Source organism: Oncorhynchus nerka, linkage group LG9a, assembly GCF_034236695.1.
Source record: "Oncorhynchus nerka isolate Pitt River linkage group LG9a, Oner_Uvic_2.0, whole genome shotgun sequence".
In the NCBI taxonomy this organism is placed as follows: domain Eukaryota; kingdom Metazoa; phylum Chordata; class Actinopteri; order Salmoniformes; family Salmonidae; genus Oncorhynchus; species Oncorhynchus nerka.
The window spans coordinates 25,310,278-25,411,802 of NC_088404.1; the positions used below are offsets into that span (position 1 = coordinate 25,310,278).

Here is a 101,525-nt window from a genome sequence, read left to right on the forward strand (position 1 = left end):
TTCCATGGTTTCTCCTGTCAGGTACGATTGGCTATAACCAGAGGAACCGTATAGACACTCTGATGTACCTGCTGGGCTACCCTCAGAAGCCCATGGTCAAGACTAGAACCATAGAGCTGATAGACTTTGAGAAACTGCCTGCGGGCCAGAACGCCACAGTGGCTGTGATGAGCTACAGCGGCTACGACATAGAGGACGCTCTGATCCTCAACAAGGCCTCTCTAGACAGAGGTGAGTTACTGATCTATGTCTACAGGCTAAGAAGGAAAATTTGATGAAAAACTAGCAATGTACTCTCAATACAATGTAATGTGTTTAAATTACAAGTGTCAATAACTTCTTGGCTGCTGCCCCCCTTGCTGGCCTCCTGGCTGCTGCCCTGCCGCCCTCCTGGCTGCTGCCCTCCTGGCTGCTGCCCTCTTTTGAACATAGTCATTGATGTATTTTAGATGTAGTGCTCTTGTTACTGTCCTGAAATACAAAAAGTACTGGTATAAATAATTATTTGCGATACTGAACTCTCTGTCCCTCATCTTCCATTTATTCTGCCTCAGGATTTGGAAGATGCCTGGTCTACAAGAACGCTAAGTGCACGTTGAGGCGCTACACCAACCAGACCTTTGACAAGGTGATGGGTCCCATGCTGGATGCGGCCACACGCAAGCCCATCTGGAGGCACAGTATCCTGGATGCTGACGGCATCTGCTGCCCTGGTGAGTAGCTCCCTTCAGCAGGACTCCTGGAGAAGGACTCAACCTGCTCTGTTACTCTAGAATCTCACTGTCACCCATTTGATTATTGCAACCATTTGGTTACATCCTTATCTCCACATGGAAACGTGTTGAAGGGTGTATTAGTGTTTTATGTATAAAGCAACCTAAAACATTTGTCTTTGATTTGATATTCATGCATACAGAATGAGTAAATATGGAATTCATCAATATTGTGTGTCTCCCAGGTGAGAAGGTGGAGAATAAGCAGGTGCTGGTGAACAAATCCATGCCCACTGTCACCCAGACACCACTGGAGGGCAGTGCCCAGCCAGGACAGCCCCAGTACAGAGATGTGCCCGTTAGGTGGGTGTGCCTTCTCCCCTCATCACCCCCCCCCCCCCCAATACCACTGGTTAACAATACCACAAACTCCCTGAACTATTAATATAACGTTCGTTCCTCATCTACCTAGGGCTATGACTATACCACTATCACAATATTTTTTTACCATGGCAAAAAAATTAACATCAAACAGACTTCACTTTTTGGTCCTGTTTTAAAAACCTGCTGTTTCCAACATTTTAGGTCTGTCTTCCTAAAAAAGTTAAATCTCCTTGATGTTTTTGTTTCCTTTGCACGATACGAATTAGTATCCCGATACTGTTTTTGTCCCGGCCCTACTACCATCTCTTCTGACCGTTGCGCAAAATACTTAGTTTCCCCCATATGATGGTAAACAACCAAGTCCTTTCAGGTCCGCTCTTCACGTATTCAGTCAGATCAGGTCAGCTGTTACCTCTGTTCTCTTGTCTACAGTTACAAGGGCTCCACAGACTCCTACATCGAGAAGGTGATGATCTCCTCCAACGCAGACGATGCTTTCCTCATCAAGATCCTGCTGAGACAGACCAGGAGACCAGAGATAGGAGACAAGTTCAGCAGTCGGCACGGACAGAAAGGTACAACGGACCCTCCCTGATCTACCCTCCGAGCCATTTACATGTTAGTCATTTAGCAGACGCTCTTATCCAGAGCTACTTAGTTGGTGCATTCATCTTAACGTCGCTAGGTGGGATAAGCCATATTCATATAGTACTCATGGGGGGGGGGGCAAGGCCTGAGACATCTGCATGAACTCTGACACTAGAGGGCATGCATATTACACATTGTTTACAAACTGAAATAGGACATTCCTTTGCAACAATCTGTGTGTCTGCGTGCACGTGTGTTGAGTCAGCGCCCCCTTCTCATCTTTTAGAGGGGTTCTTCTTTTCAATTAATTGGCTCTTTGTCCTGCGCCAGACTATGCAAATGTATTAGACCCTAGCAGTACACTGCCGCTCCTGGGAAAAATGTTTACAACCACCATTTTGCTGCTGCACCTCCCTCTAGATGAGGCCTGTATGATGCTTTTAATCAGAAAGCCAACTGGCGCCGTGCATAATTGACTCACTTCATTAAAGGGATCGCTGCTGGGGCAGACCGGTCAGTATAGTCCCGTGACTATGTCCACTGTCTCTTACGGGAGGAGTGAAGGGTCTCCAAGGGCTTAGGCCTAGCATTTGGGAAAGGCTGGAGTGAAGAAATGGTAGTATTGTACTGTGGCAGTGGTGGGATGTTTTGGGTTGTTTGGTGTTACTGCACTGAAGAGTTATTTGGGGCTGAAGAGATGTTTTTGCAGCCATCTTTAGGAGGGTTATGTTCTGGCTGACTATACTGTTGGGATGGAATTAGCTTTGTAGGGGCAAATGTCTCAAAGTAGTAATTTACATGGGCCAGCCCCCTAGAGGTTTGCCAATGAGCTTCAGCCTCTTACAATTTGAGTGACAGCTAGCAAGATGCACACACAGCAGAGTGAGGGAGAGCACATGCAGCACGTGCTGCATATACAGTTGAAGTTGGAAGTTTACATACTTAGGTTGGAGTCATTAACTCGTTTTTCAACCACTCCTCAAAATTCTTGTTAAAAAACTATAGTTTTGGCAAGTCGGATAGAACATCTACTTTGTGCATGACACAAGTCATTTTTCCAACAATTGTTTACAGACAGATTATTTCACTGTATCACAATTCCACTGGGTCAGAAGTTTACATACACTTAGTTGACTGTGCCTTTAAACAGCTTGGAAAATTCCAGAAAATGTCATAGCTTTAGAAGCGTCTGATAGGCTCATTGACATCATGTGAGTCAATTGGAGGTATGCCTACCTTCAAACTCAATGCCTCTTTGCTTGACATCATGGGAAAATCGAAAGAAATCACTCAAGTCAGGTTCATCCTTGGGAGCAATTTCCAGACGCCTGAAGGTAACACATTCATCTGTACAAACAATAGTACACAAGTATAAACACCATGGAACCACACAGCCATAATACCGCTCAGGAAGGAGACTCATTGTCTCCTAGAGATGAATGTACTTTGTTGTGAAAACTGCAAATCAATCCCAGAACAACAGCAAAGGACCTTGTGAAGATGCTGGAGGAAACGGGTCCTATATCGCCCTAACCTGAAAGGCCACTCCGCAAGCAAGAAGCCACTGCTCATGACTAGTCTCATATTCTCTGGTCAGCAGAATAAGTTAATTATTTACCACACAAAGATGTTGGCTGTGCAGGCCAGGGGTGGTGGGTGGGGGTTGTTGAGTGCTGTGTGCCCATTGTCCTTGCTGCCAGTGTGGACCCGTATAGGGTGTGATGGAGGCCTCTATACCATCACTGTTGTCTTGCATTGTCTGATTTATATGCCTCTTTTATCATTCACTTTCACACACAACCAACAACACCAAGGATGTCTGCTATGAGAACTAGTCTCTCCCTCTCTCCTTGGTCCTCTTGCCTGCTCCCCTCTCTCCTTGGTCCTCTTGCCTGCTCCTCTCTCTCCTTGGTCCTCTTGCCTGCTCCTCTCTCTCCTTGGTCCTCTTGCCTGCTCCTCTCTCTCCTTGGTCCTCTTGCCTGCTCCTCTCTCTCCTTGGTCCTCTTGCCTGCTCCGCTCTCTCCTTGGTCCTCTTGCCTGCTCCTCTCTCTCCTTGGTCCTCTTGCCTGCTCCTCTCTCTCCTTGGTCTTCTTGCCTGCTCCTCTCTCTCCTTGGTCCTCTTGCCTGCTCCTCTCTCTCCTTGGTCCTCTTGCCTGCTCCTCTCTCTCCTTGGTCCTCTTGCCTGTTTCTCTGCCCTTTTCCAGTCTTCATTTTTCTTTACAACTGTTCTCCCCCCTCTACCCAGGGTTTTTCTTTATTTTTACTGTTTTCTACATTGTAGTTTGTCTTCACTGTTATTATGTCTGTGGAGGGGATTTTAAACTCAATTGGACAGCACAAATCAAAATAGGAAAATGAGTCTCTAGTTGCTAAAAAGATAAATAGGATTTAGGAATGCTTGATGTATGGTGTGACATCCACACCCGCCACACTAAATACTCCAGGTTAGACTACTTTTTCATGTACAATGCAGATAGACACAGGCTAAAGTGACTCTGCCCGATCCTACAATCCTTATCAGATCATAATGGAGTTTACCTTACTCTACACCTTGATGGCAAACCAAGAAATACTATATGGCGACTTAATACAAGCATGCTGAATGATCCAGATTTCAAGGACTCAATAAAGACAGAATTGAACATCTATCTGGAGAATAATGATAACGGGGAAGTATCTCCTGCTACATTGAGAGAGAGAGACTCTTAATGAACTATATGCATCAAAATAGGCAGACACAGGACAACATAAGGAGAACACTACATGTCATGGACCACATTACTCAGAATAAGACACGTGCAATATTAATCAGAATAGATGCAGGAACAGCATTTGATTCAGTGGGAAGGGATTACCTATTCCAAGTATTGGAATGATTTGGTTTCATAAAGAAGTGATTAGTGCATCAAATCACTATATCCATGTCAACCATTAGCACAGGCAATAAGACAGGACCCAACCTTAGAGGGAATAACAATAAGAGGCAGTGAACATAAGATATGCATGTATGCTGATGACGTTATGTTATTCCTTAAAGACCCAGGCTCAAGTGTACCTAGATTGATGGATATTTTACAAACATTTGGAACATATTCAGTGTATGTGCTTAACGTACAGTCGTGGCCAAAAGTTTAGAGAGTGACACAAATATTAATTTTCAAAGTCTGCTGCCTCTGTGTACTCCAGAATGTTATGAAGAGTGATCAGATGAATTGCAATTAATTGCAAAGTCCGCCTTTGCCATGCAAATGAACTGAATCCCCCAAAAACATTTCCACTGCATTTCAGCCCTGCCACAAAAGGACCAGCTGACATGTCAGTGATTATTTTGTTAACACAGGTGTGAGTGTTGACAAGGACAAGGCTGGAGATCACTCTGTCATGCTGGTAGAGTTCGAATAACAGACTGGAAGCTTCAAAAGTAGGATGGTGCTTGGAATCATTGTTATTCCTCTGTCAACCATGGTTACCTGCAAGGAAACATGTGCCGTCATCATTGCTTTGCACAAAAAGGGCTTCACAGGCAAGGATATTGCTGCCAGTAAGATTGCACCTAAATCAACCATTTATCGGATCATCAAGAACTTCAAGGTTCAATTGTTGTGAAGGCTTCAGGGCACCCAAGAAAGTCCAGCAAGCGCCAGGACGTTCTCCTAAAGTTGATTCAGCTGCGGGATACAGTACAGATCTTGCTCAGGATTGGCAGCAGGCAGGTGTGAGTGCATCTGCACGCACAGTGAGGCAAAGACTTTTGGAGAATGGCCTGGTTTCAAGAAGGGCATCAAAGAAGCCACTTCTCTCCAGGGAAAACATCAGGGACAGACTGATATTCTGCAAAAGGTACAGGGATTGGACTGCTGAGAACTAGGGTAAAGTAATTTTCTCTGAATCCCCTTTCCGATTGTTTGGGCCAAGGGAGTGGGCTCACTCACAATTTTGCCCAAGAACACAGCCATGAATAAAGAATGGTACCAACACATCCTCCGAGAGCAATTTCTCCCAACCATCCAGGAACAGTTTGGTGACGAACAATGCCTTTTCCAGCATGATGGAGCACCTTGCCATAAGGCAAAAGTGATAACTAAGTGGCTCGGGGAACGAAACATTGATATTTTGTGTCCATGGCCAGGAAACTCCCCAGACCTTAATCCCATTGTGAACTTGTGGTTGTTACGAATCCCTTTTGGCCCGACAGTCTAGGGGGGATGGTAATGAGACCCGTAACATAACTCATGCAAATTATTATTGTGACAAAGTAAAAGTGTGCACGAAATAACCACGACAACAGAAATCTACCGTCAAACTCTAGGTTTATTTATAAACACACGGTAATGGGGGGAGCAGGAAAAGGGGCTGAGCTGGACCCAAGAAAAGAAACAATAAGTATTCAAAAACACCCCTAAGCTAGACTAGCCTACTTTAACAACAGCTAACTAACTAACCAAAAATACAGTGGGTGGTCCGCCCAGTTCTAACTAGTGTATTTAACAAAGTTCACCTACGGGTAGTGTATGCCCATGGGCGACTTGTCTTGGTTTCCCCCTTTTCCCACCAGCAACAAACAAACACCATAACCAAAAACAATACTCACAGGTGATGACAAAGTGCTATGGAGGTGCTTTAAACAAAAGAGAGGTTAAGACACAAAGCGAGAGTGAAACACAGAGACCTACAGACATGGCATTTACAGAGAGATTGAGCTAGAGATTGAGCTAGAGATTGCTCTAGAACAAACAAATGATGGGGTTTTTAAACCATGGGGAAGGAACTGTGATAGGGTAGGAAATAGGAGGAGGTGTGTCTTCTGATTGATGATTGATTGTTGACTGATTGGGGAGTGATGGTTTTCACCTGTGAGGGGAGAAGGAGAGAAAAGAAACACACACAGGATACACACACAGGATAACTATATCCGTAACAACGAAACATTGATATTTTGTGTCCATGGCCAGGAAACTCCCCAGACCTTAATCCCATTGTGAACTTGTGGTCAATCCTCAAGAGGCGGGTAGACAAACAAAAACCCACAAATTCTGACAAACTCCAAGCATTGATTATGCAAGAATGGGCTGCATTGCAAATATTGACTCTTTGCATCAACTTCGTGTAATTGTCAATAAAAGCATTTGACACTTGTTATTATACTTCAGTATTCCATAGTAACATCTGACAAAAATATCTAGAGATACTGAAGCTGCAAACTTTTTGGAAATTAATATTTGTGTCATTCTCAAACCTTTTGGCCACGACTGTACACAAGACCCAAGCCCTTGTATATAATTATACCCCACAGGAAGAGCTGAAGAGTGGGTGTAACTTCCACTGGACCTCTTCATCCATTAAATATCTTGGAGTATATCTACCAAGAGATACAGCCAAACTTTATTACATGAATTATCACATCAACAAGAAAATATATGATAACCTGGACAGGTGGAATTCACTTCTCTTGGATCTTAGTAGTAGAATTGAAACTATCAAAATGAACATCCTGCCAAGGTTACTGCATTTGTTCCAATCACTGCCCATAGAAATCCCGCCTAAACACTTTAGTGAATGGGATAAATGGATATCAAGGTTTATCTGGAACAGTAAGAGACCAACAATTAGATATACAACATTACAATTACCAAACAACTGTGGGGGTGTGGCCTTACCAAACCTAAAATATTATTTTGGGTCAGCCCAATGAGATCTCTGGTGTGTTGGTGCAATTCAGAATACGAATCTTCATCCCTGCAACTCAGGACAGCAGATTTCAACAATGGATGCAGAAAGGCATCACATCATCATTCAGTACAATTATAAGGAATGGGAACCTAGGTAACTTCCAGGACCTAAGTAAAGAACATGGCTTAGATAAGCAAGATTTTTACAGATGCCTACAAGTTCGACACTATTTCTTAAGGGAGATAAAAGTGATTGACCCTCAAGCACCTCAAATTAATCCAAGTATTCACTAACACATACAACTTGGAGTAACAAACTATTTCAAATCTCTACTCTGGTATTCCATCCTCAAAGAAGCATACTATGTTAAAAAGAAATGGGAGGAGGACCTTAACATTGATGAAACATGGTTGAACATATGTGACTCAACAAAGCTCCACCAATTCAAGATCATGGAGAATTCTGTTGGAAGAATGTTATACGTTTCTTCATAATACCTAAACTGAAATCAAGACTGACTCCCTACACCCTTGTTGGAGAGAATGCTGTCTTGAGGGTGGATCACTCTCATATCTTTTGGGCCTGCCCCGCAATCAAAACTAACTGGGGAGAAATTAGTTCTAACATTGGAAAAATAATAGGATTTGACAGAACAAACATTAATTTCTTTGTACTTGGGTGAAATACCTGAGAACTTACTTTATTTGTACTTTTTTTTGTGTAAAAAATATATATATATGAATCATGTAACCAAAAACGTGTTTAACAAATCAAAATATATTTTATATTTGAGATTCTTCAAATTTGCCACCCTTTGCCTTGATGACAGCTTCGCACACTTTTGGCATTCTCTCAACCAGCTTCATGAGGTAGTCACCTGGAATGCATTTCAATTGACAGGTGTGCCTTTTTAAAAGTTACTTTGGAATTTCTTCATTAATGCGTTTGAGTCAGTTGTGTTGTGACATGGTAGAGGTGGTATACAGAAGATACCCCTTTTTTTTTTTTTTTTAAAGATCAATACCATGTTATGGGCAAGAACATCTCAAATAATCAAAGAGAAATGACCGTCCATTACTTTAACCTCTGGGATATGTGGGACGCTAACGTCCTACCTGGCCTAAAGCCAGGGAAAATGCAGAGCGCCAAATTCAAATAAATTACTGTAAAAATCTAACTTTCATTAATTAAATCACACATGCAAGATGGCAAATTAAGCTACACTTGTTGTAAATCCAGCCAACATGTCAGATTTCAAAAAGGCTTTTCTGCGAAAGCAAACGATGCTATTATCTGAGGATAGCACCTCCGTAAACAAAGAGAAAGCATATTTCAACCCTGCAGGCGCGACACAAAACGCAGAAATAAAAATATAATTCATGCCTTACCTTTGACGAACATCTTTTGTTGGAACTCCAATATGTCCCATAAACATCACAAATGGTCCTTTTGTTAGATTAATTCCGTCGATATATATCCAAAATGTCCATTTATTTGGCGCGTTTGATCCAGAAAAACACCGGTTCCAACTTGAGCAACGTGACTACAAAATATCTCAGTTACCTGTAAACTTTGCCAAAACATTTCAAACTACTTTTGTAATACAACTTTAGGTATATTTTAATATAAATAATCGATAAAATTGAAGACTGGATGATCTGTGTTCAATACAGGAGTAAAACTAACTGTAGCATGCTTTTTGGTCACGCGCCTCTATCTAACAGTACACTTCAAGTGACCCTCGTTCAAGATGACCGTACTTCTTCATTACACAAAGGAATAACCTCAACCAATATCTAAAGACGGTTGACATCCAGTGGAAGCGATAGGAACTGCAAGAAGGTCCCTTAGAAATCTGGATTCCCATTGAAACCTCATTGAAAAGAGTGAATGGTTTGTCCTCGGGGTTTCGCCTGCTAAATAGGTTCTGTTATACTCACAGACACGATTCAAACAGTTTTAGAAACTTCAGTGTTTTCTATCCCAATCTACTAATAATATGCATATCTTATCTTCTGGGGATGATTAGCAGGCAGTTGAATTTGGGCATGCATTTCATCCGGACGTGAAAATATTGCTGCCTGTCACCAAGAAGTTAAGACATGGTCAGTCAACTTTTAAAGTTCTTGACATTTTCCTTTTATCTGAAGTGCAGTCGCTAAAACCAAGCGCTATGATGAAACTGGCTCTCATAAGGACCGCCACAGGAAAGGAAGACCCAGAGTTATTTTTGCTGCAGAGGATAAGTTCATTAGTTGCAGCCCAAATAAATGCTTCAGAGTTCAAGTAACAGACACATCTCATCATAAACTGTTCAGAGGAGATTGCGTGAAGGAGACCTTCATGGTTGAATTGCTGCAAAGAAACCACTACTAAAGGACACCAATAAGAAAAAGAGACTTGCTTGGGCCAAGACACACGAGCAATGGACATTAGACTGGTGAAATATGTCCTTTGGCCTGATGGTCCCAACCGCTGTTTCTTTGTGAGACGTAGACTAGGTGAATGGATGATCTCGGCATGTGTGGTTCCCACTGTGAAGCATGGAGGAGGTGGTGTGGGGGTGTTTTGCCAGTGACACTGTCAGTGAATTATTTAGAATTCAAGGTACACTTAACCAGCATGGTTACCACAGCATTCTGCAGCTTTACGCCATCCCATCTGGTTTGCGCTTAGTAGGACTATAATTTGTTTTTCAACAGAACAATGACCCAAAACACACCTCCCAGGCTGTGTAAGGGCTATTTGACCAAGAAGGAGAGGCATGGAGTGCTGCATCAGATGACCTGACCTCCACAATCCCCCAACCCAACTTTATATAATACATCAATAAAATCAGTTTAGCCTCAAATAAATCATGAAACATGTTCAATTTGGTTTAAATAATGCAAAAACAAAGTGTTGGAGAAGAAAGTAAAAGTACAATATGTGCCATGTAAGAAAGCTAACGTTTAAGTTCCTTGCTCAGAACATGAGAACATATGAAAGCTGGTGGTTCCTTTTAACACGAGTATTCAATATTCCCAGGTAAGAAGTTTTAGGTTGTAGTTATTATAGGAATTACAGGGATATTTCTTTCTATACCATTTGTATTTCATTAACCTTTGACTATTGGATGTTCTTATAGGCACTTTAGTATTGCCAGTGTAACAGTATAGCTTCCGTACCTCTCCTCGCTCCTACCTGGGCTCGAACCAGGAACACAACGACAACAGCCACCCTCGAAGCAGCGTTACCCATGCAGAGCAAGGGGAACAACTATTCCAAGTCTCATTGTGTTTATGATGGGAGTTTGATTGTCTTTTATTATAATTTTTTTCCAGATGAGTGATGACTAGAGAGTCATCCAGCCCATTGTATCTCACTACACCCCTATATGACTTGAAATATGCAGACAGATGGATTAAAAGTATGTTTATATTGTAATACTTCTGACAGCCAACTTTCTACCTCTGCCCACAACTTCTGGACTTTATAGCATTCTCATAAATCATGGACTGTTTAATTATTATTTGTTTTACACTTAAGACATGACTCTGCCATTGTGCTGTAGAATTTGTGAATTGTGTCTCTTGTATAATAAATTAAATACGGTTAAGGTAACTAATTTCGTTAGTTATGCTCCAACTTTCCCTCCATCTTGTGCCAACATCAATTATTTTTTTAGTCTAAGTTCCAGTAGTTCATATTTTTTTCCTAAAAGATTGTCAGTAGGATATGCTCTCTGCAAGCTCTCATGCACTAGTGGATGACTGCTCCACATCTTAATGATATATGTCACTCCAGGGAAATGGGTTGAAGGCATTTCTGTTTTATGTAATATTCTAACTTTGTTTTGTTATCCTCATGTATAATACACACAACTACAGGAACATTTGTTTAAGTGACGTTTTGAACCAGGCCGTGTCATTCCCCATCTAGAGAACAACCGGTCCTAGAGTGTGTTGCCAGACTGGATTTTCCCCTGTGCACTGAATTCTTTTTTTGATGTCCTGTTGAGTTGATCCCTCTCCACTTCCTCTCTGGGCTGGACTGACAAAGCTGTGTGTGTAATCCTGGTCTCACCGTCAGGTTAAGCACTTCTCCACTTGCTGCTCATGCTCTTCTCACACTTTTTTATTTTTCATTTGCAAATGGACCTACAATCTGTAGCAAACTTACCTGGCCAGGTAAGGAAGAGTGCCTCGGTCCCTGGGCAAACATTTACACTCACACTTAAGGCCTCCAGTCCCAGGCAGCTACTGGTGGTCTGGAGCCCTTCTCACATGTGACTTTAAAGAAGGCTCCACCAGACCACAGCAGCATGGAAGTGTTGCACTGGGGATAACGGTTAGCGTGGAACTACCCTGCAAGTGTCATGTTTTTCTTTGGTTATTGGTGTTTTTAGCATTCTTCGCTAGAAGCAGTAATCGGAGGCAGAAATTAAAAGCGCAAGCCACTGGCAATTAAACGCTTCAGACGTGGCTCGAAACTCTTGAAATGGACTTAAAGCGTGTAAATACACTTCAGCATTGCAAGCTCACTTCACTCACTCACTATAGCATATCTTATTGATTACAGTGGGTACTTTTTCATCCACGCATTAAAAATGCTGATATGCTTATGCTAAATATCCAGTATAATCTGTACCTACATTTGGGCCTCTAACTCTATCTCCCTCTCTCTGGTTTGTGACAGGTGTATGTGGCCTTATCGTTCCTCAGGAGGACATGCCCTTCTGTGACTCGGGCATCTGCCCTGATATCATCATGAACCCGCACGGCTACCCCTCCAGAATGACGGTACGGTACCACCACACAATTCAACATCACCTATTCTTTGCATTGGGGGATACAAGGACCCACTCATGGAAACTGAATGTGAGAGATCAGACTCTGTTTGGTTATCAAAATATCCCAAGGTTCACCTGGCTTTTAACTTGTGCGAAAAATTTATTGTTTTGTTAAGAGTTTATAGTTTAAAACCTAGCACCCAAAGCCTTCGACAGCTCTCACTCACTTTCTCCACTTAATTTCTTTGATACACAAGCAGAAGCCCAACTCTCATTCTTCAAGTTTCAATTGGCCCTTTTTTGAGACGAAGTGCTCATTATTCCCCCTACTCTATTGGCTGGAGTATCATTGGCCTCCATGTCCATTGGCTGGGTTTGGACTCCCGAGTGGTGCAGCGATATGAGGCACTGCATCTCAGTGCAGGAGGCGTCGCTACAGTCCCTGGTTTGAATCCAGGCTATATCACTTCCGGCCGTGATTTGGGTGGTCCCATAGGGTGGCTCACAATTGGCCCAGTGTCGCCGGGATAGGCCGCCATTGTAAATAAGAACTTGTTCTTAACTGACTTGCCTAGTTAAATTTAAAAAATAACGTCCATTGACAACAGTAAGCAGGCAATCTTACTGTTCACTATAGGGCTGGGCGATATGGCCCAAATCTCATATCCCGATAACAATGCATATCACGATATAGCACATTTTCTGTCATTTCAATGAATAAATAGTATGTTTTTAATGACCACACGTAAAGGCCTTTTTCTTATTACATGTTGAATTATACTCAACAAATAAAAAGTACTTACTCATATTTGATTATTTCTCCTTTTATTCAATTATCAATTTTATTTCAATTAAGCATGTAACGATATTAATGTATAAAATCTAAAAAGGTAAATAAACACTTCAACTATAGATTCAAACAAAATGGAGGCCTAAAAAATATTTATTTCTGGGAGCTTGCATGTTAATTTGGCATTAATACGTGTCCCATATCAATTTGGTACCTTGGGTCGAGTGTTGCCACCAACTCACAAAACCCCTATTTCTCGACCATGTAAATTGGGGCCATGTCTTTGCAGATGTAAATTGTAACGGCAGCTGTTATCGCCTTCCATCTTCCTGATTCTTTTCCATATAGTGTGCCATGTGGGAAAGCCTCTTGCAATGTCTGAGTCGGGGGTTTGTTTTGAGCACTCGACTACATTTCACATGATTATTGCGTAGGTGGTAAGAGGTTGGTAGTGTTTGAGCCTGTTGTCGAGACCGGCCTGCAGCATGTTTTGCAGAGGACGGTTGTCTGGAGAAACGCATTTCATGCAATTCTACATCATTTTAGAAGACTGGAGACTTGAGCAGAATATTTTTTTTATACCTCAAGTGATTGAAATTACAGGCTACATTAACACTGACAATCTGAGATCAACAAAAACAACCTTGTCTTGAATCCATCAATAGTCTAGGCCTAGGTGTATATATATATATTGTACAATATGAAGAGGACATTACAGTTCCAGTTTCACTGACTCACCCAATGATGCGCAGCTCACTCACCAGTGATGGCCAATTCGCTTGTGCCAAAAGCTTCTCTTGTTTTACTTTGTAAAATAATGCTGTTCGCTCAATAGACCTATTTGGAAGTTGGAAGAAGCTTCTGTCTTGGTAGCCTAAAGACCAATTTGAGTTTTTTTTTTCCAGTAGGATCCATTTGCTTCCCAACCTGTATTAGAAATATTGCAAAAGGCCTGTTTTTGTCTGCATGCTGTTCAATTCAGATCAAAATTTATTTGTCACATGCGCCGAATACAACAAGTGTAGACTTCACCATGAAATGCTTACTTACAAGCCCTTAACTCTTCTTGAACTGAACTGTTGGAAAACATTTTTTTGCCAAGTAGACTAAAATAAAAGTAACACAATTAATTCATCTTAAGAATAACAATAATGAGGCTATATACAGGGGGCACCGGTACCAAGTCAGTGTGCGGGGGTACAGGCTAGTTGAGATTACATGTAGGTGGGGGTGAAGTGACTATGCATAGATAACAAGCAAACTGCGAGGAGCAGCAGTGCACAAAGGGGGGGTTGGGTTGGGCCGATGTAAATTGTCCGGTGGTGATTTTTATTAATTGTTCAGCAGTCTTATGGCTTGGGGATAGAAGCTTTTGAGGAGCCTTTTCGTCTTAGACTTGGCACTCCGGAACCTGCGGTAGCAGAGAGAACAGTCTAACTTGGGTGACTGACAATTTTATGGGCTTTCCTCTGACACCGCCTATTATTTAGGTCCTGGATGGCAGGAACATTGGCCCCAGTGATGTACTGGGCCGTTCGCACTACCCTCTGTGGTACCTTAAGGTCAGATGCCGAGCAGTTGCCGTACCAGGCGGTGACGCAAACGGTCAGGATGCTCTCGATGGTGCAGCTGTAGAACCTTTTTACATGGGTCCCCAGATCCTCAAATCTTTTCAGTTTCCTGAGGGGAAAAGGTTTCGCCGTGCCCTCTAAACGACTGTCTTGGTGTGTTTGGACCATGATAGTTCGTTGGTGATTTGGACACCAAGTTACTTAACTCTTGACCTGCTCCACTACATCCCGTCGATGTCAATGGGGGCCTGTTCAGCCCGTCTTTTCCTGTAGTCCACGATCGGCTCCTTTGTCTTGCTCACATTGAGGGAGAGGTTGTTGTCCTGGCACCACACTGCCAGTTCTCTGACCTCCCTATAGGCCATCTCATCATTGTCAGTGATCAGGCCTACCACTTGTGTCGCAAACTTAATGATGGTGTTGGAGTCGTGTTTGGCCACGCAGTCGTGGGTGAACAGGGAATACAGGAGGGGACTGAGTACACACCCCTGAGGGGCCCCAGTGTTAAGGGTCAGCGTGGCAGACGTGTTGTTGCCTACTCTTACCACCTAGGGGCGGCCCGTCAGAAAGTCCAGGATCCAGTTGCAGAGGGAGGTGTTTAGTCCCAGAGTCCTTAGCTTAGTGATGAGCTTCATGGGCACTATGGTGTTGAAAAGGGCAGTGTGGAGTGCGATTGAGATTGCGTCATCTGTGGATCTGTTGGGGCAGTATGCGAATTGGAGTGGGTCTAAGGTGTCCGGAGATTGCTGTTGATGTGAGCCATGACCAGCCTTTCAAAGCACTTAATGGCTACTGATGTGAGTGCCATGGGGTGGTAATCATTTAGGCAGGTTACCTTCGCTTCCTTGGGCACAGGGACTATGGTGGTCTGCTTGAAACATGTAGGTATTACAGACTCGGTAAGGGAGAGGTTGAAAATGTAAATGAAAACTCTTGACAGTTGGTCCGTGCATGCTTTTTGAGTACATGTCCTGGTTATCCATCTGGCCCAGCAGCTTTGAAAGTTGACCTGTTGAGCGTTTACACACAGTTATCCAGAACATCTGGTGCTCTCGTGCATGCTTCAGTGTAGCTTGCCTCTAAGCAAGCATAAAAGGCATTTTGGTTGTCTTGTAGGCTGGCGTCAGTGGGCAGCTCATCTCTGGGTTTCCCTTTGTAGTCCGTAATCGTTTTCAAGCCTCGTCAGAGCCGGTGTAGTCGGATTCAAGCTTTATCCTGTATTGATGCTTTGCTTGTTTGATGGTTCATCTGAGGGCATAGCGGGATTTCTTATAAGCGTCTCGATTAGTCTCCCACTCCTTGAAAGCATTAGGTCTAGCCTTTAACTCGGTGCGGATGTTGCCTGTAATCCATGGCTTCTGGTTGGGATATGTACGTACAGTCACTGTGGGGATGATGTCGTCAATGCACTTATTGATGAAGCCGATGACTGAGGTGGTGTACTCCTCAATGCCATTGGATGAATCCAGGAACATATTCCAGTCTGTGCTAGCAAAACAGTCCTGTAATGTAGCATCTGTCATCTGACCACTTCCGAATTGAGCGAGTCACTGGTTCTTCCTGCTTTAGTTTTTGCTTAAAAGCTGGAATCGGGAGGATAGAATTATGGTCAGATTTGCCAAATGGAGGGTGGGGGAGAGGTGGTCTAGGATTTTATTTTTCTATGGTTGCACATGTGACATGCTGGTAAAAATTTGGTAAAACTGATTTGTTTGCCTGCATTAAAGTCCCTGGCCACTAGGACCGCCACTTCTGGGTGAGACTTTTCTTGTTTACTTTTGGCCTTGTAGAGTTGGTTGAGAGCGATCTTAGTGCCAGCTTCATTCTGTGGCGGTAAGTAGACTGCTACGAATAATATAGACAGTGTGGTCTACAGCTTATCATAAGGTACTCTTCCTCAGGCGAGCAATACCTTAAACTTCTTTAATATTAGACATTGCACACCAGCTGTTATTGACAAATGCACACACACCCACCCCTCGTCTTACCAGAGGTAGAGTCTCTGTTCTGCCGGTGCATGGAAAATCCTGCTAGCTCTATTGTCTGCATCTTCATTCAGCCACGTCTCAGGGGAACATAAGATGTTCGTTTTTAATATCCCGTTGGTAGGATAATCTTAATCGTAGGTCATACATTTTATTTTCCAATGATTGCACGTTAGCAAGAAGAACGGGTGGCAGTGGGAGTTTACTCGCTCGCCTCCAGATTCTCAGGAGGCTGCCCGATCTGCTTCCCTTTTCCTCAATCTTTTCTTCATGCAAAAGGCGGGTATCTGGGCCTGTTCCCGTGAAAGCAGGATATCCTTCTCGTCGGACTCGTTAAAGGAAAACGTTTTCTTCCAGTCCGCGGTGAGTAATCGCTGTTCTGATGTCCATAAGTTATTTTTGGTCATAAGAGACGGTAGCAGCAACATTATGTACATAATAAGTTAAAAAACTAACAAAATAGCACAATTGGTTGGGAGAATGTAAAACGTCAGCCATGTTTTTCGGCCCCATCATTTGACACTGACAGATTTGCTGCCCGTTCCCAACTAGGCTAATCCTTGTTATTGTGCTAAACACAATTCACAGCTGAGCAATTATTTTAAGAAGCATTATTGAATTTCTTTCTGAACAGACAGCAGTAATTCTAACTTTGGCAAATGTATTTCAATTTATCAAGCATGCTGGGGCACCTCCAGCACCCTTCCCACGGCTATGATTCTATAAGGAAATAAATGATGTGCAACATTGGAGGGATGAAAGTTGCAGGCTCATGTCTATCAGAGCAGAGGGGGAGAGAGAACGATCAAAGAAAGTGTTTCTTATTCTAGTTCTGTGAGCGATACAGGTGCGCTTCTCACTCATCACCGCGATTGCCATGGTCTATATTGGCTACAATGTTAATCACACCATAAATTAAACCCAGGCTGGCCCAACACTAATCAATTCTTGGAATATCGGGCACGTTTTCATAGTTTTTTTGGGTGTCAAGCGAATTCGAGAACTTGAATTAAGCACTTACACTGTCTCTGTTTACATTTGTTTTATATACAGTTTAATTTGATCTGCCTTGTTGACAGTAGTCCCTTATCATTGGCTAGCGTTGTCATGGACAGGACACATCAATGGTTGTCCGGCGAGGATGATTATATGTGCTAAAGTTAGAGGTCAGAGGGTCCGTCTGCCTGTGACCTTAGTGGTAGCTACTGCTCTGCACAGCCCACAACAGCCACACTCCTGCTGGGGTTTTGTTTCTCTCTGGCCCTTAATTGATCAATCAAAGTTATTGATTAGCTAGAGAATGCACACACTGGTTAGCCAGTTCTAAATTGGTCTCATTTAAAATAAGGACATAAACCACTGAACCTGTAGGCCTGTAACAGTAAATGCTCTACAACACAACTGTTATTGCTCTTTTATCTGATCTTAAACAGTTGTGTTCATTATCATCATGAAACATCCTCTCACTTTATTTTCAGCAAACTTAACGTAAACATATTTGTATGAACATAAGATTCAACAACTGAGGCATAAACTGAACAAGTTCCACAGACATGTGACTAACAGAAATGGAATGTATCCCTGAACAAGTGGCGGGATCAAAATCAAAAGTACCAGTCGGTATCTGGTGTGGCCACCAGCTGCATTAAGTACTGCAGCGCATCTCCTCCTCATGGACTGCACCAGATTTGCCGGTTCTTGCTGTGAGATGTTATCCCACTCTTCCACCAAGGCACCTGCAAGTTCCAGGACATTTCTGGGGCGAATGGCCCTAGCCCTCACCCTCTGATCCAACAGGTCCCAGATGTGCTCAATGGGATTGAGATCCGTGCTCTTCGCTGGCCATGGCAGAACACTGACGTTCCTGTCTTGCTTGAAATCACGCACAGAATGAGTATGGCTGGTGGCATTGTCATACTGGCGGGTCATGTCAGAATGAGCTTGCAGGAAGGGTACCACATGAGATTGCCTGCAATGACAACAAGCTCAGTCCGATGATGCTGTGACACACCGCTCCAGACCATGACGGACCCTCCACCTCCAAATCGATCCCGCTCCAGAGTACAGGCCTCGGTGTAATGCTCGTTCCTTCGACGATAAACGTGAATCCGACCATCAGCCCTGGTGAGACAAAACCGTGACTCGTCAGCACTTTTTGCCAGTCCTGTCTGGTCCAGCGACTGTGGGTTTGTGCCCATAGGCAACAGTTTTGCCAGTGATGTCTGGTGAGGACCTGCCTTACAACAGGCCTACAAGCCCTCAGTCCAGCCTATTGCAGACAGTCTGAGCACTGCTGGAGGGATAATGCATTCCTGGTGTAACTCGGGCAGTTGTTGTTGCCATCCTGTACCTGTCTCGCAGGTGTGATGTTTGGATGTACCAATCCTGTGCATGTGTTGTTACACGTGGTCTGCCACTGCGAGGACGATCAGCTGTCCTTCCTGTCTCCCTGTAGCGCTGTCTTAGGCGCTACAGGGCGCTAAAAGTGCTCACAGTATGGACATTGCAATTTATTGTCCTGGCCACATCTGCATGCCTCCTTGCAGCATGTCTAAGGCACGCAGATGAGCAGGGACCCTGGGCATCTTTCTTTTTGGTGTTTTTCAGAGTCAGTCGAAATGCCTCTTTAGTGTCCTCTAAGTTTTCAGAACTGTGACCTTAATTGCCTACCGTCTTAACGACCGTTCCACAGGTGCATGTTCATTAATTGTTTATGGTTCGTTGAACAAGCATGGGAAACAGTGTTTAAACATTTTACAATGAAGATCTGAAGTTATTTGGATTTTTACGAATTATATTTGAAAGACCGTGTCCTGAAAAAGGGATGTTTCTTTTTTTGCTGAGTTTATGTACTGTCTTGAAATGATTGTGATGAGACGAGTTGTATTCATTAGGGTACACCGTAGCAAAATGTTTAGAAAATTAGCATTCCTTATCGGACAAGTTCAGGTAGTCCCTCCCATTTTCAGTCAGTTTTTTTGCCCTGTTAGGGTCCTATTCATTAGGCACCAATCTCTTCCACCAGGTGGGGAAGCTGATTGAGCTGCTGGCTGGTAAAGCGGGGGTGATGGACGGGAGGTTCCACTACGGCACGGCCTTCGGGGGCAGCAAGGTAAAGGACGTGTGCGAGGACCTGATCCGCTATGGGTACAACTACCAGGGCAAGGATTACGTCACCTCGGGCATCACTGGGTAAACACACAGACATGTTTTGAGTAGGAGACATGGAATGGATGAGTGTATGTTAGCCTGGTTAAATTGTACTGTTTGATACAAGAAGTGAAACAATGGTTAGTCCATTGTTCAGTCTGGTTTAACCAGGCTAGTTGTATTTATCAATGTATACATCATGTATGAGCATTACAGCATGGCTGCGAACATGACTTCTGTATCCACTGATTTAACAGTATTATTCACTTTATTAGGCAGACCACCCCTTTCATGAAAAATGGTTCGCTCCTACAGACAGTGAGTCAGGTGGCTGTGGCTTGCTATATAAAGCAGGCAGACAGGCATCGAGGCATTCCGTTACTGTTCGATTGAGCGTTAGAATGGTCAAAACGAGTGACCTTAGCGACTTTGAGCTTGGTATGATCGTCGGTGCCAGGCGCGCTGGTTCCAGTATCTCAGAAACGGCCAGCCTCCTGTGCTTTTCACTCACGACAGCAGCAGTCCTGTGGGTGAAAACAGCTTGTTGATAAGAGGTCGAAGGTGAATGGCAAGAATCGTGCAAGCTGACAGGCAGGCCACAAACGGGCAAATAATGGCGCAGTACAAAAGTGGTGTGCCGACCCGGTATTAGATAGGTGTACCTATTATAGCTATTCTCTAGCTCTGTTTTTTCAATCCTGGTCCTGGGGACCCAAACGGGGGTATACATTGTATTTTTTTCACTAGCACTAACACAGTTGATTCAAGTCATCAGGTCTTTGATTTGAATCCGGTGTCTTGGCAAAAACAAAAATGTGCACCTGTTTGGGTCCCCAGGGGTTAGGATTGAGAAACACTGCGCTATCTGTGAAGTCCCAGAATTTGATGGGTTGTTCTCTCCCTCAGAGAGCCAATTGAGGCCTATATCTACTTTGGACCTGTGTATTATCAGAAACTAAAGCACATGGTGCTGGACAAGATGCACGCCAGAGCCCGCGGCCCCCGAGCTGTTCTCACCAGGTAAGATAAATCCAAAAAAGTTATATACAGAGTTTGGCTAACTTTTACTCAGGATGCCATTTTAGTACCTTTTTTCAAATGGTTGGTGATGGAGTAATACCATAGACCCCAAAATGTCTACTTGGTTGTGTTTGTATGATACCTCCCTTATCTAATATTACAGTTTTGTACTCTGTCATATTGAAACTTTTAAATAATTTGTCCACTAAGTACAGAAAGTAATCCATGAGCCATACCTGACCCAATATCCCCCCCCCCCCCTCTCCTCCTATCTTACCTGCCGTGTCAAATGCTGCTGTTCCCCTCAGACAGCCCACGGAGGGGCGCTCTAGAGACGGAGGCCTACGTCTGGGGGAGATGGAACGTGACTGTCTGATTGGCTACGGGGCCAGCATGTTGCTGCTGGAGCGCCTCATGATCTCCAGTGACGCCTTCGAGGTGGACGTGTGCGGTCAGTGTGGCCTGCTGGGATACTCCGGGTGGTGAGTGTCCTTTTTGGTCCGTCTGTGATTCTGTATAATAGTAGTCAGACTTGACGTTGATGCCAAGGATCTGTTTCCTTGTATTGTAGCTGCAGATTTAACTGCTTACAACCAATGAAGTATTTGATGTGTGTGTCTCCAGGTGCCACTACTGTAAGTCCTCCTGTCACGTGTCCTCGTTACGGATACCCTACGCCTGCAAACTGCTCTTCCAGGAGCTGCAGTCCATGAACATCATTCCCCGCCTCAAACTGGCACGCTACAACGAGTAACCTTGTCCCCAGGCATATTGCTACCACATACCGAGTTTGACACAGAGAGGGAGGGAGCTGGCTGTTGGAGGGTGGAGCTAGAAAAGAGACAGACAACAACAAGTGGCATTGATTATCCAAATTGGCAACTGTCAATATAATGAAGCAGGAAATACTATAGCACTATTACAATAATGGAATGGCTACAGTATGTCAGAAAATTAGTTCATGTAAAAGCATACAAAAAGCACTTGTTTTTGTTTGCAGAACAGAAAAATATTGGCTACTGGAATACATTTTTTGGTTTGCTTTTGTTTGACATTTTTTATTGTTTTAATATTTCTAAAACATTTCAAGAGTTTTGAATGCATGTTTAGCTACATTTGTACTTTTTTGACTCTTGTTTTGTTGTGTAATTAATAAACATATTATTTCAGGATTTGTTTCACTTTGTATTTTTATTGTGGACCTCAGATCATCCTTTCAAGTAGTTGGAGACATTGTTAAAATATACAGGAACCAAACTCTTCTTGAATGGGATGTTGGACATTACATTTTGATGTTTCTCTCTTTGATTACAGGTAGTTTTGAATGGTAAAATATGGGCAATAATCTTATTAAGATAAAGTACATAAGAAATTGGTTGTCATTTAGCAGTATTCTATGACTAATGATAGCAAATGTGAGGATATTTACATTTGACACGGGATGACCCAATGTGTATGGGTAGAGGAGTTTGACACAGGATGACCCAATGTGTATGGGTAGAGGAGTTTGACACAGGATGACCCAATGTGTATGGGTGGAGGAGTTTGACACAGGATGACCCAATGTGTATGGGTAGAGGAGTTTGACACAGAATGACCCAATGTGTATGGGTGGAGGAGTTTGACACAGGATGACCCAATGTGTATGGGTAGAGGAGTTTGACACAGGATGACCCAATGTGTATGGGTGGAGGAGTTTGACACAGGATGACCCAATGTGTATGGGTGGAGGAGTTTGACACAGGATGACCCAATGTGTATGGGTGGAGGAGTTTGACACAGGATGACCCAATGTGTATGGGTGGAGGAGTTTGACACTGAATACCAGACACCACTGAGGATGTGTTCAGTGTGAACACTAAAGAAGCCTATTGTCCTTCTCTTATTAACAACACAGCAATACATTGACTATTTTTGTGTCATCCCGTTTCAATGCAAAGCTCTAACACCACTAACATATACACAGTTTAAAGTTTACCCCCACCCACAAAGTTGAATTGAAGCTTTTTGATTGGACAAAAGCAGCGCACATCAATAGGACGGCGAGGAGGGTAGAGAGGGTGGCTGCACCTGTCCTAGCTAATGAGGCTCTAAAGAGCCAGTAAAGGGCTGGATGGGAAAAGGATGTCCGCCGAGGGGGAGACAAGACTCCGCCTTCTTGTTCCTTTTTTACTAAATTAATTAGATCCTCATTTAGGGCTGTAGTTTACCGTGACCAACTCAATGGGAGTCTCTGGGCTCGTTTGATGTTGAAGACTCTTGAAGACACCTTAATTAGGCGGTTATAACGTTAACTAATTCGTTATTTACATATTTATTGGTCCAGTTCCTATTCTATCAGCAGGCAAACTGTTGACCGAGCAGATCATCTCTCAAACAGGTTTCCAGCCAACCTTTTTACACGAGTAAAGTAGTCTACTTGTCGGATAAAATGTCATGACCGGTCTGATGGAAACCGAAAAATGTATGGTAAACTTTCCAAATGTCTAGCTTATTTTGTATTGTCGACAAGGTGGGATATTTTTGTGTCGGTAAAATGAATTATGGGGAAAATATTGATATAATTGCTATTTTATTGAAGTAATTCAGGAAAGCATGCAGTTTATTAGGCTGTAGATTAAATACATAATGAACTTCACTGGGTGGTGAAAGTGCCATGTGATGAGTTTGATACTCATTTCCAATAAATATCGAGAGTCTTGTTCTAGTGACATGATCATAATGCTTGGTTTGCCGTTTGATAAATACAAATAATCTCGCTCTTTAGTACATCATAATCTCATTATGTAGGCAAAATGTGCGCTGTTGGCTAGACCACACGTGCCAATACCGAAGTGTGCAAATAACTCAACGTGTTTTTTTTTTTTTAAACCATCAGAGTTGAAAAATGCGATGGAAACCCATTTAACTTTATTTTTTGTGACCGCAAATGGTATTTTTATGTGCACTACGTCATCACACACAGTTTTATCTGCAACAAGTCAATTTGATTGAAACATCTCTGGTGGGAAAATGCGGATTTTTTTGTTTGTTTGTTTTTTGTTGTTATGAACACAACAAATACAGAAAAAACTGAAATATACAAACAAGAGTACATAAACCTAACAGACAGGGGTATTACATATCAGGATATTGTTTTTATGTTGATTTTAGAATATTCGCATGAAAATCTGTCTCCAGTTGGATGGAAACCTAGCTAACATTAAAGGCTGTGATTTGAATGCCGACTATAAATACACACATACATTGATTAGATAACGGGTTTCTTTAGTAGCCCAACCTGTAATACTGTTATACCAATGTTATGTTTAGCAGTTTTGCTTCATGTACTATTTTGCCTTACCAAGCAAAAAGGCAGTTACTGCTCATTTGGTCAAAAATGAGTTCATGTATTTTTTGCTACATTAAATTGTATGCTTAATCATGTGGACAAGTATCCTGCCTCTGTTGTGTTTTGGAGAAAATGGGGGTATCGTCCGATGGGGCCACAGTGTCTCCCGACACCTCCTGTCTCAGCCTCCAGTATTTATGCTGCAATAGTTTATGTGTCGGGGGGCTAGGGTCAATCTGTTATATCTGGAATATTTCTCCCGTCTATCTGGTGTCCTATGTGAATTTAAGTATGCTCTCTCTAATTCTCTCTTTTTCTCTCTTTCTTTCTCTATCTCTGAGGACCTGAGCCCTAGGACCATGCCTCATGACTACCTGGCCTGATGACTCCTTGCTGTCCCCAGTCCACCTGGTTGTGCTTCTGCTCCAGTTTCAACTGTTCTGCCTGCAGCTATGGAACCCTGACCTGTTCACCGGACATGCTACCAGTCCCAGACCTGTTGTTTTCAACTGTCTAGAGACAGCAGGAGCGGTAGAGATACTGTGAATGATCTGCTATGAAAAGCCAACTGACATTTACTCCTGAGGTGCTGACCTGTTGCACCCTCTACAACACTGTGATTATTATTATTCGACCATGCTGGTCATCTATGAGCATTTGAACGTCTTGGCCATGTTCTGTTATAATCTCCACCTGGCACAGCCAGAAGAGGACTGGCCACCTCTCATAGCCTGGCTCCTCTCTAGGTTTCTTCCTAGGTTCTGGCCTTTCTAGGGAGTTTTTCCTAGCCACCGTGCTTCTACATCTGCATTGCTTGCTGTTTGGGGTTTTAGACTGGGTTTCTGTACAGCACTTTGTGACATCCGCTGATGTAAGAAGGGCTTTATAAATACATTTGACTGATTGATTGATTGATGTTAGCAGTAACTGCATAAAGTTACTGTGAAACCAAGGTAAATAAAATAAAATCTTCTCAGTTCCACGCTATGAGCAGTTACTGCCTTTTGCTTGGTAGGCCTGTATTGTGCTGTAACTCACTTGTAGAGTGTCTCGGATCTATACACATCCTGATCATTCTGGATACAGTGCCTTCTCAAAGTATTACACCCCTTGACGTTTTCCACAGTTGTGTTACAGCCTGAATTCAAAATGGATTAAATTGAGATGTTTGTGTTACTGGCTTACACACAATACCCCATAATGTCAAAGTGAAATTGTGTTTTTTGAAATTTGTACAAATTAATTAAGGACGAATTAGGCAATAACGATTCCAACCCTTTGTTTTGCCAAGCCTAAATAAGTTCAGGAGTTAACATGTGCTTAACAAGTACCCCACACATACAACTATCTGTAAGGACCCTCAGTCGAGCAGTGAATTTCAAACACAGATTTAACCACAAAGACCTGGGGGATTTTCCAATGCCTTGCAAAGAAGTTTAAAGTTTTTATGTCATGTGCACAAGTACAGTGAAATGCCTTGCAAGCTCTAAACCTAACTATGCAGTCAACAATAACAATGTAATACTAAAAATACATAATAAATAAGAAGAACACGAGAAAGTTAGTAAGCACAAGGTCAGTCAGATCCAGCACCATATTTACAATATGCAGGGATACTGGAGTGATAGAGGTAGATATGTATAGGGGTAAGGTGACAGGGATACTGGAGTGATAGAGGTAGATATGTATAGGGGTAAGGTGACAGGGATACTGGAGTGATAGAGGTAGATATGTATAGGGGTAAGGTGACAGGGATACTGGAGTGATAGAGGTAGATATGTATAGGGGTAAGGTGACAGGGATACTGGAGTGATAGAGGTAGATATGTATAGGGGTAAGGTGACAGGGATACTGGAGTGATAGAGGTAGATATGTATAGGGGTAAGGTGACAGGGATACTGGAGTGATAGAGGTAGATATGTATAGGGGTAAGGTGACAGGGATACTGGAGTGATAGAGGTAGATATGTATAGGGGTAAGGTGACAGGGATACTGGAGTGATAGAGGTAGATATGTATAGGGGTAAGGTGACAGGGATACTGGAGTGATAGAGGTAGATATGTATAGGGTAAGGTGACAGGGATACTGGAGTGATAGAGGTAGATATGTATAGGGGTAAGGTGACAGGGATACTGGAGTGATAGAGGTAGATATGTATAGGGGTAAGGTGACAGGGATACTGGAGTGATAGAGGTAGATATGTATAGGGGTAAGGTGACAGGGATACTGGAGTGATAGAGGTAGATATGTATAGGGGTAAGGTGACAGGGATACTGGAGTGATAGAGGTAGATATGTATAGGGGTAAGGTGACAGGGATACTGGAGTGATAGAGGTAGATATGTATAGGGGTAAGGTGACAGGGATACTGGAGTGATAGAGGTAGATATGTATAGGGGTAAGGTGACAGGGATACTGGAGTGATAGAGGTAGATATGTATAGGGGTAAGGTGACAGGGATACTGGAGTGATAGAGGTAGATATGTATAGGGGTAAGGTGACAGGGATACTGGAGTGATAGAGGTAGATATGTATAGGGGTAAGGTGACAGGGATACTGGAGTGATAGAGGTAGATATGTATAGGGGTAAGGTGACAGGGATACTGGAGTGATAGAGGTAGATATGTATAGGGGTAAGGTGACAGAGATACTGGAGTGATAGAGGTAGATATGTATAGGGTAAGGTGACAGGGATACTGGAGTGATAGAGGTAGATATGTATAGGGGTAAGGTGACAGAGATACTGGAGTGATAGAGGTAGATATGTATAGGGGTAAGGTGACAGGGATACTGGAGTGATAGAGGTAGATATGTATAGGGGTAAGGTGACAGGGATACTGGAGTGATAGAGGTAGATATGTATAGGGGTAAGGTGACAGGGATACTGGAGTGATAGAGGTAGATATGTATAGGGGTAAGGTGACAGGGATACTGGAGTGATAGAGGTAGATATGTATAGGGGTAAGGTGACAGGGATACTGGAGTGATAGAGGTAGATATGTATAGGGGTAAGGTGACAGGGATACTGGAGTGATAGAGGTAGATATGTATAGGGGTAAGGTGACAGGGATACTGGAGTGATAGAGGTAGATATGTATAGGGGTAAGGTGACAGGGATACTGGAGTGATAGAGGTAGATATGTATAGGGGTAAGGTGACTAGGCATCAGGATATATGATAAGAGCACCTTTGGCGGATGGGTAAAAAAGTTCAAAAGCAGACATTGAATATCCCTTTGAGATTGGTGAAGTTATTGATTACACTTTGGATGGTGTATCAATAGAAAGATACAGGCTTCCTTCCGAACTCAGTTGCTGGAGAGGAAGGAAGCCGTGTAGGGATTTCACCAAATTGTGAATTTAAAACAGTTACGGAGTTTAACTCTTGAGGATCGGGCCTTTAAAAAAAATTGTTTTGTCTAAAATGACATACCCAAATCTAACTGCCTGTAGCTCAGGACCTGAAGCAAGGATATGCATGTTCTTGATATCATTTGAAAGGAAACACTTTGTGTTTCCACACGTTTGTGGAAATGTGAAATTAATGTAGGAGAATATAACACATTAGATCTGGTAAAAGATAATACAAAGAAAAAATGTGTTTTTTTTTCATCATCTTTGAAATGCAAGAGAAAGACCATAATGTATCAGTCCAGGTTAGGCACAATTTATATTTTGGCCACTAGATGGCAGCAGTGTATGTGCAAAGTTTTAGACTGATCCAATGAACCATTGTATTTCTGTTCAAAATGTTATATCAAGACTGCTCAAATGTGCCTAATTGGTTTATTAATACATTTTCACGTCCCAAATTGTGCACTCTCCTCAAAACAACAATATTATTTCACTGTTATAAGTTCTGTAAATTGGACAGTGCAGTTAGATTAACAAGAATTTAACCTTTCTGCCCATATCAGATATGTCTATGTCCTGGGAAATGTTCTTGTTACTTACAACCTCATGCTAATCACATTAGCCCACGTTAGCTCAACCGTCCCGCGAGGGGGGACACCGATCCCGTCAAGGTTTTAATGGCTGTAAAATGACGAAACTGCAACAACATTGCAATTTCTCCACAATATTAACCTAATTGACAGAGGAAAAATGATGGAAGCCTGTACAGAATTTTTTTTTTTACAAAACATACATCCTATTTGCAACAAGGCACTAAAGTAATACTGCAGAAAATGTGGTAAAGCAATTCACTTTTTTGTCCTGAATACGAAGTGTTATGTTTGACGAAAATCCAATTAAACACCTTACTGAGCACCACTCTCCATATTATCAAGCTTAATGGTGGCTGTGTCAGGTTGGGGGTATGCTTGTAATCATTAAGTACTGGGGAGTTTTTCAGGATAGAAAAGAAACAGGAGCTAAGTACAGGCAAGATTCTAGAGGAAAACCTGGTTCAGTCTGCTTTTCAACAGACACTGTAAGATGAATTCACCTTTCAGCAGGACAATAACCTAAAGCACAAGCCAAATCTACACTGGATTTGACTCAAAGCTGTAATCGCTACCAAAGGTGCTTCTACAAAGTATTGACTCAAGGGTGTGAAATCTTATGTAAATTAGATATTTCTGTATTTAATTTTCAATAATTCGCAAACATTTCTAATATGTTTTTATTATTGGATATTGTGTGAATGGGTGAGGAAAAAATTATATTTTGTCAATTTAGAATTCAGGCTGTAACACAACAAAATGTGGAATAAGTCAAGGGGTATGAATACTTTCTGAAGGCACTGTATATCCTGCATAGCTAGCTATAAGTATTGTGTGTTGTACTGCATGTTGGTGAGTCTCCACATGACCTGTGCTCTCATGGACACCACACATATTCTCCCACATGCTCTATCCCAACTGTTCTGGATGCATGGTAGGAGCACTGACACCGGCAGTGTCCCCACGCCTACGGACTGGCAACCCTGAAGAGGAGGAGAAAGTCTTCCACTGCCATCCACGGTGTGGTGAGTAATTCAGCCGTAATCCCCTTTTCTCCTCCTTTCTCCTTCCCCCTCTCCCCCCTCTCTCCTGTGGTTCCATTCATATTCTAATCACAGCTTTCCCTTCTCCAGCTCACAGGCACTCCATCAGAGCCCCCAGCCTCAGGCTTTGCACTTTTACTTCCCCCCTTTGTGGCCAGCGCTCTCCTCCGAGGCTCACTAAAATAAGGTTGCCTCAAGGAGAGAGGGAGTATGGGGAAAACTGAAAAAAATTCGCACTCGTGCCATTTTGGACTAATTTCTAGTGTGTAGCTGATCAAATGTCGATGGTTTTCGGTACGCGACTTTTTTGAGAAAAAAATAAAAAGGCATTTTAGCAAAGATGGGGGATTGAAATGAGAAAGTGATCGTAATGTGTGGAAAAATAGAATCTAAGGTAGCACTCTCTGTAAGTAGTTTCCTAAAAAGCTAATCATGTGGGCATGTTGGAGTTCCCAGGGCCAGTGGAGGAAGACACAGATCAGAAAAGTTCTGAAACTGGCCAACAAGTGTTCATAGGAGCTGGTACTTTAAATAAGAGGGGTAGGAGGAGTGTGTGTGGGGCGGGGGGGGGGGGGGTATGAAAACGTATTAAATGCTATAATGGAAGACGGGGAGGCCACAGTGCTAGGATTGCGTAGATCTAAGCCTCTTTTTTTCTTGGGGAGGGAGCCTTTCTTATTCAAAACAGCCCCACAAAAGGCTTCCAGTGAGCCTTGCCACATCCCCATCTGACTCGAGGCCATTCATCAGCCTTCCGAGCCTATCAATGACATGTCCCCATCAGGGCTGCTATAAAATCAGACCCTTTCCCATGAAACATCAGCAAACATTTTGACGGGTCTGGCTTTCCCCCCCGCTGGATTTCTGGAGTCTCTACCCTCCTCTCCCCTCACCACCTCCCCTCACCATCACCACCGACACCCACCCCTCTTTTGGCGGAGCCCAGAGCCTCACCATCTCCTGCCACGGATAGCCAGTGGTCACGGGGAAGCGAAGCCAGACAAGGGAAGACCTACTGAGGAGGGGGAGCCGTACACAGAGACATTTTCTTGGAGGAGCCAGTTTGCCATTGATGGGAAGAGGATGCATTGTGGGCTGCTGGAGGAGCCTGATATGGATTCCACAGGTTGGTCCTGCTGTCCTGCAACCCTGCAGCTTTGCCTTGACTTATCAGGATGCATGGGGAACCACTCTATGTTGTGGATCACTATAACTGGGCCCCTGGGAATTTGTGACTTTCTCTACAACCATTTTAGAGAATTTTTTTGAGTGAATTGTTGATGAATGCATTTGTTGTTAATGTGAGGGATTACTCACCATGACATTGCATTTGTTTGATTTTGGTTTCTTCAGATGTCAACAAAAGTGGCCTTGTGGATTTGTGCCATTAATTCATGATACATCTATACCAACAATAATACGGTTTTGAAGGATGGTTTGATTATGGAAGGACATTAGGGCCTTTCATTTGTTCCACAACCTTGATTAAGGAGCAGTAATTTCAACTCTTAGACAGCCCTACATTCAGCAATTTAATGCAATCTCTTTGGGGGGGGGGGAATCTTCCAAGCCTTCGAGGCACATGTAGCCTGTGATGCACCTGCTTCTTGTAAACATCTTCTTGGGGGAAATAAGCTGCCAGTCCACTGAGGTATGGTGCCCGGAGCAGGATAATGTCGCATGGCTTGACGCAAGAATTAGCCTAAAGTAAATTCAATTTAATATTAAAAACAACATGTTTACGGTAAAGTAATGAATGTTGCTGCTTTAGCTAAGAGTTTTTCTACTTGGGCTCTCAATCTAACTTCCTACCCGAATAACTTTATTATAGGCTCATTTATTTTACTTTATTGAATATTCATCAAGGGAGTTTTTTCCCCTGATGTTTATATGAATTCACTGTCTGGTGTTGAGTTGGCTAACATGAAAGAGTGTATTCCTTAAATACATTATCAGAGATCCATTTCGTCCATTGATTGAATTTAATCCAGTTAATTAGAGCTCTATTTTATCTGTGCTCATGGGAAATGATTCCATTACAGCCTAAGGATAAGTGCTACAATAGAGAATTATTATTATTATCAGCTAGGCTAATGCACAAGACATTGAAATAAGATACAAGTCTTCCTAATAATGTATTTCAATTAATTGTAATAATTGGTCTAATAATAATAATAATTAATTATGTTGATTACAAATAGCCCAATGATGATGATAATAATTATAATTTTAGTTTGTTAATTTGATCATACTGTTAAACGTATGCCTTTATGGAACTGATGACAGCGTGTTCTTTGGTCAACGATGTTAGGTAGCCTTACCATCTTTTTCTGTTCTTACAATTAAAACCTAATGCCTGGCCTTAGGCTATTGAGTATAAGAGCATTGCAAAGATCAAAGCTGATAAATTAGGCATAGGCTACACGTTTTATTTTATTCATGAGATAAAGCATTCTAGCCTACTTTTAGGCAATTTATTCTAACTGAGCATGTCACTCATCAGCCAAAAGGTGTCTGATATGCATTTATCCTAAAAATTTGCAGTCTCTAAACTTTTCTATTTCCATGACCTATTCTCTATCCCCTTCTGATGGGATGGAACCTGTTTATCGTTAGATGGAACAGGTTGCCTTGCCAACAGTCAATCCTGGCAACTGCTACTATGGTGATTGTAGTCATGGCGGGAAACAGGATCCACAGGACTACGATAAATATAAGTTTTTCTGTCCCAAGAAAGGACACCAGTTGAGCTATTTCTAAGTAGAAATTAGAATGGGACAAAGGCTTCTGTGTCGCTCGCGAGGCTGCTCTAGCAATGAGCGCGGGCTCAATTGGGGCAAGTGTGCGTGCTTGTAGTCTCCCCAAGAACAATGAAGGATTCCTGCCGTTTTGGTGAAAACATTTCAAATAGAAACACAGCTGCGCTAACACCCCCAAAATCGATTATAGTCGAATTGCCCTGTCACATATTTTTTTTTTGCATTTGGTAACATTTGTCTCAAAATGTATTTATAAAAAAGCCACCTGTTGCAGATGCAGCTTGAGTAAAGTACACTTTTGACAAACCTATCCGAATATGATTGTTAGATATTGATTTATTTAGTCAACTTTTGTATAATATAGGGCCCTATATTGATTAGGGCCAATAGAGTAACCAATATTGGACAAATCGTTCCACCACCCAATAGTCGCCATATAGACCTTTAGCCAAATGAATACATAGGCTATGCGAATGAACCTTTATGTGGGCCATAGAAATGAAACCTACAATTGTAAATTCCTGTAGGATTTTCTCTGATGTGTGGGCCATCTTGCCTTTTTCTAGAGAGCTGGATTGAAAGATGCCTCAACGAGAGCGAGAGCAAGCGGTATTCCAGCCACACATCCCTGGGGAATACGTCCAATGACGAAAGTAAGCAGTGACGGTGTAACGCTTTAATGTTGTATTACTGCAAGTCATAAAGTAATGGATAAATATATGTTGAAATAATCTTTTGTCTATTGTCATAGGTCTAAAATAAATTGATATTTGCTATAATAAGATGCGCTATAATAGGCTTGGTGCGCAAATTATAGCAAAGGTTAGTGTTTTTCTCTTGTAGACTATGTTTGGAATTTGATCAAATAGAGCACACCTTTATTTACAAAACATGTGTCAATAAGATGTCCCTGATAATCCACTGATTTATATTAATCATAATATTGTGGCACAATAGAATTGCTGGATAAAGAGAGAAATTATAATTGTTTTTGTGTGCTGCATCAAACTTCAACCTTTTCGAACCCTGCTCAGTTTTGATCAAAGATATGTTTTTTGATATTTACAGCCATTTTTTATTTCATTTTTATTTATTTTATTGCCCATTACTTAATTGAAAATATTCATTTGAAATACATTGACACGTTTCTTTTTTTGTCTATAAAAGATGAGGAGAAAGAAAACAACAGGGCTTCTAAACCCCATTCAACACCAGCTACCCTACAATGGTAAGTGCTGGAGTTAATTCACCTCTTTCCTAACCTGTTTATATAATGTTGCATAATCCTAAAGCTCTTATTCTAGAGCTGTAATGCTGTAATTTAACGTTCTCAATGCATAAACTATACAACACATTTATTTTCTATTATTTGGGGCATTTACAATTGAGCTTTTTGTTTGTTGATAAAGTTTACAAGTGCATTTCCCTATTTTGGTCTTCTATTGTTTGCTGCTTAAGGATTGTATGCAGTCTTCTCATGTAGTGTCACATAATTTGATCATGTAAAGATGAAGGACAGAATTGTACCTTTGAGCAGCACCTTTTGAGAAGAGAACTGTCAACTTTAGCGAGTATCGTGAGGGTGCTTACAGTTTACATTTACAATATGACATGGCAGGCCGCTGTTGGGCTGGAAGGATGGTTTAGTGTAAAGGCTTTTTCACCAAAATAGCAGTATCTGTTTACCTTCATAGAACCAGAGACCTGTGCATTTGCACCTGTTATGTTCAGAAGATAATATGTATTAGACTCCGTTTAAACAGGAAGCTGGCTATATCAATACATTTTTCTTATTTTAAATCATTTGTTGTCTATATTTGATATTGCATTCCCTCTAGTGGAAATTCCACACTGGTGAAATACCTGATCAGTCTCTTCCTTGGAGACTTCATTTTTTGAAGGGTGAGGATTGAATTAGTGTTCTTCAGTCATTTTCATGTGACTTTCGTGGAGGCACGTTGTTTTGTGTAATGTTGTTGTCAGACACATATATTTCTATTTAAATACACATACCTGGTCTACATAGACAGTCCATGGGAATATTATGTAGAGGAGTTTTGTAGGTCTCCAGGGATTACAGTCCTTCATACTTCAACAGCAGTAATGGAACTTCCCATGTTCAACTCACTTCTGAAATGGCCTGCTTTATTTTGGTGTATTGCTTGAGGCAGGTGTTCATGAGAAATAATGTTGAGGATCCTTGTAAAATATTCATATTTTACGTTGCTCTGAAATTTGACAGATGAACAAACAGTCTTTGTTTTATTTTGCAGTAATACAGACATCACGTTTCTTTTTATGTTCACGAGATGTTAGAAATAGCTTTTCTTATCATACTACATTTGATAACATACTGTATGTATACTATTAAGGGTGCTTGATCACAACTTTATATTCCCAAATGTATCGATTTTTCTATTTATTATAGGAGCAACTGATGTTTTCTAGCACTTTGAAGCTCCTCTCTCACATTGTAATGCTTCGTTTTGTGAGGTATTTAGGCTATACAGTAGAGACATATTCACTGAACTGATGGTTGTAGTTCCACCTTTCCCAGATGGTATAAAATAAATCCACATATGTACTTCCACATAGTAGCTCCTAATTCAGGTTAGATTATTTCTCTAATCTTGTCCACTAGTAAATAACCTGCCTTTGACTGAATAAGAACACGAGTAGGCTGGGTAATAGTTTATTTTGATACCGGTAGATACTGTAGATGCCAGTCTAGAGATGTCTTTGTGGTCTGTAAAGAGTCCATGTTATTCTATGGGTATTCATTGACAGGTCTGCTTTTCACCTACAGGCTGGAGGAGAACTATGAGATTGCAGAAGGGGTTTGTATCCCCCGCAGTGCTCTCTATATGCACTACCTGGACTTTTGTGAGAAGCACGACACACAGCCTGTCAACGCCGCCAGCTTTGGGAAGGTAGGACACAGTTACTGACCACTTTAACAGGAAATTTAGGAGGGACTGTTTGATTGAGCCCAAACTAATTTTGTGAACATAATACTTCACAGAAAGAGTACATGAAATGGTCACTTTGGTGGAGTAGGTTATACCTGCGTAGGAAGGTTACCATCTATCAGTATAGTAAAACATGAAAGGGAGAAATAAGTATACCATTGAAAAAGTATGCCTACTGATGCATGTAGATCAGTCTCATGGCTTGTTACGGTGTGTTTGAAAAGTAAAATCCACATGTAGTTGTTGGGAAGCAATGGAACGGCCCACTGATGATTCCCCTGAAAACCGCAAGACGGGTTACGCAGCTAAAAGAAACATGCTTGTCTCTGTTCCCACAACCCAGAAAAGCCCCTACCCACATACTCCCAGCCACCCCCAACACCCGGACCTAGCCCCCCCATCCGTCCTCCACACCACCCTCCCAAGCTCCTGTCGGAGGATATTGAAAAAGAGAAGGGGCCTGGATTAATGTGTAATTAAAGAAAATTTGGAAGGGTGAGATGTTGCGGAATGTTAGATCAGTGGCTAGAGCAGTGTGGGGTGTCCTTTAGGAAGGCTTCATTGATTCGGGACAAAAAAACGAGTGAGGGCCCCGCCTGCCTCCCTGTCTGCTCATTTATCAAGCGGGGCCTGACAGAAACTTCACAGCTTGGCCTCTTTTTTCATCCCGCACAATGGAAAGCTCCACTGTTTGCTAAAGTTTCTGTACCAGGAGCTGGACCAAGGAGCCAATCTCATGGACAAAAAGAAAGAGAGAGAGAGACAGAGGGGAGGAAGGGGGAGAGGGAAGAAGGGGGAGAGGGAGAGATTTTGGAGAGGTTTTTAATGTAAAAAAATTATATCCCTGAGCATGTCAAAAATGGATGGCTCCCAAAGCCTTTTTCTCCCACAGCCAGTGGAGACCTCCCTGGGTTTAAGGCTCTGGGAACATCACATCTCTTCACGTCTAGAATAGACCATACTTTCACTTGATTCATTGATATGTTCAATGTGGACTTTCATGTCATTCTGTATGAGCTGTACATGGTTAGAAATCATTCTGGATAGGGCAGTTACTTCAGCCCGCTAGCTGAGATAATTGTGGACTTTTAAGTGTAGAGTATCTCTTCCCTTATATCTACAGTATGATAGCACTGTCAAGAGTGAAAACACATTTTCATCAGGTGCTTTACATAGGGGATATACACATACAAATGCATGAAGAATCTCACAGAGAAAAAATCCCTGATAGACTTATTCTAATTCTCTGATTCTAACAGATTATTAGACAACAGTTTCCACAACTGACCACAAGAAGACTGGGCACCAGGGGCCAGTCAAAGTAAGTCAATGTTGTCTCCTACTTTTCTTTCTTTCTACACACTGGTTTTGATTTTTGCGTTTCACTATTGAAAGAGGAGTATCACTGTGTTAGTGGAGGGCCTGTTTTTAATGATTCTTCAAGCCGGTAATCTTCACCATGTCTATGATTTGAGGATGTTACATCTCAAAATCACATGATGACAAGCCACTGTCTCACACCCTGATGAATAGTCCTTAGCTGAAATGTTGGTTATGTAAATCCACAGCAAGGAGAGATGAGTGTGCAACCTTCTTTTCCATTTCTACACCTCTAACTGTCAACTATCCCCTATAGGTACCACTACTATGGCATCGCTGTGAAGGACAGCTCCCAGTACTACGATGTGATGTACTCCAAGAAGGGTGCGGCGTGGGTGAACGAGACAGGCAAGAAGGAGGTCATCAAGCAGACAGTGGCGTATTCACCACGTTCCAAACTGGGGACGCTCCTGCCAGAGTTTCCAAATGTCAAAGACTTAAATCTGCCCGCCAGTCTGCCAGAGGAGAAGGTAAACAGGACTCTAAAACGTCCCAGACCCACAACCCCCTCCTCCCTTATCCAACCAACCCCTCGCCTCTCTCGCCCCCTCTGGCTATCCCCTTTTATCTGCCCTGGACCTCTCACCCCCTCTGGCTATTCCCTTTTATCTGCCCTGGACCTCTCACCCCCTCTGGCTATCCCCTTTTTTCTGCCCTGGACCTCTCACCCCCTCTGGCTATCCCATTTTATCTGCCCTGGACCTCTCACCCCCTCTGGCTATCCCCCTTTATCTGCCCTGGACCTCTCGCCCCCTCTGGCTATCCCCTTTTATCTGCCCCGACCCTCTCGCCCTCTGGCTATCCCCTTTATCTGCCCTGGACCTCTCACCCCCTCTGGCTATCCCCTTTATCTGCCCTGGACCTCTCACCCCTCTGGCTATCCCCTTTTATCTGCCCTGGACCTCTCACCCCCTCTGGCTATCCCCTTTTATCTGCCCTGGACCTCTCACCCCCTCTGGCTATCCCCTTTTATCTGCCCTGGACCTCTCACCCCCTCTGGCTATCCCCTTTTATCTGCCCTGGACCTCTCACCCCCTCTGGCTATCCCCTTTTATCTGCCCTGGACCTCTCGCCACCTCTGGCTATCCCCTTTTATCTGCCCTGGACCTTCACTGACTCTGAGTTTAGAGAAGAAGGACCTTGAGGATTTATATGCTGCTGGCTCCTCACTAACTCTTAATCTTGTGAGGAGATAATAAGATCCAGCGCCAGACAAAAGACAGACACTAACTGTCGAGCTTTAAATGAGGGGGCCATGATTTTCAATGGTTTGTCAGTTGCTGAACTCTAAAGACGGTTTTATGTAGTTTTGGTGTGTGACCTGTTGCAGGTATTTATTGGTGCTGATGTTTTTGGATAGGATTTATTGTCTTGTTTTTCATATCAATCCATAGATGTATGATATCACTTGAAAACACTAGCTATACTGTGCGGTAGACAGTAGAACCCCGTTCTCAGATTAGAATGTATCTTAACTGAAGCAGCATCCTGGTCATTCACTAAGAATATCACTAGGAAACAGTATGTGCCTTTGATCGAGAGCTTGGTACTATGGGTTCTATCGGCAGGAATATGATTCTGAGATAATTGGCTTTAACATTCGGAACACTCCTTGGTTTGAATGGTGGCAGGGATTTTTTAATCTTGTATTCTTATGAATTTAACAACATGAATTGGGATATTTAGAGTACTATATAGGTAGAGAACATTGAACAGAACAAGGCTATGTCAATAGCTCAATTTGGACTAAAATGCAGATAGAACCTTCTAGTCCCAAGCTCTGGAAGTAGCAGTGTGATACAGACTTGGACTACGTTACTGCCGTTCATTTATACTCAGTCTTCTTTATGTTTTCCCACAGGTGTCAACGTTCATCATGATGTACAGAACTCACTGCCAGAGGATACTGGACACAGTAATACGCGCCAACTTTGACGAGGCAAGACACTTTTCATATATGTCCATCTTTTGCACGCTTATTTACCAGTCCCATTAAATGTGACAGGACTTTGTTTTATGATTTTTTTTTTACTCTTGTTGAATGTGGTCACAAAAATGATTACGAGCTAAATGTTCTTGGACTTCTAAATGAAGATATCCCATTTTCATGAGAATCGGTTTAGTTCTTACCTAATCTCGGGACACTGAACCAAATGTGTTGTGCTACCAGTCTGTCACAATAAACTACTTCTAACCTAAATGTATCTCATTAGAAAAGTTGGCTTAGTGTCTTTAGCCTCTTAAGTTGTATTGTATGTGAGGTTGAGAGAATGACCCTCCTCTCTTGGGTGTCTCCAGGTCCAGAGCTTCCTGCTGCACTTTTGGCAGGGCATGCCCCCCCACATGCTCCCTGTCCTGGGCTCCTCCACTGTGGTCAACATCGTGGGCGTCTGTGACTCCATTCTTTACAAGGCAATCTCTGGGGTTCTTATGCCCACCGTCCTGCAAGCACTGCCTGATAGGTGAGTGCTTGTTTAGTGTAGTGTAGCTCTTCTCCCTTCCCCAGCAATCACTGAAGCTACAATCCTGAGTTTTTGTTTCATTCCATTTCAAATTCATAGACATAGATATAAATGCAAAGACTGACAGTCCATGAGATCCACATAATTGTTCTAAACATATTTGACATGCATATTGTTTGTTTAAAAAGACTGAAACGACATGCACTGAGTTACAGCCTCTATAGAGAAAAAGAGCTATGAGGAAAACTTGACATTTACCTTTGTGTTAAAAAACCTTGGTTATTTGTGATGTAATGTAGATTTGTTCCAGTTTGACTCAGGTGATCCGGAAGTTTGCCAAACAGCTGGATGAGTGGCTTAAAGTAGCACTTCACGACCTGCCTGAAAACCTGAGGAATATCAAATTTGAATGTAGGAGTCTGCATTGAAAAATACAGTCGTTACTCTCCTGGTTTTATGACAACGATGATATACTGAGTCTTGGAAAAAGGAGAATGCACAAATTTTAGAAACAGCTTTTAATCAGAAAATGTTATACTGTAGAAAACATAACAGTTCATATTTCCTCTCCCTTTTATCCACAGTATCTAGAAGATTTTCTCAAGTTCTCAAGAGGCAGACATCTTTGAACCATCTATGTCAGGTAGCTATTTCACTGTATAAATGTAATGAAATCCATATGAAAATAAGACTGATAAAGGTATATGCAGTCTGTATCGCTATCTAATAATGTGTGTGTTTGTTGATCTGTCTCTGGGCAGGCGTCACGGACGGTGATCCACAGTGCAGACATCACCTTTCAGATGATGGAGGACTGGCGGAACGTGGACCTGAACAGCATCACCAAGCAGACACTTTACACCATGGAGGACACATGGGAGGAGCACCGGCGGCTCATCATCGACTGTAAGGCCACAGCCACGCACACACATGTACAGATTCAGACACACACATGTACACACACAAACACACACACAATCCCTGTAGTAGCATTCACAGTAAGTTACGTTTAGTCCAAAAGCCTAGAATCCACATTCCCACACACCCACACACACAGCTGTCAATAACACACAGTAGATGTCAGCCATTGGACAATCATTCCCACGGCCAGGAAAGTCAAGCCTTAATGATGAAGGCTAAAAGGTTAAACAAGTTGACTCTACTCTGAAACACCCCGTGGATCATTTCAAATTCGTTTCACCGTCAACCCCCTCAAATGGCCATGCTAGGGTCACAGTTCACAGATTGGCATAAAGAGGCCATTTCCACGTCCCACTCTCATTCTGTTCTATTAGACAGAGAGAAATTATGCACAATTTTCCCCCAATTTTATTTCACCTTTATTTAACCAGGTAGACCAGTTGAGAACAAGTTCTCATTTACAACTGCGACCTGGCCAAGATAAAGCATAGCAGTGCGACAAAAACAGCAACACAGAGTTACACATGGGATAAACAAACGTACAGTCAATAACACAATAGAAAAATCTGTATACAATGTGAGCAAATGAAGTAAGGAGGTAAGGCAATAAATAGGCCAATAGTGGGGAAGTAATTACAATTTAGCAATTAACACTGGAGTGATAGATGTGCAGATGAGGATGTGAAAGTAGAAATACTGGTGTGCAAAATAACAGAAAAACAAAAAACAAATATGGGAATGAGGTAGTTAGATGGGCTATTTACAGAGGGGCTGTGTACAGCTGCTGCGATCGGTGACTATAACAACAAATAAGACACAGCCTCATATATAAGACATACTGTATACAGTATGCTGCTGGTTTTGGTAGTTTGATTGATTTAAGTAAGGGTAGTTTAGGTCCATAGTCACACACGGCAATTATTCAAACTCTTTATTTGATCCAAATTGTTATCTGCCAAGACTCCGATCTGTGTAGACAAGTATGGAGCTTTCTCCACCAGTTAGAAATATATGTCCCCTGAAGGATGTGTTGACAAACTGTGGCTAGATGCAGTTCTCATCTCCTTCCTCTCTCAGTGTACCAGGAGTTTGACCGTCTGCTGGAGGAGCAGTCTTCTATAGAGGCCTACATCGAGTGGCTGGACTCCATGGTGGACCGCTGTGTTGTCAAGGTCAGTTGAGGATGTAAATACTTCATATAACTCAGCAAAAAAAGAAAAGTCCCTTTTTCAGGACCCTGTCTTTCAAAGATAATTCGTAAAAATCCAAATAACTTCACAGATCTTCATTGTAAAGTGTTTAAACACTATTTCCCATGCTTGTTCAATAAACCACAAACAATTAATGAACATGCATCTGTGGAACGGTCATTAAGACACTAACAGCTTACAGATGGTAGGCAATTAAGGTCACAGTTATGAAAACTTGGGACACTAAAGAGGCTTTTCTACTGACTCTGAAAAACTCCAAAGGAAAGATGCCCAGGGTCCCTGCTCATCTGCAAGAACGTGCCTTAGATGCAAGGAGTTATGAGGACTGCAGATGTGGCCAGGGCAATAAATTGCAATGTCCGTACTGTGAGACGCCTAAGACAGCGTTGCAGGAAAACAGGACGGACAGCTGGTCATCCTCGCAGTGGCAGACCACGTGTAACAACACCTGCACAGGATCGGTACATCCGAACATCTCACCAGCGGGACAGGTACAGGATGGCAACAACAACTGCCCGAGTTACACCAGGAATGCACAATCCCTCCATCAGTGCTCAGACTGTCCACAATAGGCTGAGAGAGCCTGGACTGAGGGCCTGTAGGTCTGTTGTAAGGCAGGTCCTCACCAGACATCACCGGCAACAACGTCACCTATGGGCACAAACCCACCATCACTGGACCAGACAGGACTGGCAAAAAGTGCTCTTCACTGACGAGTCATGGTTTTGTCTCACCAGGGGTGATGGTCGGATTCGCATTTATCGTCGAAAGAGTAAGCGTTACTCTATTTCCGCTCTGGAGCGGGATCGATTTGGAGGTGGAGGGTCCGTCATGGGGCGTTGTGTCACAGCATCATCGGACTGAGCTTGTTGCCATTGCAGGCAATCTCAATGCTGTGCGTTACAGGGAAGACATCCTCCTCCCTTATGTGGTACCCTTCCTGCAGGCTCATTCTGACATGACCCTCCAGCATGACAATGCCACCAGCCATACTGCTCATTCTATGTGTGATTTCCTGCAAGACAGGAATGTCAGTGTTCTGCCATGGCCAGCGACGAGCCCGGATCTCAATCCCATTGAGCACGACTGGGACCTATTGGATCAGAGGGTGAGGGCTAGGGCCATTCCCCCCAGAAATGTCCGGGAACTTGAAAGTGCCTTGGTGGAAGAGTGGGGTAACATCTCACAGCAAGAACTGGCAAATCTGGTGCAGTCCATGGGGAGGAGATGCACTGCAGTACTTAATGCAGCTGGTGGCCACACCAGATACTGACTGTTACTTTTAGTTTTGATCCCGCCCCTTTGTTCAGGTATACACCATTCCATTTCTGTTAGTCACATACAGTATCTGTGGAGCTTGTTCAGTTTATGTCTCAGTTGTTGACTCTTGTAATGTTCATACAAATATTTACACATGTTTAGTTTGCTGAACATAAATGCATTTTACAGTGAGAGGACATTTCAGCGAGAGGAGTTTATATAAAAATCAAGTCAAATTTTTATTAATCACATGCGCCGAATACAACAGGTGTAGACCTTACAGTGAAATGCTTACTTACGAGCCCCTAACCAACAGTGCAAACCCCTTTTAACATCTAGGATGTATCATTAGAAAACTTCCAGCCATCATCTTTAGGCTTGTGCTTTCTACTATGTCTACAGAATGCTGTAGGCCATAATCCTTACTGATTTGCTGTACAAATATACTTCAACAATAAAATAACACATGAACTGTCCAGAATGGCCTTGGTAAATGCAACACAAACATCACTGTGGAACATTTTAGGGGGCAATTGAAGAAATTATTTTCTATAGTTTAAGTGGAAACTAAGTGGAAACTATAGAAACTTAAGTGGAAACTATAGAAAATAATTTCCATGCATTTTAATGGCATCCGTCTCTCCGTGACTTGCTGACGCAGAGCCACTCGAGCTGCCATCCTAGTTAATGCTGTCTTCATGGCTCCCATTTGCGGCCATTATGCTCCAGATATGGGCTTGTAAAATGTGGTTGCCCTGGCAACGTCACAGACTCCCCAGACAATGGTTCAATGAGAAGGTGTGTGCCCCGGGGCAAATTAAATAGTTGACTTGTTGACATGTTTTTCGTTCCTGAGGGTTAAGCCCCAATATGGACCCAGTGGTTAATTCTCTCCCCCCTCCCTCTCCAACTCTTCCCTTCACTTCCCCCTGTTTTCTGATGAAAATATCTCCTTAAGGTGGCAGGAAAGAGGCCCGGGTGCCTGAAGAAGGTGGCCCAACAGTTCCTGCTCATGTGGTCGTGCTTCGGGACCAGAGTCATCCGGGATATGACCCTCCACAGTGCGCCTAGCTTCGGTGAGTGTTGAATCTAGCATTGGGCTGGGGCATGTATCAGCCATCGCCAGGAAAATTGTTTTTAGGGGGTTATGTAATGTTATTGAACCATATTTCTGGTGTCACGAGTGTCAGACAGAAGTTGCCTAGTTCTAGTTTTGGTCCAAGTAACTAAAATAGTTTGTGAAGAACATTGCCCCAAAACTGCACCAAAACTTACTGAACTGAGTTATTTGAATATACTACTATGCATGTAGGACCAAAAGTAGTTTAAGCCCCTCCCCCCATTTTGGGGAAATAGGAATGTTTTGCGCAGACTCAGCCTTCCGATGTTCTCCCAATCAAAAACGGGGAAAGTGTGGTGGTAAGATGGCTGCCTTGCTGGTATGGCCCCCCTAGCCTTTACTTTACTAGCTAGCGGTGCATGACCAAGGCACTGAAAGAGATAGGGGCTGTAAAAAAGAAAGAAAATGGCTTCCCTTCCCCCTCTTCTCCTCTCCCCTTCAGGCTTGTCTGTGAATATCAAAGCCACAGCTGGTTGCAATGTTTTGATAAAGCAGCTCTCTGTGCGAAAACAGCTAATTAACAATGCCTACCCCAGCCCTCTCTTCCCCAATGTTTTTTGTTGTTGTCTTTTCCAATTTATGACCAGGCAGTATTGCACTCCTCTGTTACCTGAAAAGGCGCTGGTGTTTATTATGCACACGGTGGCTGGAGTGACCAGCACAATGTCATGATTGTGTCACGCTCCTTTCCTTCTCCAGCCGCAATCTCAGTAATCACCAATACCCGACCCAGGGGTCGGCCGTCATATTTGGGGCAAGGACTTTGTACCAGGAAACAAGAAACAGCCCCCCTGTCTCTTTTAATGACAATGACTGCCCAGTTGTTCTGCTCCCTCACACTTCCTGTTGAGTTGAGTGTGCTGCTATGAGGCAGTCTGTCAGATGTTTGGAAGGACTAGTAACCCTCTACAACCACTGTGATTATTATTATTTGACTCTGCTGGTCATCTATGAACGTTTGAACATCTTGGCCATGTTCTGTTATAATCTCCACCTGGCACAACCAGAAGAGGACTGGCCACCCCTCAGAGCCTGGTTCCCCTCTAGGTTTCTTCTTAGGTTCCTGCTTTTCTAGTGAGTTTTTCCTAGCCACCCTGCTTCAACATCTGCATTGCTTGCTGTTTGGGGTTTTAGGCTGGGTTTCTGTACAGCACTTTGTGACATCAGCTGATGTAACAAGGGCTTTATAAATACATTTGATTGATTGATCAATGAAACACACAGTCTGATCTTTCAGGTTGTTTTGTAAACTGTGTTTTCATGTATAAATGTATGCTCGTAGCTTTGAATGGATGATTTCTAGGCCCTCAACCACAGACAACACTCAAATACACTTGCACATCTTAGAATCTTCATTTGAACTTTATATAGGTCATTACTTCCCTTTAAAATGATTAGACTTGTTGGTTGGATGATAGGGACACTGATCCATCCTGGCAAGGACTGTTTCCTTAGTTTCTCTCTCTCTCTCTCTCTCTCTCTCTCTCTCTCTCTCTCTCTCTCTCTCTCTCTCTCTCTCTCTCTCTCTCTCTCTCTCTCTCTCTCTCTCTCTCTCTCTCTCTCTCTCTCTCTCTCTCTCTCTCTCTCTCTCTCTCAATTTCAATTTCAATTTCAATTCAATTTAAGGGGCTTTACTGGCATGGGAAACATATGTTTACATTGCCAAAGCAAGTGAAATGGATAAACAAAAGTGAAATAAACAATAAAATACATTTGACACTCACACAAGTTCCAAAAGAATAAAGACATTTCAAATATCATATTATGTCTACATACAGTCTTGTAACGATGTGCAAATAGTTAAAGTAAAAAAGGGAAAATAAATAAACATCAATATGGGTTGTTTTTACAATGGTGTTTGTTCTTCACTGGTTGCCCTTGTGGCAACAGGTCACAAATCTTGCTGTTGTGATTGCACACGGGTATTTCACCCAATAGATATGGGAGTTTATCAAAATTGGATTTGTTTTCGAATTATTTGTGGGTCTGCATATTCTGAGAGAAATATGTTTTTCTAATATGGTCATACATTTGACAGGAGGTTAGGAAGTGCAGCTCAGTTTCCACCTCATTTTGTGGGCAGTGTGCAGATAGCCTGTCTTCTCTTGAGAGCCAGGTCTGCCTACGGCAACCTTTCTCAATAGCAAGGCTATGCTCACTGAGTCTGTACATACTCAAAGCTTTCCTTAATTTTGGGTCAGTCACAGTGGCACTATGTACTTTATATTTGGTGCCAAATAGGATTCTGGTTTGCTCTGTTAAAAAATATACATATTTCCAATATGTCAAGTAATTATCTTTTTGTTTTCTCATGATTTGGTTGGGACTAATTGTGTTGCTATTTTAGGGCTCTGTGGGGTCTGTTTGTGTTTGTGAACAGAGCCCCATGACCAGCTTGCTTAGGGAACTCTTCTTCAGGTTCATCTCTCTGTAGGTGATTGCTTTGTTATGGAAAGTTTGGGAATCGCTTCCTTTTAGGTGGTTGTAGAATTTAACGTCTCTTTTCTGGATTTTGATAATTAGTCTCTCAGCTCGTTCACATCTTTGTGGAAGTTACCTGTGGCGCTGATGTTTAGGCTGAGGTATGTACATTTCTTTGTGTGCTCTAGGGCAACGGTGTCTAGATAGAATTTGTATTTGTTGTCCTGGCAACTGGACCTTTTTTGGAACACCTTTATTTTTGTCTTACTGAGATTTACTGTCAGGCCCAGGTCTGACAGAATATGTGCAGAAGATCTAGGTGCTGCTGTAGGCCCTCCTTGGTTGGGGACAAAAGCACCAGATCATCAGCAAACATTAGACATTTGACTTCAGGTTCTAGTAAGGTGAGGCCGGGTGCTATAGACTGTTCTGGTGCCTTCGCCAATTAGTTGATATATGTGTTGAAGAGGGTGGGGCTTAAACTGCATCCCTGTCTCACCCCACGGCCCTGTGGAAAGAAATGTGTGAATCTTGTTATTTGTGTACATGGATTTTATCATGTTTTCCCCCAACACCAGTTCCAATTTGTATAGCAGACCCTCATGACAAATTGAGTCAAAAGCTTTTTTGATGTCAACAAAGCATGAGAAGACTACGCTTTTGTTTTGTTTTGTTTGTTTGACAATTAGGGTGTGCAGGGTGAATACGTGGTCTGTCGTGCAGTAATTTGGTAAAAAGCCAATTTGACATTTGCTCCCTACATTGTTTTCACTGAGGAAATGTACGAGTCTGCTGCATATCCCACAGTAGTTATTGGGGTCAAATTTGTCTCCACTTTTGTGTATTGGGGTTATCAGTCCTTGGTTCCAAATATTATAAGATGCCAGAGCTGAGGATGATGTTAAAGAGTTTAAGTATAGCCAATTGGAATTTGTGGTCTGTATATTTTATAATTTGATGTATCATCAACACCGCAGGACGTTTTGGGTTGGAGGGTTTGTATTTTGTACTGTAGTCATACAATGGAATTGGAGAATCCAGCGCATTCTGGTAGTCTTTAATAGCTGATTCTAAGATTTGTCATTTATCATGCATATGTTTTTGCTGTTCATTCTTTGTATAGAGCCAAAAAGATTGGAGAATTGGTTTATCCACACATCTCTGTTTTGGATAGAAAACTCTTCGTGTTGTTGTTTGTTTAGTGTGTTCCAATTTTCCCAGAAGTGATTTGATTCTATGGATTCTTCAATTACATTGAAATGATTTCTGACGTGCCGTTCCTTATTCTTCCTTAATGTATTTCTACATTGTTTTAGTGATTCACCATAATGAAGGTGTAGACTCAGGTTTTCTGGGTGTCTATGTTTTTGGTTGGATAGGTATCTAAATTTCTATCTTAGGTTTTTGCATTCTTCATCAAACCTTTTGTCATTGTTGCTAATTTTATTTTGTTGTCTGCTTGAATTTTTTTATTTGATAAGGAAGCTCAAGGGTCAAATATACTGTTTAAGCTTTCTACTGCCACGTTTACACCTTCACTATTACGGTGAACTGTTTTGTCCAGGAAGTTGTCCAAATTGGATTGAATTTGTTGTTGCCTGATTATTTTTTGGCAGGTTTCTACACTACTTTCCTTCCATCTATAGCACTTCTTAATATTGTGCAGTTCCTTTGGCTTTGATGGCTCATGATTGAGTATTGCTCTGTTCAGGTAGACTTTGCTGGGCTGACTGTGAATGCTCTGAGAGACTCTCTCTCTCTCACTCACTCTCTCTTTATCTCTCTCTCTCTCTCTTTCTTCCTTTTTCTTGTTTGTAGGCTCGTTCCACCTGATCCACCTGATGTTTGATGACTATGTGCTATACCTGTTGGAGTCCCTGCACTGCCAGGAGAGGGCAAACGAGCTCATGAGGGCCATGAAGGCAGAGGGTAGCACAGGTTAGTCCTCCACCCTGTCAACAACTACTACTGGAGCTGCTTTTAACACTGCTGCTACAGCACTGCATTACTTCTGCAAATATTAGTATTACTACAATCACAACAACAACAATTCCTACTACTACTCCTACTACTACGACTACTGCTACAACTACTAGGGTTGCAAAGGGTCGGAAAATTTCTGGTAAATTTCCGTAATTTTTCCATGGGAAGTTAAGCCCTGGAATTTGGGGAATTTTTCTTAAATCTTATAACAGTGAACCTTTTTTTGTGGGATACACATAAGGCAATTCTAGGTCTTGTGGCATATTTTGGTTAAACTATCCCCAAGTCAATGAAATTGCAAACCTCTGAATGCACAGTGCACTCTTCCATCACATGTACAACTGATTCTCAAGATCTTGCACACTAATGAGCTGCTATTGAGCACACACTACTACACTGTCTGAGCCAAAGACTACATGCTTTCTGGTAAGTTTTGATTACAATACTGGGTGGGTTGAATATATTTTATACGACATACATGATTTTTTGTTAACTAGTCAATAGTAGCCTACAGCAAAGTGTGTTTAAATAATTTCTAACTTGTTAACAATTTCTGCTAGTTAGTTTTTGCTACCATGTGGGTTTTAGCTTGCTTGAGCCTGCTAACTGAGGAGTGTTAATTCACCCGTTTCCATACATGTTTCATTTTAAAACATTTATCTTACAAATTAGTTGTTTAATCTAATTGCTTAGCTATTTATCTGTACATGGAATTGTATTTGGTTATCTTTTACTCATTTTTGTCTAATCTTTACAGGAAAATGCCACGGGTACTATTTGATGTGTGGAGACATTTCACTGCAGCTAATGTAGAAGGAAAAGCTGTGTACATTTGCAAATACTGTGCCAAATCATATGTGAAGAATGCAACAAAGATGCAGAATCATCTGGCCAAGTGCATAAAGTACTCTCAGCACGCACAACAAGCAACCTCTGCAAAGTCCTTCTACTTCTATTCGAGGTGAAAATGATGAGTCATTTATATCGATAGCAACAGCTCATGGTCCTCCTGGAATCAGATTTTTTTGACTCAATGGAGGAACCTAGTCAGAGAAATACTGATGAATGTCTTGCTCGAGCTGGTTCACCTCTGATGCTCACACCTCTGATGCTTCTTCGCCCAGCATTCACCCCTCAAACCAGACATGCGTTATCTACTCATTTGCTGGATGCCGAGTTCAACAGAGTTCAAGTGAAGGTCAAGCAAATCATAGAGAACGCAGACTGTATTGCAATCATCTCTTATGGGTGGTTGAATGTTCGTGGGCAAGGAATAATTAACTACATCATCTCCACCCCTCAACCAGTATTCTACAAGAGCACAGACACAAGGGACAACAGACACACCGGTCTCTACATTGAAGCTGCCCAGCAACACCCGTTGGGGTGGTGTTGTCATCATGTTTGACAGTCTCCTGGAGGGGAAGGAGTCTCTCTGCCGATATAGACAGCCGCATCAAGAGGATCCTCCTGGATGATGTATTTTGGGAGAGAGTGTTAAGCAGCCTGAAACTCCTGAAACCTATACCAGTAGCCATTGCACGGATTGTGGTTGACAATGCCATTCTGTCTGATGTTCAGACTTGCCTGCAGATGTAAGAGAAGAAATCCGTACTGCTCTACCCACTTCACTTCTGGTCCAAGCAGAGGAAACTGCGGTTCTGAAATGCATCAAAAAGCTTGAATACTTCTGCCTGAAGCCCATATACGCCGCAGCGTACATGTTGGACCCCAAGTATGCTGGCAAGAGCATCCTGTGCTGGTGCAGAGATCAACAAGGCCTATGGTGTTATGGCCTGGATGAGGGCAAGGTTATTGGCAGTCTGGCAAAGTACACTTCCAAGCAAGTTCTTTGGGATAGAGATGCAATATGGCAGTCGTGCCAACATATCACATCAGCCACCTGGTGGAAGGGACTTAGTGGATCTGAGGCGCTTTCCCCTGTTGCCTCCGTCATCATCCAAATCCCACCAACATCAGCCGCATCAGAGCACAACTGGTCCTTGTTTGGGAACACACACACCAAAGCACGCAACAGGCTGACCAATACAAGGGTTGAAAAATTGATGGCCATCCGGGCAAATTTTTGGCTTTTTGAGCCTGACAATGAGCCATCCTCAACAAGGTTGGAAAGTGACAGTGAAAATGAGACCTCAGAATCTGATGTTCAAGAGGTGGACATTGAGGAGGTCCAGGGACAAGACAACGAAGCCTGAGAGGAAGACAACCAAAGCTTTAGTTTCTAGACTATCATTTTACAGATGTATGTTGAAAATGTTTTTGGGAGATGCGATGGATCAATGGGGATCATTCAATATTCCCTTTCTTTTGTTGTTCAGTGAAATCATCCTATGTGAAGAGTCAACTCATTTAATTAAAGTTCAATTCGTAACTACATTTTTTTTCTATTGGAAGGATTTAATAATTTGCAATTATGTCTACTTATGATAAGGTAAAAGGTTTGTGTTCCTGTCTCCATATGGTATGGTAAATATATCCAATGCCAAAAACATCTACATTTAAATGGTATTAATATTAATTTGCATATATTCCCGTTAATTCCCATATATTAATAATTCCCACAGAAGTTTTCCACCTCTGAATATTCCCCAAAATGTGCAACCCTAACTACTGCTACTACCTCTATTACTACTACTTTATAGGACTTTGGAATAACCTTTCCTGCTACCATCAGTATTGTTGCTGCAGCAACCGCAAATGCATTTTATCAACAAGAAAATGTACAGTACCAGTGAAAGAGTTTTTCTTTATTTTTATATTTTCTACATTGTAGAATAATAGCGAAGACATCAAAACTATGAAATAACACATATGGAATCATGTAGTAACCAAAAAAGTGTTAAACAAATCAAAATATATTTTCTATTTGGGATTCTTCAAAGTAGCCATCCTTTGCCTTGATGACAGCGTTGCACCCTCTCTATTGACAATACTAGTACACTCTCGAGGACATAAGAACCTGCTGTCTCTTTAATAGCTTATGGACTTCTGACTCCTTTAATAGCTGAACAAGAGGAAGAAATGATGCTGACGGAGACCACGCCCACCTCCACATCCCCAGGGCCATTTTCCCCACCGAAGTCTGTCACCTCAGTTGGGGTCCCAGCCGCCAGCTCCCCCACCGCTGCCCAGTCCCCAGAGTACACAGGGGCCACAGCCACCACAGGTGAGAGAGACAGACAGCAACACTGGGGGACTGGGGAGGGTTGCTTGGATACAGAGCTATTACTATACTGGGGCTACAATAGAAGCAATGTCACTCGTCAGTGGTCATGTTCTGTAGGTAATGTTATGATCATGTCCAACGTAATATACATTAATTAATACATGACAGTTGAATTAAATGGTTAATTAGAATGGGCCTATCCTGCCTGTGCTCATGCATTGGGTTGGTTTCTAAGGGTCACGGCATGGTAAATTCCTCTGTGCCAATCCATTTGTCTCTGTCTGTGTATGTGTTACGTGTGTGTGCCAGGCGCTGTTCAGTCATATACCTGGTCCCTTACGTACACAGTGACAACGTCAGGCGGCACTCCTCCCGAGGGCGGACAGCAGCAGCCCTGCATGCGCAGCGGTGCACCCGTGCCCCCTCCCTCCTCCACCCATCGACTACCAGTCTACGCCCACAGGGACGAGCACGGGTGAGCTCTCATAGAGACGTTATGAGCTTAGATAGAGGGGTTATGAGCTGTCATGGGGCTATGAGCTCTCATAGAGGATTTATGAGCTCTCATAGAGGACTTATCAGCTCTCATAGATGACTTATGAGCTGTCATAGGGTGGTTATGAGCTCTCATAGTGGGATTATGAGCTTTCACAGGGGAATTATGAGCTCTCACAAGGGAATGCTGAGCTCTCATAGAGGGGTTATAAACTCTCATTGAGATTTTCCGATCCTTCAGAAAGTATTCAAACCCCTTGACTTTTTCCAAATTTTGTTGTGTTACAACCTGAATTTAAAATGGAACAAAGTGAGATGTTGTTTCACTGGCCTACACACAATATGTTTGTAGAAATGTTTGCAAATTAATAAAAAAATGAAAAGCTGAAATGTCTTGAGGCAATAAGTTTTCAATCCCTTTTTTTATGGCAAGCCTAAAGTTCAGGATTCACTCAGTGAGTTTAACATGATTTTTGAATGACTGCACAAACAATTATCTGTTAGATCCCTCAGTCGAGCAGTGAATTTCAAACACAGATCCAACGAATGTTGACCACGAATGTTTTCCAATGCCTCGCAAAGAAGGACACCTATAGGTATATGGGAAAATATTTTTGAAAAAGCAGACATTGAATATCCCTTTGAGCATGGTGAAGTTATTAATTCCAAATCAAATCAAACTTTATTTGTCACATGCGACGAATACAACAGGTGTAGACCTTACCGTGAAATGCTTACTTACAAGCACTTAACCAACAATGCAGTTCAAGAATTCGATTTACCAAATAAACTAAAGTAAAAAAGAATAAAAAGTAACATAATAAAATAACAATAACGAGGTTATATACAGGGGTTACCGGTACCGAGTCAATGTGCGGGGGTACAGGTTAGTCGAGGTAATTTGTACAGTACTTGTAGGTAGGGGTAAAGTGACTATGCGTAGATAATAAACAGCTAGTAGCAGCAGTGTAAAAACAAATTGGGGAGCGGTGTCAATGTAAATAGTCTGGGTGGACATTTAATTAATTGTTCAGCAGTCCTATGGCTTGGGGATATAAGCTGTTAAGGAGCCTTTTGGTCTTAGACTTGGTGCTCTGGTACCGCTTGCCGTGCGGTAGCAGAGAGAACAGTCTATGACTCGGGGACTGGAGTCTTTTACCATTTTTGGGCTTTCCTCTGACACTAGTATATACAGTTGAAGTCGGAAGTTTACATACACCTTAGCCAAATACATTTAAACTCAGTTTTTCACCATTCCTGATATTTAATCCTAGTAAAAATGCCCTGTTTTAGGTAAGTTAGGATCACCACTTTATTTTAAGAATGTGAAATGTCAGAATAATAGTAGAGAACAATTTATTTCAGCATTTATTTCTTTCACCACATTCCCAGTGGGTCAAAAGTTTACATACTCAATTAGTATTTGGTAGCATTGCCTTTAAATTGTTTAACTTGTGTCAAATGTTTTGGGTAGCCTTCCACAAGCTTCCCATAATAAGTTGGGTGAATTGTGTCCTATTCCTCCTGACAGAGCTGGTGTAACTGAATCAGGTTTGTAGGCCTCCTTGCTCGCACACGCTTTTTCAGTTCTGCCCACAAATGTTCTATAGGATTGAGGTCAGGGCTTTGTGATGGCCACTCCATTACCTTGACTTTGTTGTCCTTAAGCCATTTTGCCACAACTTTGGAAGTGTGCTTGGGGTCATTGTCCATTTGGAAGACCCATTTGCCACCAAGCTTTAACTTCCTGACTGATGTCTTGAGATGTTGCTTCAATATATCCACATCATTTTCCATCCTCATGATGCCATCTATTTTGTGAAGTGCACCAGTCCCTCCTGCAGCAAAGCACCCCCACAACATGATGCTCCCACCCCTGTGCTTCACAGTTGGGATGGTGTTCTTCAGCTTGCAAGCCTCCCCCTTTTTCCTCCAAACATAACAATGGTCATTATGGCCAAACAGTTCTATTTTTGTTTCATCAGACCAGAGGACATTTCTCAAAAAACTACAATCTTTGTCCCCATGTGCAGTTACAAACCGTAGTCTGGCTTTTTAATGGCGGTTTTGGAGCAGTGTCTTCTTGCTTGCTGAGCGGCCTTTCAGGTTATGTCGATATAGGACTTGTTTTACTGTGGATATAGATACGTTTGTACCTGTTTCCTCCAGCATCTTCACAAGGTCCTTTGCCGTTGTTCTGGGATTGATTTGCACTTTTCGCACCAAAGTACGTTCATCTCTAGGAGACAGAATGTGTCTCCTTCCTGAGCGGTATGACGGCTGCGTGGTCCCATGGTGTTTATACTTGCGTACTTGTCTCGACCGTCGAATGAAGTAGACCAAAGCGCAGCATCGTGAGCGTACATATTCCTTTTTATTAGGATGATCCCGACAAAAACAATAAACAATACAAAAACAACCGTGAAGTTTAAGGGCTATGTACCACAAACAAAGTTAACTTCCCACACTGAAAGGAGGGAAAAGGGCTACCTAAGTATGGTTCCCAATCAGAGACAACGATAGAAAGCTGTCCTTGATTGAGAACCATACCCGGCCAAAACATAGAAATACAAAAACATAGAATGCCCACCCCAAATCACACCCTGACCAAACCAAATCGAGACATAAAAAGGCTTCCCCACCCCAAAGGGGCGGACTCCGGCCACAAAACCTGAACCTATAGGGGAGGGTCTGAGTGGGCATCTAACCGCGGTGGCGGCTCAGGTGCGGGACGCAGACCCCGCTCCACCACTGGCTCACCTCTGGTGCGGGGACCCTCATTGCGTGCCCCGGACTGGGGACCCTCGTTGCGGGCCCCGGACTGGGCACCCTCGTTGTGGGCCCCGGACTGGGGACCATCCCTGGGGGCTCCGGACTTGGGACCGTCGCTGGAGGCTCCGGACTGGAGACCGTCGCTGGAGGCTCCGGACTGGAGACTGTCGCTGGAGGCTACGGACTGGGGACCGTCGCTAGAGGCTCCGGACTGGAGGTCGTCGCCGGAGGGCTCTTGAATGGAGGCCGTCGTGGGAGGCTTCGTGCCATTACTCCTCACTGGAGGCTTCATGCCATGGATCATCACCGGAGGCTTCGTACCATGGATCATCACTGGAGACTTCGTGCCATGGATCACAACTGGAGTGGAAAGACACACAGGAGGCCTGGCTCTGGGAGCAGGCACATGACTCTACAGGCTGTAGAGACATACAGGAGGCTTTATCCTTGGCAGAGGCACCAGATACACTGGGCTGTGGAGGCTCACTGGAGGTCTCGAGCTTAGAGCCTGCACAACCCATCCTTGCTGGGTGGTTATCTCTGCCCTGCAAATGCGGGGCGCTGGCACAGGACGCACTGGGCTGTGCAGACGTACCGGAGACACAGTGCGCAGAGCCGGCGCAGGATATCCTGGGCCGAAGAGACGCACTGGAGACCAGGCGTGCTGAGCCGGCACCATCCGTCCTGGCTGGATGCTCACCCTAGCCCGACAGATGCGGGGAGCTGGGATGTAGCGCACCGGGCTGTGAACGTGCACTGGAGACACCGTGCGCTCCACCTCATAACACGGTGCCTGACCAGTATGGCGCTCGCCACGGTAAGCACGGGGAGTTGGCTCAGGTCTGAATCCTGACTCTGCCACATTCCCTGTGTCCCTCCGCCATTTTTTTACATTTACATTTAAGTCATTTAGCAGACGCTCTTATCCAGAGCGACTTACAAATTGGTGCTTTCACCTTATGACATCCAGTGGAACAGCCACTTTACAATAGTGCATCTAGGTCTTTTAAGGGGGGGGGGAGGTGAGAAGGATTACTTTATCCTATCCTAGGTATTCCTTAAAGAGGTGGGGTTTCAGGTGTCTCCGGAAGGTGGTGATTTTTGGAGTGGCCTCCCGGTCTTAAGTGCCAGCCGTGACCCTGTGTAATCCTGGGCCCTCTTTCTGGCTGCCTCCGCCTTCCTCGCTGCTTCTACCTGCTCCCATGGAAAGTGCTCCCAAGGATGAACCAGACTTGTGGAGGTTTACAATTTGTTTTCTGAGGTCTTGGCTGATTTCTTTTGATTTTCCCATGATGTCAAGCAAAGAGGCACTGAGTTTGAAGGTAGGCCTTGAAAAACATCCACAGGTACGTCTCCAATTGACTCAAATGATGTCAATTGGCCTATCAGAAGCTTCTCAATCCATGACATCATTTTCTGGAATTTTCCAAGCTATTTAAAGGCACAGACAACTTAGTGTATGTAAACTACTAACCTACTGGAATTATGATACAGTGAATTATAAGTGAAATAATCTGTCTGTAAACAATTGTTGGAAAAATTACTTATGTCATGCACAAGGTAGATGTCCTAACCGACTTGCCAAAACTATAGTTTGTTAACAAGAAATTTGTGAAGTGGTTGAAAAATGAGTTTTAATGACTCCAACATAAGTGTATGTAAACTTCCAACTTCAACTGTAGGTCCTGGATGGCAGGAAGCTTGGCCCCAATTATGTACTGTGCCGTACGCACCACACTGCCAGGTCTCTGACCTCCTCCCTATTGGCTATCTCATCGTTGTCAGTAATCAGGCCTACCGCTGTTGTGTCGTCAGCAAACTTAATGATGGCGCTGGAGTCGTGGGAGAACAGGGAGAATAGGAGGGGACTAAGCACGCACCCTTGTGGGGCCCCAGTGTTGAGGAATAGCGTGGCAGACGTTTTGTTGCCTACTCTTACCACCTGGGGGCTGCCCGCCAGGATCCAGTTGCAGAGGGAGGTGTTTAATCCCAGGGTCCTTAGCTTAGTGATGAGCTTTGCTGGCTCTATGGTTTTGAGCGCTGAGCTGTAGTCAATGAACAGCATTCTCACATAGGTGTTCCTTTTGTCCATGTGGGAAACGGCAGTGTGGAGTGCGATTGAGATTGCGCCATTTGTGGATCTGTTGGGGCGGATTACTTATTGGAGTGGGTATAGTGTATCCGGGATGATGCTGTTGATGTGAGTCATGACCAGCCTTTCAAAGCACTTCATGGCTACTGACGTGGGTTCTATGAGGTAGTAATCATTTAGGCAGGTTACCTTCCTTGGTCATAGGGACTATGGTGGTCTGCTTGAAACATGTAGGTATTAGTGAAGACACTTGCCAGTTGGTCCACGAATGCTTTTAGTACACGTCTTGGTAATCCTTCTGGCCCCGTGGCTTTGTGAATGTTGACCTGTGTAAAGGTTTTGCACACATCTACTACCGAGAGCATTATCACACAGTCGTCTGGATCAGCTGGTGCTCTCCTGCATGCTCCAGTGTTGCTTGCCTCTAAGCGAGCATAGAAAGTGTTTAGCTCGTCAGGTAGGCTCGCGTCACTTGGCAGCTCGCGGCTGGATTTCCCTTTGTAGTCCGTAATCGTTTTCAAGCCCTGCCACATCCGACGAGTGTCAGAGCTGATGTAGTAGGATTCAAGTTAATCCTGTATTGACACTTTGCCTGTTTTATGGTTGTTTGAGGGCGTAGCGGGATTTCTTATAAACGTCCCGATTAGTGTCCCGCCCCTTGAAAGCGGTAGCTCTAGCCTTTAGCTCGATGCTGAATTTTCCTGTAATACATTGCTTCTGGTTGGGATATGTACGTACGGTCACTGTGGGGACGACGTCGTCGATGCACTTATTGATGAAGCCGATGACTGATGTGGTATATTCCTCAATGCCATTGGATGAATCCCGGAACATATTCCAGTCTGTGCTAGCAAAGCAGTCCTGTAGCGTAGCATCCACGTCATCTGACCACTTCCGTTTTGAGCAAGTCACTGGTACTTACTGCTTTAGTTTTTGCTTGTAAACAGGAATCAGTAGGATGGAATTATGGCCAGATTTGCCAAATGGAGGGCGAGGGGGAGCTTTGAATGCGTCTCTGTGTGTGTAGTAGAGCTTTTTTCCCTCTGGTTGCACATGTGACATGCTGGTAGAAATGAGGTAAAACAGATTTAAGTTTGCCTGCATTAAAGTCCCTGTCCACTAGGAGCGCCGCTTCTGGATGAGCATTTTCTTGTTTGCTGAACTGACAAGGTAAACATCTGTAAACATCTCAGTATTACTTCCGGGTTGGAGCGAGCGGTCGCATCTGCACTCGGTCCGCAGGTAGTATTACATTTCATTACATTTCATTATAGTACAACGGTTTGATTTGTCTAATCTTAGCAATTTCTTCTTAGCTAGCTACATAGCCGTCTTTGTATCATAGATAATTGCGTAATTATCGTATTTCGTCGTCCTAACGCAGTCTACACTGCCCTGCAGCTAGCCAGCTAGCTAACGTCCACCGTTAGCTAGTCCACCGTCTACCGATTAGCAACGGTTTGATTTGTCTAATCTTAGCAATTTCTTCTTAGCTAGCTACATAGCCGTCTTTGTATCATAGATAATTGCGTAATTATCGTATTTCGTCGTCCTAACGCAGTCTACACTGCCCTGCAGCTAGCCAGCTAGCTAACGTCCACCGTTAGCTAGTCCACCGTCTACCGATTAGCAGCACAACTATTACACTCAACTGAACGACTTGATTAGTGTAGTGTTAGCTAGCTACATAGTTGTCTTTGCTGTCTTCGTATCCAAGATAATTGTGTAGTTTAGAGTGTGTAGTTTTAGAGTGATTATCTTAATTTACCGAGGTTAGCTAGCCAGCTATTTGTCGTCCTTAACGTAGGAGACACTGCTAGCTAGCCAACAGCTAGCCAACGTCTACCGAACAGAACTTCCGCACTCAACAATCCGGTCGCATTTCGCTTCGCTCCACAGGTAGTATCACATTTTTCATTTCATTTCATTACAGTAGAACGGCTTGATTTGTTTGATCGTAGCTAGCTACATAGCTAGCTACATAGCCGTCTTTGTATCAAAGATAATTGTGTAGTCTTGAGCGATTTCCTAGGTTAGCTAGCCAGCTATTGTCGTTCTTTTAACGCAACGTAAAGTAATCAACACTGCTAGCTAGCCAGCTAGCCCCGAATAGCAGCACAGTAGCACAGTAGAAACTATTACACTCAACGGAACGACTTGATTAGTGTAGTGTCAACAACGCAGACACTGCCAGCTAGCCTACATAGTCAACAACGCAGCCTCTGCCAGCTAGCCTACTTCAGCAGTACTGTATCATTTTTAATCATTTTAGTCAATAAGATTCTTGCTACGTAAGCTTAACTTTCTGAACACTCGAGACGTGTAGTCCACTTGTCATTCCAATCTCCTTTGCATTAGCGTAGCCTCTTGTGTAGCCTGTCAACTATGTGTCTGTCTATCCCTGTTTTCTCCTCTCTGCACAGACCATACAAACGCTCCACACCGCGTGGCCGCGGCCACCCTAATCTGGTGGTCCCAGCGCGCACGACCCACGTGGAGTTCCAACCCTCCTCTCCTCCCTTTCTGCATCCTTTGACTCTCTATGTCCCCTATCCTCCAGGCCGGCTCGGTCCTCCCCTCCCGCTCCGTGGCTCGACGACTCATTGCGAGCTCACAGAACAGGGCTCCGGGCAGCCGAGCGGAAATGGAGGAAAACTCGCCTCCCTGCGGACCTGACATCCTTTCACTCCCTCCTCTCTACATTTTCCTCTTCTCTCTCTGCTGCTAAAGCCACTTTCTACCACTCTAAATTCCAAGCATCTGCCTCTAACCCTAGGAAGCTCTTTGCAACCTTCTCCTCCCTCCTGAATCCTCCTCCCCCTCCCTCTCTGCAGATGACTTCGTCAACCATTTTGAAAAGAAGGTCGACGACATCCGATCCTCGTTTGCTAAGTCAAACGACACCGCTGGTTCTGCTCACACTGCCCTACCCTGTGCTCTGACCTCTTTCTCCCCTCTCTCTCCAGATGAAATCTCGCGTCTTGTGACGGCCGGCCGGCCGCCCAACAACCTGCCCGCTTGACCCTATCCCCTCCTCTCTTCTCCAGACCATTTCCGGAGACCTTCTCCCTTACCTCACCTCGCTCATCAACTCATCCCTGACCGCTGGCTACGTCCCTTCCGTCTTCAAGAGAGCGAGAGTTGCACCCCTTCTGAAAAAACCTACACTCGATCCCTCCGATGTCAACAACTACAGACCAGTATCCCTTCTTTCTTTTCTCTCCAAAACTCTTGAACGTGCCGTCCTTGGCCAGCTCTCCCGCTATCTCTCTCAGAATGACCTTCTTGATCCAAATCAGTCAGGTTTCAAGACTAGTCATTCAACTGAGACTGCTCTTCTCTGTATCACGGAGGCGCTCCGCACTGCTAAAGCTAACTCTCTCCCTCTGCTCTCATCCTTCTAGACCTATCGGCTGCCTTCGATACTGTGAACCATCAGATCCTCCTCTCCACCCTCTCCGAGTTGGGCATCTCCGGCGCGGCCCACGCTTGGATTGCGTCCTACCTGACAGGTCGCTCCTACCAGGTGGCGTGGCGAGAATCCGTCTCCACACCACGTGCTCTCACCACTGGTGTCCCCAGGGCTCTGTTCTAGGCCCTCTCCTATTCTCGCTATACACCAAGTCACTTGGCTCTGTCATAACCTCACATGGTCTCTCCTATCATTGCTATGCAGACGACACACAATTAATCTTCTCCTTTACCCCTTCTGATGACCAGGTGGCGAATCGCATCTCTGCATGTCTGGCAGACATATCAGTGTGGATGACGGATCACCACCTCAAGCTGAACCTCGGCAAGACGGAGCTGCTCTTCCTCCCGGGGAAGGACTGCCCGTTCCATGATCTCGCCATCACGGTTGACAACTCCATTGTGTCCTCCTCCCAGAGCGCTAAGAACCTTGGCGTGATCCTGGACAACACCCTGTCGTTCTCAACTAACATCAAGGCGGTGGCCCGTTCCTGTAGGTTCATGCTCTACAACATCCGCAGAGTACGACCCTGCCTCACACAGGAAGCGGCGCAGGTCCTAATCCAGGCACTTGTCATCTCCCGTCTGGATTACTGCAACTCGCTGTTGGCTGGGCTCCCTGCCTGTGCCATTAAACCCCTACAACTCATCCAGAACGCCGCAGCCCGTCTGGTGTTCAACCTTCCCAAGTTCTCTCACGTCACCCCGCTCCTCCGCTCTCTCCACTGGCTTCCAGTTGAAGCTCGCATCCGCTACAAGACCATGGTGCTTGCCTACGGAGCTGTGAGGGGAACGGCACCTCAGTACCTCCAGGCTCTGATCAGGCCCTACACCCAAACAAGGGCACTGCGTTCATCCACCTCTGGCCTGCTCGCCTCCCTACCACTGAGGAAGTACAGTTCCCGCTCAGCCCAGTCAAAACTGTTCGCTGCTCTGGCCCCCCAATGGTGGAACAAACTCCCTCACGACGCCAGGACAGCGGAGTCAATCACCACTTTCCGGAGACACCTGAAACCCCACCTCTTTAAGGAATACCTAGGATAGGATAAAGTAATCCCTCTCACCCCCCCCTTAAAAGATTTAGATGCACTACTGTTCCACTGGATGTCATAAGGTGAATGCACCAATTTGTAAGTCGCTCTGGATAAGAGCGTCTGCTAAATGACTTAAATGTAATCTGTTGTTCTTCTCCTGAACAAGGCAATTAACCCACTGTTCCTAGGCTGTCATTATAAATAAGAATGTGTTCTTAACTGACTTGCCTAGTTAAATAAAGGTTAAATTAAAAAAATAACAAAAATAATGGCCTTATACAGCTCGTTGAGTACGGTCTTAGTGCCAGCATCGGTTTGTGGTGGTAAATAGATGGCTATGAATAATATACGTACACTGAAGTTGCTTACCAAGACGACATTGAATGTTCCTGAGTAGTCTAGTTACAGTTTTGACTTAAATTGGTTTGAAAATCTATGGCAACAACCATATTGACAGAGTCTGAAGATTAAAACAATTATAATAATATGTTTTTATGTTACAATCTAGGTGTGTAAAGCTATAAGAGATTTACCCATACAGGTTCACAGTTGTATTTGCTGCCAAAGGTGATTCTAACATATATTGACTCGGTGTGAATATTTATGTTAATTAAAAAATGTTGTACTTTTTTGTAACATTCCTACAAACATGTTTTTTAAAATACTTTGTCATTATGGGGTATTTTGTGTAGATTGTAGAGGAAAAAATATGTTTAATCAATTTTGAATTCAGGCTGTAACACTGTGGAATAAGTCAAGGGGTATGAATACTTTCTGAAGGCACTCTATCTGATTTCTTACTCAAAAAAAGACAGAAGACATTTAAAGTACTACATTAAAATTGTTGTCATTTGGTAGACGCTCTTATCCAGAGTGATTTACAGTAGTGAGTGCATGCATTTTTAAACTGGTCCCCCGTAGGATTGGAACTCACAACTCTGGCATTGCAAGCATCATGCTCTACCAACTGAGCCACACTGAACCAATGATGTTGACCTGTTTTTGTGTACTCTCTCCAGGTTTACTGGGAGCTATAACTACGGGAGCTACTCTAACCAGCACCCCCACTCCATCCAGAGCCAGTACCCCAGTCTGGCCCACGAACCAGGCATCCCTGCCCCCCTCCACTATCCCGCCTACCACCGCACCTCTGCACAGGTCAGTCCCAACTTGGACTCATTTACATTTACATTTAAGTCATTTAGCAGACGCTCTTATCCAGAGCGACTTACAAATTGGTGCATTCACCTTATGACATCCAGTGGAGCAGCCACTTTACAATAGTGCATCTAAATCTTTTAAGGGGGGTGAGAAGGATTACTTTATCCTATCCTAGGTATTCCTTAAAGAGGTGGGGTTTCAGGTGTCTCCGGAAGGTGGTGATTGACTCCGCTGTCCTGGCGTCGTGAGGGAGTTTGTTCCACCATTGGGGGGCCAGAGCAGCGAACAGTTTTGACTGGGCTGAGCGGGAACTGTACTTCCTCAGTGGTAGGGAGGCGAGCAGGCCAGAGGTGGATGAACGCAGTGCCCTTGTTTGGGTGTAGGGCCTGATCAGAGCCTGGAGGTACTGAGGTGCCGTTCCCCTCACAGCTCCGTAGGCAAGCACCATGGTCTTGTAGCGGATGCGAGCTTCAACTGGAAGCCAGTGGAGAGAGCGGAGGAGCGGGGTGACGTGAGGGAACTTGGGAAGGTTGAACACCAGACGGGCTGCGGCGTTCTGGATGAGTTGTAGGGGTTTAATGGCACAGGCAGGGAGCCCAGCCAACAGCGAGTTGCAGTAATCCAGACGGGAGATGACAAGTGCCTGGATTAGGACCTGCGCCGCTTCCTGTGTGAGGCAGGGTCGTACTCTGCGGATGTTGTAGAGCATGAACCTACAGGAACGGGCCACCGCCTTGATGTTAGTTGAGAACGACAGGGTGTTGTCCAGGATCACGCCAAGGTTCTTAGCGCTCTGGGAGGAGGACACAGTGGAGTTGTCAACCGTGATGGCGAGATCATGGAACGGGCAGTCCTTCCCGGGAGGAAGAGCAGCTCCGTCTTGCCGAGGTTCAGCTTGAGGTGGTGATCCGTCATCCACACTGATATGTCTGCCAGACATGCAGAGATGCGATTCGCCACCTGGTCATCAGAAGGGGGAAAGGAGAAGATTAATTGTGTGTCGTCTGCATAGCAATGATAGGAGAGACCATGTGAGGTTATGACAGAGCCAAGTGACTTGGTGTATAGCGAGAATAGGAGAGGGCCTAGAACAGAGCCCTGGGGACACCAGTGGTGAGAGCACGTGGTGAGGAGATGGATTCTCGCCACGCCACCTGGTAGGAGCGACCTGTCAGGTAGGACGCAATCAGCGTGGGCCGCGCCGAGATGCCCAACTCGGAGAGGGTGGAGAGGAGGATCTGATGGTTCACAGTATCGAAGGCAGCCAATAGGTCTAGAAGGATGAGAGCAGAGGAGAGAGAGTTAGCTTTAGCAGTGCGAAGCGCCTCCGTGATACAGAGAAGAGCAGTCTCAGTTGAATGACTAGTCTTGAAACCTGACTGATTTGGATCAAGGTCATTCTGAGAGAGATAGCGGGAGAGCTGGCCAAGGACGGCACGTTCAAGAGTTTTGGAGAGAAAAGAAAGAAGGGATACTGGTCTGTAGTTGTTGACATCGGAGGGATCGAGTGTAGGTTTTTTCAGAAGGGGTGCAACTCTCGCTCTCTTGAAGACGGAAGGGACGTAGCCAGCGGTCAGGGATGAGTTGATGAGCGAGGTGAGGTAAGGGAGAAGGTCTCCGGAAATGGTCTGGAGAAGAGAGGAGGGGATAGGGTCAAGCGGGCAGGTTGTTGGGCGGCCGGCCGTCACAAGACGCGAGATTTCGTCTGGAGAGAGAGGGGAGAAAGAGGTCAGAGCACAGGGTAGGGCAGTGTGAGCAGAACCAGCGGTGTCGTTTGACTTAGCAAACGAGGATCGGATGTCGTCGACCTTCTTTTCAAAATGGTTGACGAAGTCATCTGCAGAGAGGGAGGAGGGGGGAGGATTCAGGAGGGAGGAGAAGGTGGCAAAGAGCTTCCTAGGGTTAGAGGCAGATGCTTGGAATTTAGAGTGGTAGAAAGTGGCTTTAGCAGCAGCGACAGAAGAGGAAAATGTAGAGAGGAGGGAGTGAAAGGATGCCAGGTCCGCAGGGAGGCGAGTTTTCCTCCATTTCCGCTCGGCTGCCCGAGCCCTGTTCTGTGAGCTCGCAATGAGTCGTCGAGCCACGGAGCGGGAGGGAGGACCGAGCCGGCCTGGAGGATAGGGGACATAGAGAGTCAAAGGATGCAGAAAGGGAGGAGAGGAGGGTTGAGGAGGCAGAATCAGGAGATAGGTTGGAGAAGGTTTGAGCAGAGGGAAGAGATGATAGGATGGAAGAGGAGAGAGTAGCGGGGAGAGAGGCGAAGGTTGGGACGGCGCGATACCATCCGAGTAGGGGCAGTGTGGGAAGTGTTGGATGAGAGCGAGAGGGAAAAGGATACAAGGTAGTGGTCGGAGACTTGGAGGAGTTGCAATGAGGTTAGTGGAAGAACAGCATCTAGTAAAGATGAGGTCGAGCGTATTGCCTGCCTTGTGAGTAGGGGGAAGGTGAGAGGGAGAGGTCAAAAGAGGAGAGGAGTGGAAAGAAGGAGGCAGAGAGGAATGAGTCAAAGGTAGACGTGGGGAGGTTAAAGTCGCCCAGAACTGTGAGAGGTGAGCCGTCCTCAGGAAAGGAGCTTATCAAGGCATCAAGCTCATTGATGAACTCTCCGAGGAACCTGGAGGGCGATAAATGATAAGGATGTTAAGCTTGAAAGGGCTGGTAACTGTGACAGCATGGAATTCAAAGGAGGCGATAGACAGATGGGTAAGGGAGAGAAAGAGAATGACCACTTGGGAGAGATGAGGATCCCGGTGCCACCACCCCGCTGACCAGAAGCTCTCGGGGTGTGCGAGAACACGTGGGCGGACGAAGAGAGAGCAGTAGGAGTAGCAGTGTTATCTGTGGTGATCCATGTTTCCGTCAGTGCCAAGAAGTCGAGGGACTGGAGGGAGGCATAGGCTGAGATGAACTCTGCCTTGTTGGCCACAGATCGGCAGTTCCAGAGGCTACCGGAGACCTGGAACTCCACATGGGTCGTGCGCGCTGGGACCACCAGATTAGGGTGGCCGCGGCCACGCGGTGTGGAGCGTTTGTATGGTCTGTGCAGAGAGGAGAGAACAGGGATAGACAGACACATAGTTGACAGGCTACAGAAGAGGCTACGCTAATGCAAAGGAGATTGGAATGACAAGTGGACTACACGTCTCGAATGTTCAGAAAGTTGAGCTTACGTAGCAAGAATCTTATTGACTAAAATGATTAAAAATGATACAGTACTGCTGAAGTAGGCTAGCTGGCAGTGGCTGCGTTGTTGACTTTGTAGGCTAGCTGGCAGTGGCTGCGTTGTTGATTCGGGGGCTAGCTGGCTAGCTAGCAGTGCTGATTACGTTACGTTGCGTTAAAAGAACGACAATAGCTGGCTAGGTAACCTAGAAAATCACTCTAGACTACACAATTATCTTTGATACAGAGACGGCTATGTAGCTAGCTAAGTAGCTAGCTACGATCAAACAAATCAAACCGTTGTACTGTAATGAAATGAAATGAAAATGTGATACTACCTGTGGAGCGAGGCGGAATGCGACCGGGTTGTTAAGTTCTATTCGGTAGACGTTGGCTAGCTGTTGGCTAGCTAGCAGTGTCTCCTACGTTAAGGACAACAAATAGCTGGCTAGCTAACCTCGGTAAATTAAGATAATCACTCTAAAACTACACACTCTAAACTACACAATTATCTTGGATACGAAGACAGCAAAGACAACTATGTAGCTAGCTAACACTACACTAATCAAGTCGTTCAGTTGAGGGTAATAGTTACTACAGTGCTGCTATACGGTAGACGGTGGACGTTAGCTAGCTGGCTAGCTGCTGGGCAGATAGCAGTGTAGGCTACGTTAGGACGACGAAATACGATAATTACGCAATTATCTTTGATACAAAGACGGCTATGTAGCTAGCTAAGAAGAAATTGCTAAGATTAGACAAATCAAACCGTTGTACTATAATGAAATGTAATGAAATGTAATGAAAAGTTATACTACCTGCAGACCGAAGTGCGTATGCGACTGCTCGCTCCAACCCGGAAGACTCCCAATCACAAATCAGGCCATAGCACCTACTCTACATTCACCTGAGGATTTACTAACGGTGTACTGGATGGAATTACAGTGGAGATAATTCAGTGACATTATACTACACACGTCCATTATACTACTCACGTCCATTACACTACGCACGCCCTTTATACTACACACGTCCATTATACTACACACGTCCATTATACTACACACGCCCTTTATACTACACACGTCCATTATACTACACACGTCCATTATACTACACACGTCCATTATACTACGCCCATCAATTATACTACACATGTCCATTATACTACACACGTGCATGATACTACTCACACCCATTATACTACACACGTCCATTATACTACGCACATCCATTATACTACGCCCATCAATTATACTACACATGTCCATTATACTACACACGTCCATGATACTACTCACACCCATTATACTACACATGTCCATTATACTACGCACGTCCATTATACTACGCCCATCAATTATACTACACATGTCCATTATACTACACACGTCCATGATACTACTCACACCCATTATACTACACACGTCCATTATACTACGCACGTCCATTATACTACACACGTCCATGATACTACTCACACCCATTATACTACACATGTCCATTATACTACGCACGTCCATTATACTACGCACGTCCATTATACTACGCATGTCCATTATACTACACACGTCCATGATACTACTCACACCCATTATACTACACATGTCCATTATACTACGCACGTCCATTATACTACGCACGCCCATTATACTACGCACGCCCATTATACTACGCACGTCCATTATACTACACACGTCCATTATACTACGCACGCCCATTATACTACGCCCATCAATTATACTACACATGTCCATTATACTACACACGTCCATTATACTACGCACGTCCATTATACTACGCACGCCCATTATACTACGCACGTCCATTATACTACACACGTCCATTATACTACACACGTCCATTATACTACGCACGCCCATTATACTACGCACGTCCATTATACTACACACGTCCATTATACCACACATGTCCATTATACTACGCGCGTCCATTATACTACGCGCGTCCATTATACTACGCACGTCCATTATACTACGCACGTCCATTATACTACGCACGTCCATTATACTACGCACGTCCATTATACTACACACGTCCATTATACTACACACGCCCATTATACTACACACGCCCATTATACTACACACGTCCATTATACTACACACGTCCATTATACTACGCACGTCCATTATACTACGCACGTCCATTATACTACGCACGTCCATTATACTACACACGTCCATTATACCACACATGTCCATTATACTACGCGCGTCCATTATACTACGCACGTCCATTATACTACGCACGTCCATTATACTACGCACGTCCATTATACTACGCACGTCCATTATACTACACACGTCCATTATACTACACACGCCCATTATACTACACGTCCATTATACTACACACGTCCATTATACTACGCACGCCCATTATACTACGCCCATCAATTATACTACACATGTCCATTATACTACACCGTCCATTATACTACGCACGTCCATTATACTACGCCGTCCATTATACTACACACGTCCATTATACTACACACGTCCATTATACTACGCACGCCCATTATACTACGCACGTCCATTATACTACATTATACCACGTCCATTATACTACATGCACGCGTCCATTATACTACGCACGTCCATTATACTACGCACGTCCATTATACTACGCACGTCCATTATACTACACACGTCCATTATACTACACACGTCCATTATACTACACACGTCCATTATACTACACACGTCCATGATACTACTCACACCCATTATACTACACACGTCCATTATACTACGCACGTCCATTATACTACACACGTCCATGATACTACTCACACCCATTATACTACACATGTCCATTATACTACGCACGTCCATTATACTACGCACGTCCATTATACTACGCATGTCCATTATACTACACACGTCCATGATACTACTCACACCCATTATACTACACATGTCCATTATACTACGCACGTCCATTATACTACGCACGCCCATTATACTACGCACGCCCATTATACTACGCACGTCCATTATACTACACACGTCCATTATACTACGCACGCCCATTATACTACGCCCATCAATTATACTACACATGTCCATTATACTACACACGTCCATTATACTACGCACGTCCATTATACTACGCACGCCCATTATACTACGCACGTCCATTATACTACACACGTCCATTATACTACACACGTCCATTATACTACGCACGCCCATTATACTACGCACGTCCATTATACTACACACGTCCATTATACCACACACGTCCATTATACTACGCACGTCCATTATACTACGCACGTCCATTATACTACGCACGTCCATTATACTACACACGTCCATTATACTACACACGCCCATTATACTACGCACGTCCATTATACTACACACGTCCATTATACTACGCACGCCCATTATACTACGCCCATCAATTATACTACACATGTCCATTATACTACACACGTCCATTATACTACGCACGTCCATTATACTACGCACGTCCATTATACTACACACGTCCATTATACTACGCACGTCCATTATACTACGCACGCCCATTATACTACGCACGTCCATTATACTACACACGTCCATTATACCACACATGTCCATTATACTACGCGCGTCCATTATACTACGCACGTCCATTATACTACGCACGTCCATTATACTACGCACGTCCATTATACTACGCACGTCCATTATACTACACACGTCCATTATACTACACACGTCCATTATACTACACACGTCCATTATACTACGCACGTCCATTATACTACGCACGTCCATTATACTACGCACGTCCATTATACTACGCACGTCCATTATACTACCATTATACTACGCACGTCCATTATACTACGCACGTCCATTATACTACGCACGTCCATTATACTACGCACGTCCATTATACTACGTCCATTATACTACGCACGTCCATTATACTACGCACGTCCATTATACTACGCACGCCCATTATACTACGCACGTCCATTATACTACGCACGTCCATTATACTACGCACGTCCATTATACTACGCACGTCCATTATACTACCATTATACTACGCACGTCCATTATACTACGCACGTCCATTATACTACGCACGTCCATTATACTACGTCCATTATACTACGCACGTCCATTATACTACGCACGTCCATTATACTACGCACGCCCATTATACTACGCGCATAGCCTTATATAAATCTTTCAGAGCACACACGAGATTTGGTTTTGGGTGCCGAGATTGACTTTATATTTACTCAACACATTAAGACCCTTTGTCAAACTTCCATCATACTGTACATCTTTATGGCCTGTTTGATGATGGTGACATTTAGCCAGAGTCTACAATTCCCGCTTTTTTACACTGTTCACCACACCTGCTAGACTTTGTTGGTGGCAATAGTTGTTCTTGGCTTGGGTCCTGGAGTGGACTACATGGTATTTAATTGACGTCAGAGCAGAGTAGGAAGAAAGGCAGTGCAACACTGTATCAAATCCATTACAAAGAGACTGTTCAAAATGAGGCTGTCTGCTGGGTTATTTGTATTATAGAAAAGCCTGGAAATCACCTAATCACCATAGTACATCATGACAGAGGCGCAAGAACCACTGAAATATTAGGCATTGAATCAAGCAGAATGAATCAGAAGTCATGCTAAGCTATGAACATTTTTAACGTTGATTCTTGTTTCTTTTTCTTCAACATGCCATTATAATGACCTCCCTCTCATATCTATCCACTTATATCTATCCACCTCCCTATATAATCCCGAAGAGTGATAGTTTGTTCCCGGTTGGGCTGTAGGCGGGACATAAATTCCATCCTAGCTTTTGTAAGGTTGAATTTTTCACAGGCAGTAAATCAGAGAGGAATGTTAATATGAACAGGAAGTGAAAAGGAGAACGGGGCTTGTTAGTATGCAAAACGCATTTTATAGCATTGGTGCCAACAGTGTGGCATGCTCTGGGGATAGACAGAGGGAGAGAGGGAAAGAGAGAGTTAGAACTGGTGTGGCACCAAGAGTGGTTAGTTAGAGCCAGGAGAACATTTACCCTGGTGCGGGTGAGAGAAAGAGAATGAGAGAAAGAGAGAGAGAGAGAGAGAAAGACTGAGCAAGAAGGTCAACAGAAGAAAAAAGAAGAGTAAGAGCAGGCTAGAGGTTGGGAGGGGCAGCAGCAGGGTGGTGGTGATGGTGGTGGAGCTCATACACTGTTAGCCACAGCAGTGAATGGTGTGAGTTGACCCTTCTGATGGTAATTTCCTTTAAAGGGCCCTCCAGCCTCCCTGTCTTTGTAGTGGGAGGAGATTCGCTGGGCCTCAGCAGTCTGAATCCTCCTCTCCTCTCCTCTCCACACCAGCGGAAGCAGCAGACAGTGGGAGGTGATCTGGCCGGGGGCCCAGGACCCAGCCCAGAGGGGCCCAGCTCTGTGCTCCACTGTGCATCCCCTTCCCACCACTCAATAGTCTCTTCATCTATCTGAGCCAGTGGCCATAGAACTCATGGACCAGGGCAGGGGGGGCGTTTATTAAAATATTGTTTTTCAATGGTCTCTTTTCTGTGCGTGAACAAGAGGTCGCTGAACCACCCATCCTTCTCCCTGACCTGTGATGACTGCCTCTTTCCATGCCACCATCCCTCATAATAGAACTGACTGTTGCCTGTGTGTTTATATTTAGTGGAATAAAGAGGAAATACTTTTACTTCCACTTTTTTCCACCCTGCTCTGAACTTAAATCGGGCACAATGTGTGTGCTTTGTGTAAGAGGGTCTAAGAGGGTCTCTTGAGGAAGGGAAGGAGATGACACTTTGTTGGATTTCCCGACCAGTACCAAATATTTTGTAAGCGGAGCTGATTCTGTCCTCGCTGTTAGTCGTTGGTCACCCTGGGCAATGAAAATACTACCAGCTGACCGCTTATCCTAGTCCAACAGTTCCAGGAAGTGTCTTATTTATGTCTACCATTTACAACAGACATTGTGGACTACAGGAAAAGGAGGACCAAGCACGCCCCCATTCTCATCGACGGGGCTGCAGTGGAGCAGGTTGAGATCTTCAAGTTCCTTGGTGTCTACATCACCAACAAACTAACATGGTCCAAGCACACCAAGGAAGTCGTGAAGAGGGCACAATAAAAACCTATTCCCCTTCAGGAGACTGAAAAGATTTGGCATGGGTCCTCAGATCCTCAAAAGGTTTTACAGCTGCACTATCGAGATAATCCTGACAGGTTGCATCACTGCCTGATATGGCAACTGCTCGGCAAGGCACTACAGAGGGTAGGATGTACGGCCCAGCACATCACCGGGGCCAAGCTTCCTGCCATCCAGGAACTTTATACCAGCCGGTGTCAGAGGAAGGCCCTAAAAATTGTCAAAGACTCCAGCCACCCTAGTCATAGACTGTTCTCTCTGCTACCGCACGGCAAGTGGTACCGGAGCACCAAGTCTAGGTCCAAGATGCTTCTAAACAGCTTCTACCCCCAAGCCATAAGACTCCTGGACATCTAATCAAATGGCTACCCAGACTATTTGCATTGCCCCCCCCTTCTACGCTGCTGCTACTCTCTGTTATTTTCTATGCATTATCACTTTAATAACTCTACCTTCACGTACATATTACCTCAATTACACTGGTGCCCCTGCACATTGACTCTGGTACCCCCTGTATATAGCCCCGCTATTGTTATTTTACTGCTGCTCTTTAATTATTTGTTATTTTTATCTCTTACTTTTTTAGGTATTTTCTTAAAACTGTATTGTTGGCTAAGGGCTTGTAAGCAAGCCTGTTGTATTCGGCGCATGTGACAAATAAATGTGTATTTTATTTGATTCATTGTGAATTATAAACATCATAGTGTTACAGAGAAAGTAAGGATGTGTTATTATGTTTCACATTAATTATTACATCAGGGCCAGGAGTTTTGCCTGGTAATTTTACGTGACCAGGGAAATCTCTGGAGTTCAGCTATAGCCTAACTAGATATGATACATACATGTTACATATAATACCATCACCCTAAAACCCAATATTCTCTTCTGTTCGGCAGTACCCGCTCAATAGCCAGATGTCTCGGATGGAGCCATGCTTGATGGGAGGTGCTCCTCGGCTGCACCCTACACCCGTGGCCCCCCGGTGGGCGGATGTCTCCCCAGCCAACAGCTGTTACACCAGTCCCCCTATGCACTCCTCCCGCTATGCCGCCTCTGGAGACATGTACTCCCCCCTGGCCCCTCGCAGGAACTCTGAATACGAACACTCACAACACTTTCCCGGCTTCGCTTACATAAATGGAGAGGCCACCACAGGCTGGGCCAAGTAGGCTTCCTACTCATCCCTCAGAGAGCGGAGCTGTCCTGGGCACAGTCATGCCCAAGCAGCCTGCCAAGCCTATGGATGCAAACGTCCCACTGCCTTTCCCCAACACGACCCAGAGGCACCTAATCAGGAGTATCAGTGTAATGGTAGGGGAGAGAGGCTGGAGAGTATCAAAACTGGGTAACCTTGTTAACTTGACCCGCAGGCCACAGCACAGACAAACAAGATTCAGGACTTCTTCTCACATTACACAATCAGAATATTGTGGCTTAGGCTTAGTCTGTTGAGGGCAATAATCGCCTCAATGGTGGTGGTTTGTTGTTTGCAGAAAATGGCTGTGCAAACCCTTTGGGATTATAGAAACAGAGGCAGTCGGAAGAATCTCACATGTGGAAGTGTGCAGTGTGAGACTGCCCAGCTGTGCCTTTTCAGTTAATGAACACCCATCCCTGCCCGTCAACCTGCCAAGTCAACAAACACTGATCATCACCCCTCCCTCCCTGTACTGGGACACTAATGTACGCAACTCTGTTTACGTTGTATACTGTGGCTGACGTCAGTACAGTATTTTAACGATGCACACCATTTTCTCTTGGTCAACACTTACTCAGAGTAGGCCTCTGCGACATTGTCCAGAAGACATGCTAGCCTGCTGCAAAACCAGGGTCATATTCATTAGGGCACACTGTAGCAATACATTTTGGAACGGAAATCAGTGTTTGTTGTGTTTCTTATGTGATAAATTAAGGTTGTCGCTCCCTGTTTGTCTGTTTTCTTCCGTTTGGTGCCTAATGAATACAACCCAGGATGAATTGCCTTAATGTTTCACCACTGGAGCCCTGTCATGTCAATTGGCATACAGCCAGAAAACTATGAGAGAAGTTTATGGCTGAGACAAAGCTAAACATGTGGAGAGCCTTTATTAGCTTGTCAGTTTCACATGAATCGTTTTTTTTAATGATCGAGTGCTGTGCCTCAGCCAGATTATTTGTGTGCTGTGTCACAACCTCTGTTGCTGTATTTGTGGGATGAGGAAGACACTATCGATATATTCTCTGTAACTTTGTAACATTGTGTTCTTTTTTGTTTTCTGTGTTACAGTTGGTATTTTGTTTTCGTTTTTTTATGGATATAGTTAAGGAAACATTAACCTAGTTGTGTGTGTTTTATAATGCACGCAAAGCTACTGTGGACCTATTACCCTATGGGTAGGAATAAAAAGGAACAAATATCAAAGTGTAACACACATGAACTATAGTCACTTTTTTCTGTAAATACAAGCACTCGACAACTTCAGTGGTGGCAACTGTTACAGTTTAAACTGATATGTATGTGGAATTATTTGTTGCCACATAAATAATTTCTAAAACCCCAATGCAAATGTTCTCATTTCTTTCTTCTCTTCTCTCAAACACATACCATTGGTAATGAACATTTCACTGTTCTGCAGTCCGTTTGTGTATAGCCTACAAACCTTGTTCAACCTCGTAGTTTTGGCCAGGCTAGTCTCTTTCCACTGAAATTCTCCAATGTAACTTGTCTGACTGATAAACTGTCACTATTATTTATTGATATTGATGATACGCTAATCATTCTTTGGAAATATTGATCAATACATTTTCAGGGGAGTGTTCAGTACTAAAATGCAATGACACACCACACACCTTAACTGACTTGCAGTTTGGCTTGCGTGAAAGATCACCACATCGTAGCTCTTGGTTGAATATTTGACGTTGTATATCTGGCGTTGTATATCATTGCACAACAACCCCTGCCTTAAAACCCAATTTGAGTTTGATGTTGACAAAGGAGACCAAATCTTTTCAAATCCTCTGAGCTGATTTTTTTTACTCCAATCACTTGCCAGCATTGGGAAGACTGGGAACCCAGTGGGGGCTGGGCGAGAAGCGAGAGCCACACTGCGGAAAGAATTACATTTCTATAAAGAGCAGGTTCTGCTGGGGTGTGGTCATCACACGTCGGTCCCGTAACCTTTGACCTTCAAATGTTCTTACATTTTTTTGAATGCAGATCCCCTGTACTGTGAGCCCATTTTCCTTGGACACCATAAAAGTTCACAACCAAGGTTCTGCATGCTGGAGGCCCATTCGGTACAAAGGTTACAAATGCAATGAACATGGGAAAAGCATACAGTCCTGAAAGACTATAGGCCTTATCACAAACACTTGACACCAGCTTAGAGCAGTCTGGGCCATTGGGGAGGTGTCAGAATGCAGATGAGAACCAGAACTATAATATCATAGCCCCTTGGCACTTGCTTACCACATCTAAAATCCTTTGCCCCTTGTTGGGGATGAGTTAATTTAGAAAATTGTAATTTCAAATTCAAGAGCTATGAGAATTTCCAGTTCCAGAATGGGGATTCATGACTGACTAGCTTGCTGGTAGGGCGTAAGGGAAGGATAAAGACACCCTCCATCCAGTAGCGGTGTGTGGGTAAAATAACTGGGGAAGCCAAGCCCCCCCCAAAAAAAACATTACAACCTATATGTTGTGATAATTGTGCTGTTTGCTCTATAACCGGTTAGTTCATATGCCTTGACACCGTGATATATAGGCCCAAGGCCGAGACAATAAGAAAACAGAATAAATCCAACCACAAATTTGTTTCATTACAAAACCAGAAATCAATATCTGTCCGTTTAAGTTCACAAAACATATTGCATGGTCAAGCAAGGTAATATCTCCAACATTTTCGGACTACTAAAAAACGATTGATTTAGAACCACGGAGAGTTACCGCAAGTTGAAAGAAAACAGGAGCTGCCTCCAGTATTCCAGCACCATTTCAACTTCAACATAATCTAATCAGCTATAGTTTAATACAGCGACAACTAAAAGATACCAAAAATGATTTAGTCCAATCAACATAAGCTAAATATAATGTGGCTGTCCATGGTACTGATTTCTGTGTGTGTGTGTGTTTGTGTGTGTGATATGCGTGCGTGCAACTAGAAAAAAACATGTTGACTTACCCTACTCGTAGAGAAATGCCAATGCCATCCTCCTCTTTCATGTTGCCTAAATGGTCTATGACGGTCATACAGTACACATTTTTAGTTGTTGTTGTCCTAGGCTACCTGGCTAAAATGCTTGTTAGCTAGCCTAACTTTCTTTCATGGGAAACATTACGCCAGGCCAGCTTGTAAACATTAGCATACTACATCTAGCTACATGTTGAACTTCCATCCTCTCAGACCAGGGGAACATTATGAACTTATGGTTGGATCCGAATTGCCATTATAATCATTAGCCAGATTGGAGAATTAAGTCAAACCAAATCCCTATCTCCATCCATGGCTAATTTAGAAAAGGGGGAAGATGATTTTAGCTAGCTAGCTAGCCACCAGAGGACAACGACACAACATGATGCAACAACTCAAGTTTTTTTCTGTCAATGACATTTTGCTTCTGATGTAATTGGTCTGAAGCCAAATCCAAACTGGCAACGCTTGAAATTGTTTTTTGGTGCACTAGGACCATTCACAGCCGAGCTCACTCAGTTTAGCTCAATGGTGACTGGCTATTATGAAATTATATATTTTTTTTATCAAGGGAGGCCAAATGCTCACTGGCTTCCCTTGCATTCAATGCTAGGGGCAGCAACAATGTCATACTGTTTTAGACCAGACAACATCAGATAGATAGGCTACACATACCGAGACTGGGGGGGGGGGATATTTCATTCGCTCGGATGCTTTCTCCGGTAAGATACATTTGGCCTCTTGCAAATCGAAGGAAATGTATGAAACACAGAGAGACGAAAGATACATTATTTTGTATGTTTTTTACTTTTTTCTTGGTCAATTTTTTGGGAAGCCTGGCTTCCTTTGGCATCCATGAATACACACCACTGCCTCCATCATAAAAACGAATATGAAGCTGTAATTAATGACAGATGATGTACTGGCTTTACATAGTCCTGGCACAAACAGTTATCAATCAAATGTATTTTATAAAGCCCTTTTTGTAATCAACAGATGTCACAAAGTGCTATACAGAAACCCAGCTTAAGAACCCAAACAGCAAGCAATGCAGGTGTAGAAGAACGGTGGCTAGGAAAAACTCCTTAGAAATTCAGGAACTTCTGGCGGTGCCAGGTGGAGATTATAAGAGTACATGGCCATTTAGAGCTAGAATGACCAGCAGGGTCTGTCTCAGTAGTAAATGTCAGTTGGCTTTTCATAGCCAAGCATTCAGAGGTCGAGACAGCAGGTGCGGTAGAGAGAGAGAGAGTCGAAAATAGCAGGCCCAGGAAAAGGTAACACATCCAGTGAACAGGTCAGGCAGGGTTCCTTAGCCACAGGCAGAACAATTGAAATAGGAGCAGCAGCACGAATAAGTGGACTGGGGACAGCCAGGAGTCATCAGGCCAGGTAGTCCTAAGGCATGATCCTAGGGCTCAGGTTCTCGGGGAGAGAGAGAATTAGAGGGAGCATACTTAAATTCACACAGGACAATAGATAAGACAGAAGAATTACACCAGATGTAACAGACTGGCTCTAGCCCCCCAGCACATAGACTCTTGCAGGATAGATAGTGGAGACTGAGACAGAGGTGGGTCGGGGGACACTGTATCCCCGTCCAACGATCCCCCCGGACAGGACCAACCAGGCAGGATATAACTCCACCCACTTTGCCAAAGCACAGCCCCAACACCACTAGAGGGATATCAACAGACCACCAACTTACAACCTGAGACAAGGTTGAGTATAGCCCACAAAGATCTCCTCCACCGCAAGGCTTGAGGGGGCGCACAACTGGACAGGAAGATCATGTCTGTGACTCAACCCACTCAAGTGATGCACCCCTCCTTGGGACGGCATGGAAGAGCACTAATAAACCAATGACTCAACCCCCGTAATAAGGTCAAAGGGAGAGAATCACAGTAGAAAGATGGGAGCCGGCAAGGCAGAAAAAGCAGGAGCAGTTTGTCGCTACAGTGCCTTCCTGTTCACCTTCGCACGCCTGGGCCAGACTACACTCAATCATAGGACCTACTGAAGAGATGAGTCTTCATTAAAGACCTAAAGGTTGAGACCGAGTCTGCGTCTCTCACATGGGTAGGCAGATCATTCCATAAAAACGGAGCTCTATAGGAGAAAGCCCTGCCTCCAGCTGTTTGCTTAGAAAATCTAGTGACAATAAGGAGGCCTGCGTTTTGTGACTGTAGTGTATGTATAGGTATGTACGGCAGGACCAAATCGGAGAGATAGGTAGGAGCAAACCCATGTAATGCTTTGTAGGTTAGCAGTAAAACCTTAATATCAGCCATAGCCTTAACAGGAAGCCAATGTAGAGAGGCTAGCACTGGAGTAATTATGATCCATTTTTGGGGGGTTCTAGTCAGGATTCTGGCAGCCGTGTTTAGAGCTAATAGAAGTTTATTTAGTGCTTTATCAGGGTAGCCGAGGAGTAGAGTATTGCAGTAATCTAATCTAGAAGTGACAAAAGCATCATTATGCATTTCTGCATCATTTTAGGACAAAAAGATTCAGATTTTTTGCAATGTTACGAAGATGGAAAAAAGCTGTCCTTGAAATATTCTTGATATGTTTGTCAAAAGAAAGATCATGCTTGCCTGCCTATCCTGAACAACGCAACAATTGATTTGTTATTTTTATATTTTGGCAACTCCATTGCAATTTCCCGGGTCTCGACCCCGACTTTGAATACCACTGCATTAGGGTATGAATGACGTGTGATGCCATTTTTATGACCATGTTATGCCCTTGATTCTGTGATCTACTGACCAGCATTGAAAATGCTTCGAGTGTAGATAGACAAAGACAATTGAACATGCGCTGATCTAATTAGGCCTACAGTGAACATAGATACATAACAGGAGACAGGAAATGCAGAAATAATTCATAGATATACATGAGAGACAAGCGCTGCCTATTTTACATAATGATGACAAGCGCGTGCATAGACCTTTTCATATCAAAGTGTGTCGGCAGTATGGTTAGAAGGGCAAAGAAGACAAGACAAAACCCCATAAAAATACAAATATAGTAATATTGACGCACTTTTAATGTACATCATTGCACGTCTTGAACACCGCGTGCACTCGTTCGATGAGAATATGACGTTTACAGGTGAAATTTGAAACACTAAAGAGGGGTGTAGCTAGCCCATAGAGAATGATAGAGGCCTCTAGTGGCCAAACATTGTGGGCGTCCACCATGCTTCCGCTATTTTAAAGTAGTCAACAGTGTGAGGATTCCTATGTGTTGTAGACTCAATGGTGAGTCATGGGTAATTGCATACATGGAGTGTGTCTGAAAGTGGGAGTGGCAAAAGAAGAGGGTGGATCTATCACTAGCTTTAAGCACCAACTGTCAGAGCAGCTCACAGATTACTGCACCTGTACATAGCCCACCTATAATTTAGCCCAAACAACTACCTCTTTCCCAACTGTATTTAATTTATTTATTTATTTTGCTCCTTTGCACCCCATTATTTTTTATATCTACTTTGCACATTCTTCCATTGCAAAACTACAATTCCAGTGTTTTACTTGCTATAGTGTATTTACTTTGCCACCATGGCCTTTTTTGCCTTTACCTCCCTTCTCACCTCATTTGCTCACATTGTATATAGACTTGTTTATACTATATTATTGACTGTATGTTTGTTTTACTCCATGTGTAACTCTGTGTCGTTGTATCTGTCGAACTGCTTTGCTTTATCTTGGCCAGGTCGCAATTGTAAATGAGAACTTGTTCTCAACTTGCCTACCTGGTTAAATAAAGGTGAAATAAAAAATAAAAGTTAAAAACAAAATTATTTCCAATGACGGCCTACCCCAAATAAAATTTGATTTTATTTCCTAAACTTATCCTCATTCTCCTAACTTGCCACTTTAATTTAGCTAACCTGCTGCATTAGTTTTCTTAACCTGTTATGTAAACATTCAGCTGACCGGCAGTGCCCTTGGCTATGGCTGGTCTAACCAATAACAGAGCGCTGATGTTACATTACACCCACCCCTGTTGATCCACCCACTTCTTTTGTAACGCCCACTTTCAGACACAGTCCAAGTATGCATTTAACCATACTTGTCAATGTCCTACCCATGCTGTCACATACGCTATTGTGGCACAGATATAAACATGAGTCCTCTATATATCTCTATGAGCTAGCCTAACCGGAGCCAGCTGTGTCAGATGAATAGAGAGAAATAGGGTGTCATTTGTTGAGAGACTTACACTAACATTACAATTATTGAATTGTCATCGAAATATTTGAATAATGGATTTAAACATTATCCTGTTGCAGCTTCAAACTGACAATGAAGAGGACATTGAAAGGCTTTTGCACCAGTACAACGGAGAGGTGGGTGAGATTCTCCGTGCTTTGACGTCTACCCAAACAAAGTCATTAGCTAGCTAATTTAGCTTGCTAGCTAGCCATCTAAAAACATTTACATAATCATAGCTGCGAAAATGAGTACTAAAACGACATGTCTAGCTAGAACTCCCCTCTTTGCATGGAATCAACGAGTTTAATGCCCATTGTTGTGTTGCAGGAAGTGATTAGCATATTTTCATCATGGCTTGGTTGCTGCTAGTTGGTTGGGTGATGTTGTCCAAAGATTGCAGGGTATCTCTTTATAACCATGTGTGCATGCAATGACAGCATGCTTAACGTTATTTGGTAGCTAGTTAACTTTACAGTTTAATTATATTTTGTGTATCTAGCTCCCATTTAGTAACCGCTATTGCAGCTCTTCGTGCGGTGCCTTAGCTTGGTAGCCAACGCGGTTGGTGGCTGTCACTTATACCCAGAACAGAGGTTGCTGATGGAAGGAGCTATAGGAGGATGGGCTGGAATGGAATAAATGGACCAGTATCAAACAAATGGAAACTACTTTAGACTCTGTTCCAATTTATTATATTCCAGCCATTACAAACAGCCCATCCTCCTATAGCTCTTCCCACCATCCTCTGACCGAGAGTGTCTGATAGGATAGGATATAAGTTGCATTACGATCTTATAGGTAATGCACTCGTAGTTCTGATCAGTTTGCACATCTCTAGTTATCAACGACCAGCAGCCTCTTCTGCTTATCTGTTACTGTATTTTAGAAGCAAATTTATTCCAGATAACATTACTGAGAATATGCTACTTTCTTCATGCACTGTTGCATAGATGAAGGTGATAAAACACATTTAGCAAAGGAATATGCATTTGACTTTTGTCTCATTGGGCATTGTTTTGTATTTTCAGAATAATCTCACATTCACCTTTGACCCAAAAGGGGAGGATCTACGAAGTGTAAGTAAACGCTCTTTGCGTTGTCTGATGCTTTACTTTCACTTATAGCCTGATGCTTCTGCTCCCTTGTGTGTTTGATGGTGAACCAACAGTCTCTCTCTCCCTGTGCAGAGGCTGTGTCAGGGCCTACTGACTGTGCTGGGGAGGCAGGTTGGGCCCCGCTGTCAGAGTACCTGCCTGGAGACCCTCCGCATTCTGTCCCGAGACAAGCGGGTCCTGGGCCCTTTGGGAACCCGGGAGGGCATGTTGGTCCTGGCCGGGCTGGCCCGGTTGCGGGGGGGAGCTGAAGGGGGTGACAACCTGCAGAGGGAGGTCCAGATAGAGGAGAAAGAGAGGGTAGTGGTGGAGGCCCTCAAGTGCCTGTGTAACGTGGTGTTCAACAGCACAGCAGCGCAGCAGGTGGGTGCCGACGTGCAGCTTGCACGGGGTCTGTGTGCCCGCCTGCACGCCGCCCGCACTGGGCGCCACGAGGTGGGCCTGTTCTCTCTGCGCCTGCTCTTCCTGATCTCGGCGCTGCGACCAGACGTCCGGGGGGCACTCCGGAGGGAGCTGTGTGCCGTGGGGCTCCTCAAAGAGGTGCTGGAGTGTACCCTGGATGTACGCTGGGTGGGCCCCTACGAGGTGGCCCCTCTAGACCCCCAGGCCCTGCCCATCCCTGCTGAAGACAATGAGAGGGCCATGGAGGCCCTGAAAGCCCTGTTCAACCTCACGCTGTCTGACACTAGCGACGAGGTGAGTTTACATGTTTACACTCAGTCTGTTAAACATTGTTTTTAAAGAGGATATGTACTCGGTGTTTGTGATGTACACTCGCCGGACAGTTTATTAGGTTCACGAAAATGGATCACATGGCTTGCTATGTAAAGCAGGCAGACATCGAGGCATTCAGTTACTGTTCGATTAAACATTAGAATGGGCCAAACAAGTGACGTAAGTGACTTTGAGTGTGGTCTGATCGTCGGTCCAGGTGCAGTGGATCCAGTGTCTCAAACGGACGCCCTCTGGGATTTTCACGCATGACAGTGTCTAGGGTTTACAGAGAATCCTGCAACAAACAAAAAACATCCAGCCAGCAGCAGTCCTGTGGGTGAAAACAGCTCGTTGATGAGAGGTGGAAGGAGAATGGGAAGAATCGTGCAAGCTAACAAACCACAAACAGACAAATAACGGTGCAGTACAGTGGTGTGCAGAACGGCATCTTGGAACGCACAACTTGTCAATTCTTGTCACAGATGGGCTATTGCAACAGATGACCAAACCGGGTTCTACTCCAATTAGCTAAAAACAAGAAGTGGCTCCAGTGGGCACACGATCACCAACACTAGACAATTGAGTGGAAAAACATTGCCTGGTCTGCCGAATACCGGTTCCTGTTGCGTCATGCTGATGGCAGAGTCAGGATTTGGTACAGGCTGTGGAGGTGGCAGTGGTGTTCTGGTGTTGGAATGTTTTCCATGCACACTTTAGGTCCCTTGATACCAATTGAGCAACAAATGTTTCTGACACCTTGTACAATCCATGCCCAAAGAATTCAGGCTGGTCTGTAGGCAAAGGGGGGTCCGAGCCGGTACTAGATGGGTGTACCTAATAAACTCTGTGTGTGTGTGTGTGTGTGTGTGTGTGTGTGTGTATTCAGAGCTCACAGAAGGCAAGACACTGCAGCCATGAGCACAGTGCATGTGTTTAGAGATACTGCATGAACATAAATGCATTGCATCGCCCTGGCTGTGGATGGACACATCTCCTTTACATCTCCCCTGTGCATATTTAGAATTCAACATTGAAGCCACCAAACTTTGCATGCTTTAGTTGAAGGTATCAACCAAAGCATGCAAGGTATCAATAGTGTATCAACAAGACTTGGCTTTGTTGAGTGACTGTTGATGCTAGCTCATGGGAAGGGACAGCTTCTCTATCCCTTAATGGAAAGCCCTAACAAAACATATGCGGCAATATGAGGTTTATCAGCTATCTGACCTCTCTTAAGCCACTTAGGCACCTTCACAACTTTCTCGATTAGCCATGGGGGGCTAGTGAAATTCTTATGTCACTCAGCCCCTTCAGCATTCGCTCAACCTATAGCATCACAGAATGAGACACGTCCCCCTGCTAAATCAAGATATGAATCTGTTGGATCTGGTTATGAATGTCTCTGATATGACATGCCAATCGTGTCTTTGATAGTTATTTATTTGAGAATAGTTTTCTAATTCAGGCTGGTTAGGAGAGCTGCTTTAACTGCTAGCTCATATTGTGCTTCAATTTGTCCAAATACATTTTCTCCATGCTTGCCTCTCACCATTGTAGCTGACATCTTGTTTAGTCCCTCCCACTTCAGCGTTAATCAGAATAGCCCTGTGTTCACCTCAAAAGTCAATCCCACATGCTCATTTGCATGGCATGGAAAGCCTGTGAGTCAGGTTTTAGGTCTGACCTCAATCTCCATAGTAAGTCTCTCTTTCGCTCTTTTTCTTCTTTTTGAGATGACCCCTTCCCACTTTTCCCACAGCAAATTTTATCCTGCTTACCCCTACTTGCTTAGACCCTCCCCTCCTTTTGTTTTAACCAGTGAAATGCTTCTGAGGATCATGCTGTTGTACATCCTTCATTTGATAGGATGGTGACCACCAGGTCCGCCTCATCACCGCCATCATGCGCCATCTATTGATGCAAAAGACTCAGGCAGAGGACAAAACAGAGGAAGCACACAGGTTGGAAACCCTTCTGCTCATTGCTCTCCACACAACAGAGCTAAACTGCATCCTTAAAGTATCAAAAGATATTAAAGTTAGTGGAGTTAGTATCCTTGCCTGTTTTTAAGACTGATTGACGACACGGTTTTGTGATAGCTGCAGTTGTTTCTAATCTTCAAATGTATCGAACTTGTCTCTAACTTGTCTTGTGTATTTTGTTAAAAAAAAAAATCTTGTAATATTTTATGTATACACTGCTATTGCCCTGTTTTGCCTTCTTGCCAGGTTGCCCTCACAAAATAGGTTTTGAACCTCCAATGGGTCTTACCTGGTTAACTTCTTATGGGCAGGTGGGACGGTAGCGTCCCACCTGGCCCCACATTCGGTGAAATTGCAGAGCACGAAATTCAAACTACATTTCATAAAATCACAAGTGTAATACATCAAAATGAAGCTTAACTGTGTCAAATTTCAAAAAGGCTTCAATCTGGGAGGACTTCGCCTTATATTATAAGTGACAGCCATTGAAAATAGTGGTAGGCTGAAATGTTCTTTTTTTTGGGATGGTTTGTCCTCGGTTTCGCCTGCCATATCAGTTCTGTTATACTCACAGACATTATTTTAACAGTTTTAGAAACTTTTGTGTTTTCTATCCAAATCTACCAATTATATGCATATCCTAGCTTCTGGGCCTGAGTAACAGGCCGTTTACTTTGGGCACGCTTTTCATCTGGATGTGAAAATATTGCCCCCTACCCAAGAGGTTTTATTTTATTTTAATTTGATTTCACCTTTATTTAACCAGGTAGGCTAGTTGAGAACAAGTTCTCATTTGCAACTGCGACCTGTCCAAGATAAAGCATAGCAGTGTGAACAGACAACACATAGTTACACATGGAGTAAACAATTAACAAGTCAATAACATAGTAAAAAAATAATCTATATACATTGTGTGCAAAAGGCATGAAGAGGTAGGCAATAAATAGGCAATAGGAGTGAATAATTACAATTTAGCAGATTAACACTGGAGTGATAAATGATCAGATGAACATGTGCAGGTAGAGATACTGGTGTGCAAAAGAGCAGAAAAGTAAATAAAAATAAAAACAGTATGGGGATGAGGTAGGTAGATTGGGTTATATACCGATGGACTATGTACAGCTTGCAGCGATCGGTTAGCTGCTCAGATAGCAGATGTTTAAAGTTGGTGAGGGAGATAAGTCTCCAACTTCAGCGATTTTTGCAATTCGTTCCAGTCGCAGGCAGCAGAGAACTGGAAGGAAAGGTGGCCAAATTAGGTTTTGGCTTTAGGGATGATCAGTGAGATACACCTGCTGGAGCGCGTGCTACGGGTGGGTGTTGCCATTGTGACCAGTGAACTGAGATAAGGCGGAGCTTTACCTAGCATAGACGTGTAGATGACCTGGAACCAGTGGGTCTGGCGACGAACATGTAGCGAGGGCCAGCCGACTAGAGCATACAGGTCGCAGTGGTGTAAGGTGCTTTAGTAACAAAACGGATGGCACTGTGATAGACTGCATCCAGTTTGCTGAGTAGAGTATTGGAAGCTATTTTGTAGATGACCTCGCCGAAGTCGAGGATCGGTAGGATAGTCAGTTTTACCAGGTTTACCAAGTTTTGCAGTGTGAGTGAAGGAGGCTTTGTTGCGAATAGAAAGCTGACTCTAGATCTGATTTGATTACATTAAGTACACATTCATCAGATGGTTCGTGCGAATTAGGCTAATTAATTACCATCCAATGATTACTCTCTGTCGTCAACAGTGACAGAATCCAGTTCATGAGAAAGTATAAACTTTAAACCAAGACTGTTTTTAGAGGAAATGTACGCTGAGTGTACAAAACATTAAGAACACCTGCCTAATGTTGGGTTGCAACCCCCCCACCCCCCTTTTGCCCTCAGAACAGCCTCAATTCGTCGGGGCATGGACTCTGCAAGGTGTCGAAAGCGTTCCACATGGATGCTGGCCCATGTTGACTCTAATCATTCCCACAGTTTTGTCAAGTTGGCTGGCGGTCCTTTGGGTGGTGGACAATTCTTGATACACACAGGAAACTGTTGTGTGTGAACCCAGCAGCGTTGCAGTTCTTGACACAAACCGGTGCACCTGGCAAATACTACCAAACCCCGTTCGGCACTTAAATATTTTGTCTTGCCACTTCTCCCTCTGAATGGCACACATACACAATCCATGTCTCAATCGTCTCAAGGCTTAAAAATCTTTCTTTAACCTGTCTCCTGTTCTTAATCTACACTGATTGAAGTGGATTTATCAAGTAACATCAGTAAGAGCTCATAGACTGACCAGGTGAAAGCTATGTCATGGAAAGCAGTTTTTAATGTTTTGTAGACTCAGTGTATATGGCATTGTCTTATCTGTACATCTCGTTGATGGGAATTAATGACAAAGCTTTCTTTAGAAGGATATACGAGAATGTTTGGCTAGATAGTGGCACTGCAGGAGTGTCATGTAGAAGTGATTGATGATACACCCCGTGGCCCTATGGATTCTGTTGTGTCCCTCTGGTCACGGGGGTTTAGCCCATTGTCCAGACTCCAGAGTAGACCTTTAGTACTAGTCTGTTTATACTGAGAAATTAGGTAACCATTTCTTAATGACCATTAATAATAACCAGTACATTAACCACTTTCCTTCCTTCCTTCTCCTCCAGCCACGCAATCAATTTGCTTAGTAACCTGCCTGTGTCTTGTCTGGATGTGCTGATTGATGTGCCCGTCCAGGGGGGCCAGGAGGAGTACAGCGGGAAGAACATGGACGTTGTGCAGGTGCTACTGGACTTCATGGAGAAGAGGATAGACAAGGTAAGAACAGGTGGACCAGAGACATTGTTGCCTATTTGAGATCGACTACATTGCGGTCAGCAAATTAAAAGATGTGGAAATTTTGGCCATCCTATTAGTAGCTGGCCACACACCATAGAAATAGAATTGCTTTAATTCCTGAATAATTAGTATTTCTATTAACCACATTTCTATGAACCTCTGTGGGAATGCTTGTCATCACACGCCTCATGTGTGCCCCATTCCAAGCAGGGCGCCAACTACAAAGAGGGGCTGACCCCAGTTCTCAGCCTGCTGACCGAGGGCTCCAGGTACCACAGGGAGATCCGCAGATACATCAAGACACAGGTACTGGAGCTGGAGTGGGAGTGGCCTCAGACAAACACACTTTCTGTGTATTTTGTAATCTGTCCTGATCCAGACACACAAAGTGATGCCAAATTAAGATCTTTAAAACCTCTTGAGTGGGATATGAAATGCAAATTGATGACAGATCTTGGTGACATCTCATTGATATTGTTAAAACATGTCTTCTAACTAAATCCAGCTGTGACGCATCATGCGCTAGCCTGATCACTCCGTTCAGAAGTCTAGTGTACTACCGTGTCAGTTTTCATTGTGGCTCAGCCGCCATTGGCTGTGTGTGCTTCCAGGTGCTGCCCCCTCTGAAGGAGGTCAAGGTCCGGCCGGAGATCGGGTCCACCATCAGGAACAAACTGGTGCGTCTCATGACCCACGTGGACATGGGTGTGAAGCAGAGCGCAGCAGAGTTCCTATTTGTCCTCTGCAAAGAGAACGGTGAGAGAGCGAAAGAGGGAGATGGAGCACGCTGTATGAGTTGGCGAAGTTGAGTTTCACACTGAAATGTGTTAATGTCAATGCAACCCTGATGTATAAATCCTACATACAGTAGTGTTGTACTGATCCCCTGCCCCCCTCTATTCTTCCAGTGGACAACCTGTTGAAGTACACAGGGTATGGTAATGCAGCAGGACTCCTGGTGGCTCGAGGCCTGCTGGCAGGGGGGCGAGGAGAGACAAAGTATTCAGATGACGAAGACTCTGACACTGAAGAGTACAAATCGGCTAAACCTTTGTGAGTAGGCAGGAGCTTTAAATATAGGACCATAGACACGCATGAATTGATTTGAATTGCTAAATGTAGGGATGAATTGTTGGGTTGGCTTTATGGTGTGTCGTTAAAGTGACCAGTATATTGATTTACTTTTAACTACAGCATAATCCATAGGGCCAAGGGGTGTATCATCAATCACTTTTACATGACACCCCTTCTGTGAAAGACTCAATCTAAAACATTCAGGACAGCCTAGCATTGGGTCATAATCACCGAAGTCTTCCCTCTGTGTTATCTGTTCTGTTGTCTCTCTGTCTGTCTCAGCATCAACCCCATCACGGGCCACGTGGAGGAACCCATGCCTAACCCCATAGAAGAGATGACTGAGGAGCAGAAAGAGTACGAGGCCCAGGAACTAGTCAACATGTTCGACAAGTTGTCAAGGTAAGCCAACCACCATACAACCTCATCATGTATGAATGCAACAACAACCGCTATGTTTGCCATAGTAACTCATTGTAACAATCTATGCCAGATGATTAACCTCTCTGGACTATACAGCTGTGTATCCTGTTTGAATGATCCCCTATGGCTTATTATTTATCCCCCTTAACCTGAACGTCTGCGATCTTCATTCACATTGACCTTTCCTTAGCGAACAGAACCTAGCGCTAGTCAAAGAATGATGCGGATGAGAGGCTGAGCGACACTGAGTGCGCTCCCTGCCAACCAGTTCATTAGAGAAAGAATCTCCTGCCGTTAGCCCTGGTGCGCAATTAGACCCCGGCCTTAACGCCGCCTCCGTCCCTGCATTCAGCTGGAGTCGATGGAAGCCGTCGGCATGTCGCTGCAGCATCATTACGAGCACGCCATTAATTAGCGTCCTAATTAGACCACACAGTGGGGTCGGCAGCCATCGGCTCCTTTCTACTCCTTTATGTGGCGCTTTGTCAGGGTTTATAATAACATATACGTGTCTACCTCCCTTTATTCAGCTTCTCATTCAGCCCAGGAGCCAAACATTGTCTGCTAACTGACAGGGGAGTGGGACTGCAACATAGGTACAATTATAGAGGGAGTCATGGGGGTGGAGGGCTGAATACATTTACAGGCACAAGAAAAGCTGACATTGTCATTGTTCAGCCACAGACTGGGGGTTGAGTCGTAATGAGACGCGTGTGCCTGTCTACAAGAGGCAGATTCCTTTCCTCTAAAGCCAGATCCATCCTCCTCTTGTATCTCTATTCTGCTGTGTTTCGGTCGGTGTCAAGGAGACATTGCAAAGAGGGAGAGGTTCATGACAGGGTTTCATCCCAAATGGCACCTTATTCCCTATATAGTGCACTACTTTTGACCAGGGCTAAGACTATATAGGGATTAGGGTGCCATTTGGGATGCACACATAGTCGCCAGCCACTGCCCTACCTACCCAACATCCCACGATGGGCTCTCAGGAGATGGCTCAGGGCCCCGTAAGAATGTGCTTTCTGTCGCTGCTTAACCGCTCCTACAATTAACACATGCTCGGAGTCTGACCCCCTACACACACACCCTCCCTCATAGTTACATCTGCTGGTCTGTGTCCTCAGTGCAGAGTGGGTAACAGGACAGGATGCACCATGGGTCCTGGATGGCAGGGAGCTTGGCCCCAGTGATTTTACTGGACTGTACACACTACCCTCTATAGCGCCTCGCGGTCAGATGCCAAGCAGTTGCAATACCAAGGGATGATGCAGCCAGTCAAGATGCTCGCAATAGTGCAACTGTAGAACTTTGAGGCGTTGTCGTGCCTTCTTCGCGACTGTGTTAGTTTATATGGACCATGATAATTCCTTAGTGATGTGGACACGAGGAACTTGATGCTCTCGACCCACACCACTACAGCCCTGTCGTTGTGGATTGGGGTGTGCTTTTTGAGGATCTGGGTACCCAACTTTCTTGGTGTGTTTGGATAGTTTGTTGGTGAGGTGGACACCAAGGAACTTGAAACTCTCGACCCGCTCCACTACAGCGTGTTCGGCCCTCCTTTTCCTGTAGTCCATGATCATCTCCTTTGCCTTGCTCATCTTGAGGGAGAGGTTGTTGTCCAGGCACCACACTGCCAGGTCTCTGACCTCCTCCCTATAGTCTGTCTCATCACTGTCGGTGATAATCAACTAACTTAATTATGGTGTTGGAGTCGTGCGAGGCCACACTTCTCCAAGACGGCGTAGCAGTCGGACGTGTGTTTTGTCTTGTCCCGTCCTGTATAGTGTAAATATAGTTTTTCCTCGTTTTTTTTCTGTATATATTTCGTACATATTTTAATCTCACTTTCCAACTACAGGCTGAATATACTCTCCTGCAACCCGCATCACCCAATGTGGTACGGATCTGCTTTTTCTATACTTTAGAACCGGAACCCTCATCAGAAGCTAGCCAGCTAACTAGCTACTAGCTAGTAGCTAGCCACTGCTAGCGGTCTTCAAATCTAACTAGGACACCAGCGCGACATCAACCCAAAGCATATCAGACTGCTTTTTCTCTACCACATCTCCGGATTCCTACCGCAAGCTCTGAACCCTTACACCGGATCATCGCAACTAGCTAGCTGCAATCCGAGTGACTACTCCTGGCTAACGTCTCTGTCCCAGAGCAAGCACCAGTTAGCCTTGAGCTAGCCTCGAGCTAAGCCCATCTCCCGACTAGCCGAAGAGGTCCAACAATACCTATTTTGCCAATTGGCCTGGACCCTCTACTGCCGACACGGAGCCCCGCCGATCCATCACGACTGGTCCGCCGACATAATCGTCCGAGGGGGTTTCAACAGGCTTTTCCGCTGCCAAAGATCCATCTGCTGGCCAAGGCCCGCGAGCTTTCTGAATCGCTGTGTCTCCAGCTCACCTAGCGTACTAGAGCACCTGTAGCATACTCCTGGGCTACAATTACCCGGGCCCACGACCGGTCTGTCGATGTCACCGCATGAAGAGGAATAAACAGACTCACCCCATCGCGACGTCCCCCAAAGGTTAACTCTCTAGCCCTCGCTATCTCCCTGCTTGCTAATTCGGCCTGCTAACGGCTAGCTTGTCAAGCTCCGGTCCGCTAACTGCTACCTTGTCTAGCTCGGGCCTACGAACTGTTAGCTTGTTAGCACAGGCCTGCTAACCGTCTGAACCACCGGTTCTCTGACCCCATTTACTTTCTATCTCTTTTTGATTTTTAATTTGTTTATACCTTCCGGAAACCTACCTCACCCAATGTGATACGGAATCGCTATTACTTTTACTCTTATTTTTATTTTTATGACACACTCAAGAACCTCCAGATGCTAACTAGCTACAAGCTATTTAGTCATTGTTCGTTTTTTAAAAACCTGGATAACACTCCCCAGCCCAGCTTCCCTGCCCATCCACCGCTGCCCCCTGGACACTGATCTCTTGGCTACATAGCTGACGCACGCTGGACTGTCCATTAATCACGGTACTCCTTTCTGCTTGTTTGTCTTACCTGTCGGCCCCGTTGCCTAGTCAACGCCATTTTACTTGCTGTTTGTTGTGCTAGCGGATTAGCCTCGCCTACTGTTTTTAGCTAGCTTTCCAAATTCAACACCTGTGATTACTGTATGCCTCGCTGTATGTCTCTCTCAGATGTCAATATGCCTTGTATACTGTTGTTCAGGTTAGTTATCATTGTTTTAGTTCACAATGGAGCCCCTAGACCCACTCTGCATACCCCTGTTACCTCCTTTGTCCCACCTCCCACACATGCGGTGACCTCACCCATTACAACCAGCATGTCCAGAGATACAACCTGTCTCATCATCACCCAGTGCCTGGGCTTACCTCCGCTGTACCCGCACCCCACCATACCCCTGTCTGTGCATTATGCCCTGAATATATTCTACCATGCCCAGAAACCTGCTCCTCTTATCCTCTGCCCCCAACGCTCTAGGCGACCAGTTTTGATAGCCTTTAGCCGCACCCTCATACTACTCCTTCTCTGTTCCGCGGGTGATGTGGAGGTAAACCCAGGCCACTAATTTTGAAAATTACTCTCTCCAGAAATAAGTCTCTCACTGTTGCCGCCTGCTACCGACCACCCTCAGCTCCCAGCTGTGCCCTGGACACCATTTGTGAATTGATCGCCCCCCATCTAGCTTCAGAGTTTGTTCTGTTAGGTGACCTAAACTGGGATATGCTTAACACCCCGGCAGTCCTACAATGTAAGCTAGATGCCCTCAATCTCACTCAAATCATCAAGGAACCCACCAGGTACAACCCTAACTCTGTAAACAAGGGCACCCTCATAGACGTCATCCTGACCAACTGGCCCTCCAAATACACCTCCGCTGTCTTCAACCAGGATCTCAGCGATCACTGCCACATTGCCTGTATCCGCCACGGAGCCGCAGTCAAACGACCACCCCTCATCACTGTCAAATGCTCCCTAAAACACTTCTGTGAGCAGGCCTTTCTAATCGACCTGGCCCGGGTATCCTGGAAGGACATTGACCTCATCCCGTCAGTTGAGGATGCCTGGTCATTCTTTAAAAGTAACTTCCTCACCATTTTAGATAAGCATGCTCCGTTCAAAAAATGCAGAACCAAGAACAGATACAGCCCTTGGTTCACTCCAGACCTGACTGCCCTCGACCAGCACAAAAACATCCTGTGGCGGACTGCAATAGCATCGAATAGCCCCGTGATATGCAACTGTTCAGGGAAGTCAGGAACCAATACACGCAGTCAGTCAGGAAAGCTAAGGCCAGCTTCTTCAGGCAGAAGTTTGCATCCTGTAGCTCCAACTCCAAAAAGTTCTGGGACACTGTGAAGTCCATGGAGAACAAGAGCACCTCCTCCCAGCTGCCCACTGCACTGAGGCTAGGTAACACGGTCTCCACCGATAAATCCATGATTATTGAAAGCTTCAATAAGCACTTCTCAACGGCTGGCCATGCCTTCCGCCTGGCTACTCCAACCTCGGCCAACAGCTCCGCCCCCCCCGTAGCTCCTCGCCCAAGCCTCTCCAGGTTCTCCTTTACCCAAATCCAGATAGCAGATGTTCTGAAAGAGCTGCAAAACCTAGACCCGTACAAATCAGCTGGGCTTGACAATCTGGACCCTCTATTTCTGAAACTATCTGCCGCCATTGTCGCAACCCCTATTACCAGCCTGTTCAACCTCTCTTTCATATAGTCTGAGATCCCCAAGGATTGGAAAGCTGCCGCAGTCATCCCCCTCTTCAAAGGGGGAGACACCCTGGACCCAAACTGCTATAGACCTATATCCATCCTGCCCTGCCTATCTAAGGTCTTCGAAAGCCAAGTCAACAAACAGGTCACTGACCATCTCGAATCCCACCGTACCTTCTCCGCTGTGCAATCTGGTTTCCGAGCCGGTCACGGGTGCACCTCAGCCACGCTCAAGGTACTAAACGATATCATAACCGCCATCGATAAAAGACAGTACTGTGCAGCCGTCTTCATCGACCTCGCCAAGGCTTTCGACTCTGTCAATCACCATATTATTATCGGCAGACTCAATAGCCTCGGTTTTTCGGATGACTGTCTTGCCTGGTTCACCAATTACTTTGCAGACAGAGTTCAGTGTGTCAAATCGGAGGGCATGCTGTCCGGTCCTCTGGCAGTCTCTATGGGGGTGCCACAGGGTTCAATTCTCGGGCCGACCCTTTTCTCTGTATATATCAATGATGTTGCTCTTGCTGCGGGCGATTCCCTGATCCACCTCTACGCAGACGACACCATTCTATATACTTTCGGCCCGTCATTGGACACTGTGCTATCTAACCTCCAAACGAGCTTCAATGCCATACAGCACTCCTTCCGTGGCCTCCAACTGCTCTTAAACGCGAGTAAAACCAAATGCATGCTTTTCAACCGATCGCTGCCTGCACCCGCATGCCCGACTAGCATCACCACCCTGGATGGTTCCGACCTTGAATATGTGGACATCTATAAGTACCTAGGTGTCTGGCTAGACTGCAAACTCTCCTTCCAGACTCACATCAAACATCTCCAATCGAAAATCAAATCAAGAGTCTGCTTTCTATTCCGCAACAAAGCCTCCTTCACTCACGCCGCCAAGCTCACCCTAGTAAAACTGAGTATCCTGCCGATCCTCGACTTCGGCGATGTCATCTACAAAAATTCGCCTACCTCCTCATGCCTTTTGCACACATTGTATATAGACTGCCCATTTTTTTTTCTACTGTGTTATTGACTTGTTAATTGTTTACTCAATGTGTAACTCTGTGTTGTCTGTTCACACTGCTATGCTTTATCTTGGCCAGGTCGCAGTTGCAAATGAGAACTTGTTCTCAACTAGCCTACCTGGTTAAATAAAGGTGAAATAAATAAAATAAAAAACATTCGTGGGTGAACTGGGAGTACAGGGGGGGGGGGGGGGGGGACTGACTAAGTATCACCCCTGAGGGGCCCACGTGTTGACGGTCAGCGTGGCGGATGTCTTGTTGCCTACCCTCACCACCTGGAGCCGGCCAGTCAGAAAGTCCAGCATCCAGTTGCAGAGGGAAGTGTTTAGGTCCAGGGTCCTGAGCTTACTAATGAGCATGGAGGGCACTATGGTGTTGAATGCTGATCTATAGTCAATGATTAGCATTCTCATGTAGGTGTTCCTCATAACCAGTTGGGAGTGGATTTGTTGGGGTGGTATGTGAATAGGAGTGGGTCTTGGATGATGGTGTTGTGAGCCATGACCAGCCTTTCAAAGCATTTCATTGCTACAGGGACTATGGTGGTCTGCTTGAAACATGTAGGTATTACAGACGGGACAGGGAGAGATTTGAATAAATGTCCTGGTAATCTGTCTGTAAACCCGGTGGCCTCGACTACAGTGCCAGATCAGTCGCCAGGAACAGCTGGTGATCTCAGGCATGGTTCTGTGTTGCTTAATTCGAAGCGAGCATAGAAGGAATTTATCTTGTCTGGTAGGCTTCCATTTGTAATCCATGATAGTTTGCAACCCCTGTCACATCCGACGAGCGTCTGAGCCGGTGTAGAAGTATTCAATCTTAGTCATATATTGATGTTTTGACTGTTTGGTGGCTCGTCTGAGGTCGTAGCGGGATTTATTATAAGCATCTGGATTAGTGTCCCAATCCTTGAAAGCAGCAGCTCTACCCTTTAGCGCATGTAATCCATGGCTTCTGGTGGGGATATGTACATACGTACGCTCACTGTGGGGAGGACATTGTCGATGCACTTATTAATGAAGCCCGGTGACTAATGTGGTAAACTCCTCAATGTTATCGGATGAATCCTGGAACATATTCCAGTCTGTGCTAGTGAAACAGTCCTGTAGCTTAGCATCCCTTTCATCGGACCACTTCCGTATTGAGCGTGTCACTGGTACTTGCTGTTTGAGTTTTAGCTTGAAGCAGGAATCTGGAGGATAGAGTTATGCACAGATTTGCCAAATGGAGGGCGAGGAAGTGCTTTGTATGCATTTATGTGTGTAAAGTAAAGGTGATCTAGTTTTTGTTTGTTTTTGCCACTAGTTACACAGGTGACATGCTATTAAAACTTAGGTAAGACAGATGTCAGTTTCCCTGCGTTAAAATCACTGCTGCCCCTGGACGTGCATTTTCTTGTTTCCATATGGCCCGATACAGCTCGTTGAGTGCGATCTTAGTGTCAACATCGGTTTGTGGTGGTAAATAGACAGCTACAAAAAATCTTGGTAAATAGTATGGTCTGCAGTTTATCTTGAGGTATTCTAACTCAGGCAAGCAAAACCTTGAGACTTCATTAAGATTAGAGATTGCACACCAGCTGTTAACAAAGAGACCCACACACCTCCACCCTTAACCTTACCCGAAGCTGCCGTTTGGTCTCAACGATGCATATAAAAACCAGCTAGATGTACATTTATGTCCTTGTTCAGCCACGACTCCAAGAAACATAGGATATTACAGTTATTCAGGTTCTGTTGATAGGATAGTCTCGAACGGAGCTTGTCCAGTTTGTTCTCTATTGATTGTACGTTCGCCAATAGAATTCTGTCTGAAACCGTCTGAGATGCTGAAGTGTTCTTGGGAACCGTTTGGTTGTGTTACTGTTTTCAGTGCGTCTGTTTTTCTGAAGTAGGCTAAACCTCAAAGACATTAGATAACATTTCCTTTGTTCCGTATTCATATCACACAAACAAAATATTACTTTGCTCACTGCCCTGTTTTACCAAGACTTCTTTATGATAGTCTTCCTGAGCTTCCTGGGGAGGAACCAGGAATGATATGTTCATTTGTGTTTGAATAGTGCAAATGGGGCCTTGGTTTTAAGGCTTTGATTGGCTAATTCTGTGACTGATATCACATCTGAGAGGGAGCTGGTGGCACACAGTGCAGATATAATTGGATTAGGATAGAGGGCCTGGTGTGGCTTTGAGGAGATCAGACAGAGCACTGATCCTGTAATTAAACTGATCCGCTGAAGAGGGGGGAAGGGGAGATGACCAAGTGTGAGAGAGTGTGTGTTTGAGTGAATTAAGGAGGGAAGGGTCGTCATCCAGGGTCCTTGTGTGCCGGATGTAAGAGAAAAGAAAGATGTACCACCACCACTCAACAATGGGCCTGTTTAGAAAGTGCAGAATACTTAACACAAAGGGTGTTGAGGTTCAAAGCAGCACAGGTGGATTTTGGCAACAGATTGGTCCACCAAATTAAACAAGTGGGCATTGGACACTCCATTGTGTCATGTGGAAGAGGATGATTCCTGAATCCACACCTGGGACTAAGCATCTGCTGAATTACTAAACATGTATATATTTGTGGAATGTCCCAATTTCCTGTTAAGTGTCTTTGTATGGTTCCATAACTTTTGTTTCCGCCATCATTTTAAGAAGACTGGCCTTTACATACAGCAGCAGATTTTTGCTGTATTTGTTTTGCAGTAGCTAAGCTGCAGAAACGGCATCCTCTTCTCAGCCATGAGTGACTAGTCTGTGAGACTGTTTTCTCTGCACTTCCCCTCTGTTGGTTAGAAGTGTAACTATCAGCTCCACAGTGACTTTGTTTTCTCCTGCAGGGGTTTCCAAACTGTGTTGTGAATATCATATTCTTATGACTCTGCAAATGGACCCAAACATGTTTCTAATCACCATCAGAACACTGTCTTGTTCATTTTGATACCTCAACTTCAGGTAGTCCCGGCCTGCTACTGTTTTCTTCCGTTTGGTGCCTAGAGAATAGTGTTTGTAATGTTTGTTTCTGTGCTCCACAGGCAGCAGCTGATTAGGCCCATGGGGGTGAGGCGGGATGGCTCACTGGCGCCCCTAGAGGAGGCTCTGAGACAGCCCACAACTGACAGCTGCAGCTCAGACTAGAGCCACTACCACCCCAGACCCCATATACCTATAATAGGCTGTGTCCAACACAGTTCCCATTTCCTCACACCCCTGTCTGTCTGGCTGTCTGTCTTCTTCTGTCTGAAGGGGCCTTGCCCCGGCCTTTCCCCATAGGCTGTTCTGTTCTCTAAAGCTGACTTATGCCTGACTTGATACGGGACAGGACAGGATTAAGGTCGAGCACATGTTCCGACCACACCATTGTTACTACTTAAATGTATTTTTATTTGATGTACCATTTCTCTGCTCAGTGTTCTCAAATTTGATATAATGGAAGATTAGCTCTTAATCAAATTGTACTGTAATCTGTATAGATGTGAATCACTGAAAGCATGGTAGCCGGGGTGGGGTTTGACCAAATTTGACTTGGATAAGAAATCATTCCTTCGATATAATTATGTAGATTTTGTTATTTTATATGTTTAAAGTGTCAATATTTATAAGGATGAGAAGTCTTTTTTTTGTTGTTTTGTTGTTGTAACATCTAGTGCTACGATGATCAGAGCAGTAGCCACTGGTTTTACAGTACCAGTCAAAAGTTCTTTATTTGTACTATTTTCTACATTGTAGAATAATAGAAGATATCAAAACTATGAAATAACACATGGAATCATGTAGTAACCAAAATTGTTAACCAAATCTAAATGTATTTGAGATTCTTCAAAGTAGCCACCCATTGCCTTTGACAGCTTTGCACACTCTTGACATTCTCTCAACCAGCTTCACCTGGAATGCTTTTCCAACAGTCTTGAAGGAGTTCCCACATATGCTGAGCACTCGTTGGCTACTTTTCCTTCACTCTGCGGTCCAACTTATCCCAAACCATCTCAATTGGGTTGAGGTCGGGTGATTGTGGAGGCCAGGTCATCAGATGCAGCACTCCATCACTTTCCTTCTGGGTCAAATAGCCTTTACACTTCCAGGCTGTGTGTTTTGGGTCATTGTCCTGTTGAAAAACAAATGATAGTCCCACTAAGTGCAAACCAGCTGGGATGGCAAATTGCTGCAGAATGCTGTGGTGGCCATGCTGGTTAAGTGTGCCTTGAATTCTAAATAAATCACAAGTGTCACCAGCAAAGCCCCCCACCACCATCACACCTGCTCATCCATGCTTCACGGTGGGAACCACACATGCAGAGATCATCCATTCACCTTCTCTGCATCGCATAAAGACATGGTGGTAGGATCCAAAAATCTTAAATTTGTACTCAAAAGACTGATTTCCACCGGTCTAATCTCCGTTGCTCGTGTTTCTTGGCCCAAGCAAGTCTCTTTTTCTTATTGGTGTCCTTTAGTAGTGGTTTCTTTACAGCAATTCGACCATGAAGGCCTGATTCACGCAGTCTCCTCTGAACAGTTGATGTTGAGACGTGTCTGTTACTTGAACTCCTGTGAAGCATTTATTTGGGCTGCAATTTCTGAGGCTGGTAACTCTAATGAACTTATCCGCTGCAGCAGAGGTTACTCTGGGTCTTCCTTTCCTGTGGTGCCTCATGTGAGCCAGTTTCATCATAGCGCTTGATGTTTTTTGCAACTGCACTTGAAGAAATTTCAAAGTTCTTAATGTTCTGCATTGACTGACATTGATGTGGTAAAGTAATGATGGACTGTCATTTTCTCTTTCCTTATGAGTTTTTCTTGCCATAATATGGACTTGGTCTTTTACCAAATAGGGCTATCTTCTGTACCCTGTCACAACAATTGATTGGCTCAAACACATTAAGGAAAGAAATTCCACAAATTAACTTTTTAACAAGGCACACCTGTTAATTGAAATGCATTCCTGGTGACTACCTCATGAAGCTGGTTTAGAGAATGCCAAGATTGTGCAAAGCTGTCAAGGCAAATGGTGGCTACATTTTGAAGAATGTAAAATATATTTAGATTTTGTACAACACTTTTTTGGTTACTACATCATTCCACATGTGTTATTTCATAGTTATGTCTACACTATTATTCTACAATTAAGAAAAAACCTTGAATGAGTAGGTGTGTCCAAATTTTTGACTGGTACTGTCCATCGGAGTGTCTGAAGTCAATGGAGAGAAATAATGAGATGCATGAAGTCGGGCAGTAATTCTGCCACCAGTCTGATGTGTATGCTTCTGAAACAGTATTTATTATTTATTATTATTTTATATCAGTGGACATATATCACAGCTGTATACAGTTTATTTTAAACCTGAACTTTGTTGCAATTTCTTCAAGTGTGTAATTTACTTTATAAGCACACTCAAGACCCAAGGAATAGTCAAAGCTAAAGGGAAAACTGCAACATATTCCAATTTCCTATGGTGGCCGATTTGGTATTTGGATGGTTTCTACCTTACCCATTGGACTCTTAACATTCAGAAATGTGTTAAAATGACTTTTCTAAATATTACTTTTTTCATTTGACAAATTCTGCATGGTGTTAAAATGATAGAAAAATCTTACAGATTTTTAACTATTTTGAAGATGCCATTGATTTTATATATGTATAATCTACTGGTGTATATAGATACTGAGTTACATTTCCTTGAATATTATATATTGCTGCATATCGAATAGATGCATAGGCCTTCTGTACAGGTTGAGTTTATAACATTGTTGACCATCTCTCCATTTGAAGAAAATGGGATGGTTGAGGGTATGGTTCTTTGGTTAGTGCACAGTACCGCTATCTCAAGTGTGTCAAGTGCAGTCATGGCATGTGTGGAGAGTATTCCTTTAGCTTCCTTTATACCTCTTGCTAACATGTTCTGATTTCATCCACATTTTGATTTGAACTGGATTATCTTTTTCAGTTCAAGAAAACCACATTTGAATTAAATGGTATATTTATAGCCCTTCCATTAAAGGGCATCAGCAAGATTAAAATCTGTGATCATCTGGTTCCAGTGCCTAGTCCACTACACTAGCAAGGGGAGGGCACCACTTAATTTTTTTCTTATACATATATAGCTGTTCAGTCAGTGATTGACTACAAGCATTGCATCAACCAAAGGTTTTGCGCCACCTCATTGACTTTGCGGTCAGGCACCAAATTCCTATCATTTGACGTGGTTATCTATGTTAAACACCTATCCAAGCATTGTGAGATCTGGCAGGCATCTGCAATGTAGTCGGGCAAGAATGCCACCAAAGTCAGATTATGGGCTCTTCAATCTGTATTGATCAAGAGTTGAGGCATCTGCATACTAGGTCCGGTTTGCTCCTAGCGGAACTCGCCAAGGCGAATTGAGCACCTGTGCCTTGCATATTCCCTTAAAAGACCTTCGCAATCGTAATGTTTGTCCCTCTTGTAGCCAGTTTATTTGTCCTCAATAATTAATCTAAAATTATTATTAATTTTTCGTTTTTTCTTAGATCTTAGTCACGCAATTTTACATCAAACTAATGTTAGGTTCAGTATTTCAAGTGAAAAAACAAGTAGTCTCGTTGAATGGCAACATACTTAATTGAAGAATCACTACAGTTGACCAATCACCGACAAAGGAGTGAATTTAGGCTTCCTCAAGAAAAAATGTGGATGAACAATGTTGTCATATATGCACAAACTGTTTCAGATGAGGAGCATGCAGAAGCCTTTACACGCTAGAAATGTAAAGGTAATTTTCGAATGAGCCAACATATGCAGCGTTAACCGTGATTGCAGTCTCCACAAGTGCGGGAACATTGTCTTTAACTTCCACAATACAGATGGAATAGAGCCCTAGAAATGTACATTAATGTCTCATTCCAAAATCATGGAGTTGGTCCCCCCTTTGCTATAACAGCCTCCACTCTTCTGGAAGGCTTTTCACTAGATGTTGGAACATTGCTGCAGGGACTTGCTTCCATTCAGCCACAATAGCATTAGTGAGGTCGGGCACTGGTGTTGGGCGATTAGGCCTGGCTTGCAGTCGGCGTTCTAATTCATCCTAAAGGTGTTTGATGGGATTAATGTCAGGGCTCTGAGCAGGCCAGTCGAGTTCTTCCACTCTGATCGACAAACCAGTATGGACCTCACTTTGTGCATTGTCATGCTGAAGCAGGAACGAGCCTGCCACAAAGTTGGTAGCACAGAATCATCTAGAATGTCATTTAAGATTTCCCTTCACTGGAACTAAGGGGCCAAGCCGAACCATAAAAGACAGCCACCAGACCAGTATTATTCAGCCACCAAACTTTAGTTGGCCCACCCTCCCTCGGGCAGGTAGCGTTCTCCTGGCTTCCGCCAAACCCAGATTGATCACTCCAGAGAGCGCGTTTTCACTGCTACAGAGTCCAATGGCGGTGAGCTTTACACCACTCCAGCCGACATTGCGCATGGTGATCGTAGGCTGCTCGGCCATGGAAACCCATTTCATGAAGCTCCCGACGACCAGTTCTTGTGCTGATGTTTCCAGAGGCAGTTTAACTCAGTTGTGAGTGTTGCAATAGAGGACAAAGGTGCTACAGTACTCGGCGGTCCCGTTCTGTGAGGTTGTGTGGCCTACCACTTAGCGGCTGAGCTGTTGTTGCTCCTAGATGTTTCCAATCCACAATAACAGCATTTACAGTTGACCGAGGTAGCTCTAGCAGGGCAGACATTTGACACTGACTTATTAGACTGGTGGCATCCTATGACAGTGCAGTGTTGAAAGTCATGGCTTTTCAGTAAGGCCATTCTACTGACAATGTTTGTCTATGGAGATTGCATGGCTCTGTGCTCGATTTTATACACCTGTCAGCAATGTGTGGCTTTAATCCACAAATTTGAAGGGGTGTTCTAAAAATGTGGGCACAATCAGAATGTGGAAAAGGACACCGGACCTTGGCACCAGGTGTAAACAGGGCTCATGAGGAAAGAGTGTTAAATTACATTATTACAGAGTGAGAATAACTCAGTTAATGAGAACAGAGATTTGAAAATGGTTTTCCTTAGTAAATGACCACTACTACCTGCTCACTCTAGCTAGAACATAATGAACTTGTAAAATAATACTGTAACTATACTCCCTGTCAGTTGTTACCTGACTACCCGAACTCCTTTCTGCTGCCAAACACTACGCCATGATCACAGACATTGTTTCTTCTCTACCAACTGGGAACTCAAATCGCTAACTTCCGAGTGAAAAACAGTTTGGGGAATACTTTTTTTTGAACGGTCATTCAACTT

At 44.0% G+C, this 101,525-nt stretch overlaps 3 protein-coding genes across 5 annotated transcripts in view; all 3 read left to right on the forward strand.

The window, feature by feature from the left end:
• The window catches only part of polr3b (polymerase (RNA) III (DNA directed) polypeptide B), a 48,938-nt gene extending 27,124 nt beyond the window's left edge, over positions 1–21,814 (forward strand). Inside the window, exons 20-28 of one of the 2 annotated variants that reach the window (XM_029667742.2) lie at positions 22–231; positions 555–713; positions 959–1,076; positions 1,530–1,672; positions 12,033–12,136; positions 19,498–19,664; positions 20,529–20,642; positions 20,951–21,124; positions 21,267–21,814. In XM_029667742.2, the coding sequence (XP_029523602.1) occupies positions 22–231; positions 555–713; positions 959–1,076; positions 1,530–1,672; positions 12,033–12,136; positions 19,498–19,664; positions 20,529–20,642; positions 20,951–21,124; positions 21,267–21,396 (1,319 nt within the window). In that variant the 3' untranslated portion in view covers positions 21,397–21,814. Of the gene's footprint in view, positions 1–21; positions 232–554; positions 714–958; positions 1,077–1,529; positions 1,673–12,032; positions 12,137–19,497; positions 19,665–20,528; positions 20,643–20,950; positions 21,125–21,266 lie in introns of those variants that run through there. The other variant, XM_065022447.1, reaches the window with a different exon arrangement.
• A 10,220-nt stretch (positions 21,815–32,034) lies between these two features.
• Positions 32,035–73,518, forward strand: LOC115134102 (transcription factor RFX4-like). The gene is made up of 17 exons (XM_029667743.2): positions 32,035–32,370; positions 32,885–32,945; positions 34,524–34,647; positions 35,946–36,007; positions 36,323–36,536; positions 37,928–38,005; positions 38,365–38,528; positions 38,839–38,939; positions 39,113–39,171; positions 39,290–39,434; positions 40,527–40,621; positions 42,879–42,996; positions 47,280–47,399; positions 50,470–50,631; positions 50,941–51,106; positions 61,515–61,653; positions 71,883–73,518. The coding sequence occupies exons 1-17, from the start codon at positions 32,256–32,258 to the stop codon at positions 72,153–72,155; spliced, it is 2,196 nt and encodes a 731-aa protein (XP_029523603.2). The 5' UTR covers positions 32,035–32,255; the 3' UTR covers positions 72,156–73,518.
• A 5,749-nt stretch (positions 73,519–79,267) lies between these two features.
• On the forward strand, positions 79,268–99,276 carry LOC115134103 (synembryn-B-like). 2 transcript variants are annotated; one of them, XM_029667745.2, is made up of 10 exons: positions 79,268–79,509; positions 80,404–80,451; positions 80,563–81,183; positions 83,068–83,162; positions 85,838–85,988; positions 86,217–86,315; positions 86,621–86,765; positions 86,918–87,062; positions 87,366–87,485; positions 96,280–99,276. In XM_029667745.2, the coding sequence occupies exons 1-10, from the start codon at positions 79,426–79,428 to the stop codon at positions 96,380–96,382; spliced, it is 1,611 nt and encodes a 536-aa protein (XP_029523605.1). In that variant the 5' UTR covers positions 79,268–79,425; the 3' UTR covers positions 96,383–99,276. The 2 variants fall into 2 exon arrangements, with proteins under 2 accessions (XP_029523605.1, XP_029523606.1); XM_029667746.2 differs by having other exon boundaries at positions 86,220–86,315.
• Positions 99,277–101,525: the final 2,249 nt, after the last annotated feature.

Excerpts from the sequence above, each read along its gene's own strand:
- LOC115134102 (XM_029667743.2), top strand. The coding sequence starts at position 32,256 with ATGTGTGGGCCATCTTGCCTTTTTCTAGAGAGCTGGATTGAAAGATGC. Across the intron at positions 36,537-37,927 it reads CCAGTCTGCCAGAGGAGAAG|GTGTCAACGTTCATCATGAT; the intron begins GTAAACAGGACT and ends GTTTTCCCACAG. Across the intron at positions 61,654-71,882 it reads ACCACCGCACCTCTGCACAG|TACCCGCTCAATAGCCAGAT; the intron begins GTCAGTCCCAAC and ends TCTGTTCGGCAG.
- LOC115134103 (XM_029667745.2), top strand. The coding sequence starts at position 79,426 with ATGGATTTAAACATTATCCTGTTGCAGCTTCAAACTGACAATGAAGAG. Across the intron at positions 85,989-86,216 it reads TGGAGAAGAGGATAGACAAG|CAGGGCGCCAACTACAAAGA; the intron begins GTAAGAACAGGT and ends CCCCATTCCAAG. Across the intron at positions 86,766-86,917 it reads TGTCCTCTGCAAAGAGAACG|TGGACAACCTGTTGAAGTAC; the intron begins GTGAGAGAGCGA and ends CTATTCTTCCAG.